Here is a 144,179-nt window from a genome sequence, read left to right as displayed (position 1 = left end):
CCATAGATTGGGTCGACCCTGAAACTGCCACAGACTGAAACTGCCATGGATGGGTCAACCCTGGAACTGCCATAGATTGGGTCGACCCTGAAACTGCCACAGATTGGGTCAACCCTGAAACTGCCATTGATTGGGTCAACCCTGAAACTGCCACAGACTGAAACTGCCATAGATGGGTCAACCCTGAAACTGCCACAGATTGGGTCGACCCTGAAACTGCCATAGATTGGGTCGACCCTGAAACTGCCATAGATTGGGTCAGCCCTGAATATTGGGTCAACCCTGAAACTGCCATAGATTGGGTCGACCCTGAAGATTGGGTCATCCCTGAAACTGCCATAGATTGGGTCGACCCTGAAGATTGGGTCAACCCTGAAACTGCCATAGATGGGTCAACCCTGAAACTGCCACAGATTGGGTCGACCCTGAAACTGCCATAGATTGGGTCGACCCTGTGGAGGTTACAGCCTCAGCAAGCTTCCATACTGATGCAGACAAAATGCAGAAAGTTCCTTCATCGTCATCAATATAAACAAAACAGTCTCGAAGTCTGTGGTCTTTCATGCCCTGCTCTCATGGTGACCTCAGTTTCGATGCCTCTCCACTTCCGTGCTTGGGGTGAGTCCTGTCAATGTCTTCAGTGTTGGCAGATTCATGAGGGACTGTTGTTTGAGGGACGTGGTGGTGGTCTCCACTCTGGGAGGGATGCTCACTCAGTCTGGCTCTGCGACTAAGCCATTATTGTCGTTAGTATGGGGGTTAGTAGGTGGTGTCCTAAGTATGTTACATCAGAACAGGCACCACTGAACACCACCGAAGTGACTCAGCAGCAGTGCAGGGTCTCCTCTGGTGTGTGGCCTCCTGACGACCTAACATTGATGGTTCCCTTCGGACTGCTGACTCTGGAACTGTGACGGACGAACCTGGGTGTGGTCGTGTATGGGGGAATCTAAATGAGCAGCATGGGAGTAATGCAACTGAAACGTTGCAGATGATGGGGCAGCAGAAAAAAAAAGAAAAAAAAGCACAAAAAAAAGCAGAAAATATTCAGTTTTGGTGTCATATACTGTACCATGTCAAACTGATGCAAACTAGGCCTATTGGTTTGCTCTGCTTGGCCAAATTTCGCCTAGTTTTTCTTCCAAATTTGGTGTGACACATGTGAAAATACTGTAGAGGGTTAGTTCCCTTTCCTTGTGGTTTATGCATTATTATATGTCGGAATGTGAAGACTGTTTTAACTCACTCAGTACGGCCAGTCCTCTCTTCTCCTCTACACAGACCCCTCGGATGTCCAGTGGGTGTCTGAATGACCCACCCTTTAGCTTCCATCGTCAGAATCAAGTTGTGGTATTCTTTGTCAACATTCACCTCTTCAGTATAAGAGCCTTCCGCTTGCAATATTTTGATGGTGGTAATTGGGGTGAAACGCTGTTAACGTCTTCTCTTTCGCCGTTCGTATGGAGAGAGTTAATGAGACAAATTTTGATGCCAGAGCAATGTTCGGGCGCAGGGCTCAGTGAGTCAGTGTTGTACCTGCTTCAACTGCTGCTCCACATCCTTCAGTCCTGTCCCCTCCTGAAGGGGCTCAGAGACACCCTATGGCCCATTTCCTTCGCTGATTTATTTATAGCCTGTTCATCTAAAATGATGATATTAGATTGAAAGTGAATGATATTATTATTATTGTTATCATTATCATTATTATTGTTATTATCATCATTATCATTTTTATCATCATGATTATTATTATTATTACTTAGAAATAATCATTTCTAAAAATTAATATCAGGGGAAGAACTATTCAACTGAAAAGGGGGGCGGTTGAGATGAAGTGGGGTGGGTGGGGGGGGGGGAGTAGGGGGGGGGGGAATGAGGAAGGGAGAGAGAGAGAGAGAGAGAGAGAGAGAGAGAACAAGATGTGGAAAAGATAGAGTACAAAACGTAAAATGGAGAGGGTGAGTGTCAGTGATTGGAGAAAGAAAAACTTAACACTGGAAGGGTGTATGGCCGACACCAACCCTACTGCGCACCAGTCTCCATGGCTCCAGACAGGACATGAAGAGGGTGACACCAACCCTACTGCACACCAGTCTCCATGGCTCCAGACAGGACTTGAAGAGGGTGACGCCAACCCTACTGCACACCAAGCTCCATGGCTCCAGACAGGACTTGAAGAGGGTGACGCCAAACCTACTGCACACCAAGCTCCATGGCTCCAGACAGGACTTGAAGAGGGTGACACCAAACCTACTGCACACCAAGCTCCATGGCTCCAGACAGGACTTGAAGAGGGTGACACCAAACCTACTGCACACCAAGCTCCATGGCTCCAGACAGGACTTGAAGAGGGTGACGCCAACCCTACTGCACACCAAGCTCCATGGCTCCAGACAGGACTTGAAGAGGGTGACGCCAAACCTACTGCACACCAAGCTCCATGGCTCCAGACAGGACTTGAAGAGGGTGACGCCAACCCTACTGCACACCAAGCTCCATGGCTCCAGACAGGACTTGAAGAGGGTGACGCCAAACCTACTGCACACCAAGCTCCATGGCTCCAGACAGGACTTGAAGAGGGTGACACCAAACCTACTGCACACCAAGCTCCATGGCTCCAGACAGGACTTGAAGAGGGTGACGCCAAACCTACTGCACACCAAGCTCCATGGCTCCAGACAGGACTTGAAGAGGGTGACACCAAACCTACTGCACACCAAGCTCCATGGCTCCAGACAGGACTTGAAGAGGGTGACGCCAACCCTACTGCACACCAAGCTCCATGGCTCCAGACAGGACTTGAAGAGGGTGACACCAAACCTACTGCACACCAAGCTCCATGGCTCCAGACAGGACTTGAAGAGGGTGACACCAAACCTACTGCACACCAAGCTCCATGGCTCCAGACAGGACTTGAAGAGGGTGACACCAAACCTACTGCACACCAAGCTCCATGGCTCCAGACAGGACTTGAAGAGGGTGACGCCAAACCTACTGCACACCAAGCTCCATGGCTCCAGACAGGACTTGAAGAGGGTGACACCAAACCTACTGCACACCAAGCTCCATGGCTCCAGACAGGACTTGAAGAGGGTGACACCAACCCTACTGCACACCAGTCTCCATGGCTCCAGACAGGACTTGAAGAGGGTGACACCAACCCTACTGCACACCAAGCTCCATGGACCCAGACAGGACTTGAAGAGGGTGACATCATTCATCAGACAGGCTGGACTGACACTGTTAAGGGGTGAACAAGACAATGATGATGATCTGCTGCAGTCTCGTTGCCAGCAGTGCACAGGAAACTGTCAGTGTTAGGTCACCAGGAAGCCATACATGTAAAGTGAAGTTCGATGACCTGTTGGCAGAAAAGCTCTTCGGTCAAGGGCTTGAGTCTGGGACGTTAACCCTAAGAGGGTCCAGTCTGCAATTTTGTTTCACAAAGTCATTCAAATGCTTGGTTGAAAAGAACTGTTCGACAAACATTTGGGTCAATCCTGTTTGAACACTAAATGGAGAGTAAATTAGAAAAAGTCAAGAACTTGCATGAAATTTGAGCAGTATTAAGTAAAGCACAGTTTAGAGTTTTGGCAAACACACTGTGGGCAGTGTATATATGTTTTTTATGTCATGTCTGTGAGGGGGAGGGTATAGGTTTCAGTCTGTCTGCATGGAGTATTGCACATGGTGATGCCCCCGGTTCTTGTTGATCTTGCTGAGCACTCTGTGTGTGTGGTGGACATCAAGATCAAAGCTATTTTAATTAATTGGTTTTGGTTGGTTGGTTATTTTTTTGTTTTGTTTTTGCTTTGCAGTATCTTGTCTTCAAATCAGTTTGTGCAGAGCTCATGGTGTGCAATTTCAGAAGAGCTTTTCTGGAAAAAAAAATCAACTGAACTGTTTGAAAACAATTTTAGCACTTGGGCGTGTATCTTTTTTTTCTGTTCAGGGACAACTTTTCAATTCTTCTCTGAAGACAGTAAATTAAATAATACTAATCTCTATGTCAGTCACAGTTCCTAACTGCTTTACATTCATGCTGTGAATGTTTTTATTTGTTGTGTGTGTGTGTGTGTGTGTGTGTGTGTGTGTGTGTGTGTGTGTGTGTGTGTGTGAGTGCACATGCATGCAAGTGAGTTGTGTGTGTGGTGTCATGATATCCGTTTGCAGTGAATGTGTGATTTTTATTTTTTATTTTTTTTAATGTACTGTTGAATACGTTTTGTACATTTCAAGCTCTTGACCTCTGTTTGAGAAAAATGCTGAATGTGTATTCATTATCAAAAATTATAATGGGGGCACCACTGTGTATTTTGGCCACAGTGGATGAGAATTCACTGCCTCGATGGCTGTGGAAAGGCTAATTGGCACCTTTAACCATAACCCATTAAAGAAAACACACAAAAAGACAAATAGATACTATAGGAAATTTCCTGTGCTTAGTGTGTGCTGTACCTGACTTAGTTAAGACATGTACATCAGGCCTTACACTGCGGCACTGTCAGACAATCAGTTATGACACATGTACATCAGGCCTTACACTGCGGCACTGTCAGACAATCAGTTATGACACATGTACATCAGGCCTTACACTGCCACACTGTCAGACAATCAGTTATGACACATGTACATCAGGCCTTACACTGCCAGACTGTCAGACAATCAGTTATGACACATGTACATCAGGCCTTACACTGCGGCACTGTCAGTCAGTTATGACACATGTACATCAGGCCTTACACTGCCACACTGTCAGACAATCAGTTATGACACATGTACATCAGGCCTTACACTGTCACACTCTCTTCAATCAGTTATGACACATGTACATTAGGCCTTACACTGTCACACTGTCAGACAATCAGCTATGACACATGTACATTAGGCATTACACTGTCACACTGTCAGACAATCAGCTATGACACATGTACATTAGGCCTTACACTGTCACACTGTCAGACAATCAGTTATGACACATGTACATCAGGCCTTACACTGTCACACTGTCAGACAATCAGTTATGACACATGTACATCAGGCATTACACTGCCACACTGTCAGACAATCAGTTATGACACATGTACATCAGGCCTTACACTGCCACACTGTCAGACAATCAGTTATGACACATGTACATCAGGCCTCACACTGTCACACTGTCAGACAATCAGTTATGACACATGTACATCAGGCCTTACACTGCGGCACTGTCAGACAATCAGTTATGACACATCTACATCAGGCCTCACACTGCCACACTGTCAGACAATCAGTTATGACACATGTACATCAGGCCATACACTGTCACACTGTCAGACAATCAGTTATGACACATGTACATCAGGCCTGACACTGCCACACTGTCAGACAATCAGTTATGACACATGTACATCAGGCCTTACACTGCCACACTGTCAGACAATCAGTTATGACACATGTACATCAGGCCTCACACTGTCACACTGTCGGACAATCAGTTATGACACATGTACATCAGGCCTCACACTGCCGCACTGTCAGACAATAAGTTATGACACATCTACATCAGGCCTTACACTGCCACATTGTCAGAAAATAAGGCTGACAGGGAAAATTGAGTGGAGTGAACTTTTAACCCTTAACTGCTGCTGACAAGTACACTTGTCAGTGAAGGGCTGTCACCTCACTGAGAGAAGATTTAGGTTACAGGTCAGAGTGTCAGTCGCCCCGTTCTGCATTTTGACTTCTTCTTGGTGTATTATTTTTGTTGATTAAAACCAGTGACATAGTGTAGAAGTTTACAACTAGTTCTTCAAATTCATGGCACACTGATTTTCTTTGAGCAGGGTTCCGAGAAGGAGAAATCTGAATGCTTATTAGCAGGCATCCATCAGTTTCCGGAGACTGAGGAGCAGTGCTTTGGGATGTGTTTCTGGCACAGCATTGGTTGTGGCTTGACAGGCCTATTGAGGATGGCTGTCTCTCCAACACTTTGTGCAGATGACGTCTGATGCTGGTCAGTTTATCTGCGGGCCAAAAGAACAGCACACTAACTCTTTCACCCCTCAACATTGATGCTATCTTGTTTCTTCTATCAAAATTGCATTTAGCTACTTTTTTAAAACATTGATTTCAATCTAAATTGCGCTTCCTACTTTTTGTGTGTTTCTGAGTGGTGCAATTGGTTTTGCTGAACAAAGGTGATACAATTCCGAGAGGAAGAATTCCAAGTAGAGAATGGTGACATCCTGACTTGTATGCTCTGTCTTTGCATAGTTAGGTGACAGCCCTTCACTGTAGTGATGAGTATAACCATCAGCAGTATTCAAAAGGTAAAGGGGGAAAGCCAGTGTAATCTGACACAGGTAAAATGTAATTTTGCGGTCATTACAATGCTCCTGCTCCAGCAGTTGTTGATGGGAGGTGAACTGAAACTGTGTGCACAAAAGGCTGTTGCTGAGGGTTTTCTGGACTGCTAGTTCTGGGTTTCTTTTATTTATTAAGACTGTTTTAATGACACTGTGATACAAACTTTGCATTGAAAAATGAATATCAACACCTTCATCTTAATCTGTATCTATTTCAGTATTTGTGTTTGTGTCCATATGGTTATCTGTAATGTGTACCTTTGGCTGGCTGGCTGTCCATGGATTTTTTACCAGAAATTTTTTTTTTGCTTGTGTATAGAGCTGTATGTGTCTTTCTCTGTCAAGTGTGTATGTTTATTATCGTAAACTAGCTCTGTGTGTGTGTGTGTGTGTGTGTGTGTGTGTGTGTGTGTGTGTGTGTGTGTGTGTGCATGTTTGCACACACAAACACGTGGGCATTTTATATGGAGAGGGAGGGGAAGAGAGAGCAAGAGAACATAGGTCTGAGTAAGGACAGGTGGTCTCTATGGAGGTCTGTGTACAGTGTGCTGTGTACAACAGTGAATCCTGCACCGTTACAGACACACACACAAGAAAGACACCTATTACAATCAAAAGCTTTTATTATCCACCACCTTACCACTTATTTCTCGTCAATATGATATGGCCTTGTGCGGTCAGCTGGACTATAAGCAACAATTAACAATTAACTCCACAATGTGTGTAGCTTTCTACCAATCTGTTGGTTTACTTTTTTCTTTTTTCAAACCCAGGGCTACATGGAAAAGTTTGGTAACCACGTGACCACTTGGAAAAGACGCTGGTTCCGTCTGACTGGAAACGAACTTCAGTATTTCACTTCAGATTCGGAGCAAGAGATGAAAGGCAACATTGAAATCAACAAAAAAGTGAGACTGGAGGTATGTCACTCTCACCTTTTTTATGTTTTTGTTTTATCGTTTTTAATATCATATTATATAAGATTGACTTTTGGTTGAATTGCTGTGTTGTACAAGACTCCATTTTGGAGGCTGGTGGTCATTGTCTGTTTGCATTGGATTGGATTGTGTTGTAGTGTGTGGAAATGGGATTGATATGATATATTTGCTTGTTTACAGTATTGGTGTGTTTTTTGTTCCACGTCACTTTTGGCTTCCATTGTACTGCACTGCATCATAACTCCTATTGTTTTATGTCATGTTTCTTATTGCGTTGCATTGCAAAACATTGCAGTGTATTGTACATCATTGATATGCATTGCATGCATCACATCATATCACATGTGTAATTGTTCCACAACAGATTTCGACATGTCAGTTGTAGTTGCTGTAGCCATCAAAACCTCATATACACATGTATAATTCATTCAGGAATGAAAGACAACTATTGGCTTTGAATCTTAACTCCACAGGACATAGTTTTCCATCATAGTATTTTAGATCATATTCTTATGCTTCACTGAAAAATGAAGTAATGAATTTTACTTCATAAAAAAAATAAAGAAAAAGAAAAGTATTCTAAGAGCGAAAAGAGAAGGGGCATGGTTTCAATGATTTTTCATGAACCAGTTTTTTGCTGCCTGCCTAACACTTTCCTTGTGTTTTGTTACCTAGCCAGAGCCATTATTTTTTTGTTTTTCTTTCTTTCCACGTGGCAGTGAGTGTGCATGAATATACATGTGCATTTGTGCATGTGTGTGTGTGTGTGTCTGTGTGCTTGATCTGCATGTAAAGTTTGAGTGTATGTGGAGTGGGGTGAGGTGGGGGGGTTGAGGTGGGGGGAGCCATGTATGTGTCAAGGGTAGGAAGAACGGAAGGGTAGATGGGTGGGTGGATGTACATGTATAAGCATGCTGTTCTGTTTGTTTATGCTTGTGTGTGTGGTTTTAGTCAGTGTGTACATACTTCTGTGTGTGTGTGTGTGTGTGCGCGCGCGCACGCCAAGAGAGATATTGCAGTCTTTATATACCATGAACGGACATTCATGACAAATATATTTTTCCCACTTCAGAACCTGCCCCAGCGTCCATCACACAAACCGTTTCGCTTCAAAGTGCACACAGCAAACAGAAGCTTTGAAATGGCAGCTCCTGACCTCCGCAGCAAAAACGAGTGGTTGGTCGGTATGTCCTGTTGTTTTATGACACTGCATTCCTCGTAGTATGGATTGGCGTAAGCTGACAGCTTACACGGTTGGGCCAAAAGCAGAGTGAGAGCTATATGATCAATAGTTTCTCCACTGCAGTGGGAATTAATCGATTTGCAGCTTAGTCTTTTGTGAAGGACTATGACTCTCAAACTAGGAGGCAAGGTTGCACTGGCTCAGAGTGCAGCCTCGGGGGCTGGGTAGCTTTTGGGAATCATCCCAATGCCGACTGTCCCAAAGCTCTTTTGCCAAGAGAGTGGGGATGTAATCTGGACAAGACACTCTCCACAATAATCAAATTCTTGCCCAGATGGTTGGGACAGTAACTTGCCAATGACTAAAGCCTTTTCTAGATATAAGCATGCAGAATATCGTGATATGCATTCTTGTCATCCCAAATCCATGTTTTGATTTGAAAAGTGTGGAGAAAAAGAAGATTGGTGCTGGAGTTTAGTGGTTGGAGCATTAGGCGTCCATTCTGGAGGTCTGTTTGGTCGGTGATTCACATCACAACTGTGTCTAATGATGTAAGTTTGAGTACAACTTCAGTCCAGAAACACAAAAGTTCTGATGATGTAAGTTTTAGTGACTTTAGTCCAGAAAAGCAAAAGTTCTGATGATGTAAGTTTTAGTGACTTTAGTCCAGAAACACAAAAGTTCTGATGATGTAAGTTTTAGTGACTTTAGTCCAGAAAAGCAAAAGCTAGAAACACAAAAATCTTGAACTGTCAATTAAAATGGTGGGAGCGTCTCTACAACAGAATTAAAAGGGAAAAAGGAACAGATGCATGGAAGCCTTCATGTGAAAGATGTGATTGTGACAGATTTATTTTGTGGTCTTTTAGTTTTAGAAAAGGTTTGGTTTTAAAGTTTTGATGTTGATTTTGAATTTATGTATGTGGTTCTTGCTGTAGATATGTTACCACCCTGGTATGGTTTTTGTGGTTGGATGGGCTTTGTGTCAAATGAATGAATACCCCCGAAAGCAGAGTATAGCTGCCTACATGGCAGGTTAAAAACTGTCATACACATAGAAGCCCACTCACGTATATACGAGTGAACATGGTAGTTGCAGTCCATGAACACAGAAGAAGAAGAAATGAATGAATGAATGAATCAGAATAAAATGCTGTTTAAACCTCTCAGAAGTACAATTAACATATTTTTTCTTCACAAGCTCAATAAAATACTGTTTAAACCAATCATGTTTGACTTATTTTTCCAAAGTCACCTCTTCGTCAGGATAGAATAATTATTGTTACCAATGACCCAGAATTATGTATGAAATAGTTTCCTTTGCCAGATCTTTACTGTTTAAACAATGACTCCGAATTGTATTTGACATGTTTTTCCTTCACCGGCTCAAAAAATACTGGTTAAACCAATCATGTTTGACATATTTTTCCATAGTCAGCTCTTCCTCAGGATAAAATACTGTTGAAAATGATAACCCAGAATTATGTTTGACATATTTTCCCTTTGCCAGATCTTCATGAGAATAAAATACTTTTGAAACCACTGAACCAGAATTACCTGTGACACATTTCTTCTTCACCAGCTCAATAAAGTACTGTTTAAACCAATGATATTTGACATATTTGTACATAGCCAGTTCTTCATCAGAATAAAATTCTACTGAAACCAATAACCCAGAATTATGTTAGACATATTTTTCCTTCACCAGCTGAATAGAATACTGTTTAAATCAATAATATTTGACATATTTTTCTATAGTCAGCTCTTCATCAGGATAAACTACTGTTGAAACCAGTGACCCAGAATTATGTGTGTAATATTTTTCCTGTGCCAGATTCGTCAAAATAAAATACCGTTGAAACCAACGACTCAGAATTGCGTTTGACATATATTTCCTTCACCAGTTCTTCAGAAGGTGTCGGACTATTCGGGTCAGGAAGGGAGCATTCAGAAGATCGAGCTGCTGGCCAGGGAGAGAGCCAGACGAGTGAGGAGGGACAAGGCCGAGGAACAGCTCTTCGACAAACTGATGATGCGCCAGAAGCTACAGAACCGGGATGAACAGTTGGAGCATGAGCTTCAGGTTTGGTGTTGGTTTGTTTTCTCTCCCTTGTTTTCTGTGGCACTGGTGTGGATACGAAAAAAGACATGATTTTTTTTTTTCCATGAGGGCAATTTTTTTTTTACATGGTTTTTTTAATTTTTTATGTCCAGCCCAAATGGCAAATCCAACAAACAAACCTAAAAAAACAACAACCCACCCCCCTCCTCCAAAATCTAACTTGACAAAACACACACATGCACTCTCTACTCACACATACACTCACACATTCACACATACACATGCATGAATGCACACCCGCTTGCTGTGTGTTTGTGTGTGTGTGTGTGTGTGTGTGTGTGTGTGTGTTTTATGTCCAGTCCAAAGGGCAAATCCATCAGGTAAATTCTCCCCCCCCCACACCCCCCCCAAAAAAAATCTAACCTGACAAAACAAACGCATGTACTCTGCACTCACACATTCACACATATGCATGCATGCATGCACACACACTCAGTCTGTGTGTGTGTGTGTCTCTCTCTCTCTTTTTTTTTCTCTCATTCACTTTCTCTCATCACTTACTCTCACACTTGCTCTCTCCCTCTTACCAACCTGATGTTCCCTCAGTTATATGAAAGTCAGAAAGTGCTATCATGGGAGAATTTGTGCATGGTTTGACCATTTTATCTTCCGTGCCTTTTCTCTGTGTGTGTGTGTGCATGTGCGTGTGTGTGTGTGTGTGTGTGTGTGTGCCTTTGAGGCTAGTTGGCCTCTGGGGACTGACCAAAAAGTCATCAGACTGAGAGAGTGGGAATGTAACTTGGGCTGGACAGTCTCCACTGTAATCAATTCTGGCCCAAACAGTTGTGACAACAGTTGCGTCCTCTGCTGTTCTGATGGTCATAGTTGGAAACGTGTGTGGGTGTGGGTGGGTGGGTAGGTGTGGGTGTATGTGTGTGTGTGAGAGAGAGACTCAGCTGGATTTGACTTGACTTTATTGTCAGGAAATCCTAAAGGATTGATAGACACAACAAAAGAACAGAAGGAAGACAGAAAGAAAGAAGATTGATAGACACAACAAAAGAACAGAAGGAAGACAGAAAGAAGATTGATAGACACAACAAAAGAACAGAAGGAAGACAGAAAGAAGATTGATAGACACAGCAAAAGAACAGAAGGAAGACAGAAAGAAAGAAGATTGATAGACACAACAAAAGAACAGAAGGAAGACAGAAAGAAGATTGATAGACACAGCAAAAGAACAGAAGGAAGACAGAAAGAAAGAAGATTGATAGACACAGCAAAAGAACAGAAGGAAGACAGAAAGAAAGAAGATTGATAGACACAGCAAAAGCACAGAAGGAAGACAGAAAGAAGATTGATAGACACAACAAAAGAACAGAAGGAAGACAGAAAGAAGATTGATAGACACAACAAAAGAACAGAAGGAAGACAGAAAGAAAGAAGATTGATAGACACAACAAAAGAACAGAAGGAAGACAGAAAGAAAGAAGATTGATAGACACAACAAAAGAACAGAAGGAAGACAGAAAGAAGATTGATAGACACAACAAAAGAACAGAAGGAAGACAGAAAGAAGATTGATAGACACAACAAAAGAACAGAAGGAAGACAGAAAGAAGATTGGTAGACACAGCAAAAGAACAGAAGGAAGACAGAAAGAAGATTGATAGACACAACAAAAGAACAGAAGGAAGACAGAAAGAAGATTGATAGACACAACAAAAGAACAGAAGGAAGACAGAAAGAAGATTGATAGACACAGCAAAAGAACAGAAGGAAGACAGAAAGAAGATTGATAGACACAACAAAAGAACAGAAGGAAGACAGAAAGAAGATTGATAGACACAACAAAAGAATAGAAGGAAGACAGAAAGAAGATTGATAGACACAGCAAAAGAACAGAAGGAAGACAGAAAGAAGATTGATAGACACAACAAAAGAACAGAAGGAAGACAGAAAGAAAGAAGATTGATAGACACAACAAAAGAACAGAAGGAAGACAGAAAGAAGATTGATAGACACAGCAAAAGAACAGAAGGAAGAAAGAAGATTGATAGACACAGCAAAAGAACAGAAGGAAGACAGAAAGAAGATTGATAGACACAGCAAAAGAACAGAAGGAAGACAGAAAGAAGATTGATAGACACAACAAAAGAACAGAAGGAAGAAAGAAGATTGATAGACACAACAAAAGAACAGAAGGAAGAAAGAAGATTGATAGACACAACAAAAGAACAGAAGGAAGACAGAAAGAAGATTGATAGACACAACAAAAGAACAGAAGGAAGAAAGAAGATTGATAGACACAACAAAAGAACAGAAGGAAGACAGAAAGAAGATTGATAGACACAACAAAAGAACAGAAGGAAGAAAGAAGATTGATAGACACAACAAAAGAACAGAAGGAAGACAGAAAGAAGATTGATAGACACAACAAAAGAACAGAAGGAACACGGAAAGAAAGAAGATTGATAGACACAACAAAAGAACAGAAGGAACACGGAAAGAAAGAAGATTGATAGACACAACAAAAGAACAGAAGGAAGACAGAAAGAAAGAAGATTGATAGACACAACAAAAGAACAGAAGGAAGACAGAAAGAAGATTGATAGACAAAACAAAAGAATAGAAGGAAGACAGAAAGAAGATTGATAGACACAACAAAAGAACAGAAGGAACACGGAAAGAAAGAAGATTGATAGACACAACAAAAGAACAGAAGGAAGACAGAAAGAAGATTGATAGACACAACAAAAGAACAGAATGAAGAAAGAAGATTGATAGACACAACAAAAGAACAGAAGGAAGACAGAAAGAAGATTGATAGACACAACAAAAGAACAGAAGGAAGACAGAAAGAAAGAAGATTGATAGACACAACAAAAGAAGAGAAGGAAGACAGAAAGAAGATTGATAGACACAGCAAAAGAACAGAAGGAAGACAGAAAGAAAGGAGATTGATAGACACAACAAAAGAACAGAAGGAAGACAGAAAGAAGATTGATAGACACAGCAAAAGAACAGAAGGAACATGGAAAGAAAGAAGATTGGTAGACACAGCAAAAGAACAGAAGGAAGACAGAAAGAAGATTGATAGACACAGCAAAAGAACAGAAGGAAGACAGAAAGAAGATTGATAGACACAACAAAAGAACAGAAGGAAGACAGAAAGAAAGAAGATTGATAGACACAACAAAAGAACAGAAGGAACACAGAAAGAAACGGTCATCTAAGACGCATGCAATCAAATACATGTTTGGTGAGTGTTTTTTGATAATCATCGCAATCAAATAAGTCATTTTATTTCAGGATGTTGTCCAGTATCGTTTGAATGATCACATCTGATAGTTGATTATACTGCTGTTCAGCTGTAATTGTTTTACTTCACACATGTTACATAACCTCTTTTCTCTTAGAGTGTTTGCAAATCTTCCTCCTCTGTTCAATATTCAAATTATGTGTGCTTATTCTGAGTTTACGAAGAGCTCGTTTGTGAGCAGGATCAATGTGTGTGTGTGTGTGTGTGTGTGTGTGTGTGTGTGTGTATGTGTGTGTGTGTGTGTGTGCAGGAGAGGAAAAAGGACAGGTCTCTGCTGGAGAAGAGGGAACAGGAGCTGGAGGCAGAGAGACTGGTCAGTGTGTTTACATCATCCTCTGTACTCTGCATGTGTGTGTGTGTGTGTGCGCGCGCGCGCGTGCGTGAATGCGTGTATGTGTGTATGTATGTATGTGTGAGTCGGAGATTGTCCTGCCACTGATGCTGCATGGTGGTCAAGTGCATCAGTCGTGATCCTCTCCAGAAAGATGCAGAAGAGTGGGGGAGATAGTAAACAGCCTTGTCTAACACCAACAGTTATTTTGAACCAGTCCCCAGTGCTGCCATTGAAGTATACTACGTTGCTGGCCTTTTCATACAGATGTTGTATCACCTTGATCAGGTTGGCGTTGATGTTGTACAGCTTCATGGTTGCCCACAAGGCTTCATGCCATACCCTGTCAAAGGCCTTCTTGAAATCCATGAAGACTTGGTAGAGGTCTTACTGGTGTTGCAGGTATCTCTCACACAGTATCCTGAGGTTGAAGATTTGTTCTGTTGTGCTGTGCCCTCGTCTGAATCCTGCCTGTTTTTTTTTACAACAATCTTCTCTGCTTGTGGTTTCTGTCTGTCCAGAATGAGCTTCAACATGACCTTGCTTGGATGGCTTATCAGAATGATGGTGCAGTAGTTTTGTCATTGTTGTAGATTGCCTTTCTTGGGGAGAGCAGTGACAATGGACTGGGTCGATGGTGTCAGACAATGTCCAGTCCGTTGGATCTTGTTGCAGATTGTGGTGGGGGCGCTGACCATGGCTTCTCCTCCCTGTTTGTACTTGTTCTGCCGGAATGTTGTTCATTCTTTCTTGTTCTGCCGGAATGTTGTTCACTCTTTCTTGTTCTGCAGGAATGTTGTTCACTCTTACTTGTTCTGCCGGAATGTTGTTCACTCTTACTTGTTCTGCCGGAATGTTGTTCACTCTTTCTTGTTCTGCAGGAATGTTGTTCACTCTTACTTGTTCTGCCGGAATGTTGTTCACTCTTACTTGTTCTGCCGGAATGTTGTTCATTCTTACTTGTTCTGCTGGAATGTTGTTCATTCTTACTTGTTCTGCCGGAATGTTGTTCACTCTTACTTGTTCTGCAGGAATGTTGTTCATTCTTACTTGTTTTGCCGGAATGTTGTTCATTCTTTCTTGTTCTGCAGGAATGTTGTTCACTCTTACTTGTTCTGCCGGAATGTTGTTCACTCTTACTTGTTCTGCCGGAATGTTGTTCACTCTTACTTGTTCTGCCGGAATGTTGTTCATTCTTACTTGTTCTGCCGGAATGTTGTTCACTCTTTCTTGTTCTGCCGGAATGTTGTTCATTCTTTCTTGTTCTGCCGGAATGTTGTTCACTCTTTCTTGTTCTGCCGGAATGTTGTTCACTCTTACTTGTTCTGCCGGAATGTTGTTCACTCTTGTTCTGCCGGAATGTTGTTCATTCTTTCTTGTTCTGCCGGAATGTTGTTCACTCTTGTTCTGCCGGAATGTTGTTCACTCTTGTTCTGCCAGAATATTGTTCTCTTACTTGTTCTGCCGGAATATTGTTCACTCTTGTTCTGCCGGAATGTTGTTCACTCTTGTTCTGCCGGAATGTTGTTCACTCTTGTTCTGCCGGAATGTTGTTCACTCTTGTTCTGCCGGAATGTTGTTCACTCTTTCTTGTTCTGCCGGAATGTTGTTCACTCCTGGCAGCTTTCCTAACTTCAGTGCTTTCATTGCTGCCTCAACATCTTCTTGAAGGATGGGGTTTTGTCGCTGTCATTTGTTGGAGGGACATTCAGTACTTCTGGACCCCTGTGTCTCTGTAGCTGTACAACTCTGAGCAATATTCAGTCCATCTACTCAACATTTGTTTGTAGAAATCTTCCACAGCCTCATCATCATAATCGCTTGTTGGTGCATGAACCTGGATGCCTGAAGTTAATTGGGGCAGCCTTCAAGTGGATGGTAACAAGCCGGCTGAATATAGGCTGGCATCCCATGACAGAGTTTACTGTATCTTTGTGAACCAAAAATCCAATGCCATGAGCATGTTTGTTGTTTCGTCCTCTGAAGTAAAGTTTGTGGCCTTCCTGAGTCATAGCTTTTCCAAAGTTTTTCAGTGTACCTCATGGAGTCCCAGGATGTTCCATTGGTGATCCTTCATCGCATGCGCTAATTCTTCTATTCTCCCAGGGTCTTCTAGTTTTTTAACATTCCATGTGCTGATCGTGACGTTGTTCCTGGCACTGATGCTGCATGTTGTTCCAGCAGCACACTTTCCACCTCCGTCCTGAATGATCCAGGCGGTAGCTGATCTGGTGTGAAATTCAGGCTGGTTGACATCGTCATATGGTATGACAAGGGTATTGATAGCTTGACGGTGTCCATCCTTCTCCATGCTGTTGGCCACAGCCGAGCCCCACTGTAACTTATCAGGTCACCTTGACCCGGGACACTTGGACGTCGAACTGTCAAGCAGTCCTCCTTTTCACCCTGGCTGTTGACTTCAGGTGAAGTTCCTTGGCCAAGCGATGAGATTTTGACATCACGATTTGAAGATCATGTACACAAGTTAAACAATCCCATAATCCATGCCAGAGTTTTGTGGGTTATGGAAATGCAAACATACCCAACATGCTCGTAACCTGAAAATGTGGTATTGCTGCCTATATGGTGGGGTACAAACAGTCATATACATGAAATCACACTCATAAGTAAGTGTGAGCATGGTCATTGTAGCGAAAAATAAAATAAAATACAAAAGGACAAAGAACTGACTTCTTCAGAGGACAGTTTGAACGAAACGTCCACCATCTCTCTCTGCAGGCCCGGCTGGAGACAGAGGCCCGCCTGGCAGAAGAAGAAGAAGCACTGGAATCTGAAAGGCAGCGTCTGAAGGAGCTGGAGGCAATCCGAATCATGCTGGAGCGACTCCTGAAAGATGAGCGTCAAGCCAAGAAGGACGAGGAAACTGTCCGCAACCTGCAGTCCAGGTAACAGCTGTCAGTAACTGTTGTATGGTTGGCTGTAGTGGTGAGAGGGTGTGGGTGGGGTGGGGTGTCGTGTAGTGTGTGGTGTGATGTGGTGGTGGTGGGGTTGGGTGTGGTGTGGTGTGGTGTGGGTGGGGTGTGGTGTGGGTGTGGTGTGGTGTGTAGCGTGGTGTGGTGTGGTTGGGGTGGGGTGTGGTGTAGTGTGGTGTGTGGTGTGGTGTGGTGTGGTTGGGTTGGGGTGTGGTGTGGTGTGGTGTGGGTGGGGTGTGGGGTAGGGTGTGGTGTGGTGTGTAGCGTGGTGTGGTGTGGTTGGGGTGGGGTGTGGTGTAGTGTGGTGTGGTGTGGTGGGGTGGGGTGGGGTGTGGTGTGTGGTGTGTGTGTGTGTGTGTGTCTGTGTGTGTCTGTGAGTGTGAGAGAGAGAGCTGATGCTTGTGCGTGTGCATGTGTGTGTGTGAGTGAAATGTCTGTTGGGGGGGTTTACGTAATAGAAAAATAAAATGTGTCTGTCATACTTATGCTTAAAAAAAAAAAAAACACCATAGAATACACACACACACACCACACCACACACACACACACACACACACACACACACACACACACACCACACACACCACACACACACACACACACACACACACACACACACACACACACACACAACCACACACACACACACACACACACACACACACACACACACACACACACACACACACACACACACACACACACACACACACACAAGCACACAACCCAATCACTCCAAAACACACACACACACACACAAAACCAAGCTAAAAGAGAAAATTACAAAAAATAGGTGGTGGTGCAGTGTGGCTGCATGCTCTCCTCACAGAGAGCAGCCTGAATTGAACACAGAGAAATGTGATGTGACAAAACGTAATGCAGCACAGCACAGCACAGCACAGCACAGCACAGCACAGCACCACACCACACCACACCACACCATACCATACCATTATGATACGATGTGGCACAGCACAGCACAGCACAACACCATACCATACCATACCATACCATACCATACCATACCATACCATACCATAATGATACGATGTGGCACAGCACAGCACAGCACTATACCATACCATACCATACCATAATGATACGATGTGGCACAGCACAGTACAGCACAGCACAGCACAGCACAACACAGCACTACACAATACCATACCATACCATAATGATACGATGTGGCACAACACAGCACAGCACAGCACTACACCATACCATACCATACCATAATGATACGATGTGGCACAGCACAGCACAGCACTACACCATACCATACCATACCATAATGATACGATGTGGCACAGCACAGTACAGCACAGTACAGCACAGCACAACACTGCACTACACTGCTCTGCACTAAAAGTACAATACACTAAGTACACTACAGTGCACTACACTTTCGTAGAACAGACCAGAGGGCCTGTCTCCAAGGACGTTCTTCTCGGTGACACTGAGATCCGAAGAAGCTGCCATCAGAACAGAACAGAGGAATAGTAGAAGAGCACAGAAGAATTATAACAGGAAAGAAAAGAATAGCGTAAACAGAACGCAATGCAATGCAACGGAATGGTTCCCCCCCCCCAGACTTCTCCTGGAGGAGACGGAGAAGCGAGAGCAGCTGGAGGCTCTGAAGCAGGAGCAGGAGCGTCTCCTGCAGCAGGAGCGGGAGGAGAAGGAGGGACTGGAGCAGCAGCGGAGGGAGCAGCAAGCCTTGCTCAACGCCGCGCAGGACCAGCTGAACCTTCTGGCTGAGGAACGGCTACAGGCCGAACAGCAGTTCAGGGTGTGTGGTGTGTGTGTGTGTGTGTGTGTGTGTGTGAGGGGCTGGGGTTAGGGGAAGGTGGGGGTGTGGGGATTGAGGGGTGGGGGAGGGGGAAGGGGTAGGGATAGGTGTGAAGAAGTGGTAGTTGGGGTAGGTGTGTGTGTGAGGGGGTGGGGGTAGGTGTGTGTGTGTGTGAGGGGTAGGTGTGTGAGGGGGTGGGGTGAGGGGTAGGGGTAGGTGTGTGTGAGGGGGTGGGGTAGGGGTAGGTGTGTGTGAGGGGGTGGGGTAGGGGTAGGTGTGTGTGAGGGGGTGGGGAAGGGGAGGTGTGTGTGAGGGGGTGGGGTAGGGGTAGGTGTGTGTGAGGGGGTGGGGTAGGGGTAGGTGTGTGTGAGGGGGTGGGGTAGGGGTAGGTGTGAGTGGGTGGGGGAAGGGGAGGTGTGTGTGAGGGGGTGGGAGAAGGGTTAAGTGTGTGTGTGAGGGGGTGGGGTAGGGGTAGCTGTGAGTGGGTGGGGGAAGGGGAGGTGTGAGGGGGTGGGAGAAGGGTTAAGTGTGTGTGTGAGGGGGTGGGTGCAAAGGTAGGTGTGTGGGGGTAGGGGTGGGTGTGTGTGTGAGGGGGTGGGGGTAGGGGTGTGTGTGCGAGGTGTTGAGGGTAGATGTGTATGTGTGCGTGTGTGTGTGTGAGGGGGTGGGGGTGAGGATAGGGGTGTGTGTGTGTGTATGTGTTTTTTGGGATGTTTATGATGTGGGCGGGTGTTTGTGTTGTGTGTGTGAGTGTGTTTCTGAGTGTGTTTGAGCATGAGTGTGTGTGAGAGAGAGAAAGGGGAGCGGAGAGAGAGACACAGGCATACACTTCACCCATCCCAACCCAGCCCTATCCTGCCCATGATTTTTGTTGAGGGTAAAAGAGTAAGCTTACACATTTTCTCCATCCTGCGCCCTGTGTGTGTGTGTGTGTGTGTGTGTGTGTGTGAGAGAGAGTATGTGTGAATAGGTGAGAGTGAGTGAATGAGTTGGTGTGTGTCTGTCAGACAGGGAGAGTGCATGTGTGTGTGTGTGTGTGTGTGTGTGTGTGAAAACTTGTGTGTGTTTATGTGTGCGTGAGTGAGCGAGCCTGCCTGTGTGTGTGTGTGAGAAAATTTGTGTCTGTGTGTGAGAGTGAGAAAATGAGAGAGCATGCATGTGTGTGTGTTTTCTCCCCATCGGTTTTTTCCCACGACCACCTACCTGTCCACAGGAAGCGGAAGAGAAGATGCAGTTGGCGGAAGCAGAGAGACGGAAGATGGAGGAACGGCTGCGCCTGCGAGAGATGACAACCTCTGTGGCCCTGCGGCGACCCAAACCCCTGGCTGACCCTGACCCCTTTGTGACACACCGCGGCAAAGGTCAGGGCCGTTCTTCATCAATGTCAATCAGTGAAAGTTTCGTTTTGTTGGTAAAGATCCTCTTGGTCTGAAGGATACATGTCGCAGGAAGTTTGGGGTTTTTTTTACCTTGGAATGGAAAAAGAATTGTAACTCGCTTGTTTTGAATGATGTGGCTATGATTGTTTTTGTTGTAATTGTGCCAAGTTTTACTGTCAAGGACAGGGTATTGAATTTTGAGCTGTTTTGTGTGTGGTATGTGTAACTTTGCATGCGTGTCCTGTTAGTTTTGTAAAGGTTTGATTGACATTAAAAAATGATTCTGATACTGATTTTGATACACATACACAATGATTTTTGTCTTTTAGCCTGGCATGTTCTTTGGTATTAGAAATATTCTCTGTTTATACACGGTACTCAAGATTTGAAAGTAACATTCCTGTATATGTATATTTTTATGTGTTTTTATGTTCAGTATGTATTCTGTCATGTAAAAATATGTGTGTTTTGTTTGTGTGTGTGTGGTGTGCTGTGTGTGCCGTGCTGTGCTGTGCTGTGTGTGCTGTGCTGTGTGTACTGTGCTGTGCTGTGTAGTGTGCTGTGTGTAGTGTGCTGTGTGTACTGTGCTGAGTGCTGTGCTGTGTAGTGTGCTGTGTGTACTGTGCTGTGTGTACTGTGCTGTGTGTGTGGTGTGTACTGTGCTGTGTGTAGTGTGCTGTGTGTACCGTGCTGAGTGCACTGTGCTTTGTAGATATTGCTGTGGTTGTGCTGTGCAAGTCCTTGTTCAGATTTCTTTGGCTGCTCACATCGTGAAACCTGTGTCCTTTCAGTGTGGGTGACATTTAGGCTGAACGTCAGCGAGTCCACCTGATACGGTGTGGGTGACTGTGATGTGATGAGGAGAGGGGAGGGGAGGATGGGGAGGGGAGGGGAAGGGAGGATGGGGAGGGGAAGGGAGGGGAGGATGGGGAAGGAAGGGAGAGGAGGGGATGATGGGGAGGGGAGGGGAGGATGTGGAGGGGAGGGGACCTGTCCCATAGAATACTGACACCAGCAGAATGACAGCACATGACTGTTGGTGGTGGTGTTTTTCTGTCTGTCTGTTTCAGGAGCCTTTGTGGATGCAGACTTCGGTAAAAAGACAGAGGACAGTTCAGCCACTTCGCTGGAGGAGGAGGCCAGTGAGGAGGCCAGGGAGGAGAGCTGAAACATGAACTCTTCTCAGCTGACGTGGTCATGAGCATGTGTCTGATGGCACTTCTCTCTCTCTCTCTCAATCACACACTCTTGCAAACGCACATGCATGCGCACGCGCGCACGCACACACACACACACACACACACACACACACACACACACACACACACACACACACACTCACACTCACTCACACACACACACTCACACTCACACTCACACACACACACTCACACACACACACACACACACACACACACACACACACACACACTCACACTCACACTCACACACACTCACACTCACACACACACGCACACACACACATGCACGCACACATGCACGCATGATTGTACATGCACATACATATAAACATATAAATATGTGTGCATACTCAAAGACATGCAAGTTGTCAGACGCAATCACATAGTGTAAGTGGACCAGTCACTTGTCCTTCCCTGTGGAAGAACTGAAGGACAGAAGATGTGAGACAACCACCTTGCTTGTCGCACAGGACTTGAGGAGTGAAAGCGTCCATCCTGTCAAAAGCAGGAAAATATTCATGATTCTAATACAAACCAAAACCTTAGTATGTAAACTGAATGATATTCCCAGAGATGTTTATTTTGTGCTTTGAAAAAGTGTTTTTGTAGTATGATAGGAGGAAATCACAGGTTAAGCAGACCTTGCAAAATGAAGAGCGTTTGAATGTCTTGGCTGAACTGTTATTTCGTGTGTGTTGGTTGCTGGAGTGTGCAGCACAGACTTGAACCAAGAAAAGACTTTAAGATTTGTTGTGAGTGCTGGATGGCAGACTGCGCAGACGCTCTGTCCCGTGTGGCTTTTTATTCATGATTGCATTGTTTGATTTCCACAGTCTTTTATCAATATTCTGAATGTGTTGGTATCTGTAGATATATATTTTTACCCTCAGACTTTATCTTTACAGAGTTGCTGTAAGTTGGTTCTGGTGTAGATGGCTGCAATGATGGTGAATAGTGTTCTGTACATATATGCACACACATATATATATATATATGTTGAGAGAGAGAGAAAGAGAAAGAGAGAGTGAAGGTGGGGGGAGGGCGGGGGAAGCGGCCTGAAAGGGGGAGGGGTGGTGGGGGGTATGGGGAGGAATGAGAGAGCTGGGAAGACGTGAGAGCTGTATGAGATTAGAAAATCTATATTCTGAATAAAATGTGTAAATTGCAGTAAGGTTGTTGTGGTGGTTTACGGAAAAAAGATGTTGGCTTAGAGTGGGCGCCCTGGCAGAGTTGGTTAGTGGTTTGACTTGTGATGAGGTGTTCACCAGTGATCAGGGTTCGAGGCCACGCCTCAGCAAGGTAGTATGTCCTTGGAAAGGTGCTTCACTCTGATTTACCTCACTCCACCCAGGTGTAAGGGCTGGGCACTGCCTTCCTGTGCCAAGTGCCGGACAGCAACGAATATGAATTCACTACCCCTGTGGTTCTAAAAGGTGACAGGATCTGTGCATTTGTGTGATTGTGAGGTTTTTGTTCTACATTTACTTTTTTTTTTTTTTTTACAGAATGTACTTTGTAGATGAAGTAAATCGTTCTGATAAATAAAGGGAAATAATTTTACTTTCAGGGCTTGCACTTGTTGAAAAAGTCTTTGGGGAAAAATATACTCCCGCAGATTGAAAAATCCACCCTCCCTTAACCCCCTTCCCCCCAAAAAAAAGAAAGAAAAAGGGAAAATAATCACCTTCAGCATAGTCAAAGACTGGAACAAAAATGAAAATGATGAACAGTATGAATCATTACAGTAAGGGGTACCTCACATCACTGGCATGTCATGTGCACACAGTGTGTTCACAAGCTGTGTTTATAGATAACTTTGATTCTATCAAAGTACTACCAGCTGCTTCTACTATGGAAGGACATGGTATCAATAGATATTATTTATAAGATTAGATCCAGATCTAGGTATTGATGGTCACCATGTGAGCAGAAAGCATTAATTCAACATCTATGATTTAAAAATGAAAAAGAAAAAGAGACAAACTTCTTGTTGCTGTTTCCTACAGAAGGGAGACAATACACAGCAAGTTCTGCCAGAAAGTCTTGTCTGCACATACTGTCTTTGGGAGACAATAGCACTATATGAATGGCGTTACATATTGTTTTCACCATGTACAGTAGCCATGTGTGTTGATAGCACTGCTATTTTAAGTTTTATCACTTGGTGTCAGTAGCGTTACATGTCAGTGGTATTGTTTTGCATGTTGATAACGTTTTTGTCGTTGCCAAACTGTTCTTTATTGCTATGTCCCAGTAGCTCTACATCTCAGTATATGTTGAGTTGCCAAACAAACTCCATATCGTTGCAAGAGATAAACATATATGATTATATACAAGAACATGCAACATAATCAAAGGCAGTATTACGATAAAATATAGATGTACAGACAGAGTAAACATTAACCGAGGAGCCCTGTTGACACAAGTACTATTGAGATGTAGTGACAAAAACAAGTATGCTGTTGACACCCAAGTGCTATTGAACATAGTAGTAATGGCTTGTACTGCTACAGAGCGATAATGAAACACATCTTCTCAGTTACTGAGAAGTCAAGTTCCTTTTATGAGATTTTGATGCATGCAGTGGTCCAATTACCAGTTGATGAAGAATGAAGACTACCGTGTTACTGCCACTTGAAGAGAAAGTGCGCAACAAATGCCATATGTTTGCAGTGGCTGATGGTTTTGATTTTGTAATGAAATGTATTTATTTAGATTTGTGTGTTTTATATCTTTTATTCACAAAATCTTAGTTTTTCTGTGACTCATGCGTTGTAATCTCGTGTAAGATAATCTAGTTTTAAAACTGTCTTGTTTAGAAAAAAATTTTTTTTGACATATTGTTCCATTGTGATTCTTTTTCCACATACCCGTGTGAATTTCTTCCTGTTTTGATATATGTGTTGGTCTCTACCATATGGCAAACGAGGTGGAAGGGAAAATAATGTTAATGAGTGAACTTGGGGGTGGACAACAAGAAGCCTGACATCAAAGCCATAAGAGACTGGGGCAAATTGTTGGATGTGTGGCGACGGGCGCCACAGCCGAATGGTTAAAGCGTTGGACTTTCGATCTGAGGGTCCCGGGTTCGAATCACGGTGACGGCGCCTGGTGGGTAAAGGGTGGAGATTTTTACGATCTCCCAGGTCAACATATGTGCAGACCTGCCAGTGCCTGAACCCCCTTCGTGTGTATACCCCAAGCATAAGATCAAATACGCACGTTAAAGATCCTGTAATCCATATCAGCGTTTGGTGGGTTATGGAAACAAGAACATACCCAGCACGCACACCCCCGATAGCGGAGTATGGCTGCCTACATGGCGGGGTAAAAACGGTCATACACGTTAAAAGCCCACTCACGTATATACGAATGAAAATGGGAGTTGAAGCCCACGAACGCAGAAGAAGAAGAAGAAAAAAAAAAAGAAAAAAAAAATAAGAAGAAGAAGAGGAGTTGGATGTGTGGATGAAACAGTTGCAGTTCACTGCCACTATCATGTTTTGTTATTTCCATGTGTGCCTTAGAAAACAAATTTTCGTAAAAAGACGCCAAATTACATTGGCTGTGCAAGTATGGCAAGAAAAATATTCATTTCTGCTATTCTTGGTGTCAGTCAATGTTTTTCATGTGAAAGTGAAAAGTTTGGGGCCAAGCTTCTCTGAGAATGATGACATGGGACCACTTTCACTTTCACCATTTCCAGTGTTTTAAACATTCTATTCTTCATTACTTGCTGTGGAAAGAAGGGTTGATACTGATTACTCTCACGAGTTCTTGCTTTGTGATTACATTGGCTGATGTAACTGGCTAAAGTAAGTTTCTTTTCTTTTTATTCTCTGTGGCTGAGCTCTGGTTACTTCATCAGGGCACTACATGTGTTACAGTTACACCATGTTTTGAAAACGAAAGCATTTTCACCGTTACTTGACGGGAATCTGTAAATAGCACAGAGTCACTTTACAAGACTGGCATGAATGGCCTGTTGGCACAGATATTGTCTGCTTGGTAAATGGCACATGGAACTGTTTTTTGTTCTCTTTTTCTCCTTTTTTTTTTTTCAAGGAATCCTTTTTTCCTTCTTGTTTGAATTAGTTACATTTGCTTTTGACAGTAAATGCCACAAGGTGTCAGACATTCAGATTGTTGTTGATGAATATTTCTTTTTCAGTGCACTTGGAATTGTTGTGTTTTGGTTTTTTTTGTAGGTGGGGAACAGTTTGTTTGGGGCTGTTTTGAGTTAGATTGATTTAAATGGGCAAATATGTCTTAAGTAAGCTGTGTCAGACAAGAAGTCACAACAACCTTACATCAGCCTGGTTTTATCGTGTTTTGGCATGTGACACACACCAGTCAGTCATTGAACTGATCAGTCAGTTTTCAAATTTCCATACAGAAGGTAGTGGAGTAAAGGAAGATCATTAAAAAAAAAGTGGTTTGGAGTTTGAGGGAGGTGTCTGCAAAGCACACACTCGTGCACACACAAACGCACACGCACACTCACGCACACACACACTCACGCACACGCACATGCATACATATATGTATATATGTATTAAAAAAAAAAAATTATTTATTGGTTTATTTTTGGAGAAATTTAAAACCTGTTGAACTTAAGCCTGATCAATGTTTTGTTGTATTGTTTCGCCTTACCTGGTTACATTGAGTATGTCTCAGGTTGTTTTTGGTTTAGCGCCTATTCACTTGTGAATTTAGACTCCAGTTATTGATTTTACATTTAATCTATTTTTGTGATATTAGACTGCGTTCAAGCACTTACACTCATTAGGCATGCATGCGGAGATGAGTGTGTGTGTGTGTGTGTGTGTGTGTATGTGTGCACATGCACAAGCGATTTGCGCTTGTATTCATGATATTTATTTAAGCTATAGAGGGGAGGAGGAGCAGGAAGTGGTGAAGGTGGTGGTGGAGCAAGTGAACAAAAAATTGCTGTGATCAGTGCTTTGTGGCTTTTCCTTCTCTGTCTGTCTGTGTAGAGCAAGAGGCCCCGTGTTTGAACGGGTCAGCTGCTGGACGTGTGGTCCAGTGATCAGTTTGAGGCTCTGTTACGTCCTTGGGGAAAAGTTGCTGTTGTCCAGATTTTCCTCATTCCACCCAGGTGTGAACGGGCACTTGACTTGAGTCAGGGAAGGTTAAAGCAGAGAGAGAGGATTGTGCCTTGCCTTCCTGTGCACAGTTCTCGACACAGTGGTGATGAATTCACTGCCTGAAAAGCCATTAAAGACTGTGGGATCTCTAACCTCTTAAAAAAAAAATTTTTTTAAATCTATATGAATGCTTTCAAGTATTATTGTCTCTGATGATTGCACATTCCATTGCAGTTATGTCTTCTGTATGTTGTCCGACCATGAAAGTACATGTGTGCGACTTTAGTGGATGCTTTCGGCTGCAGACAGGAAAAGTAGTGAAGCAGTGGATGATTGCACTGCTTGAAACTGTAAGTGTTTGCTGTGAAACTGCCAGTTTGAATGTTGGTCACTGGAGTTGCATAAACATGTTTATGTTTCAGTCAGAATTCTTTGCAATGTTTTTGTATCAGCCCAAAGTGAACAGTTAAAAAAGAAAGACAAAAAAAAAAAAAAAAAAAGAATGGAAAAGAAGAGTTGGGTAGGAGTGGTGTCAGTGAAGGTTCTGTTCCCCTTGTTTGCAGTGTGTAATGTGCTGTTGTGTCAGCATGTTAACATTGGAAGAATCAGCATTAGAGTTTGACGACCTGTTGTCAGCATGTTAACATTGGAAGAATCAGCATTAGAGTTTGACGACCTGTTGTCAGCATGCTAACATTGGAAGAATCAGCGTTAGAGTTTGACGACCTGTTGTCAGCATGTTAACATTTGAAGAATTAGCGTTAGAGTTTGACGACCTGTTGTCAGCATGTTAACATTGGAAGAATCAGCGTTAGAGTTTGACGACCTGTTGTCAGCATGTTAACATTGGAAGAATCAGCGTTAGAGTTTGACGACCTGTTGTCAGCATGTTAACATTTGAAGAATTAGTGTTAGAGTTTGACGACCTGTTGTCAGCATGTTAACATTGGAAGAATCAGCGTTAGAGTTTGACGACCTGTTGGCTGTGTCCATGGGTCAAGTTCTTAAGCGCTGGGGTCTTGGTGTGTTGTGAGAGTTTCATTGTTTGAGGGGCTGGTGTGTTGTGAGAGTTTCATTGTTTGAGGGGCTGGTGTCCAGAAAATCAACAAAAAAACAAAAAAATAACTCAAGACTTGATGGAAGTAAATAACTGCAGGTAATAAGTATCCTGCAGTCTGTCTCAGTCATTGTGACCTGTTGTCAGCCCCATCTTGTTCTTTTCAAGCCGCTGAAACCAAGGATGGAAAAATGAAAGGGTACTATGGCCAAAAGGGTTGGTTTGGAAGAAAAATGAGCCTGGATGAAAGAGTAAATGAAATACATAGATTGAATGAATAACTCTCAGGGGCATTCAGTTTCTCTTTGGTTACAGGGTGTAACGGCAGTCAAAGCAAGTCAATTGCTATGTCTGTGGTGTCTTTTGGGTGCCATAGTGCTGCTCCCAATAGAGTCATCATTTGTTTTGGCTGTTTGTGAAACTTGCTGAGTCTCCATTGAACAGAACAGACATTATTTATTATTTTTCTTGTGTTTGACAAACTCATGAAACAAATCTACTTACTTCTGATTGATGGAATTACATCTTTCAAAGAGACCTGTGACTTGTTCAGTTCAATTACAGGGAGCAAGTGGGAGAGTAAAATCTGTAGAGTCATGTCAGAATCAGGCTTTGGACTTGTGATCCAGTGCTGACCAGTGATCAGGGTTGGAGGTCCAGTGTCAGCATGGCGTTGTGTCTTTGGGAAAGGCACTTTGCTCCGATTTTCCTCACTCAATTCAGGTATGAATGGGTACCTGATGTTGGTTGGGGAAGGTTAAAACAACGGGGAGAGAGGAGGGGGCCCCACCTTCCTGTGCCAAGCACTGGACACAGTAGGTTTAAATTCACTGCCCCAATGGCTGTGAAAGGCTATGGGGCCTTGATCTTTGTTTTTTTAAGTGGGAGAAGCCCACGCACAGCCATAACTTCAAAAGAAATGAACAGTCATGATGCATATATAAGTTATTTCGTCTGGTGAAAAGGGCACACAGTTAAGACAAGGTATTTGGAGTGGAAGGGAGTGGAGGGGAACATGTGGTAATCATGTGGTGCTTAGAGGATGCTGTAACATGTAACATTTAAAGCGTTTTTGAACTGTCTCAGGTTCCCCACATGGTGATGCTGGCAGTCTGTCATTATAAATAGCATCCCCACCTTCTGGAAATTCTGTGTTAGAACTTTCCTCTTTTCTATCACTCTCTTTGTTTTTGCCCTTTTTCTGCCTGTCCAGTGCATTCCCCTTCCTTTTTTCAAGCAGGCCTTGACACTTTTTTCACTTTAACGCAGTCTGTGATGTACTGTCTGTGCTGCTTTGTTCTGGCGATTAGATAGTGAGATGTAAACACTGGAATGGGCACTAGCTGCCCTTTCTGCAGTGTTATTTTCCTATATGGCTTTTTAATGTATTTTTTTGTTTGGTTTTGAAGGTTTTTGGGTTTTTTTATCCTTTTTTACGATTTTTTGTAATTGGGGATGATATATTAATTGGAAGGGCGTGTGTCCTCAGCGTGGCCTAGTCTTATTTGCCCAAAGGAGCTAAATGGTTGGGATACTATATATCATGAACTGTGTTTTGTGGGTTTGTCTTAGTGTTTTTTTGTAGATGTGACAGTTTTTTGTTGACGTGGTTGAGCATTTGTATGGTTTGACAGTCCTGATATGGCCCTGTGCGGTCAGCTGGACTGTACGCAACAAGAACTGTCTCTGGTTATTTGCTGAACTGAACGAGTCACATAACACACTAGTTTTACACTGTTCTGTCTCCGCATTGCCACCGTGTCACTTAGTCAGATGATGTACAGTTATATTGGGGAGCAAATATTATTGTTCATGCTGAAGGGTGTTTTCGAAAATTTCACTTGGGTTTGTTAATTGTATTGAATTGAATTTGTGCCATTGGAAGAATGCAGTGATGCTTTTGCTGATGTATGTTGTTTTTGTTTTTTTTACCAGTTGTCATAACCATTTGAAGAGGATCTTAAGCACCTTAAGATTTTTTATATACGTAATTATTGCTTTACTTGCCAATTTGTTTGAAATAATTAATGTGTATGATTTGTTAAATGCAGTATGAAGGCAGATGTGTAGAGTTTTTAATGTCTTTGTTATGAAAAGCCCAAATAAGGTGTTTAAGAAACATGTATAGTAAATGTGGGGTATACACACAGTGAGATTTCATGCCCATGCAGAAAGCAGTTATGCAGGTTGGTTTCATTCATTCCGTTCCTGATGGTCCTTCTGTCAGTGACTGTGCCTTTCAATGGATTGTATGGAAACTTAAAACATGGCCATATTGTTTTTTTTCCCTTTTTTACGATTTTTTGTTATCTGGGGATGATAAAGTAAGCGGAATGGCTGGCGTCAGCATGGCTTTGTCTTATTTGCCCTAAGGAGCTAAATGGTTGGGATAATGTATCTTGAACCGTGTTTTGTGGGTTTGTCTTAGTGGTTTTTTTTGTAAATGTGACAGTTTTGTGTTGACGTGGTTAAGCATTTGCATAGTTTGATCTCCTGATATGGTCCTGTGTGATTGGCTGGACTATAAGCAATAAGAATGAGAATAAGAACACAGCCAAGTCCAGTGTTAGCAGATTAGGATGATAATATTTTTGTCTTTCCTAGTTATGGCCTTCATGAGCTCAGACTTAATGTATTGTAAAACGTTGCATGGAGGCGCCATGGCAGAACTGGTTAAGTGTTGGACTTCTGATCCAGTGTTCACCAGTGACCAGGGTTTGAGGCCCTGTTTCGACATGGTGTTGTGTCCTAGGGAAAGGCACTTCACTTCGATTTTCCTCACTCCATCCAGGAGTAAATGGGTGGCCAACTTCGGTTAGGGAAGGTTAAAATGGCACAAGATGAGTGGGTCCTGCCTTCATATGCAGAGCCCTGTACACAGTGAAATACCAGGACACCATAGCTGACTTCTTTTACACCTTTGTTTTTAATTCATTATTTTGACACATTTCAGTGCTGGAATGGTCCAGTGTGTTTTCCACCCCTTGTCGGACTTCCCCAGAGGTGTGATCAGAAACTGTTTTGTTGAAATTGAGTGTAGCCATTTTCCATGCAAAATGATAAAACAGCTGATGAAGATGACTGTGAAATGAGTGTAATCAGTTCATGTTTGGGCAGTTGACTAGATATTGTTGTTTGAGCTATTTGCTTGTATCTGGTTGCTGGATGAAATGTTTTTCTTGGTGTCTTTGCTAGTATTTATATTATTTAGTTTCAGTAGTTACTGTTCTTAAGATTGTCCATTCACTTTTCATTAGTCTTGTGTTTATTGGATTATTTGTTTGCTCTTTTTGTCTATTTGTCCTTAAGTTTTATTCATAGCTGTAGATTGCATTACGTATATTCAGAATGGAATAAACGACTATTAACGTATTAATGTTTTTTTGTGTATAATTTAATTTTAGTTGTGCTTTGGTAACTTCCACAACAGATTTTTATTTGATTGTGTGATGCTTAAAAAAACCCCAAAAGATTGCTGGTCTACATGTTAATGTATCACTCAGATTATAAACTACAGATTGTTATAGCTTAATCTCTCAACTGCTGAACCTTGAAGGAATGAGGTCAGAGTGGCATCAATTTGAAGTGCAGTTGTTATTACTTCGGTGCACTTGTCAATAGTGTGACTGATTTAGCTAACAAAAACAATGCTGTTCCACCAAACTTTATGGCAGCCACAAAGAGCTGGAGAAAACTTCATTCATCACCAGAGCTGGACTGATGGTGTAGCTGTGAACGCCAAGAAGAAGAATACAATTCTAAGCTGATGATCGAACCTGTCAGCAGCAGTTAAGGGGTTAAGGAAGTTTGATGTGGAGAGTAAGCTGAATTGACTTTTTTCCCCCTGTCCATCGCTTCCAACATCATACCATTTCATTGACTTGTTCCATATTTGTCTCATTGCCTTTATGTAATTTTCTGTATCTTTCATTTGATATTATTAATTATATGTGTGTGTGTACGCCTGGTGAAGGTTTTTTTTATTTATTTAAACTTAAGTGCACGTCTGCTATAATTTGTTTTTATATTCAAGTATGCATGTTTCTTAAGTATCTATTGAACAAAATCTGAATCTGTCTGTAAAAACTATTTCAATCCAAATGTGAACTAGGACAGGTCCAGGTTTTTGTGGGAATTGACTTTTATTATATTTTTAAATTATTTTTTAAATATTTGATGGAATAACTTTATATCATGGGGATGACTTCTTTTTACAGATTTATTTAAATAAACAAATTCGCACATCCATTGCCAAACATTTTCACTATAATTTCATGATACATTCTCTCCTTCATAAAGGAGCATTTTATTCTCCTCATTTGTCATCCACATATATGTATAACTTGCAAGTACAATACACAAACATTGAGCAGGAATGAATGATTACAATAAGTAATAATTAAAACCTTGCACTACAAACTCTTGTGGCAATCTGTATTGCAAGTATTGCACCAATGCAGCACACGCGCACACCACCACACAAATCTCTTGCAGCAAAAATCTCTCCATCCAAAGCCAAGATCAATAAAATTTAGGACCTGTGATGTTGGGACTAAAACAAAAAATGCAGAAACCTTACTCATAAAGATGATTCAAAGAAATGTGAATATAACTGTATTTTTCGACATAAATTTTAACTGATGGCTGCAATTTTAGATAATTTTTCAAAGACATTTTGTATGCCCCCTGTACTGATATTAAACAGGCCTCTACATATATCTCGATGGAGAATATTACTTAATTGGAATGTTTGCAGCTTCAACAGTCATGTATGCGAGATGAATGGCAATATAAATATTTTGCAACATTCTGATAAAAAGATTTCACAATGAAATTATTTTTGCCTCTTTCCTTGTCACAGCGTGTCATGACATTGTTTTGGTTGATGTCATGACAGTGATGTCTGACTAAAGAGAAAAACATTTTTTGACTGGCTTTGCAATGTCACTGTTGTAAGTCTGAACTGGTTTTGTGGAGAAAGGCAGTGGCACACTATCACAGAGGACCCTCCATTCATGACACCACAAAATTCACTTCTGCCCTCTCTTGCATTCAAGCAGACAACTTGCATTTCTGGTTATTTCTTGAACCTGCATAATCATTTATGTTGCTATGATTGAATATAGTTGGCAAGTTGCCAACTCACAAAGAAGACACTGACAAAACATCTAAACCCCCAAACGACATCCTGAATTTTATAAAAGATACAGCACACAATAAATATCCTGACATTCTGAACACCCAAACTTTTTTTTTTTTTTTTAAAGAAATCCTGTAGCAGTTGTAAGAGGAGAAATCATGTTGCTCCCTATCGACTAAATATTTAAAAATCATTGAAACATTAGAAAAAGCAACAATTAACAATTAACTTCAAACGATCAACTGACAGCACATAAAGATGGCTCCATGGAAAGTCAGTTTTGAGCCGTCTTGCAGTCACTGGATAGTATTTTTTGCTTGTATCTGGAAGACGGTATTGCTAATTTATGTGCTGTAGAGCTAAAAACATCTAGTGTAACATTACAAAAAATATATATATATATTAAAACAATATTGACGAAAACAAAAGGGAAAGTCTTCATAATCAAAACACCGAGTGATACACACTTGATCCAACATAGTAACTGAACAAATGTACATACATATATATATATATAATTATAAGAACACAAAAAAAAAGTGCCTAGAGAGAGAGACAAAGGGAAAAAAAACCGTGTGATTTGAGCCACCACAATGGAGTACCTATTGTAGGGTTTGGTTTAATTCAGCCTAACGGCCTTTGCCAAACTTGTTTTTCCAAATATTTTCCTTTGTGTTGCAAGTGAATGCACCGGCCAGTGTCATTTCCCTTCTAGTTCTACAAGAAGCAGAACTGACTGAAATACTCGATCACTGTCAACCAATGAAAAATCACCAGCAGATGAACTGACAAGTCAACATGATACTCTGGATTCGTGAAGTTGACAACTGTTACTACACTTTTTTTTTTTTCATATTCTATACTCAACTGGATTACAGAGAACTCTTCCCAACAAGCCCCTCTCTTTTTTGCACCTGAGGTTCAGTGTTGAAAGCAGTCAAAAATTAGAGATGGTCCAAGTCTTTGTTGCTCGTTAAGCCCAGCTACCCCCGAAACTGGACTGTGGCATCTTACATGGCGGGGTAAAAACTGTCATGCACATAAAAGCCTGCTCATACCTCAAGTGAATGAGGGAGTTGAAGCCCACACAGAAGGAAAGTGCAGCTGACCACCAGGCAACCACACATGGTCAGGGCTGAAAAACTGGCAACATGAGGGCTAATTCCTGCAATTGAGCGGGATGAGTTTATGTCAACAGCCCCCTCCACTGCCGTCGTTGCACTGGTACATTGTGTGGCCAGTCAGATCACGCATGATAGTTCTGCCAAATGACTATTTTGTCAAGTGATGACTTTGACCTCTCTGTACCCTGCAATTGCTGAAAAATGCCAACCAACTTTAGCATTTGCAGAGACTCACTTTGTCAAGACACGCGAGTAAAGAAAACCAACCAGAAAACCCCAGGAAGAATGGTTCCTTTTAGTCTTACTTTACATGAATAACCAAAAGCCAAAGCACAAAAAGATGTGAAACCTTTTACACCAAGCTACACGGTGTGCAAATGCAAACACAAAAGGCAACTGCTGTCAGGTTACACCTGCATATAACCATACAAAGTGCAGAAATGATTGCAAATCCAAACTACAGTAAATACCTCAGGCTTCAAGAAAATAACGGAGAAAAAAAAATCACCAAAAATACAGTGGAAACTTTAAAGCGTGCAGGGCAGAACCCTCAATGAACATCCTCAAACACAATGCTTTGTTCCCTGATGTGGTTACAGTGTTTGTGCAGACACCATTGTGCATTGTCCACTTCCATTCCAGGTTCAAGTTCCCAATGTTCAATTTTTTTTTTTACCTCAAAAATGTGTAATTAGTGTGGGACTTAAAATATAGTATGCAATTAAAATGTTTTTAAGAAATAACATACTCGATAAAACTATAATTTTCAAAGAAAGCAACTCTTACATCACCTATGAAACTACTTTGGGTTTCAACATTGCATGGAATCCTTTGTTGTTGTTGTTTTTTTTAAAAAAAAGGGAATCTCGACGTTAAGCAAGGTCAATAAAAATATCCAGTTCAATGCAAAAGTGTACATGCTCAAAGCAGTAAGCTGGAATCAAGTGTCTCAGTCACACGCAATTTCCAAAGGAAACACATCAAAGATGTCAGTGTAAAATTAACACACGCTCATGTCCTTCCTATTCAGTCGCAACTCGCACGCACATCCACTTCCCCCATTTTTTTGTTGTTGTTGTTGCAGATCCAATGCAGACCCAGAGAGTCATTCTTCAATTCTTTGACTAGTCAGCTGAGCCAACCATTCAATGTCATTTCCATGCAGTAAAGCACCATGTCACAAGAGGGACACTGAGTTCTTGTCACCAAATCTCAAAAACACACTGAGAATTCATCAAACATCTTCCAGCTGTTTTGCTGCATTTCTCTGCATCCGTTGTTTTCTGATAAACACTTTCCTTTTTTTTTTGTTTTGAGTGTACATTTCTCTGATCCTGTATGACATGACAAGTACACACATCTTTCAGTCTGAAATTTCTCATGACACAACACATTTTCCAGTTGTTTGTAAATGCATCTGTGTTGTGTGCCATCTTAGCACACCCACACTGACTGTACATTTTCTTCATTCTGCATGAAATACTCCTGACCACACAGACACACACACCCTTTCATTTTGAACATTTCGCTGTGTATCATATAATCACAGCAACTAACACAGAGACAGGCAAATGGGTGAAGTACCTAAAATGTGCATGGTTCTTCATCTGCAAGTTCTACCACAAAAAACACAAGACATTCATCAAAGCTAATCCATCACTGCACCCAGGTGCTAATACATAATGATAATACTGTGCCATAATCTGGAGCAAAGGCTCTTGAGCCAAAAGTTGTTCACAACTTAAAATGTGCCCATGTGTAGATCCAACAGCTAATCTTGTTTTCAGCATTCTTACTGGGCAAAGCCTCAATTTCTTTAACGCCTTCATTAGAAAAAAAAACTATCGTTTAAAAATTAAACCATTTTTGAACCAGTGAAGGTGATAAGATGTCTAGATCCAACCTCCCTTCATTTTCCAAAATGTTAAATATAATCCTGCAAGTTGGCTGATCAGTGTCTTCATATATCATTGTCCCAAATCTTACCTCATGAACTGCCATACTGGTGATGGCTGGACAGGTTCTATGTATATCTACCATTCTGCCTGTATGTATATCTACCATTCATTTTGCTTTCTCTACCGCTTGTGGTTGCTGAGAAGATGCCAATGTTAAAATGTACCTCTGAGGAACACATTGCTCAGAAGATGCTAATGTTAAAATGTACCTCCGAGGAACATGCACAACACACACACACACACACACACACACAGGACAACTAAAACAGGCTCACTTTGCGTACACAGTCAAAAATGTGCATTAAAAAACAAGCACAAAAAAACCAGACTTCCATAAACATCTTTTTTCCAACATATACAATTCACACCATCTGTTCCTGTATCAGTTCCATTATAAAACGAATAAGGAAAGAGCACACTAACATGGCCCACATACAGGATGGGGTTGGGCCCACACACAGCTCTCTTGAACACTCACCGCCACTCACACAAAATGGAACAATGGAAACACAAAGCCCTCATATGATCACTTGGGATGTGAGACAGTTAAAGCTCTTATGTGCCAGTCTTACACAAACATACACAAAGTGAGAACTGTGCGCTGTAGTAGGAAGAAATGGAAGGTTCAGATATGTACAAAAATAAGAGGAAGTTCTAAATATGCACACACGCAAAATTATTTTAAGATTTCTAATGGAATTTACACAGACAACAAATTGTGCTTCGCACTCAACTAATGAACACAAAAAGCTAACAACACATCCTTTTTTGTTGATTTTTTAGTTTAAAAAGAATATGTGTTATACACTGAAAATATCTTTGCCACTTTGTACACTTCTGCAATTGAACAGAATCTCACGATGGTCATACACACAGGCAAAACCACAAATCAAATGTAATCACCTCATCACCTTGGCACAAAAGTAGGCTGGGTCCCCCCACACAATATGAAGTTGTCATACAAATGTCAAACATAATGTCAGTGGCTTTTTGAACTGACTCCAATACAGGAATATTAGTGGTCATTCAAATACAATGTCGAATCATGAAAAAGCACCACACAAATGTCTGAACTTAAATACGTTTAATGCAGTTCAAGCACAACTCAGAATATCACACCGAAGCAACGCACTGCACAGAAGTTCTTTCTGTAAGTGGTCAGGGTTTGTGAGATGTCAAGTCTTTTTCCTCTGCTCACAGTGTTCCACAAATGTATTTCACAGTCACAATCAACATCTTTATTTCATTCTTCACTTTCATGGTATAACATGGAAAAGGGAAAAGTCTGGTTTTCTCTGTATTCCTTTGAGCTGGAAATGTGAGACTGCTTGTATATTGAGACAAAATTTTTTCTTAAAGCAACTGATAATCTGTGCCTAAACATGATCAAATGAGACAAAAAATATGGACTTCAGTGGTCTTGTGAGCACAGAGGAATTTCATCAACTGACACTGATGCATGGAATACATTGTATTTTTGACAGGAATCCCGTCACAAGCCAAACCAGGTGGACATAATTTTATGTCTGGACTATGATCAAATGCATTTTCTACAGAGAACAAATCTGAGACTGTTCAATAATCAAGCGACTCTGTTGAAGGGATACACTTGAATTTGAGTTTGCTTTTCCTTACATACACTAAAGAAACAGGCCATTGAATCATTAACATTTTCCTTCTAATAACTAAAATCAACAAACTTTGTGAGAGGATTTTTTTTTTCTTTCTATTTCATGTTTGTTTGATATCCCTGCTGATTTTCACAGTGAACAAAGCAAGGTGGAAAGGAGTCCAAATTGAAAGCCAAAAAATAAAAGCTGCAAACAGATTTGTAAATTTCAAGGAATGGCTTCACTCATATAAGCATGTCTTGATATTTAGTAAAGAAAGAAGTCCATAGGAAAATGCACATCAGGTTTGAATGCAGAACTGTCTGTTCAGAGATCAATTTAAAATGCTGTTCTGAATAAACAGAAGCAAAGAAGCATGGGGGTGAGGGGGCGAGAGTGGTATTCGGGGAGTAGGGGAGGGGGCAACAAAATTCTTGGGAAGTTAGACGAGCAATCGCAGTATAATTTTCCAGCACAACCTGCTGGCTCAGGGACCAACGCAGCTCAGGGTGAAGACGACTCCACGATGATGATTAGGGAAGAGGGGTCAATGTCAGGCGTCACCACCATGCCAGGAATGCACATCACTTTTGTCGCCAACCCAACACCACTGTAGCACATCCACATCAATGCTGACAATGCAGTAGAGATTTCTGAGCTACCAAACCAACGCTGTTAACCACCTGATGATGCCGAGATGTCCATCATTACCAAGGAAACCAGGCTGATTTCATTCTTTAAAAAAAAAAAAAAAAAAAAAACACCAGAAAAAAACTGCTGAAGCAGGGAAAACTTGACTCTTGAGTGAAGGGCTTTGTTGAACACCGCCGTTACCACATAGCAGGAAGAATCCACACTCACTGTGAAGATAAAGCCAGTAAGTGTTGAGATCCCAGAAAGTGATCACTACCTGCCAGGCCCCCCTCATGACGGTCGACACAGGGAGTGGAGGGATGGAGGGGACTGGGCAGGTGGAGACCAGGGAGCAGCAGAAGTGGCTGGGCGCAGGGAGCACACACGCTGACAGTGACATAGGCACACACACACACACACACACACTGGAGGCTATGAGGATGGGGAGGGGGAGGATCCTGCCGGCTGTTTGAGGTCCACCTCAAAGTGTTTGTAAATACTGGTCACGTAGGTCATCACTGCCTGCCAGTCAGGCCGCTCCATGGCCACCATGTCGTTCAGGTTCTGCAACATCACACAGCGCCTTTCATCAACCACACTGCTCACTGCTTTCTATTTCACACAGCCCCTTTCATCAACCACACTGCTCACTGCTTTCTATTTCACACAGCCCCTTTCATCAACCACACTGCTCACTGCTTTCTATTTCACACAGCCCCTTTCATCAACCACACTGCTCACTGCTTTCTATTTCACACAGCGCCTTTCATCAACCACACTGCTCACTGCTTTCTATTTCACACAGCGCCTTTCATCAACCACACTGCTCACTGCTTTCTATTTCACACAGCCCCTTTCATCAACCACACTGCTCACTGCTTTCTATTTCACACAGCGCCTTTCATCAACCACACTGCTCACTGCTTTCTATTTCACACAGCACCTTTCATCAACCACACTGCTCACTGCTTTCTTTTTCACACAGCGCCTTTCATCAACCACACTGCTCACTGCTTTCTATTTCACAGTCCCTTTTATCAGACACACTGCTCACTGCTTTCTATTTCACACAGCACCTTTCATCAGACACACTGCTCACTGCTTTCTATTTCACACAGCACCTTTCATCAACCACACAGCTCACTGCTTTCTATTTCACACAGCACCTTTCATCAACCACACTGCTCACTGCTTTCTATTTCACACAGCCCCTTTCATCATACACACTGCTCACTGCTTTCTATTTCACACAGCCCCTTTCATCATACACACTGCTCACTGCTATTTCACACAGCCCCTTTCAACAGACACACTGCTCACTGCTTTCTATTTCACACAGCCCCTTTCATCATACACACTGCTCACTGCTATTTCACACAGCCCCTTTCAACAGACACACTGCTCACTGCTTTCTATTTCACACAGCCCCTTTCATGAGACACACTGCTCACTGCTTTTTACTTCACACAGCACCTTTCATCAGACACACTGCTCACTGCTTTTTATTTCACACAGCACCTTTCATCATACACACTGCTCACTGCTTTCTATTTCTCAGGGAAGTCAGGTTGTCTCATCATATGGGAAAGCTCTCATTCCACTAGAGTGTCCCTCCGTTGCTATGTCACTACAGTGTCACTCTGTAGTTTTGTCACCACAGTGTCAGTCCGAAGTTATGTCTTACAGTGTCGATCTGTACTTACATCATTTCAGTGTCGCTGTTGTCATGTCATTTCAGTGTCACTCTGTAAGTTAAGTCTCTAGTGTCAATCTGTAGTTATGTCACTTTAGTGTCTATCAGTAGTTATGCCAATGAAGTGTCATTCGGTATTTACGTCACTACAGTGTGTATCTGTAGTTTAGTCACTCCACTGTCAGTCTGTAGTTACATCATTAGTGTCTGTAGTTATGTCATTGAAGTATGAGTATTTAGTTATGTCACTGAAGTTTGAATTTGTAGCTATGTTACTACAGTGTCAATCAGTAGTTATATCACTACAGTGTCAGTCTGTAGTTACCTCACTACAGTGTAAATCTGTAGTTAAATCACTGAAATTTGAATTTGTAGTTTTGTAGTTATGTCACTGGACTGTCAATCAGCAGTTATGTGACTACAGTGTCTATCCGTAGTTATGTTACTACAGTGTCAATCAGTAGATACGTCACAGCGGTGTCTTGTCTGTAGTTAATCACTGAAGTGTCGATCTGTAGTTACATCACTACCATGTCAATCTGCCATATCACTGCAGTGCCAAGCTGCCCTCATGTCTCAGTTGTGTCAAGACGTCTGTGCTCATGAAATCTGACTCGACACGTTGAGGGGCCAAAGGTGCTGTGGGCATGGACTCTTCTAACTCGAACTGCAGTGTTAAATCATTTCAACGACTGACTTCTTTCTTCAAATATTTCACCCTATCTACATAATCACCAATTATAATCACAAGACCATTGATGGATGGATTTTTGTGATATATGGTCAAAGTATTGATAGGTTGTATCTTGTTTTAGTCACTGTCTTATTTAGCTTAAAACACATGACAATGGTTGTTATAAATGTGCAATATGTGGGATGAATGTGCAATATGCAGGGTGAATGTTCAATACAATAAAATGCATGATGTTAACTTTCATTGAAATATATTTATGTCAATAATTACGTTGTGATAATCATTAATTACAATTATTTTAAAGCTAATATGTAAAATGCTTTTATTTGAAAACTGTATGTTTATTACTCCTGTTTAACCAAGTAATGTTTATTGTTGTATCTATGTGTGTGTACTGATTGTCTGGTTGTCTTTTGCCACTCCTGATGCAATTTATCTTGTGAGATAATTAAGTTATTCTTATCTTAATTATAATCAGTGTGCAATATTGTATGTTATGCTCACAATCATATTCAAAATAATGTTTATTTTATTTCATTTTATTTATTATTTATTTATTTTTAAATATTGCCTGCAATGTGTGGAATGAAAGTACAAAAAAAATGTATGTGATATTTTTACATCTGTGTCTTCATTATAATCCTAATAACTGTAGTTGTTTTTACAGTGATGGTCTCCATGTTGTTTACTTGTCTATGTTGTGATAATGCACATGACCAAATTCTCTTACTGGAGATAATAAAGTTATTCTTATCTTATCTTATCTATATTAACATTGTTTTAAAATACAGATTTTGATAGGTAACTGTACTTCCCAACACAGAAACCATTTCTTTATCAATCCCCCTCCCCCCTCCCAGTGTATTCACAGACCATGTACAAACTTATATCTATTTGCAAACTGACACAATGTCCACGTGTTCACTAGTCAACATTTCCATGACAAACTTCCCATGCCAATATATAGCACCAAGTAGCCGGCATGGCCTGCCCTAGCCACAAAACTACTGAGAGGGTCTGTACTTACCAGGCTGGAGGAAATGCCCACATTTTCAGCTGCTGTGAAGGCCAAGGTAAAATTCCTCCGCTGCAGACAAGACAACCAGAAAAAGAAAAAATGTCAGACTTGTATTTTCACCCAAAGTTTGTAACTGTAGTTGAAGTGAAGGCTTTCTACTGGTAACCTGATGAAAGCTGTGTGTTGTTCATCTACATGATCAACATCAGTATAACCCAATTTCCCTGTTGCAGTTGATACATGCTGGGAGATTTCACTTTTCATAACCCTCTGAATGCTGAAATGGGTAACGGGATCTTTAACATGTGTACTTCAACTTCTAATGCATATATACAAACAAGGTTCAGGCACTAGCATGTGTCCATCCTTCACCCAAATGGGGATTGAACTCAGAATACTCAGGTGAGAATTCAGCACTCTTAACCGTACTATCACCCTAACTGTCAAATAAATTTTTGTTGTTGTTGTCATAATTGTTGCAGATAATCAAATGTAAGTATAAAAAATTCAATATTCCATATTAGCGTTCAGCAGATGATGGAAACATGAATGTCAAAACATGCTCTGCATGCCTCCTCCCAAAACAGAAGCCTGGTTCCTTAAGTGTGGGGATAAAAACAGTCACACACACATAACAGCACCATCACAGATACAAGTGAATTCAGGAGTTCCAGTCAACTCATGCACAGAAAAGTGGATACCAGCAAGCAGAAGATGTGCCACATCTTGAACAAACTGAACAAACGCTATGTGTTCACCTCCACCTGTTGTTGGAGACCACAGTGTTAAAGACTATATGTAAGGACTCTATGCAAGGACAAACCACAGTGTTGAGGACTCTATGTAAGGACAGACCATAGTGTTGAGGACTCTATGTAAGGACAGACCATAGTGTTGAGGACTCTATGTGAGGGCAGACCAGTGTTGAGGACTCTATGTAAGGACAGACCACAGTGTTGAGGACTCTATGTAAGGACAGACCAGTGTTGAGGACTCTATGTAAGGACAGACCACAATGTTGAGGACTATATGTAAGGACAGACCACAGTGTTGAAGACTCTATGTAAGGACAGACCACAGTGTTGAGGACTGTATGTAAGGACAGACCACACAGTTGAGGACTCTATGTAAGGACAGACCAGTGTTGAGGACTATTTGTAAGGAAATACCACAGTGTTGAGGAATATATATAAGGACAGACCACAGTGTTGAGGACTATATGTAAGGTACCACAGTGCTGAGGACTCTATGTAAGGACAGACCAGTGTTGAGGACTATATGTAAGGACAGACCAGTGTTGCGGACTATATGTAAGAACAGACCAGTGTTGAGGACTCTATGTAAGGACAGACCATAGTGTTAAGGACCCACCTTATCTTCAGAAGACAGGGTGCTGTAGGGGATACTCTCTGGCAGGTAGCTGTGCATGAGGGCACAGAAGGCCAGCCCATCGTTCCAGCTACTGCTGAAGTTGGTGATGTCCACTCCCTGTTCATCACACACACATATATACATACCATACACAAACCACACATACATGTATAAACATACACACCACACACACAGATACATACACACTACACATACAACTGCAATGAGTTACCGTAAAGTTCGGTCTATAAGCCGCAACTTTTTACCCCAGCTTCAACCTCTGCGGCTTATACAATGATGCGGCTTATTTGCGGATTTTAACGATCCTGGGAGTGTCACGTTCTCGTCTATTCTTAGCTGCCCTTCAACTCACCAAAATCATGATTTCTGTCCATGAATTTTTGGATGAGCTTCACGATAGTGTGCTAACTATTCACGTTTTATAAATTAAATCCCCACACATTAAGGCCTTCAGATCAGCATTCAGTTCTACTCTGCTCAAGCGTACACCCTCATCATGCCGAAAACGTGACAATATGCCTATGATGCAGCCTTCAAATTGAAGGCGATCGACCTAGCAGACGACAGTGCAAGAGACGAACCAGCAGTGACCTCCACCTTCATGTTCATGAAGTGAAAGCGAGGCTGAAGTCAGTGACAAGATGGTGGAGGAAGCTGTGCTGGTTCTCTTCAACTCAGACACTGAAGACAAAGATTTTTGTGGATTCAGTGAGCAGGATGACGTTGAATAAATGTGACTATCCATAAATTATGGATCTTATTTTCGTTGTGTCTATTTATTATTTTTTTGTGGCACTAGCAGTATTTTCGCTTGCTTTTCTTTGTGTTGTTCCCGCTTGTGTTTATTTCATAACCTACAGTATCAACAGCTTTTCTGTAGTATCAGTATGTGTTCCGGTACATACATAAGTGCGGCTTATAAACCGGTGCGGCTTATGTATGTGTAAAGTTCAATTTTTTCCTAAATTTAGAGGGTGCGGCTCACATACCAGTGCGCTCAGTAGACCAAACTTTACGGTATTTGTTTTTCATTCATGCAAAATATTTCTTTACATCTTTAACTGCATTATGTACTTGTAACCTGTTCCATGTGCATTAAAAGGTAAACATATGTATGCACATCTGTAATGGCTAAACAATAAATACAGACAGAAGTTTACATTTATTCTGAACATTCAAGAACCATGATTTTCAGTTAGTAGTTTACTTTTATTTTGATCATATTAGAACCATGGTTTTAAAAAACTCCAATCAACACATGCACATGCACTCACACACAGACACTTGAAGCAACACTTCCTTCTCAAACTCCAATCAAAACACTCACATGCAGTCACAGACACTTGAAGCAAACTTCCTTCTCAAACTCCAATCAACACACTCACATGCAGTCACACACCCATGCTTGAAGTAACACTTACTTCTGAAACTCCTATCAATGCACACACGAGCATACACGCACACACACACAAATACACATACTTGCTCCCTCAAATCTAAGTGAGACTGACAAGACTGAAGTCAAGATGGACAGACAGACAGACAGACAAAGAGAGAGAAATGAAGAGAAGGAGAAGGAGGTAGGGCCGTACGTTGTAAGAGATGGTTTTCTGCTGGCACCACTTGAGGAGAGCGTTACGCTTAGAGCCACCCATCTGCTTGGCCAGTTGTGACAGGGGGTCCTTGCCTGTGCTGTCTTTACGCTCCATCTCACTGTCATCATCATCAACATGACTACATAGCACAGTATCAATACACGGCTGTTTGTGTCACTTGTGTGTATGCACATAACACATGTCTAAATCTCACTGTAATCACAAACATGGCAACATAGCAAAGTGTACATGGCTGTCTGTGTCACACTTATGTGTACTCACGTAACACGTCTACATCTCATTATCATCACCAATATGACTATATGTCATAGAGTCTATACATGACTGCTGCATCAGATGTGTAACACCCTCCTCCCCGCACCCTTCCCCTCCCCCACACAGACACACATCTATATCTCACTGACATCAAGAATATAACTTCTAACTGTAGTGTGAATACATGTCTATCTGTGTCAAGCTTATGTGTACAAACAGACACACATAATCACACACACAGAGGCAAGAAAGCACTCACACACACACACACACACACACATATATCAATCTGCATTTCACTGTCATCAGCAACACAACTTCCAACCACAGTGTAAATGCATGTTGTCATTATCAGACATGTACACACATACTCTCACATCTGAATATAATGATCTGACTTCCGATGTCCTAAGCTTTTTTCTTCTTTTTGCCCCCCCCCCCCTCCCCCCACACCCCCTACCTTTTTTCACCTTGCAGCATCTTTATTTATTCAAATTCTTTTACAATACCATCATTCCAATTGACATAATGTAATATCTTGCTGGCATTGATGCAGGTTCACTAAAACATACAGTAAGGAACATTCATATAAAAATTACCACAGCAAATTCTTTTCACAGACGATCATTTTTATCTTTAGGCAGACAACACACATTTTAAATACTGACATGCAAAGTAAGTAATAATGTGAAAAAGACCAACATTGCAAAGAGGTTTTATGTTATGACCTTTTCTCCGAAATGTTCATTATCACAATTCTTCTTATTAGAATTATGTGAAACTTAATTTCACTATAATGACAGATTTCAACCATATAATTATGAACAGCCAATATCACATCTTTTCTTCTTTTTTTTTAAGCAGCTTACACTGATGCTCCAGGCTTTGTGAGAAATTCTATTTGATCATCAACACATAAAACAAGCTCAACAAAAGCTAAAAATAATACAAAAACAGTCCTCCTCCCCCCCTTTCCTCCCAAAACAGAGCTGATCTGCACCAGGAAACTTGCCCACAGACGAACCTCAACCACAAACAAGTTCCCAGCACTCACCAGATGGTGCTGTTCCTGCGGGAGTTCCCTCTCTCCTTCAGAATGGAGGAGATCTGCGGGGTCACCTTGGTGGCAGACGAGGCAGACTCTGACTCGGCCCGCGGCGTCTTCGTGGTGCTGGGAGTTTCTGCTACAGGGGCCAGCCCTGACGCAGACAGCCGGGGCTGCAGGGTCAGCTTGGTGTCGCTGGCAGTCTTCTCCCCCACGCTCAGGGCACCGTGGAAATCTTTGGTCGGGGACGAGGGGCTGGTAGGGGTGGGGGGCGAGGCAGGCGACTTGAGGAATTCCTGACAAAAGGCACCAGCCAGGTATGTATCACTTTTTTAGTACTGCTGGTATGCTTTATGGGCATCAATGCAGTTGACATGTCCCGGTTATTTCATGTGGTGAACTGTAAGTATCAAGCACACAATAAAGTGCTTGGTGACAAAATAATCATCGCCATGTTGACTGTTTAGAGACATGCTGGACAAAGTACACTTTATGAAAACTAATTTTTAAACCCTGGCCAAACCCCAACATGACAAAGTGAGACAGGGCTGGAGACTATCAAAGAACAAACAAAAAACAAAAACAAAAAAACAACAAAAAAACAAAAAACAATGCTTTGTTGGAGTGACAATGATATCAACCACACCCTATGAGCATGACAAAGTGAGGCAGGGTTAGAGACTATCAGTGAACAAACAACACTTTGTTGGTGTGACAAAGATCCAAAACCCTAACGTGACAAAGTGAGACAGGGCTGGAGACAATCAATGAACAATGCTTTGTTGGAGTGAAAATGATATCGACCACACCCTATGAACATGACAAAGTGAGGCAGGGTTAGAGACTATCAGTGAACAAACAACACTTTGTTGGAGTGACAAAAAAACCAATGCCTGGACTGTGAACGGACCTGATAGGAGGTGAAGGAGGTCTCGGTGTCGGTGGAGTTGCGCCGCGAGGCAGTCTGGCTGGAGTGGATGGAGGAACAGCCGCTGCGTCGCTGATCCTCAATGGATCGGATCAGGGCCTTCACTGACAGTGACTGGCTGGCTGACCGCTGGTCCATGCGCCGTCCATCTCTCAGGGCTACCAGATCTCGGTCCATGCAGCCTGCCACCTGGACACAAAGTGGGCACAACATCTTAACCAAGTCCTGTCGGCTGTTGGATACACCACAGGTTGTAACAGTCATCTTCAGTCCTGCATACTGTTGGATACACCTCAGTTTGTAACAGTAAGTACACATCATTCCAACCTGCCACCTGGACACAACATGTGCATAACATCCTCAGTCCTGCATATTGTTAGACAAACCTCAGTTTCAGTTTCTCAACAAGGTATCAACTGGATTCAGACAAATCCATTTACGCCACACCACAGTTCAAATTCAGTTTCTCAAGGATACGTCACTGCATTCCTACTAATTCAAATAATATGCTACACCACATCAGCTAGGCAGATGCCTGCCTAACCAGCAGCATAACCCACACAGGCCCTGAAATTTGCCATAGTTCAACACGTTGCCATGGGTTCTTTTTCAAAGCGCCAAATGTGTGGTGCACACTGGACCTCATTTTATTGTTTCATCCTAATGACTGGATGCTACGTTTGATTTTTCAGTCAAACTTGGGAGAAAAGGGTGAGACCAGGATTCAAACCCAGACCCTCTAGGGCACTGCACTGACAGATAAGTGTATTAACCATTCTGCCAACTTGCTCCTGGGCAGAAAATCTTCAATCCTGCCTACTGTTAGACACACCTCACTTTAAACACCAAGTTCACATCATTCTATTGGACTCGTGCAACAGCCAAATGATTACAACCTTAGACTTTCAATCTGATAGTCATGTAATCTTGCCTGCAGCGCCTGGTAGCTAAACGTGGAGATTTTTCCAATCTCCCAGATCAACAGATGTGCAAACCTGTTAGAGCCTGAATCCTCATACACACATGCAGAAGTTGAAATACGCACATTAAGATCCCATTATCCATGGCAGAGCCAGATGGGTTATGGAAACCAGAATACACCTAGCATACACACCCCTGAAAACAGAATATGGCTGCCTACAAGGTGGGGTAAAAACGGTCATACAAATAAAAGCCCACTGTTACACAGGAGTGAAGATGGGAGCTACAGACCACAAACTCAGGAAGATCACTCTGGGTGTGGATCTGGTTGGTAACAATAATTCTGTTCTGAGGGAAAGTGGTTAAGATGAAACGGCTGACAGAGCTTGTCCTATCCAAAGCTACTGTAGTCCCAGATGATTCTAAACCTTGTCACACTAACAACTGCATTCACACACAGAATAGAGGAGAGGTATACTGACCACCCAAAGCAAAGTGTTTCATCCTAAAATAAATTTATGCATTCTCATCACAGGTTGATGCTGTGATCCACTAGCATAACTGGCAAAGAAAACACCTCAGTTAGGCAAGTTCAAGATCTCAGTCATGCAATATCAAGATCCATAAAGCTTTCTTTTTTCTTTCGAGTATTTTGGGAGAGAAATCTTCAAGATAAAAAAACCTGAAAGTTGTGTATATGCAATAATACCTATTGACACATAGGAACATACAAGTCTACACAAAGCTGTAGATACAATAAAATAAAATAAGATCAATTGACATCATTTAAGGACATACAAACACACACTAGAATGTAATGGGAAAAAAAATGACATGTTGAAGATAACTGAGCTTAATGATTATAATAATGAATATCTATACAGCACTACATCAGAAAATTCTTGGGTGCTTTGCAAAAAACGAGCTATCATGCATAACACATTACACTGAAGTTGAATATACACATCAAAATGCACCCAGCAAACTATGCACACACATAAACACATAACATACAGGCACATGTTCAAACAAACATATACACATACCCGACTCCCTCCTCAAACACACACATAAGCACACATGTACACAAACACAAACACATACACATTCATGCATATATGTGTACACATGTATGAACACGTAAGTCAACCACAGTAAAAAGAGTCTGTCTGGATGGACTACCACAGTGAAACTTATTGCCAAGAGAAGAGGAGAGTTTTAACTCACTCAGTACGGCCAGTCCTCAGTCTCTTCTCCTCTACACAGACCCCTCGGATGTCCAGTGGGTGTCTGAATGACCCAACCTTTAGCTCCCGTCGTCAGAATTGTGGTATTCTTTGTCAACATTCACCTCTTCAGTATAAGAGCCTTCCGCTTGCAATATTTTGATGATAGTAACTGGGGTGAAACGCTGTTAACGTCGTCTCTTTCGCTGTTCGTATGGAGAGAGTTAAGGTCAGATTTATAAGAGGCAAGGGAGTCACAAGTGTCTGAGATTGTCAGGGAGTCTATTCCACATCTTTGTGGCTTGAAAAGAAAAAGTTCTTTGTCGAAAGGTCTAAGTCCTGACATGAGGTATTCTGAGGTATCAGAAGAGCGGAGCTGGTGACACAGAGTATAAATACAATACAGCTCAGAAAGATCCTCTTGTAGAGAGCTATTGACTGCAGAAAAAGTCAGGGTGTATAGCTGATAATCCATTCCATTGTAAACAGGCAACCAGAAACAAGCTTACCAGTAATCCAGACCCCCACACACACTGCCACTCACCTTGCCCTTGAGTTCAGCGTTGCTGAGGATGGTCCTGGGGCCGGCCGAGTTGCGGGAGTCCTCGAAGGCCTTGGCCGACTTGAGGGCCTGCAGTTCGTTCTTCAGCCTTTCCAGCTCCAGCTGCTGGTTCAGGCTCTTCTCCCTCAGAACCATGTTCTCCTCAGACACCTGCACAGTGTTTCACTTCTTCAAGGTGGTGTCACTGCCTTCAGACAAATCCATGTACACACTTACTTCACACTTATCGACTGGGCAGATGTCTGACTGGCAGCATAACTCAATGCCCTAGTCAGGCCTTTAGTGCATGCATATATATATATACACATACATACATATATATATATATATATAAATATCTGTCGTGACAAACAATAATGCAATACAAGTTTCCACCACAGACGCCACTACTAACAACACACACCTGTTCCACACAAAACAGGTGTGCACTACTCAGAACACAGCAGGTGTGCACATCTTAAAGCGCTGAAAAATGTTTTTTCACTGAAAAGTCCAAACATAAAGCGATGCAAACACATTTGCAAACTGACTGAAAGCATTTCTTGAAGGTCAGTAGCAATACCAGACATCATCTAAATCATAATGAATTCAAATGAGGTATAAAAAAACAAAAAAAACAAGCATAAGAATCAAAGTAAGTCACAGAGAGAGAGAGAGAGAGTGAAAGAGTAAAACAGTGAGAAAGAGAAAAGGAGTCAATGCAACCCACGCCCCAAGTTCCACCCACCACCCCCCCAGCCTAACAATCCCCAAAGACGGACCTTCTGCATGCTTTCTTGCGTCTCGGCACGGAAATCGTTGGCAATCACAACCGCCACCTGCAGGTCTTTCTGGAACTGCTGCCACTCCTCGGCCTCCGACTCGTGGCGTGACATGAGCTCCGTCAGGTCTGTCTCCACCTTGGACTTCTGCATGCGCAGGTTGTGAAGCTCACCCGTCAGCTCCTGCACCTGTGGTCAGGGGAGGAGGGTAAGAGTGATGACGACACTGGGTTTTACACTGAAAGTTAAGTTTTCTCATCCAGGTGCCACTACTTTTTGTTTAATATCTGTGTACAGTACAATTTTATGTCAAGTGTCACAGTTTCCAAGCACTTTCTGGAACACCTTTGCATTGTATTTTTCTCTGCATCAAAGAATTTTAAACAATACTGTAGTTTTTCATAAATGCCAATATACATTATGACTTTTCATCAAATGTTTCAGTACCCAAGCATTTCTTAAAAACATTTCCAACGTATTTTCCTTTGCATCAAACTACATTTCCACTGTGTTTTTCTTTGCATCCCATCTCCAGAAGACACAGTAGTATATTTTCTTTATATCAAAGTGTAAAGGTGTCGCTTCCTGTCAAATGTTGCAGCCTTATAATAGGGGACAAAACAGGCAGTAAGAAAGCAAGCAAGCTTCCTGTAAATCATTATACATGATGCTACTTTTCATCCAACACGACAACCAGCCCAGCTTTGCCCCTCTGTACCTTTGCACAGTAGGTCTTCTTTTCCTCAAGGTAGGTATCACAGTCTTGCTGAAGTTGGTCTATATGTTCCCTCAGGGTCTCCAGCTCCTGTACAGCATCCGAGCGCTCCTTGTCACTCTTCTCCATTCGGTACTGCAGGTCGGACACTTCCGTCTTGGCACTGTTTTTGGAGACCTATGGAAAACAGAATGGAGCACACATCAAGTTCATGATGCACACTTGATCATTTCTTTCTCAGGGTGAAACATTCTATGCATCCTTATCTTTGGAGAGTTATTGTGGAATTTCATGGAACTATTTAGACAGATTCAGGTGTTGTTAATTTTTTACCAACTTTTTTTTTTCTATCACCCTTCCCAACATAAAGAGCCACTTCTTTCTGCTTCAAAACTATCAATGTTTTTCTAATTGTTTGATCATCTAATTTCTAAAATGTAATATTAGGATTAGCATAAAACCTGGAATTAATTCACATACATGTACTTTAAAATCAGTCATAATGAGCACAATACACACAGACCACACCAACATTAAAATAAAAAATACACACTTTCAAGGAACTGGATGATGTGCTGTCTTCACAATCAAGAAGTTCCCCAGCATAAAAAAGCATGACATCACACACATGATACCACACACACACACACCTAACCACACACACACACACCTATCTGAACACACACACAACCCTAACCACACACACACAAAAAAACCCACACACACTCACACACCTAAACACAAACACACACACCCCTAAACACACACACCTGACCACACACACACACACCAGAACAGACATACATACCCCTAACCACACACACACACACATGAACAGACACACGCCCTAACCACAAACACACACCTGAACAGACACACACCCCTAACCACACACACACACACCTGAACAGACACACACACACCTAACCACACCCCCCCCCTAACCACACACACACCTGAACAGACACACACACCCATAACCACACACACACCTGAACAGACACCACCCCCCCTAACCACACACACACACCCCTAACCACACACACACCCAACCACACACACCCCTGAACAGACACACACACACCTAACCACACACACACACCCCAAACTACACACACAAACCTGAACAGACACACACACCCCTAACCATACACACCTAACCATATACACATACATCCCTAACCACACACACACACATCCCTAACCACACACACACCAAACCTCATACATCCAAAACCACACACACGCCTAACCGCACACACACACTCCCCTAAACACACACATCTTACCCCAAACACACACATCCGCCCCCCCCCTGAACACACAGACACACCTCATCAAACACAGATACACACCCCTAACACCCCCCCTAACCCCCTAAACACACACACACACACCAGCCCTAACCTTCAGCTCCTCCTCCCTGGAGGTGAGGGCCTCCCTGAGGCGGGTGACCTCATTCTGGGAGAGGGCCAGGGACTCCTGCAGACTGGCCAGGCGCTGCTCCCCGCGGGCCTTGTCCTGCCGGGTCTGGTCCAGCAGGGCCTCCAGCTCCGACTGGTTCTCCGCCTGCTGGCACTTCTCTAGCTCTGCCACCTGACAGGTGGGTGGGTGGGCACACACACACACACACACACACACACACACACACACACACACACACACACACACCTGTGTTAGGTTCTAATTCCACACATCCCAAAAACTGATGCCAAATTCACACTGAAAAAAATCCATCAATTTTTTGGGGGGTTATTTTTCGCTTTTCTTGCATTTTTTTCTTCTTTTCTCCCTTGCATTGAAGGTAATATTTTCTCTTCAACATCATCACCATAATATTTTCATGTAACAAACTATATATTACAATGAAGATATAACTTACGACACATTTGTTAATTTCAGTACAAGCATGGTAATAGTTTGCAAGGGTATGATCCCCATCTACCAGGTTAATTACTTGAGCTACCTTGTTAGCCGCTCTTGAAGAAATCTCTATCAAAACCAAGCTCCTCGATCAGGCTGTGTAGCAAGGAACCTGCTGCTGCCTGAGCTTCAAAATGTTATTGACCAAAATACTTCATTGTTTTATATCTCTTCTTCCATAGCAATTACAGGACTGCATTAAAAGTTATCTCATTTTCGATACAAGTTGCTTGGTTTGATAATACTGGCATCATAATTTCAATTAAAACTGGCAGGTAAATTTCATGCATGGCTTTTTTTCTTTTTCTTTTTTTTTTTCAAGAAAAATTTGTAAAATTTTGCTACATTTTTTCGGGACTATGGAATTTCACCTTTACTCCAGACTATTTCTTTTTTTGTTTGTTTTGTGCCCCAGAATGATATTTAAATGATGATGACTGATGATGAAGGTGATCAAGATGCTGCTATGGCAGTCCATTTGGTTTGGAACTTTGTGACATGGCTGAACAATCCCAGCATCAACCAAAAACATCAAAAACACCCACTCAAACAAACCACACAAACATATGCATATAATTTGAAACATGGGTAAGAGAGAACAATTAAAAACAGATCATGTCACTGAATAAATTGAGAAATGTATCATATACACATAGTACCGACCTTGGACTTCTCACTGTCGAGCAGAGTGTTGAGGCGGGCCAGCTCAATTTGGTCAGCAGACACGTTCTCCCTCAGCTCAGCCACCAGACGCTCCTGGGCATCACGCTCCCCCTTCACCAGCTGGCCCCGCTCCTCCAGGCTCTGACACAGTACATAGCAACACTCCAGCATTTCACAGGAAACAAAACAAGTACCCACATGTGGGAAAAGGAAGGATGTACTGACATGTGGGGAAAGGAAGGATGTACTGACAAGTGGGGAAAGGAAGGATGTACTGACAAGTGGGGAAAGAGCGCACTTTGATAACTTGCTTGAAATCACTTGAAGAGAGATACCCCAGGTGTCCCATAATATACTGAGAGGCAAAAAACAGAAACACACACACACACACACAAACAGGTCAACAAATGCACATGCACACATAACACACCACTAACACCCACAAAACAATCCCCACACTTACACACTCATACAACACATTCACACACAACAGAGACATATATACACACCCCACACATATACAACCCTCCCACTTCACCCCCAACACACACAAAATACACCCACACCACAAACACACACCCACCAAGTATCCTCCCACCCACCCCTTCCCCCCCACCCACCTGCGTTTTGTCGCGCAGCATCTCCACCATGTCCTGGTACTCCTTGCAGTCAGCCTCCATGCTGCGCAGGGCATTGGACCACTCTGTCTGCTTGCGGAACAGCTCCTCACGCTCCTCCTGGGCGCTCTTCAGCAGCTCCAGCAGGTGGTCCTCCCGCCCAGACTTCTCCGGCAGACTGCCTGAGATCAGCAGGCTCTTCAGCTGCTCCACCTGACAGCACAGGAAAGGAGGGGTAGGGGTGGGGGTGGGGTGCTGGTGGTGTGACGACTGACAAGGCAGTCAGTGTGGCACACACACACATGCGCTCTCACTGAAAATTTGTTGCTTCCAGAGAAGTTACTTTCCATAAAAGTGTTCTGATTCTTCACTTAAGAAGCAAATGAACGCACACATGCATGCACACATGTGCGCACATACTCTCACTTGTTAACACACACACACCCTCCAACAGACTGCTTCAGTTTCACAACATTTCCACGAACCACTGAATTTGTAGTGTGTCCTCTGCATTCAACATGGTTCAGGTGAAGACAGGCAGATGCAGGAAATAAACATTTGTGTATACTGACATTTATTGCAAATTATACATCTGATCAAAACTTTATTAAACCTCCTTCACTCAATCATTCTTCAGATATAAAACCCCTGAACAGTTCAAAGATTTATCAATAAGAAAAAACATTATGAATACAAAAGCTAGTATTAAAAGCAAGAAACAACTTTCATTCAGGTACTTCAAGAATATGTTGGGGTAAAAATGAATAAAGATTGCAACAGAATTCTCCATCTGACAGAGAACATTGAATGTTCCCTCTACTTACGGGTTAATTAATTTGCAGTAAGTGCAACTACAATGTCGTCTTTCATTCTGCATTCTTGTCTTTTTTTAGTGCACCACTCTTGGAGTACTTTTAGAACTGGTTATCTTCAGAGCTATAACATCTAACCATTATGGCATAGTTGATAACCAACATCAGTTTCTCAAGGATAAAATGAAAGTAGAATTCACCAAACGATAGAAGTTGGCGACTTCTGCACATATGCCAGCACCATCGACTCTGAAACTGTTTCCCTTTCAATATGCAGCTTCTTTTGTAAACAATTTCTGTTCAAACAAAGCTGTAGTTGAAAAGTTAGACAGGAATCGTGGAGCAACAGCGCACACCTACCTGCGTGCGGGTAGTCTCCAGTTTTTCAGTCTGTGTGCACAGCGACTCCAGCAGCACCGTTTTCTCATCTGTCAGACGTCCATTCTCCTCCGTCAGTTCGTTCACTGCGTCCTGCAGGTCACCTGATATCACAGCATAAAGACACTACAACTGCTGACCATCACCCTTGTTCCTGGTATCAGAGTGGAAAATCACATGATAAAACAGAGATTTCCAAAATCTACCACCAAAAAAAACCCCCAAAACCACTATATTTTCATGACAACAACAGTGATTTTACATTAGCTGACACATCTCAACCACTGATGTGGCAATAATCAAATAAGATCAACAGAACTGTCAAACCTATCTCATCAACTGACTGCTGAAAATTGGATTAATAAAAAACAAAAAGGTGTAATTAACTGCATAATCAGCAAAAACAGTATACGTTTTAGATCTCTGACTAGTCTGGTGATAACTTACGAAATCTTGAGTACAGCAAACCCTGAAAATTAGTTAACCAAAAGTAAACAAACCTTTCAAACTTTAGACATATGCATTCAGCCTACGTGAATGTCAGCAGTGTATGCAACAAATCTCGACCCCCAAAGTCATGTGTTTCTATGTCCTGATTGTACTTCACATAGTGTATAATTCTAATTAAGGGAGCATGATGCCTACTTGATCTCACCAAATAAACAACAAAATGAAAACAGCCAAACACACTCCCTTTCACCCACTATCTATGACGCATTATCTATGATGTCACTATCTATCATATACCGATTTGGGTGGGTGGGTGGATGAGGGTAGCCACTCTATCTGCTAGTAACGTCTTTTCAACTTAGTCCTCTACAACATTATGCATAATAAGCACACCCAGCACTGGTTCTAACTGGTTTAGTCAAAAACTGGTACCAACCCCAAAAAATGTGTTTAGCCTTGAGTATAAAAAAAAACAAACCCTTCCAATATTCAAGGCACATTAGCTCCCTTTTATGTCCTTCAGTCTCAATCCTCTCCTTTAATATCCACCTCACACGCACACACACACACTCACGCAAGCTTGCATGCGCACATGCACATAAATACTTGTGCATATACACATACACAGACATCAAATAATAAAATCACACACTCATGCAGTGAACAGACATACAAAATTATGAGCAACACACACACACACACACACACACACACACACACACACACACACACACCTTCTCTGTCTTAAACCTCTTTTGTCAACAGACCTTCAATTAACCACACACACACACTCCTTTTCAATCTAAAATCATTTAGTGAATAGATGTTAAATCAATGTTAAAAAACAACAACAAAATCTATGATGATCCAAAAGACACATAAAATTATACACACACACATACACAAACTGCCTTTTCAGTCTAAAATTACAATAATGAACAAACGTTTAATTAATTACCTTTTTTTCTCCTTTTTTTGTGGTCTCAGTTGCATGTAGGTCATGGAGCCACATTTATATGTGTGTGCTTCACATGCCTTCTTCATTGGTCAAAAAAACCCCACAACAATCTAAAAATCTCTTTTTTTTCCATTTTTTTTTACACATAAATTAATGACCAACACACACCCTCACCCACACACACCTCCCCCACACCCCTTCCCCCTCCAAAAAAAACCACCACCACCAGAACATACCCAGCTCCTGCAGGGTGGCCTGCAGCTCCTCCGTGGTGCTGTAGTTAGTCTCCTCCATCTGCAAGATACGCTCCGTCAGGCAGGCCACCGAGATCTCCGAGAGGGCGTCGCTGTTGCAGCTCTTGTTGCTCTGCTTGTCCCACTGGCTCTGGTCCATCGACAGCACCGAGGGGTGCTCGGGCGTGCCACACAGGTCTGTCAGCGACATGCCAGGCTCCGAGGCTGACAGCGAGGACGAGCGCTGAAGGGCACATCCCCCACCCAGCTTGGCCAGGTTGACCCGGGGCTCCGTCACCCCTCCTGGCGGCAGGGCTGCTGGTTTTCACAGGGAACAGGGCAACCACGGTCTGATTATCATCTTGTGTGAAAGCATTCTCTTTTTTGCTATTGTTGTTGTTGGTGTCGTTACTTTCAAAAAAAAAAAAAAACTGGGGCGGGGGGGTCTTTTAGTAATCTTTGTGTATATGTGTGTTGGGGGGTGTGTGTGTGTCTTGTGAGTTATCTTAAAGTTAAATTTACCTTTTTTCGAGTTTTTCCGTCTTGAGGGTTATCAAAAGTTTACTTTTCATTTTTTGGTCTTGCACTGTAAACGTAAATAGCTGGTGTTTCTGCTTGCTTGCATTTCATCAAGATTGTTCACTTTTACTTGTACTATTTTCATATTTATCGAATCAAAATGCAGTTTACTGTCACAATATTAATATGGGTAGTGTTGGTGCACTGGACAGGGCAAGAGTGTCATGTTATTTTACAGTATGTTTTTTGGGGGAGGTGGGGTGGAGGAGAGTCTTGCACTGTATTAATCAATGGTTTTTTGGGGTGGTTTTTTTTTTTGCATTGCATCAACACACTCTTGCTTGTACTAGTTTTATCATTGTAACTATCAAAATGCAGTTTATTTTCTCATTAACAACATCAGTTAAACAACCTTTTTTTTAAAAAAAGGTAACAGTCAAAAAGGAAACAAAGGACTGTAGCAGTATCTTGCCTTGACTCAAACATATCTTATAAAGGAAAAGCCCAGCACTCAGTTTGTGCCTTCAATAATGTTTCTTTACCATGACACTATTTACTGGTAATAAATCAAATATCTTAGTCTTAACCAATTCACCAGCAAATCACACTCCTCACCACCCAACATACAACGTTCGGAAAATTTCAACTGTTCTCATAAACATCTTCACAAGTTGAAAAAAATTTAATCTCTTGTTCTGTTTTCTTTTGTGCACTGGTAACTGACTGTGTGTGGGTATGTGCGCGTGTGCATAGCTGCGTGCATAAGTGTGTGTGTGTGTGTGTGTGTGTGACAGAGCGCGTGTGTCTTAAAAAGCTCATTGTTGTTCAGCTGACAATTATAACTGATTCTGATTTTGATTCCATGTGTGTGTGTGTGTGTGTGTGTGTGGATGGTAAAGGGACTTGGGTGTGTGTGGGGGAAATGTACCCGCTGTGTTGTGTTACTTGCTCAAAAATATCTGGCTTTAGGCGCTGCTTTTTTATTTTTTTATTTTGTCCAAACTTTGTCATGCTGTGAGTGTGTTGGACTTGGCTGCTGGCTGAGATATTGTGAAGGGTGAGTGACTAGCCTGTGGATGCACAATTTAATTTCCAAATGGATGAATAAAAATATATGGTATTGCACTGCATTGCACTGTACTGTATCGTATTGTATTATAATATACTGCTAACCTTTAGCGCCATCCGTGGACAGGTTGTCGCAGCTGACGGAGGCGTGCAGCAGACAGTCAGAGGCGCTGACGCTGTCCCCGCTCTTCCCCAGGGACTTGACGGAGCCGGAGCCAATCTTCATGATGAGCTTCTCCGTGTCCGTGAACTGCTCCACAGGGATGCCCAGCTCCTTCAGGCGGTCCATCAGGTGCTTGTTCTGGTGCCGCAGCTGCTCCACTTCCTCCTGCACCCTGAAAGGGGACCAACAAAGTGAACGGGCGCAATAGCCGAGTGGTGAAAGCGGTGGGCTTTCAATCTGAGGGTCTTGGGTTTGAATCTTTTGGTAACGCCACCTGGTAGATAAATGGGTGAGATTTTTCTCAATCTCTCGGGTCAACATATGTGCAGACCTGCTAAGTGCCTGAACCCCCTTGCATGTGTATACGCATGCACAAGATCAAATATGTATGTTAAAGATCCTGTAATCCATGTCAGGATTTGGTGAGTTATGGAAACAAGAATATACCCAGCATGCACACCCCCAAAAATGGAGTATGGCTGCCTACATGGCGGTGTAAATAAACAAAACAGTCATACACGTAAAATATTTTATGTCTGTCTGAGTGTATGTGTTTGTGTGTGCCTGAAATCCGATTGAATGACACAGGAAACAAATGATACAGCACACCCTACATTTTGTCTTGTGCACCTAACAGTACCACCAACAATCTAAACCCTCCCAGCCCCTACACCCTCCAAATGACACAGCATGCCCTACATTTTGTCCTGTGCACCTAACAGTAGCACCAACAATCAAACCGATCCCCTCTCCCAAATCTCACACCATGCCCTCCCCTTTGTCCTGTGCACTTTACAGTAGTACCAACAATCTCTACCCCCCCCCCCCCAATCCCAAATCTCACACCATGCCCTCCCCTTTGTCCTGTGCACTTTACAGTAGTACCAACAATCTCTACCCCCCCCCCCCCCCTCCCAAATCTCACACCATGCCCTCCTCTTTGTCCTGTGCACTTAACAGTAGTACCAACAATCTCTACCCCCCCCCCCCCACATCTCACACCATGCCCTCCCCTTTGTCCTGTGCACTTTACAGTAGTACCAACAATCTCTACCCCCCCCCCCCCCCACATCTCACACCATGCCCTCCTCTTTGTCCTGTGCACTTAACAGTAGTACCAACAATCTCTACCCCCCCCCCCCCCCCATCTCACACCATGCCCTCCTCTTTGTCCTGTGCACTTAACAGTTGTACCAACAATCTCTACCCCCCCCCCCCCAATCTCACACCATGCCCCACCCTTTGTGCCCTGTGCACGTATCAGTAGCACCAACAATCTAACCCCCCTCCCCTCCCCCCATCTCCCCTCCCCCAAATCTGACAGCACACTCTACCCTTTGTTCTGTGAACGTAACAGTAACACCAACAATCTAACTCCCACCCCACACCACCCCCAAAATCTGACAGCACACCCTACCCTTTGTTCTGTGAACGTAACAGTAGCACCAACAATCTAAGCCCCATCCCCTCCCCCCCATTTCCCCCCCTCCCCCAAATCTGACAGCACACCCTACCCTTTGTTCTGTGAACGTAACAGTAGCACCAACAATCTAAGCCCCATCCCCTCCCCCCCATTTCCCCCCCTCCCCCAAATCTGACAGCACACCCTACCCTTTGTTCTGTGCACGTAACGTAACAGTAACACCAACAATCTAACTCCCACCCCACACCACCCCCAAAATCTGACAGCCTCTCCTACCCTTTGTTCTGAGCAGAAGCCACAATGTCCTCCAGCCGCTTGATCTTGTACTTGTACTTCTCTATCTCCCCTTTGCGGCTCTCGGCCACCTTGGTCAGGTCTGAGATCCTCTCCTCCAGCACCTTCTTCTCCTTCTCAAAGTTGGCCAGCAGCTCCGCGTTGTAGGCCATCACGTCCGCTGGGGCCGAGGTTCGCTTCTTCAGCAGCTTGTCCTGCGACAGGTCACCCTGAGTTCACCACAGGTTAGCAGTGGGAAGGGTGGCAGGGGGTAAATGGGGGAAGAGGAGGTCACGGGGGTAATACAGTCCCCCTGAGGTCATCACACATAGGTTAGAAGCTGAAAGAGGGTGGAAAGTTCCATGATTAACAAAAAAAAATGGAGGGGTTATGCATGTCCTGCTGATGGGCAAAACCGCTGAGTGGCAAGTGTGTTGGCCTTTCATTCTGAGGGTCCTATGTTCAAATCCTGGTGATAGTAACTGGTTGGTCAAGGGTGCAGATTTCTGTCCTGATCTTCCAGGTCTATAAATGTGCAGACCTGTTTGTGCCTGGACCATCTTCATGTGTTAGTGTACATGCATGCACACGATCAAAATGCACACGTTCAAGATCCTGTAACCCATGTGAGCGTTTTGTAGTTTGTGGAAACAAGAAAATCCCCAGCAAGCACACTCTTGAAAATAGAGTATGGCTGCCTACAAGGTGTGGTGAAAACAGTTATGCACGTAAAATCTTACTCGTGAACATGGGGAGTTAAAGCCAACAAATGCAGAAGGTGAAACTGAACCAGGTTAAGAAATAGATTACAGCAGAGGTCTGGTATCAAACTGCAGGGTACCATAAAATTTATTCAACCTAAAAGAGTCACATCCACATATTGAATAAATGTGATTGCTTTAATCTGCAACCTCTGTCAAGTGTCATATTCACAATATCAAAGCAGGCGAGAATTTTGTTTTGTTTTAGAGAAGTGAGGGAGAAGTGTTGGCTACATGAAGCCAGGATACTCATAATAAACTGATTCTTGTGGCACTGAAATAATCTTATACTGGTGTTTTTCTCAAATCATTTAATTAAAAACAAGACATTTTTGTCATACTTCATGCCTCTTATGGCTTATCTTCTAAAGTCCTCTTATGCCTTCATGACAAGAAAGGCAGCAGTTATTGGTTAACACAGATCCTAAAAAATTACTTCTTTTCTAAAGCTGAGAGAGAGAGAGAGAGAGGGAGCGAGGGAAAGAAAGAAAGGAAAAAGACAGCATGCGTGCGCATGTGCGTGCATGCGTGTGTCAGAATCACTGACTCAGCTTTATACATTTGCCAGTCACATCTTTCACATGTTAGGCTGGACTCAAAAGCAACATGTGTTCTCTTGGAACATTCTATTCATCAATCAGCAAAGAAAATTATGCTGGATTTTGATCATCTTATTATACATATTATTTCAGTGATCAGCAGGATCTTTAGAATTAATGTCACAAAAATGATATTACAAATCATAAGAGGCGGACATTCCAAAAAAGCTTGATATTTATCTGTTGTTTTTTTTAACAAAAAATGACTGATATTCTTTGTTGTTGGTTATTATCTTTAGTGGTTTTTAAAAATGTTTTTATATATATAATACTTTTATAATAATTTTACTAATGCAGACACATATTTGAACTGATCTGACCAAGGAACCGCACAAATGACCAGTCCCCTGCCTACCTTGCTGACGTTCTGCGTGCTCTGGGCACGCTTCATGGAGTTGTGGGAGGTGGTGGACTTGTTGGAGTTGAGGGACCGGATGCTGCCCGTGGTGTTGCTGCCCATGTCGATGGACTGGGTGCTGGAAGCTTTGCGGATCGATGACCCCCCACCCGTCTGGGTCTTCACCGGCTTGGGCTTGGCGAACATCGAGTTCTTCTCCTTCTCCTTCAGTACCTGAAGGAATGAAATCAGAGGGTTGTGGACAAGGGTCATGATCAGGGTGTGCATGTGTGTGTGTGCTGTATGTGTTGAATCTATGCATGCATGCGTGAATGAGAAAGAAAGAAAGAGTGAGTGAGTGAGTGAGTGAGTGAGTGAGTGAGTGAGTGTGTGTGTGTGTGTGTGTGTTTGTGTGTGTGTGTGTGTGTGTGTGTGTGTGTGAGCAAGAGAAAGAAAGGAGTGTATGAATGTATGTGTGTGTGTGTGTGTGTGTGCGTGCGCATGTGTGTGTGAGTGTGTGTGTGTGTGTGTGTGTGTGCTTGCGCATATGTTGTCTATAATGGTTTAAACTCCTCACCAGTACGAAAGCTTAATTGTGAACTTCCAGCACTTGAGGCAAGGCCTTCAGGATGCCATGCAATACCCCACCATAAAACTGATGAAGGGATGATCTCTTCCCCCTCCCTTCTCCCTACTTTCTGGTATTATGGGAATAAAAATGTGTAAGCCTCCGGGGGAGCTTGTTCAACTGGTAGGTGTGCTACACTGTGGCAATGAAAACACATTTTGTTAAAAGAGGCTGGGTAATGCATCTTTCAAAATCTTTTCGTTAACAGTAATGGTTTACTTTATGCTGATAATAAAAACCCAACCAACCACACTTGATTTTAATCACTAAATCAGAAGTAATAACTTTTTTTTCATACAAGAATCATGGCAGATTGTTTCAAAAGTCAGCCTTTTCTATTAAAATATCAAAATGATTTACATAATAAAAATGCTCTGAACCTAAACCTTCCTGACCTTGAAACTATCATCTTCAAACGGAAAGATGGTTTTTCTATTTTCGTAGCAGTTGTTACATTACTGTTGTTGCTGTTCTTGTTTATCTAAATAAAAATGTGCTCAACACACTGTATATTATCCAAGAAAATAACCGCTCTTTCCGGCAGGGGGAAAAAAAAAGAAAGAAAAAAAAAAGAAGAAAGCAAACAACAACAGCAGCAACAAAAACTGATCACCTGGTTCTCTTTATTCTTCTCCATGGCAGAGTTGGACTTGGAAGACGCTGAGGAGGCCTGCTGGGAAGCCTTGGCAGCTGCCGTTCCCACAGCAGCAACTCTGGGCCCTGACGATGAAGCCAGGGACGCCTGCAAGCCGCTGCCACCCGCAGAGACTGCGGGGGCCGACCCGGACGATGTGGGGTCCACCTCCTTCACCGTCGACAGCTTCTTCTTCCCCGTCCCCGACGACAGGTTTTCCTGGCTCTTGCTCATGTACTTCTTGCTGGTGGGCGGGGCTGCCGACTTCCCGCCTCGCCCCGCCAGACCAGAGTGGTCCGACTTGGACTGTTTCATGCCCATCACGGGGGTGGTGGGGGCCAAAGTCTTCTGGGTGGCACCACCAGGGGCACTTACTGCTGCTGCAGTGGTGGCGGTGGTGGTGGTGGTGGAAGCCTTGGCAGTGGTAGTGGCAGCGGTGGTGGTGGAAGCGCTTTTAGTGGGCTTGGAGGAGGAGGGTGTGGGCACAGAAGCTGTGGTGGTGGTGGCCCCGCCCTTGTCCCCTTTCTCTTGTTTCCTCATGCTGCTGGAGGGGGGAATCTGGACACACACATACAGCTTGACGTTATATGTGTGTGTAAAGAACACACTTCCAAATCATGTTCCAAAATATTTTGTATGCACATATGTATCAAGGCATTTCAAATGTGTCAAGTATCGTACTTCCAAATCATTTTTTAGAAATATTTTCAAAACACAATATCATCAAGGCAATTCAAAATGTATAAGGATCACACTTCAAAACCATGTTTCAAAATATGTTCTTTATGTATCACCCAGGCATTTAAAGGATCACACTTCCAAATCATTTTTTTTAAATGTTTTCTATGCATATTGGCAAGGCATTTTCACAAAACACATCCATTTATTTTTTTTGTGTGTACCGACATCCCCATATAAATGTATGTGTGTGTGTGTGTGTGTGTGTGTGTGTGTGTGTGTGTGTGTGTGTGTGTGTGTGCACAAACACATTGTGTATATGTGCACAAGTCACAAAAATACCAAGATTTATAATTAACTGACTTTCTATATAATATTTCATATACTACACTTTATTATATGCTATCTGTATATCAATGTATATGAACAAGTCTTTCGCTCTGAAATATTTCTGAACACCCAGAGCCAAAACTCTTGTTTTCATCACAAGCATCCACTTAGAAATCTGCAACACCATTCACAATCCACACTTAATCACAAAGTTGCACACTCACATATGGACACACACACACACACACACACACACACACACACACACACACATATATATATATATATATATATATATATATATATATATATATATATATATATATATATAATGCACACTATTGAAATCATCAAACCAAACTACACTACAATCTAACAAAGATTCAATGTCTCTCAACACAGAAACGAACAACCTCCACAACTACTGAAAGCTTGCAGAGTGAATCTTAAGACACAAAAATAACTGCACCAAAAACAAACCGCAACAAGCACAAGAGTATTATCAAGACACAGACACACACTGATAAAACAGCAAAGAAAACAATGAAGAAACAACAACACACCACTGGAGCACAAAAAGATGAAGCTGTCAGACATACATACATCTGCAGGCACTGAAAAACACTAAAATTGCCATCAGAAAACCCTGAACAGAACAGACACACAGCCAAGGCTGTCCCGAAAAAGACATACACATATTCAAAATGCAAAACAAGGAACGGATATCACCAAAAGCTTAAATGACAGACCCAAAGTCAGACATGTAAGTTCCTTGTCACAATTTAAACAAAACATTCCTGAAAAGCATTGTTACAACACACAGCAAAAAGCATAAACCTTGTAATCAAATGCATCAACATCCATAATGAGTAAACCGATAAACAATTAAGTGTTCAAAGAAAAACAGCTTCTCAAACAGTCAAACGGAAGAAAGATCACATGAACAAGGTTTCACGTGGCCAGCCTGTAAAACGTAAAATATTACCTGGATGATAAAATTGTATGCACAACTCAAAAGATAAAATTTCAATGACTCATGCTTTTCTTTAACTGTGTACCTATATGACACAACAACAGAGTTTCATTTTCCATTACCTCTTTTTCTACATGTACCAGTACCACTTTTCCATGAATAATATTGCTTAAGAACTCTATGACTTATGATGATGCACACACAAACATGCAAACTACATTAATGAACAATAAATGAGGGAATGGATTTTACTTCAAAAATCAATAAACCTTTTTCTTTTTCACTAGTCCCAACTCCCACACCTTTAAGTTTATATATCTGTAAAGAAGTGTTGAGTCCAATTTGACTTTGAATCATGTCTTCTATTTCAAAATGCACTGAGCATAATAATTAGTGTGTGTGTGTGTGTGTGTGTGTGCGTGTGTGTGTGTAATTGTGGTGTGTGTGTGTGTACTTGTGGGGTGTGTGTGTGTGTGTGTGTGTGTGTGTGTGTGTGTGTGTGTGTGTGTGTGTGTGTGTGTGTGTTGTGGTGTGGTGTATGAGGGGTGGTGTGTGTGCGTGTGTGTGCATGCGTGCACACACAAAGAGAGACGCAGAACAGAGACAGAAAGTGTGTGAGCATACAGTGCATTTTGGCGTGATAACCCATGCATGTCTGTCTCTGCAGACTCATTTAAATTCTTAATGTTTTCTGGTAGAGCAAACATTTTCTCTGTATATTTTCAACTTGAGTAAGCTTTTCTTCTGTACATAATTACATAAATAAATCAAATGTAAGTAAGCATATGCATGTCTAAAATATGTTGGGGTGGGAAGGGGGGGAAAGGGATGTGGGGGGGACAAACAAAAAATGGATATGGTAGAAAACAAGAAATAAACATACTTTTCGTATTTAACTTTTAAATGCAACATTTGTTTCTTTTATATTTTAAGCGTAGCAGATTTCTACCAAGCAACTTACATTATAAAAAAACAACAACATATATATTTTTAAAAAATCACCCCATCCACAGCCACTGACTGGATATGTATCACCACATGCATCTGTCCTTCCTTCTCTATCCTTACTGCCAAGTTTTAGGGGACAGGACTTGACACCAACCCCCTCCCACCCAAACCTCCTCTCAAATGTATCATATATATACAGACAGTAGAACTGAGACAGTAACTAGGAAGGGAAAAATAACAACCTGGGTGTGCTTCACTATGTGTGTGTGAAAACACTAGGTGTGTCACACACACCAGAAATGCACACCACAACAAGACACCCACACCTGCAGAGGAGAAGGGAAAGGATTGAAACAGAAGGGAGAAAAAGGCAAGAAAAGCACAACAGAAGGAAAGAGAGAGGGTGGAGGGGTGAGAGAGAAAGACAGGGAAGAATGAGGTTGGAGGAGCAATGGGGGGTGGGGGTGGGGGGCCAGGGGGGGATACATGGGTGGAGACAAGAGTCAGTAGGCCAATGGATCTGGAAGTGTGTTCTGTCATCATCTATATATCCCCTTGTCTGTTCCTTTCCTGATATAATTTCTATGCAAGGGTGAAGACAAAGTCAGTCGATAGAAATGAAAACGTTTTCTGGTAATTTTACCAAAGTGTCATCTCATTTTGCCCCTGGTATCTATAAATATATCACCTGATTACAGTTCCCAGACTAACTGAATCAAATAAAATGAAAGAGAAGCTGACAGACAGAGAAAAATGTGCTTTTCTGTATCTGTGTAAGCATTTTCTGTTTTCTGAGTGTGTCCACAGAGAGAGAGAGAGAGAGAGCAACAACAAAAACAGAGATGAACAGACCGATAAAATAAACAAGACAGGAACAGCATGAATCATGTTGGCATTTAAAAAGATTCCCTTTCTCCACTCTCTCTGATAACTGAAAAATTGTAAAGCGTAACTACATAAAGTTAGAATTTCTGCACTATTGTGTGATTCTCTCTCTCTCTCTCTACCCCCCCCCCCCCCCACCCCCCCAACCCCACCCCCTTTCCCACCCTCCCACTCTCTCATTCATAATAGCAACAAGAACAACAACACATACAACCACCAACAAACAACAACACACACAGACACACACACTGTATAGTATGAACAACAGCCAACCTCATCTTCCGCAGCCTCCGTGGCAGCTGACAACTGGCCACCCATTGTCCAACGGCACTGACTGGACCAGTCACCTCATACAATAGACATGCGACCACACACACAAAAATAAAACACGACACTTGTCTTCCAAAGTCCCTACCACTGCACTCCCGAAACTTTCCACACGTCTCTTGTCTCAACTGGGCTCCCGCACAGTTAAAATCAAACTGAACTGTACAAGTCAATCCACCGTGGTGACCACACAAAAATAAAAATGTAAGAAAAGAAAAAAACAAAACCCAAATAACTTGACTCCGGGTCAACGCCTTGCACAACCTTCTTGGCAATGTACTACGCAGATTCGAGAGCCTCCGGCCAAGTCACACACATACCACGCACGTACGCACACACACACCCGGAGGTTCTGTCTAACTTGTGATCACCCCACAAGTCAGGCAAAGACGGGAGTGAGATAACGTCATTGTCCACCGTGCTGGTTCATACAGATTTCAAGCCAGTTTATACTACCCCTTCCCCCTACCCCTTCCACTCCCGCCACCCCAAATACCCTCCTCTTTCCCTTCCCCGACATACCCCAAACCTCTTTCCCCCACCCCATCCCCACACGTCCCCCCCTCCCTTCTCTCTTTTGTCACTTCGACAGAAAATGGTGGGTGAGGACAGGGTGAATGATACCCCCCAAAATGCATTCAACCCAGTTCGTCACCCATGCATGTTGCGAGGTATCCTGCCAGGCGCTTATTTTTTTTTTTTTTTTTTTTCTATTTTATTTCCCGACATCATTGTTGCTTTTCGTCAGCAACACCAAACAGGATAAACTACTCGGTCACCATGATCCCATCGAGTCACTCCTTAACACGATTACTATATACAGAGAACCCTCGCTTTGAGAAACCGCCCATACTATACCACGTGCAGGTAGGAAAGGGTGTGAGTGAGTTGTGGATATTAGGATTCAAAAACCAGGATCTCTGTGCGTTAGCACGAGTTCGTTTTTTGCGGTGTACAACCATCTACGTGACGAGGCACTTTGATGACCAGGGTACACGCTAAACCTTGCACCATGCCTGCCAACTTGGTGGTTGTCACACAAGTTAGTCACTTCATCACCCCCAACCGTAAAATCGAACCTGGCCTCATACCTCTTCAGCCAACACACTGCTTTCATCAAACGTCACAGCTCAAAGCGAGAGGAGGCCATTAACACGCCAGCTACATACCACTATCTGAAGGAATAATTAACCTCATCCAAGAACATCACTCGTAACATCCACGTTTTATCAGTGAAGCCAACGCACTTGAGACGTCTGGTTCTCAGGATCAAACACCGCGACTTTCCGCAATGAGGTTTACGTTCGAGACGAAACTCCTTCACAATTTATCACCGGAGCACCATTTTCGCGCGGTAACTGCCATGAAAAAAGGCATCAAAACCTTCGACCGACTGCTTAATGGTCGTAAAAGAGGTAGCAGGGATGTTGTTCACATCTATGCTGAAAGATAAGACTGGCCAGTTTTCAGATTCTTCAGAAGACTTAACTAACTCCCCACTCCACCATCCCTCCCCGCCCAAAGATTTAGCATATATCTTTGATCCATCTCCTCATTCTCGTACCCTGAAACCACTTTGACAGCTTGTGCGAAAAACGTTCACAGGACTTGAGAAACTCTGGACTGCTTTAACGCCTCCAGTAAAACTCAGCATTTCATGCTGTGTCTGAGGCAAACACTTGACTAGGACGAAGAATGCATTACACACACACACACTTCCGAAACGGCGCTTACCAGTTTCCTAGGAAAACACTCCCCCCCCCCCCCCCCCCCCCCCATGTCCTGTGGAATCTTACCCACCAGTTCACACTCGACCCATGTGTAAATGTCATTAGTCACGAACATCGCCGTGTGCTGAACAGAAGACATGCGAACGCTGTCAACTCCTAGACAAATCAAGTGTCGTGAAAATGCCTTGAACCCCCCGCTGAAACTTATTCGTAAACCCTACCCCCCCCCCCCCCCCCCCCCAACTTTTCCCCCGTCCCTTTACCCCCACCCCCACCTTGCATCGCACCGCTGTGGCAAACAGGGGGATTTAAAACTGAAACGACACCCGACTGGTTTCCATGTCCCCCATCAACCTTGGCATTCTATGTTCACCTTGTATCCCCCCCCCCCCCCCCCCCCCCCCCCCCCCCCCTCACTTCTCAACTACATGACTGTAATTTCCCTTCGTAACTGGACCTGTCTGTTCACCTGTCTTTGCTGAATTTCTGTCAACCTACTCAAACACAACCTGTCTACCTATCTACACACACACACGTATGCATACACAAAAATTATAATTCTAAATAAATAAAGCATAGAATGTAATGCCTTAATTACGAAAGAGACTGACTGGGAAAAAAAAAGTTTTTAGATCACATCTTTAAAGATACGAGTGATTAATTGTGACAGACTGCAAAAGGCAGCGAGTTCCACTTCCACACACAATCACACACACACACACACAGAGATGTGATGTAAGGAAAACACACACACACACAAACACATACAGAGTTTGTCACACACAAAAATTGTCAAGCTGTCACACCACCCCCTACAGTGCATAAAAATGTTTGAATTAACATTCTGAGAGTGAAATAGAAAGGGCCGCAGAGAGAGAGAGAAGGGGAGAGAGAAAGAGAGAACACTGAACAGTGAAATGTTTAATGTCATTTAGCTGAAGGAGGAAGGTGGCAGAATGGTTAAGACGCTCAGCTGCCAATACAGAGAGTCCGTGAGGGTGTGGGTTCGAATCCCGCTCTCGCCCTTTCTCCTAAGTTTGACTGGAAAATCAAACTGAGCGTCTAGTCTTTCGGATGAGACGATAAACCGAGGTCCCGTGTGCAGCACGCACTTGGCGCACTGAAAAAGAACCCATGGCAACGAGAGTGTTGTCCTCTGGCGAAATTACGTAAAATGAAATCCACTTTCATAGGTACACAAATATGTAAGCATGCACTCAAGGCCTGACTAAGCGCGTTGGGTTATGCTGCTGGTCAGGCATCTGCTCAACAGATGCGGTGTAGCGTGTATGGATTTGTCCGAACGCAGTGACGCCTCCTTGAGAAAGTGAAACTGAAACTGAAACTTAGCTGAACATTACAGCTCTAGTGACATGGGGAAAAGATCAGAACAATAATGGTGAAAACAAGTAAACACAAAATGGAACAGAAAAGGGAAAAAAAAAAAAAAAAATCTGGAGTCAATGAGAGAGACAGGAGGGGGAAGGGGGGAGGAGAGAGAGAGAATGGGGACAGAATGCCTGCAACCGTGCGTGTTGTGTGTGTGTGTGTGTGTGTGTGTGTGTGTGTGTGTGTGTGTCTGTCCGTCCGTTTGTACGTGCGTCCATGACTGGTATGTATGCATGTCACATTGTGTGTATGTGTGCGTGAATGCATGTGTGAGTGTAAGTGTGTGTGTGAGCAAGCGCGCCGCATTCTCCATAACCGCCCCCCTCCCCCCAAAAAACCCCAACTCTCACCACCTACTCCCCCCAAACAACCAAACCTCCATCAATCACCATCGATAGCCTCTCAGAGGCCGGTCCCAAGCACGTACTGTGATTGATTTAGTACGTTCAGTTAGTCTGAGCAGGTTCCGGGGTTGATCTGACGGAAGGCAGCAAACTGGGAGATAAGAGGTGAAGAACGGAGGGCTAAGGTGGGTGGTGAGTGGACGGTGTTTGTGTTGTATGTGGGGAGGGGGGGGGGTGTGTGTGGGGGGGGGGGGGGTGATTGTGTGGCTGCGGGAAGGGGAGTGGGGAAGCGGAGAGGAGTGAGGAGAGGTTTAATACTGCCGGTCACTGGCCTCCGGCTGATTTTGAATTACCTGAAAAATTATCATGAGAACGCGCACGCGCGCGCACACACACACACGTACAAACAACATGGCCAGATGAAACATTGTTTGGGGATGTGGGTCGGGGAACATGTATTTTATCCATATATATATATATATATATATATATATATATATATATATATATATATATACATATGCGTGTGTGTGTGTATGTGTGTGTGCGTGTGTGTGTGTGCGCGCGCGCGCGCTTCAATTAAACATATCTCATATCCTAGGTGAACCCACGAACTTCAACTGATGTATATTTCTAAGTCCGTGAGGCCAGAATTGGCTCACCCAAAAGCAAAGCGGCGCTTCAACACAGCTAAATAATAAGAATATATCGCTACCACACCCGCACAACGTTCTACCATAACAACTAAAACTTTTTTTTATAATTTTTTTTTTTTTTAAGGTGACTAACACCAGCGAAAAGCAGCGGCCAGCGTTCTAATTCAGGAGCTGGGGAGGGGGGATAGGGGAGAGACTGACGCAGGAATGGAACCACGCCAGACTTCTTAAACAGCGACAAACTTTTATTTATTAACTTTACAATGAACTAGACTAGACGTCTGCGGGAACGGCAGACTTAACCGAATGCAACCGGCCGGCCACAGCTAGTCTGAACACAGAACGTGGCAAGGAAGAAAAAAGAAAAGACACAGCGATACGGAAGGGGGGGTGTGGGGGGGGGGAGACACGTGCCCACCCCCCTATTAAAAATAATATGAATAGCTAAGTATCTAATTTATGTGAAGAAAAAAAAATCTACGGTCTCTGGTTAGACCTGCGCGGACCTCGGCATTTCTGCATTAATAATTTAAAGCGTCCGCAAGGGTTGTGTGGGGTGTGTCACTGATATTTTCTATTTTTAGATCAGTGGGTGGGAGTCTATAAGCTTGCACAAACCATGGGATGATGAATGGTCAAGCAGTGACTGTGTAGCTTCCCCACCCCCACGCCTGCCGCCAACATCCTGTTCGTCGGGACTATTCCAGTATTCGTGCTGGTTCCTCTTTTACTTCCCTTCTGGTATAACCCATCATCTACTCATCCAGGACCCTGCCCAGGATTCTTCTGCTGTTAACACACACACACACACACACACACAAACTATCCCTTTTCTGTCCGTAATACGCACAAAGGAATGAACTTATGGAAAAAAAAGAATACCAACAAAAGAATAAGATGTATCACATTAGTTTACTGTAATATAATGAATTGTACTGTATTCTGTTGTGTTCTTTCTAGTACATTCTACTGCAGTAGAGCTACTGTATCATAGTCCATCCCACTGTATTCTACTACTGTGGACCTATTGTATAATCTGCACTAACAATTGCATTGTACTGCGCAAAGTTATATCATAAAGTGCTGTGTTGGTCTCAGTTGTGTTATGCTACGAATATTTTTTAGTCTTATACCGCAATCATATCACATCACAGAAAATATAATGAATAAAAAAATAAAAAAAAGCCTTATACTATAGTGTGCCATACTGTACACCAATGTACTGTGTTTTTATCCATTCAATCATACTATATCCCATTGCAATATTGTATTTAGCATCATCCATTCTATCATACTACACGTTATCATATCGTATCATATCACATATTATCCTGTACTGTGATATCCTCCATTGCGTTTTGCAATAATCACAAAGCAAAAACCTATTGATGTCGCAATTACACTGCATGATATTTCGCATACCATCATCACATCACATATCCCTTACACGTTATCATAATTATTAAAAGTGAACCCGCCAGTATGATTCGCAAAACGTTTGGAGTTCTAAGCTTTCTTTGCTTCCCAACGTTTAGAGTTCTTTTCTCCCCAACGTTTTGAATTCTTTCCTTCGCCACGCTTTAGAGTTCTTTGCCTCCGAAAGTTTAGAGTTCTTTGTTTCCGAAAGTCTAGAGTTCTTCGCTTCCCTACGTTATAGAGTTCTTTCCTTCCAAACCTTTTAGAAATCTCTGCTTCCCTAAGTTTAGAGTTCTTTTGTCCCCTACGTTTTGGAGTTCTTTGCTTCCCCACGTTTCAGAGTTCTTTGCTTCCTAGCGTTTTGTGTTCATACACAAAGAGAGCGAGCGAGCGAGGGAGAGACAGAGACAGAGAGAGAGAGAGAGAGAGAGAGGTGGGGAGAGGGGGAGGAGAAACAGACCACTGACAGCAGACACAGCTACAGAACTGTTCATTTTATTATGCACTTGCATTTCAGCGTGCCACAAAAACGCGTCGTGTCACCGTGCGTCTCTGCTCTCACTGAGCCCAAAGGGGTGCTAGCTCCCCAGGAGACCATTACTTGTAATTCATCCTTCCTTTTTTTATGCATCCTCTTTAGGGGAAAAAAAAAAAAAAAAAAAAAATCCGATGATTCATCACTTCACTATGCTCAAGTCCGACTCCAAGACTCCCGCATACTTGTCTGTTGCTTTTTGTTTGTTTGGTTTTTTTTAGCCAGAGAGAGAGAGAGACAGACAGACAGACAGACAGACAGACAGACAGGGACAGACAGATGAGGAGGGAGTGGGTGAAGAAAGCAGAAACCTTCCCATACCATATGTCAGCAAAGGTTTTTTCGTGGTCTGAGAAGAACAAAACCTATTTATGTCGCAATATGTATACGCCTATAAGCCTGCTTTACGGTCTTCAGATGACATAATCACAAAGCAAAAACCTATTATGTTGCAATATGTATAGTAGCCTGCTTTGAGGTCTTCAGATGGCATAATCACAAAGAAATTACTGTTTGATTTGTATTAGATTTTTTTTTTTAAATCAAGCTTAAACTTAAGTCTGTTAAACATAAATACTTTATTCTAACAAGGCAACGAATAAATACCTGACTTTAAAAAAGTAAAATAAAATACACAAATGGTTATACGACATACGAGTACGCCAAACACCAGTGCACCGTCTTACGAGTCATCACCGCTCTCGTCAGCTTCACTGCTGACTAATTTCAGTTCTTGTGTTTTCTTTAGTTCATGACAATCGTCTTTCTTCCTTTGTTCACCCCCGCCCTACCCCCCGAAAAAAAAGTCCCAACAGGTTGCAGGGGGCGTGTACGAGATGTTTCTTTACCCTATACACCGGTGCAGTTTTTAATCCCAAAAGAGAAGAGGTAGGGTTGGCGGTTCATCAAATACTGGGTATTTTACACGGTAGTTAACAGTATACATCATCATACTTCCTCCACAGTACAGACTTCTCCCCCCCCCTCTCTCTCTCTCTCGGGGAAAAAAAAGATACGACGGAAGCGTCTTTGCTATCTAACACACGTTCAAGCATTCATACGAACACGCATGCGCGCACACACACCACGCACGCCAAAAGAACTGCTATGAGAGAGAGAGAGAGAGAGAGAGACTCCGTAACCCCCTATTATCCAAAGCTCGTATAACTGACACAAGGGTCCCGCCCTTGATTTCAGCTACGTGGTGTATGTTAACTAATCGATTCGTTCCTGTCTCCTCGAACGGCGAGATTGGCAGTTACCCCGTTGTATGTGGTGGCTCTTTCCTTCCTCCTACCTCTCTCTCACCGGCCTCGCCCCCTTCCACACACACACACATATATATATACACACACACACACACACACATATATATATATACATTGTACCTACATATATATATATATATATATATATATATATATATATATATATATATATTGTACCTAAACACTTTCAGAACAGATTTTTGTGGAGCTCCCTGTGGAAGAGTGCAACACTGTTATACAGCACCCCCTACCCTCACCCCCCAACCACCTCCATCTAGACACGTGCGTTCGTTTATCCAGCAAAGCAAACACTAAATTTCTGTCCACCACCACAGCTTGACCAGCACAGACCAGCCTCCCTTTTGCTGCTGCCGTGGGTTCTTTTACGAGGAAACACAAGGGGCTTCCGTTTATTGCCTCACCCTTCGCACGAACACTGCCACCCAAACCAGTACTTAAGGGTCTGACGTAGGAGGGCTGGGACTGGGGGCCATAGACAACAGAAGCAACAACAGGTCTCGTCTGTATCTGGGGAGCAGCAGAGAGGACTGCGTCTGTGTGCGTGATTCAAACAGCAAGTCTCCAGAACCACTTCGTTTCTTTGACAGGGGCTGCTTAATCCACATGCCACTCTCGTCCATTCTCGCTGCCATCCAACCAAACAACCCGTGTCGAGAGAGGTGACCGCATCCGTTCAACCTTCGTGTTTCTGGGGAGACAGATGGTTTAGTCATTCACCGTGAAAGGTCACTCTTGATAAAGGGCAGGGGGGGTTGTTGAGTTGTACTCGTAAAGGGTAATTTTGGCGACCAAGTCCAGATGGAATGTTTCCGATAGTTATTCAGATATCAAACGCCCACACTGGTTATGAAATAATCTCTGTGGTATGGGCAGCAACTCGGATAGATAAGTCGTAGGTTTCCCACGCTGACTTTCCAACATAGCCTATAAAATGATTGGTCGAGTCGGGGTTGTGAGGATTGGAACGCGCGAGTTATTATTCTGTTTTAAATCAAACACGTTGCCGCTAAAGCATTTGCTTGCATCTATCAGTGATATTGGTTGTGACCCATGGCAATTTCTTTTAAAATATACAATCATCCATAAATAAATAAATAAAAAGTGCGTGTTCATGATGGATGCATACACATACAAAAAGGAACACGCGCAAGTTAAATACATTTCTATTTAAAATAAAGAAAAAAAGAAATCAACTTAAAGTCTGGTAACTGACCAGTCCATTCGGCATTTACCGCGAGTACAACAAATAACCATCAAGGTTTGGTTCAGATTGATGATTAAATCTTTAACCCGTTACTTTCATTCATGATAACAAGACTATGTATGTTAGATTAGTCTCGCCAACCGTTCTTGGACTTACTCGCAAGAATTCAAACAAAAGCGACACACTTTCACTTCACGCACTCGTACTCAAACAATATGCTGTCCATCTGTCAGCCAAATTCGATACCCCAACTTTCTGCATCTGCCTAACATGACAACCTCTCTCTCCTCAGACTAACTCAAATGCAAAGCGCACCCTCTCGTTTCTCCGCCTTGAGCTCCCGTTTCCCAAGACAGAACTGTCAGAAGCAGTTTCTGCTCTCTCACGGACACGTACGCAACTTGCAGGTCATGTTCGCAGACATCCATCGACAGCTGAGGCTGGCGAACAGAGTCCTAAAAGCGAGTAGCTTCCGCCGTATGTATAATCATGAAGAACTTTCTTTATAAGTGCAACTTGATTTCAATGATATGCCATGGCTTGGACACTAAAGGACTGGCGGTCTGCATCTTGTGAGAACATTTCTACCTGGCTGCTAAGACGAATCCCCCCCTCTCCCCCCACCCCCGCCCCCCTTGTGTGATATATCCATTACAAACCTGTGGGCAGGTACTCCAAGCTTACATAACTTGAATAGTTCATTTCTATGAAGTGGAGCACTACTGACTGTTTCAGATAATCACAAAATGGTGTCAGTCACAAGAAGTAAAAGAAAAGTGTTGATGGTGCCGTCCTCATTTGGTTCCCCCAACATCACAGCTGAGAACTGTAACGATGTTGTACACATCTAAGCACAACCCTAGTTTAAAACAACACAAACAGCTAAACGGACAGCAAAAACTACTCTCCATATCTATAAAAATCAAAGTATGTCCACCAAAGAAATCCACATACCTATAACGCAGGAGAACGTGAAAATCAAAGAAAGAAATTCGTCACATGACAACCGCTGCACAGCCCGAGAAAGAACTGTTATGTTTGCTGAGCAGAGATCCGGAAATATTTCATAACTGTGCACGGGAAAGCAATCAAAACACACCCGCCCGGGGCCGTGGGATCGGGGGGAGAGGAGGGTAGAGGGGAATAATGCAGGATCTGCACACTGAACCCTTTTTTTGACACTCCAAGAAAACATTCACCAGGGCCAAGCCAACAACGAAGTGAAAAGCTTCCCACCTTTGCTGTGCTGACACTCGGCATTCATTCCCTTTCCTTTTCATCACCTCTCAACATTCGTGTCATACTATGTCTTTTCTTCTTCTTCTTCTTTTTTTATTTTTTTTTTTTTTATTTTTTTTTTTTTACAGATTTTTAAAATTTGTTATTATGTTTTCTAATTAATTTGGCAGCTGACGGAATAGGAGGGTGGAGGCGGAGGGGGGGAAACCTGTCAACTGCTACTAGCAACAGTGCCGTCGACAAAATATTTGTCGGTGAGCATACGTTGCGGTGACAACAATGTAGCTCTGACAACTATTTAGCGGTCAGAACAACCTGACCTTGTTAGCCTCGTCCACTTCGACAAGCTTTCCGACGAATACCACTGGACGCAATAGCAGCGATAAAAGGTATTTTGCGACGCAGAAGTTTTTTGTCGGGGAGGACAACACATTCAAGTCCAGGAAAAACGTTTCCAACTTTTTCCAGTATTTGGGGTGCTGTTCATGGTAGGGTGGGTATGGGTTATCGATTTCAACCTGCCAGTTTTCCGCAACGTGGCCCAAGTTTTGTCATTCATTGGAGCTCTTCTGGCACACTGTTTTTGCTGTACGATAGGTTTTCAGCAAATTCGGAACTTCCATGGCATTTACAAAGTGACTTCATTCATTGCAGCGTACAACCTTAATGTAACAGTCAAATCAGAGTCGCGTAAGGTTGGGCGTGGAGTGGGGGAAGAGGATAGGGAGGCTGAACTTGAGAAAAACGCATACCCACTGATCGGTACACAGTACCAGTTCCGTGATGCATACTTTGTACCACATGCACACGTGTCTTTCTGTGCTCTATGTACCCACCAAAAGACGGCATTTGTGTGACCCGTCGTGCACTGTACGACCTGCAGAGAGCGGGAAGGCGTTGATATAATTATTATTATCACAAGGCGCTGGTACTGCTCGACTGAAGTAATTAACTGGCTGACAAGCGGTCTCTCGGACTTTTTTGTGTGTGTGTGGAGATCTCTGGTAGCCACACAGTCCTTCACACTCCCTGACCCCTAACAGCTTTGCCTTCTTCTTTCCCCTGTTGCTTCGCTCGGCGAACTGCTCTAAATAAACCAGCTGTCCGGACTCAGACTGACCACACACATACACATCCACAGACACCCACGCACGCACGTGCGTGCAAACATACATGCGCGGGCACACAACAGCCACATAAGAAAGTGGATAATTGAGCTGCGAGTCATGTTTGATTAACTTCTTCGTTTTGCCCTCTTGTAAGAAAACTTTGTATCAACAGCTTGAAAATGGCCGTTCTTTAATCGCTTGTGATAAAACATATGAACTAAAGAAATGAAGCCAATGGCTTGAAAATTTACTGAAGTACATACACAGCGTGAAAATTAACAGTTGTTCGGATATATATCACGTGTGTGTTTTTTTCTTCAGTTTAACGTCTATTCACTACAAGTATTATTAGACGGAAAGGAGAAAAGAAGTGGATAAAGGAAAGGGAATGCATGTGAATATTAGTGTAAGGATCATGTGTGTGTGTGTGTGTGTATCTAGAAAAGTGTGTGTGTGTGTGTGTGTGTGCGTGTGGTGTGTGTGGGGGGGGGGAGGAGGGGGCTGAGGGGGGGGTGAAGTCTGGTGGGTAATGAAAGCAGCACCAATTCGGGTTACGTGTCCCTTATCTCATGAAAATTAACAGTACATCTTCATCGTGTTATAATACAATCCTCGTCTCTTTGCCTTACTCATTTTTCAAATCATGAAGGTCACTGGTTTTACCGCTTATCATGTCTGGTAATGCGAAAGAAAAGTGTCATTACATATATCTTACCTCAAATTCACTTTTTACCTACCGAAACTGGAATAATGGACACAGTTTCGATGGGTTTCTGTGCCCTTTTTTTTTTTCATCGAAGACTTCAACAACTGAGCACTGGAATAGCCCAAACGATTCCTTGGAGTTTTTATGCTGCTCTCTGATTAACAGAAATCTTCTTCCGGGCAACCTTCAATCCCCCTGTAAAACAGAGAGAGAGAGAGGGGGGGGGGGAGACACACACAGAGACAGTCAAAAAGACAGACCGACAGACAGATATATATATATATGCGAATGGGTGACATGCTGTGGCAGTAGCAGGAGGTTTTCGATGTATATTCGCACACCAACCAACATTGTAACGGACAGATGCCGTGGAGGGGGAGGAAAAAAAATGGGGGGGGGGGGAGAAGAAGTCAAAGCACATATATAAAAACTACAGCCCCCCCCCCCTCCTCCCCCCCCTACCGTTCGCCGCCCCACCCTCCTCCTCCTGCCACCCCTCCCTTCCTTTCTCAACGGATTCCCACAGCCCCGGCATCTTCTCACCACGGTGATTAGATCCATCACTTTATCACGAAAGGTCGACCATCTTCCATCACGGGAATTTTTTTCTTTTCTTTTTTAATTATCAGGTCTTCCTCGTCTAACCAAGAACACACACACACACACACACACACATATATATATATATATATATACGTGCGGCGGTTGGACTGGGCATTGCGAACCTGGCAGCACCCACCCCCGCCCTCCCCAGCAAAGTCGTCTACTTTTATCAGGCATGTCGATTAGTACCAGTTTGATTTCAAACACGACACTAACAGCTTCTGATAGCTAGCTTCACGCGGTCTGGTCCATGCCGCGTGTTATCGTTTACACCGACTGTCCAGAGAGGAAGACGATAAAGTATCGCCGACTGCCTTCATTCATTCTCAGTATCCACATACAGTTGGCAGTGTGGGTCTTGGACGGGAGGGGGCGGGGAGATGTGGTGTGATTTTTTTCCCCTGGAGGTGAATGAAGGTGGATGGGGGCGAAGAGAAGGGGTATAGGTCGGAACCACGTACAAGGCTAGAAGTAGGAAAAAAAAAAGTATACACACATATATTTGAGTCTATGAAGGAAACGATATGGGGTAGTGTTGACAGAAATATTATAAATTCGTCTGTTAGAATGTGCTCGTATGTGATACACTGTGTGTGTGTGTGTGTGTGTGTGTGTGTTCATAATGTATATGTGTGTGCATGCGTGCGTGCGTGTGTCTGCCGCGTGCACACGCGTGCGTGCACATGCATGTATGTGAGGGCCTCAGTTTCCAATGTTTGCCTCTCAACACAAATTGCAGGGCGTAGTAAATGCACGGATGGATGGTTGGATGAACAGACGCGCGCCAAAACCAGTCCATGGTGCGTTTCTCCCTATTCCCCGTGACAACACGAGTTTCCTTCACATGACGATGATGTAGCCACATACACAAGCCAAGAAATACCACATCGCAGAATGAAAAAAACATTGACAATAACGATCCATTGGTTACCCCCCCTTACCCGTCGAGTTACAGGTATCTTGGTCGAGAAAAGGTGGGGGGGGGGGTTGGTTGAGAAACTGATTTATTTGTATGAGTCTGTTAATCTATCAGTAGGTTTAACAGCCTGTTCATTAATCCAACTTTCCACCCTTTCCAGCGTGGAATTTCTCAACTGGCACAAAGACATGATCCCACTCTCCCCTCAGCTCTCTGCCACTTTACCTTGGACGATACGAATGAGCACAACAAGGAAATCAAATGTTATCAATCTTTCTTAGCTCATTGTCACTATGGTTCCCCACTCTTCGTGACCAAGGCGGTTGTATTCCGAACCTCGTTTGTCACCGAGGAGACGGACCTCAGGGCTTTGGGTTCTTCACATCGCTCATGGTTACAGACACCCCGCGTTGACATGGAAGGAACATATACGCCATGAAAATGACAGCTGTAATGATGATGATTAAGATAACGATGGTGATTTTCTAAGACTGTATGTAGGCAAAATAAACTGATTTTGGCGAAGCATTTAAAAGAATATCTCGTGCTGGTGGCAATCGTCACATCTAGTAACGGAAGTCCAACGAACAGAAGCGCAGAGCTGTGTCGTTTAATACTAAACAGTGCTCTGTGTATTACAGCACAGTGAACGTGCAAAATATCACACATGCACTCTTCTTTGCACCTGAACTTCTGCGTTCGCGGACCGCAACTGAATTGTTCACCCCACGAGTGGGCTCTTTTGTTTAGTCACGTAAATTTACGTCTGCAAGTCGTTAACCACCAGGTTTTGGCGGCGCGCGGTCTCTTCTCGGTGACTTATTTTGACAGGCTGACCTGCCCAACCGGGGAAACCGGTCGATATCACGAGTAAACAAATATCCTACCCAAAATACATGCTGTTGCACCCCCTTCTTTTCCCCACCCAGTTTTAACTTTACTTGGATTCTATAAAAGGACGCCGCGATGAAATAAACATTTCCCAAACCTTTTCCTCAGCCATTATTTGCGTGAAGAGTACACCCTGCATGGTCACGTTCAAAATGTACTTCCAGCGTCCGTCAACCGCGAACTTTTGTCACTGCCATCAGAACACAGTCTCTCGAGCAAGAACCTCAACAACGCTCTCACCATGAGCGACCGGATACCAGACTAAAAGTCGGTTCGGCCCATATTGTCGGAACACGAGGTTTCTCCACAGTATTAGGGGGAAAGGGTGGGGGTGGCTGCTGCAGCCATTGCGATGTTGCACTGTGAATCAGACTTCCCCCACCGCCTCCCCCGCGGCAAATATCTTATGGTCGGTAGAGCACGTGCATCCGCGTGCCACAAACGAAACCCAGTTTAACACGTAGACACCATGCCGTGTGGAGTCCAACTGACATTATTTCGACAACCACGTGTGAGTGTGGGAAGGGGGTGAAGGGGGGAGTAGGCAGACAGAGAACGAAAGACAGAATGATAGCCACGAAAATATCATAATGTCAACATTTTCATCCGATCACTGGATGAGAATGTCGAGGCCTTATCAAAACACCCATGGACAAGCAGTCGCGCGCGCGCGCGCGCGTGTGTGTGAGCGCACACACACACTTTCTCTCTTCTCTCTCTCTCGTTCGTTTTCCATTTGGGTAAAGAAGAAGAAACATACAAAAATCACCACTTCAAGGCTGTCAGGCGTGATGGGAAAAGGCAAGGTATTTATGAACTTTGTGCACGCAAACTATCCCTTGGCAAAAAAACGACCTGTCCCTGGTTAAATTCCGCAGGGAACCAAACAACAACACGAAACACATTCATTAAGAGCCATGGTTTCATGTTTTTCCGGGTCTTCAGAGGATCCTTGGCATTTTATAATGAAGAAATAAAATCCAAAAAATCTATGTGGAATTTGAAATGAGTCGGACTGTCTTTCTTTACGTGAGCATGTACATGATAAGATATGGAGCTACCGACATGTATGAGTGAACTGCATTTGAATAACAGCGACTGCCGATGGTAAATCAATAAATAAAATTTTTCTCCTCTCTGAGAATCGCACTAACATACACACACACACAGGCGGCACAGCCATTTGGCGATGTTTTATTCTCTGAGTAAGCCGATGAAATATGTCCTAAGAGAGAGAGAGAGGGGGGGGGGGGAACGGACAGACAGACAGACACAGGGGGCAACATAAGTGTCAGCCCCAAACAAAAAAATCCAAAACAACCCATCCACAACAAACACACGTCACCCCCACTGCATTGGGGGGTGTGCTGGAGGAGAAATAATCCTTCCCTTGTTACTCAACCTTCCCTTTTTCATTCCCGGCCAAGCAGCAGCACAAACACCACGCCCGGCTGAAAAGATCAAGGCAAGACATACGCTGTTACTTCACTTCTTATCGCTTTTCCTTATTTTTTGCGTGTTTCACGTGCACATGGCGAACAAAGACCGCTCTGTCTTTAAAAAAAACAAAAAAAAATGTTAGTTCATAGAGTTATCTCCCCTCTCTCCCCCACCTACTGAGATATATATATATATATATATGTGTGTGTGTGTGTGTGTGTGTGTGTGTGTATGCTCCCACCCCGTTCTCTACCACCCCACCCGGCCCGAACCATACCACAAGTCGTGATTCAGTAGCTATGGAAACCGATCTCCCAGACACTGGATCAGACCGAAGACTGCCTTGCAGACCACACACACACACACACACTCTCTCTCTCTCTCTCGACAAATGCCGAAATTAGTGTTTGTTGAGAGGTTTGGGGGACATGTCCTATGTGTGTGTGTGTGTGTGTGTGTGTGTGTGTGTGTGTTGTTTTCAAGGAAAATGTACTTCGCACACAAGTTTGCACCGTACCGAAGGAACTGACCATTTGGTCTCCACAGCTGTAGCCTGTTACACTGACATGTATGTGTGTTGGTTGAGAAAGGAAATGAGGAAGGGGGATGGCTGGAGGGAGGAGGGGGTGGATATGTGACTGGTTGTATCACTTTCAGCAGTCAGGGATTCATAGCCAGAGCTGGTGGTCAGTATCTTGGCTCAATGCCAAAGTTGACACAGTCATTGACAGTGGTTTTATTCTCCCACCCCCACCCCTCCCTCACCACTTGTGGAAGAGACTCAGAGAGAGGGGGGAGGGGAACTTCAGCAAATCATGGAAGTGAAGTCTAGAAGAGGGGAGCGTAGGGGGTTGAGGGATGATTTTTTCCCCCTCCGAAATCAACTGCTCTTCCGCTGAAAATAGCGGATCCGCTGCGAGTTCCCCAACCTGCTCTCTCTAACACACACACACACACACACAGGCACACCGAAACGATGTTTTCTCCAAGCCCCGCGACGTCCCACACCCGACTGAGCGAAGTCCAACATAATATTACATGCACTAAAGCACATCTGTGAATCCTTCACTACTTATATGTATTCAAGACTTGCAAAATCCATAATTCTAACGCCTGTGCGATGTTACTAAAATTGGCACCAGTTTCCCACATTTAATATAAAAATTTAAAAAATCTACACAACTGATAAAAAACATTGACGACATTGCTGACAACATTACAATCTTTCTCTTCCTCTCCCACGCGCGCACACAAACTCGTTTCCTTCTCTCTATATAATCTATAATTATCCTCAGCAGTTCATTTCTAAAACATGTATAAAGTTCTGGGGGGAAGCGTGTGCTTTTGTGTGTGTGTGTGTGCGTGTGTGTGCGTGTGTGCTTTGTTCAGTCCTTGTACATGCATCGCATTAGAATGTATCCATCGCACGGGGGGATGAGGGGTGGGGGCGGTATAAAATAACCAGGATAACATTTCAAATGACATACAGTATAACGCCCCCAAAACGAGAACCACCCTTTTCACGAAACGGATCCAAGTTCAAACAGCGACACGCTATCTGGTGGAGGATATACTACTGTAAGACGACTACTGGTCCAACACACAGCAAGCTGCTTTAAAAAAAGAAGAAGAAAAAAAAAGAAAAAAAGACCATATAAACCAGTATGCTACGCGTGCCCCTTCTTTAGCATGCCCGAGATTCGTGTTAACATTTAGATCCATGACTGCATGCTGCCTCTGAAGTTTGTGGGCAAACACTGCCCACCGTTCTTAACCCACTGGTAGATTTTTTTTTTTTTTTTAATCTTTGTCAAAACAGTCCTACCTTAGAAGGGAACGGGCCATCTCTTCACAGGTGGACGTATCTCTTCAAAGAGCTGCCTGATGGTAGAGGCGACGAGAGGCTGCTGTTTCCAGACAGAAACACACCTTCGGTTTTTAGGCACGCAGAATGCTGACCTTTTCCCTGACTGAACGATCTGAAACGACGAACGCTTTTCGTTCTTCTTCTTTTTTTTTTTTTTTTTTTTTTTTAAATATAAATACTCGTCCGAGGCACAGTTCTCGTTCACATCCACACCAGTGAACTGATTTTATGGGAGGGCAGATGCTTTCTGTGGCCACTTGTGCCTTTAGAAGGGCGGATCAGGTGAGGTGGTTTGGTCTGCTCGCCTCGTTGACGTTGTTCAGCAACGGCCGTGCCTGCTCCCCTTTCCCTCCCAATACAAGTTTGTGTGTGTGTGTGTGTGTGTTTTGTTGTTTTTTGGGGTTTTTTTTCAAAGCAAAGCCGATCCCATTGGTGCAGTAAATCCGTGATGAATGAATGAATGAATGCACTCATGCAATATTGTATAATCATATTCGTTCAGAATTTTTACTTTCATTTCAGCTATGCAAACCAAACGTTGTAAGAGAGAGAGAGGGAGACGGGAAAGGGAACTGGAGGGAGGGGGGGGGGCGGGGGGGGGGGGGGGGGTCGGTGGGCGTCATGGGCAGGTAGCCATGGCGCTTTCTGTTTATAAACTTACACTGGGTCTAGTCCATTATCATGCTGATGCACACGCGCGCGCGCGCACCAACACACAGACCTTTCCCCATATACCCATTGTAAGCACAAACCGCCATTCTCTCTAATACCATTCCTGAGAAGCCGACCCCCTCATATATAATACCCCCCCCCGCCCCCCCCCTCCGTCCCCCAATAGAGTCAACACGCACAGTGACAGGTACACAAAAGGCAGGCGACCTAGAGTGAACGACTCCCATCTGAAGTGTGTGAAGACAATAGGCGTAAAAAATAACGAAGCGCAGGCACTTAGCTTTAATGATCCCCAACAATGGCTGACTTTATGGGGAATTTTAAGCTAGACCGCCGCGACTTTTGTAAAAAAAAAGAAAAAAAAAAAACTTCCGTGAATGTATGTATTCACACCGATAGGGAGGAATTTTTCCACCTTTCTCTTCTTCATCGCTACTCTCATCCAAAGGGGGAGAGAGAGAGAGAGAGAGAGTGTGTGTGTGTGCGTGTATGTGCGTGCGTGTGTGTGTATGTGTGTGTGCGCGCGCGCGTCCGTGGGTGCAAGCGTGATGAAAGAGTGGTGAAGACTGGTTGATTGGATACAAGGTCGCCAACCCAACGGCTATGTAATTAATCAATCTTTCATGCAGGCAGACAGCTTGGAAGCGAGACAGACAGAGAAACAAACAGACCACTCAATAATGACCCCTCGTGTCAAGAGAGAGAGAGAGACGGGAAGCGGGGACAGACAGACAGACAGAGATCCTGATATAAACAGCTTGTCATTACTTCGAAGTTTCGTGAAGGCAAGCACACTTTCTTTTATTCAGAGAAATTGAAAGCAGGATTAAAACTGAAGTGCAACGTGCGAGCACAGTATAAGCTTTAAGATTCTAGATGTTATTGTGTCTTTGCTTGCATTGTAATCACGTGTACTGTTGAAAAATTAAAGAATTATTTGAACGAAAGAGGGATTAAAAGACAGATGAGGGGGAGTGGGGAGGGTGGGGGGTTAGGGGGGCTACTCATGGAGAATATATGCATATTTTAGAGAGAGAGAGAGAGATAGAGAGAAAGGGAGAGGAAGAGAGGGTGGGGGTTAGGGGGGCTACTCATGGAGAATATATGCATATTTTAGATAGAGAGAGGAGAAATAGAGAAAGGGAGAGGAAGAGAGGGTGGGAGGGGGGAGGGGGGGAAGCAGAAGAGAGGCTTAGAAAATATATACTAGACAAATAACAGACAGATAAACACAGATAAAAGGGGTCTGCGCAGAAAGGTAATTATGTATATGTATATATATATATATGTGTGTGTGTGTGTGTGTGTGTGTGTGTGTGTGTCTGCACAGATAAATGTGCAAGAGATGACAAAGTACTCTGATAACTCTCTTCTCGCACATAAACACACGCACACATGTGTCTGTCTGTCTAAAACACGCGCGCGCGCGCGCACACACACACACACACACTTCTTTCTTTCTTCCCCCCCAATTTATGCAGTTATGCACGAATGGCGCCCTTCTCCCCCATCGTCGCCCTTTTACTTCCTCAACACACCGGACAGACCCGTCACACACAGTGACAAGCGCACAAAAGCCAGATGACCTTTTCAGGAGTTCTTTCTTTCTTTCTTGTTCGTTTTCTTTCTTTGTTGCTTAAAGCCCAGCCGACCGCACTGGGCCATAATCATCATGGCTGGGGAAAAAAAAGACTATTGATCCCCACAAAATCTCAAGGGAGAAAAAAACTGTCTTATTCATGCATATAAACCCAGAACATGCCTCTGACGTTGACTATTCTGTCAATATTTTGGTGGAAAATTAAAAACAACAATAATAAAAAAAAAAACAACAACAAAAAACACAAAAAACAAAACGCCTGAACATCAACATAATGCACAAAATCATGGGTAATAACATGCATTGAAAACCAAAAATTTGTCAACGGTTGCCTCATGCACGTTCTAGGCGCTAAAAAGAACACTTCATAAATAGAACACCCAAATTTCAAGCCCAGGTAAAAAAAAAAAATAAAAAAAAAAGATTTAAAAATTCAGACAAACCCTTAACTAGGCTTACTTGGAAAGAAGTTATTTTTTTTTTTTTTTTAAAGCTGGAGGATCAAGGCACAAAATAAGAAAGGAAAAGGTGACAGAAATTAAAAGGCGGGGAGGGTGAGAAAAGACCAGAACCAAAGTCTGCGGCAGGAAAGAAGCTATTTCTGGCGCAAAATTTCCAGAAGGTGGAGATACTGTTCCATACTGAAAGAGCCCCCTGGCATGCCAGCAACGCTCAAAAGGCCCTGCTGCAGCATGTATTGTCGCCCCTGCATGGATTGTCACTGGCGACAATACGTGCAGCCCTCACTGCACATATTGTCGCCCCTTACTTTGCACTGGTGCTGTTGCGAGGAGTGAGTGAAGAGTTGTGACGTAACTTTTACGACCCAGAGTAACATGGTTGATGGGCTGTGCCCTTGCAGATAACACACACACACACACACACACTGACAGCAGCCAAACCTGACCAGTTTACAAACTATCCACTCAACTTTTACGATCGACTCAAGAACCCGAACCACCATGAGGTGTGACGTCACCTTTACGACCCAGCGCCCCCGCAGATAATATCACACACACACACACATTCGCACGCACTCAACACGCAAACATGCACGCACACTCACATACACACACAAGCCAAATACACCCGCACATAGTATACCCCATCCTCTCCACCACACACCCCTTTTACATCAACACGAATGTACTCTCAGACACGCACGTGCATACACTCACACATACAAGCACACGAACATACGCACACAACAAAAACAGGAACAGTGCAGAGGGGCGACAATACGTGCAGTAAGGGCTGCACGAACTGTCGCCGGTGACAATCCATTCAGGGGCGACAATATTATATGCCGCAACAGGGCCTGTTGAGCGTTGCTGGGATGCTTCCTAGTCAAGTGAGGGGAGAGGTGGGGGTGGAGGCGGGGGGTGGGGGGAGAGGGGATGAGAGAGTGTGTGTGAGAGAGAGAGGGAGGGTGGGTGAGAGACAAAAAGTGAGAGAGACAAAAAGTGTGTGTGTGTGTGTGTGTGTGTGTGTGTGTGTGAATGAGACAAAGACAGTGAGAGAGAGAGAGAGAGAGAGAATGAGAGAATGAGAGAGAGAGACTGAACACGGCACAGACGCCAACCTGACAGTCATGTTTTAAGCATGCAGGTTGTTTGCGAGAGGGACAGAAGCATAGACAGACAGACAGGTGCGCTGACAGACAGACAGACCGCTCAACAACCTTTCACGTAAGGAGAAAGCAGGGCTGGGGAAGGTTGAAGAGAGACGAAAATGAAGCATCTATATTAACAGACAGTTACTGAGGTAGGTCTGCGCGTTAGTGTCTCAGTATGGGTGTTGGAACCACGTGAAAGCAGCCTGGAGATATTCTTACAACACACTCTCTCTCTCTCTCTCTCACATTATTTGAGCAGTGTGGCAGCCAACTACTGTATAGCTGTCACTCTCCATGATGTCATGGCCTAAGCGCGTTGGGTTACGCTGCTGGTCAGGCATCTGCTTAGCAGATGTGGTGTAGCGCATATATGGATTTGTCCCAACGCAGTGACACCTACTTGAGTAACTGAACTGAACTCCATATGGCAACCAGTGAGTCAGTCCATGTGCTGCAATACCAACCCAACGCGACTGCCGGTGACAATCTGACATTGTTTTTTGTATCACCAGCCACAAAGAGTATGTTATTTCGGTCTTAGTCGACTTCCAAATTTCAGACACACTAGCGCGTACATGTGCACGTGCGTGTCATGTGATGTACACACAGAAGGAAAGAGATGGGGGGTTGGGGGGGGGGGGGGGGGTTAGGGGGGTGGAGGTGTGTCTGTTGTGTGTGTGTGAAATGTTCTGTGGGACAGAGACCAGGAAGTGTGTGTGTGTGTGTGTGTGTGTGTGTGTGTGTGTGTGTGTGTGTGTGTGTGTGTGTGTGTGTGTGTGTGTGTGTGTGTGGTACAAGAAATGTTATATGACAGAGAGAGAGAGATAGACGGGGAGGGGGAGATGGGGGGGGGGGGGGGAGGAATCAGGAGGTGGATGGGGGGTCATAATCAGAGCTCCGTGCGTAACTCTGAAAATATGGAGAATCATGCGAACGTGCTGTGCGTGCGTTGTATGTGTAATAGCGCATATTCGTGTTACATGTTGTGACTGAGAGAGAGAGAGACAGAGACAGAGAAAGAGAGACAGAGACAGAGAAAGAGAGAGGGGGAGAAAGAGATGAAGGAGGAAAGGGGGAGGGGGGAGAGAGAGCGGGAGAAAGAGACAGATTGTCAGCACAACGAAAAGAACAAACGAATGAATATAAAAATGCATGGCGCAATCAAACTCTCTATACTCATGCACTGGCATGTTCACAGCCACAACAGCGGGGGAAAAAAGTTCCACACTTTATCTGCGACTCTGCATGAGTTCGTGCGTGTTGTATGTGCATATCACTGTGCATATATGCACAGACAGACAGACAAACAGTTACAAACAGAGAGACAGCGGAGAAGCCAGAACTAGATCGCGTGTCTGTTTATTTGTGCGTCTGTTCACCTGCAGTGTGCCTGTACGCATAAAATCAACGTTAGCGATTCGACTCATTTGACGCTGTGCAATGAACACACACACCAGCCTTACGCACGCACGCACTCGCACACACACATACACACACCACCCTGCACTACCAACACGCGCATAATCACACACACACAATGTACATGAATACACCCCAACCCCCACCCTCCACTGTTTCGGTTGCGAGGACAATACAACAAGCAATTCATACACATGTCAGCCCCCCTTTCGGGCGACAGGTCATGTGGCAGTGATTCGTCAAGTTGCCATTTCATTTTCTGGAGCTGAATATGACATGGCGATTTGGTTGCTATTGTTCGAGTTTCTCTTTCGACTTTCCACCTCCGCCTTCTTTTTTTTTTTTTCTTTTTTTTTTCACCCCTTCCCCGACACTATCATGGAAACCGGATATCTGTGTTGCTAAAAATAAAGAGTATGGCTTACGTGATCATATCTGCAAACCGTGTGTGTGCGGTGCTGCTGCTGCTGCTGAAGATTAGACGATGACAATATCAAATAAGACTTTTCCCCTGTCGATTCCATTTCCCACAGACTCATATAATCATAAAGTTGTTATTTTTTTCTAAACCACGTTTAGATTTTTACTGACAGATTTTTACTATTTATTCATTTATCTATTCATTCATTTATCTATATCTTTTTTTTAGGAGGCCACAAAATGTGTGTATACCAGTGACAAAGGGGCAACTGTAAGTTCCAGAAAAAAAACCCGCTCCACTCCTGATTCTGGACCCATAAGAGTATCGACCATCAGATATAGATTGTCCAAGAAAGTATTGATTCTGTACACTGGCGCGAAGAAAGGAGAGAAAGAAAAAATACCGAAAGTGTCCGTATCTGGGTATCAAGTCCTTACAACTGGGTGTGAGCAGACTAGCCAAGAAACAGTGTCCAAAGACTTGTATGGTCAACAAGTCAAAACTATCGCTGCACAAGTTCCAGCGTTCATACTCCTTGGCAGAATGGAGAAAGTCGAAAGAGAAACCAAACAATAGCAACTAAATCGCCATGTCATATCCAACTCCAGAGAAGGAAATGGCAAATTCACGAATGACTCCAGAGAACGAAATGACAACTTTTTCTTGTTGTTGTTGCTATCTGGCGGTAAACCTTGACTGCTCTATTTCTACACTGTGGTTTTCTGGCAGCCGTCAACAGCACTTAACAATTATGTACATGGGTACATGCACCTAGCAGTAGCAGTGTGCTGGAGAGTGACGTGAGAGACAGGGAGACCAAGAGAAAGAAAAACAAGACAGACATGTGGAATAGGGAGTAAGAGAGAGAGAGAGAGGGAAGGAGGGAGGGAGGGGAGACTCGTACTTTGAGAGAACAGGATACAGTTATTCCTCTTTCCACTACATTCAGTTTCATCAGCGAGTCATCCATCATCTACATGCTGTGGTGTGGTGATTCAATATCGATTTTTTTCTTTTTCTTTTTGAAAAAGCGTTCCATCAAACTGGCAGTATACATTAAATTCACGAAGAAACCACACTATGAGCAGGCAGATATTTGATACCTCCAAGGAATTTATGAACCCCCTCACCCCCGAACACACACACACAATCTCCCCCCTCACCCCCCAACACACACACACACACACAATCACCAACCCATCCCATCCCATCCCACCTTTCCGAGGCACGAACTGCCTGGAAAGAGAGAAATTCTGCGAATTCCCCCACTTCAGCAGTTTGGCACAGACTTCGTCTGGGTTTTAAACTTAAGTCCTTGGCAAACCGTCTTTCAAGTCCACTATGTATACGCACGCGCGCATGTGTGTGTGTGTGTGTGTGTGTGTGTGTGTGTGTGTGTTTGCGGGTGCCTGTGTCGCGCGTGCTCGCGCCAATAGTCAGTTCATGGGATATTATTCAGGTGAAAGGCTTTGGATGTCCCTTTCAACGTAGGTGTTTTAAGACGTGTGTAATCATATCCACAAAATACTTTGCAAAAATAAGTCCTCGCTCAAGACTAAAAACACAGCATGAGACCTTTAGCGAATTCCCTAGCGTCTGGTCACAGTGTGTAAATGTGTGAGTGTGAGTGTGAGTGAGTGAGTGAGTGAGTGAGTGAGTGAGTGAGTGAGTGTGTGTGTGTGTGTGTGTGTGTGTGTGAGTGCGCGCGCTCGCAAGTGTGTGTGTGTGTGTGTGTGTGTGTGTGTGTGTGTGTGTGTGTGTGTGTGTTAGCGCGTGCGTATGCACGCAAAAAAAAAGAATGTTCCGGTATTACTAAAGGGCCTAAGTGCGTCAGACAAAAATGTGAATGTCATATTAAGGGCGTTTGGGAAAAAAGAACTCTCCTTAAACCTATGTCTGTCTGATTGTTTATTCATTTTACGCATGGCTGTGGAGACGGCAACATGTTTCTGTTGTCGAGGACTGGAGTTTCCACATCAAACCAATCAATGCCGTGCCACAAACCATAAATAATGACCTGATCAATTCAATTAACCGGTTAATAAAAGCCAGACAAAACAAAACAAAGGTGGGGCAACACCAGCGTCCTGCCTCTCAAGTCCGCCTCCCACCCCTTATGCCCCCTACCCCTTCCCTCCACCCCCCTTTAAAAAATACTTTAAAAAAATTTTTCAATTATCAACAACAACAACAACAAAATTTACGATCACAAAAAGTGTCACACCAGTAAATATCAACAGCAAGGAGTTAAGACTGTGTCGAGTAAGAACCCGCGTTCGTTCGTTTGTTAACATTAAAAAGGAGAAGAAAGGAAAGGGGAAAAAAAAAGTCCAAACACCACTCGTGTTCGTTATTAAACATACATTAAACCAGACCCACTTACCACCTATCACGTCCTCCACCCCCACCCCCACTAAACATCTGCCATTGGTGATGATAAATCGATTGCCACAAATCGATAGACAATCTGTCAAACCGCACGACACAATCAGTGACTCACCACCGCGTTTTAACACAAGTCGGGGAGAGACGATCGAGAGACTTTGTCAGCAAGAGGGGTTGGTGGTGGTGGGTGACGGGGGAGTGAAGGGGTGGGAAGCAAACGAGACAGAGAGAGGGGGAAGAATGAGAGAGAGACAGAGACAGAGAAAGAATGAGGGGGTGGGGGTGGGGATGAAAGACAGGGGTAGGGAGAGGGAGACAGACAGACAATCAGACAGACCGAGAGAGAGAAATGACGGAAGAAAAAGTGTTTGTATCAAGTTCGTGTGCTTGCGTTGACACGTAACGCGTGTGTGTGTGTGTGTGTGTGTGTGTGTGTGTGTGCGTGCCTGGGTGCACGTGCGTGGTTGTGTGTGTGTGTGTGTGTGTGCGTGTCTGTGTGTGTGCCTGCACGCGCGCGCGCGTGTGTGTGAGTGCGTGCACGCGCAGGGACATCTAACAAATCACTAATAAATGAACACAATTACAGTATGATGTCCAACTGTTAAGTATGTGGGTACACCCTTTATGTGGCTTGTTTTATGCGTGTGCACGTGTACAATACACAGTGTCTGTGAGTATGCAGGCTAAGACTTACAGACAAAATGCAGGAAACCGGCAGACAGACACACAGACAGACAGACAGAGAAACAAACAGGGAAACGGAGAGACAGTGCGTAAACACGCTCGCGCGTTTCGAGGCGATCGTCTGTCAACATTCACCGAGCTGTCTGCCCAGCGGCTGACAAAAAACAGGAGCCAAGGTTTCGGAGCAAAGAAAAAAAAAGAAAAAAAGAGAAAAAATGTAACAAAATACGACAGCCTCTTACCTCTCAAACCGAAGAACTTGTCTTCCATATCCATGGTGCTGACCACTGTCACAGGAAAAAAAGAAAAGCAAAACAAAAGCTACACTGATGATGACTGTCGAGATGAAATTCGAAGAGAACAGTCTTGTCACGCTCGATAGCGAGAGACCACCCCTCGGTCCATCAGCACAAAGTGTTTCAAAACCTCTGCACTCAACTCAGAACACCACACACACAATCTTTTAAAAGTCTGTCTCCTGTGTCGTTAAACCGTCACCCCCCTCATCATCGAGACACGCAAACCAGCTCTGTACCCTGTGAGAGAGTGAGAGATAGACAAAAGAAGTTCCGTCTCCCTCTCTCTTCCTTTCCAAGCACTGTATACTTGACACAAACACTCACGCACTGAAGTCAAAACCTTTTCTCAAAATCACCATCGCATGTAGGAGAGAACAATTATCCTTTTTTTCTTTCTTTTTTTACCACATACAAATCGACTCCCGACTATCTCTCTCTATGCGACCATGCTCCTCGCTGAACGTGGTAGCTTTGTTGTTGTTGTTGTTTTAAAGCGATGCTGAGAGCAGTTGGAAGAGGAGACACACGCACACCAAGGACCAAACTCCCAATGTTGTCCCCCTCTCACATCACAAGCCCCAGTCGCTGACTCAACACGGCTGCCCCGTTCTCTCTCTCTCCATCGATCCGTCGTCTCTCGTCGGTCGAACTCGCCGCAGACGAACTGACCGCGATTTTTATTTATATTCTCCCCACTCCCCCACCAGCCTCCTCTGTCTCTCTCTCTCTCCTTTATACAAACGTGTGTCAAGAGCTGCAAAAAAACCAGAACTAGTAGCATGGGAAGGGTTAGAACTAAAACCTGTCAAGTTTACGCTACGAATCAGCTCACGTGCTTGAGCGCTATCAGGCTGTAAAATCAAGGTGGTGGCGAGGGGTCCTGCACTGATAATAATTATAACCATGCCCCAGGTTCCACGATCACCAACAAGCCCATCTCCTCTCTGGTGTCGAGATAACTAAACGCCCATCTGTCAATGCCCCAAATAAAGACCCCCCTCCACCCCCACCCTCCCTCTCCATAAAATCCGGCCTTCAGCGTACTCGACGACAATGACCCGACTCCAAGACGATAAAATAAAAAATTAAAAAATCTCAAGGTTGCAGGTTAACATTACCTCAGGTCAAGCCTTGAGCAATAAATAACAGGCTATATAGTTAACTCTCCCTTAGTCTCAAATACTTTTTTCACCCTTTTTTTTTAGTTTAAAGAAACGAGAGGAAAATGCAACCCAGACTGAGCCTTCGCTTGCTTCCCACCACAAACCAGAACACATTAGTCGTGTAGACTGTAGTGCGAGCCTGATACAACTGTGCCTGGTTCATGACCGTGACAGGCGGCAAACGCGGTATTAGAGGGGGGGGGGAAAGGAAAAGAAGAAAAAAAAATCTGGTCGGGGAGAGCGCGAAAGGGATGAGGGGGTGGTTGGAGGAAGGGGGTGAGGGGGAAGAAGGGGTCCGGTGGGGATTAAAGCGACGCCATCAGGCCCGACCCCGCAAAGGTCAAAACAACGTCTGTCTGGTGTTGCTAGATACAAACCCCGTCCACCCATACCATATCCCCACCCACTTCACCCCCCAACCACACTGCCTCCCTGCAGCGGTACTCGATCAATCCCCGTCCCCACTTTCGGAGGATAATCCTGTGGCACTGATCACATCCAACACCTTGTTTAATCAAGGTCAGCCGACCATAAACAAGGCAGCAAAAAGACCTTGCTTCACTGAGAACCAAGCTGCACTCTAAGGCGATGACCGTATCACTCCTCGGCGAAAGTGAGGAGCTGGGGTGAATTCACACTTTAACAAAAAACACTGAACAAAGAAAAAAAGTCACTGGCGAAACGACGTTATCAATAATAACAATAATAAATTAATATTATTATTATCATTATCATTCTAACGAAAAATTGCTTTCATTTTCGTTTCACTCGTACCACGAAGCAGCGTTACACAGTACCCGCACCGGCAGAGAAACCGTTACTCCCAAAATTGATATGATAGACAATCGTGTTCGACACTGACCATCAGAGCTTAGAGCTTGGCCTCCGACCGAGGATAGGCGCTATATATGTGTCCATATCAATCAATCAATCAATCTGAACAGCAGAGGAGGCAACTGCTGTCCTGACTATCTGGGCGAGTATTTGATTAAAGTGGAGATCGAGTGTCTTGCCCAAGTTAGATCCCAACTCTCTCGGCCCAGAGGGCTTTAGGACAGTGGGCGTTGTCGCCCAATCCTGTTCGCTGTAAGGACTGCAGCACAAAGAAACCAGTGTGACCGACAGGCTTAGTAAATAAAGGCGGACGAGAAGAAACTGCTGACTGTGCATGCACCAGAACACCGCCTAAAAGGCTACACAGCCATCATTATATACATTTCCCATCATTCTGACTATTCATCTCGGCACCTCGTCACATGCCACCCTAACACCAACCCCACAACGCCGTGACGCCAAAATAGGCACAAGGAAACGACGGGGCAACCCTTGACAGTGTCTGTACACAACACTGGGCGTTTCACGGACTTGTCGCTGCGCGCGTGGACATGTGTGTGCGTGTGTGTGTGTGTGTGTGTGTGTGTGTGCAAGTGCACACGTATACATCTTACTTGTTTAAACCACCATTCTCAATCTTTCCAACCCTCAAGGACTTAAGAGGCTATGACAACCCCTCTCATGACGATCAGTCAAGCCGAAACCTGACCCCCTTTTCAGACAGGTAAAACTTCTCGCGCACTGTAATTACGCAGCCCCACACACCGGCTTATTTACATGCCAATGCTACCAGATTCCCACGGTTCAACGATGACCGCATTTAAGAAAAAGCTTCTCAGTTATGCACGTAACCGTACCGTGCACCATTTAAGGTACTCAATGCATATTTTACGTATCTGGAAGGGGGCGGGGGGAGCATACACATCTGGATGGACCGGGATCAATATTGCCAAGTACTGATGGAACTCTCACATAAGTTTAGTGCTTGTAGTCAGTTGATGGATGGGGTATGTAGCCTGTCACGGAATTCGGGTTGGGTTTTTTTTTTCGTTTTTTTTTTTCGCTCCTTTTCTTTCTTCTTTTTTTGTGCCAGTAAACACACTGTCCTGCTTTCCATCCGCTCCGATTTTTGTGCACTAATCGTTAGTCAACAATACAAATAAACAATATGCATACTAAGATCATCTTAACTCATGATCATGTGGCTTTTACCTGCAGATATTTCAAACACACTCAGCCTTCACGGCAATGCATCATTCAGTTCATGGCAAAAGCAAAAATACTATCTGCTATCTGCGTTAAAACCCACTGCACTCAGGTTAACAAAGACGAGAGAACAAAAACGACAAACGTTCAAATCACTGCGCTGAGGTTTACAGCGACTTCAGAACCGAGTCTCTTGGTCAGATAAAAACCGAACACACTCCCGATTGAAAGCGACGGGTGGAACAGTCTCTATTCCAGATAAAAAGTTCTTGCTCTCGAGTTTTACAGCGATGGGAAGAATTGGGTCTGTGTTCAAGTCATGGAAAAGCAACCGCACTCGATACTTAATACGCGAACAGAGCAAAACAAGTCTACGAAAAGAAAAAGTACAGCACCCACTATAAATTTACAGCCCCGCTCAAAGTGTCCCGAGTTTACAGCGAAGACAAACAACGCAGCACGGTCCAAAACCAACTGCACACTCCGTACGACAAGGGTTTACAACAACCACTCCACATCTGTCACCAACTCCATCATCTCACATGACAGCTGCGAGTAGAGGTTTGTCCCGGACATCAATGCTGACCGACTCTTGCTGGTAAGTCGACAAAAATGACCGGAAAAACGAGTCATTCTAACCAAACACCGCACAAAGCAGGCAGACAGGCACGCCCTTCTGGGCGGACAGACGAACGCTCTTAAAAGTGGACACTCCAGCGGACAACGCTCTCACGACCGCTGCCCACGCTTTCCCCCCTTCTCCACACATAACGTACGACTGGGACTGAATGAAAGCAATGAGAGGGGGTGTATACGACAAACATTAGCAAGAAGGGTGGGGAATGAGAGGCGAGGGGGTAAAGGGGAGAAAAGCCGCGCGACACAGAAGCTTGCACGGTCTGTGGAGAGGTGGGAGATGGAAGACGGAAGGCCTTGAGGGGGAGAGGGGGGGGGGGGGGGGGGACGGGGATGGGAACAATCCTACCGCTCTACTTCTCCACAATTACTACCACCCCTTTTCCCCAACAACCCAATCCCACCGTATTAAAAAAAAAAAAAAAAAAATGAAAAGAAAAGAAAAAAAAAAAGAAGGGGGAGGAGGGGGGGATGGGTGGGAGGATGGTCTTCCGTTATCTCATTCGTGTTCCGGCAATCTATTTGATACGGGACTCGGGAATAGTACATGATGGAATCAGGATGAGGATGAGGAAAATCTCTCTCTCTCTCTCTCTCTCTCTCTCTCTCTCTCTCAACACACACACACACAGAGTAGATGAACTTACAGGAGCGGCCGGTCAGTCCGGGGTAGTAACATGGGAGCGGCTGTTCTCATTGAACCCAAGCTGCTGAACATAAACACTGGGCACGGACTTACTTTCTCACCCACAAGGGTCAGCCAACGGAAGTGCGAACACGTACAGCGGCCAGGTTCATTTCACGCTCATTTGGTTTTCTGGACTGGAACGTGCAACAAACCTGTGACTGGGAGGGAACAGTTTACTTGCTTAGTGCCAAGATACACGATCTTAAGGACTCTATTTAAGTGTACATTATCGGCTAACTTCAAAAGCCGTGTGGAATTCGTGATTCACAGAATAACAACCCAGCTTTAAATTCCATGGAACCGCAAGGTTACGGACACATTTTGATAAATGATCTGTATCAAACATAACAGGCTTTTTGTTTGTAAAGGTAAAAACAACTACCAATGATAACCACTCCATTCTTGTTGTCTGTGGCCCAGTTGACAAAGGGCGCAATATCATGTCAGAACTTCCATTGAGCTTCAATGAACCAATGACACTTTTGACGATAAATTTGGTAAGGTGGAAGCAAATCACAACGAAGAACACAAACACCGCTCGATAAGAATTAAGGCAGCATTATAACTACATATTAACTATAATTCTCAGTCTGTGACAGTGAACAGCAAAACTTTAAAATAAAATTATCCTAACATCGCTACAAGATGAATTTACTGTTTTATCTTGCTTTCATTCTGAAACCACAGCCAAGTCATTCAGCTTCTGCTCACACAACACACACCCCATAGTTTTGGTTATGTTCACGATTTTCAGCTCAACCCTTTACGCTATTGATCCAACTTCCTTGACGTGCTAAATTCCATTTCAACGAAAGGCACGTTTCTTAAACGGAAATTTGAAAAAAAGAAAAAAACTAAATCTCACACAAATCAGGAAAACTACTAACCACATTCACGTTGCATATAGGTATGGGAATGTCTAACACCTGCTTCTCCCACGTTCTGTATAGGTCTCGCTCTATCGATCAAACATTCCTCCACTCAAAAGTAAACGGAGTTCGTACACCGAGAGCTCAAATTTGCTTCCACAAAACCAACCGTTCAGTGTTCGTTTTTTTTTTTTCTAATACCTTTTTTCCTTTCTTCAAAGCTATTGAAGGCAAATAAACAACATTTCAAACTGCACTTTCCGGTTTTGTTGTTCTTTTTTTTCTCTTCTCTCTTTCGATGTGTGTGTGTGTGGGTGGGGGTTAGGGGGGGGGGGGGGGGGGGGGGAGGGGATTTCCTAACGGTTAGGGTACAAGCTCACAATATCGGTTAGCGGCAGTCTGTGTTGTGAAGGACTGATTCTTTTTTTGTTTTTGTTTTGTTTTTTGTTTTGTTTTAAACAGATGTCCCATGTAAAGGCTCTTAATTGTTCTCTGGGGGTACTCAATAATAATTTCACGTTACGCACGCCCTAACCCCGTCCCCTGTAGTCCATTATTTCGTGATCTATAGAACACCCCAACCACATTCATCTCCCTCTGTGTGTGTGCGAGCGCTTCTGTGTGTGTGTGTGTGTGCGCGCGCGCGCGCGCAAATTATGTATGTGTCAGTGAGCATGAGATGGTGGATGTGGAATAACGGGAGGGTTCAGGGCGACCGAAGAAAGAACTAAAAGCGTGTTGGTTTTGTCTGTCTTTGATCCCTTACCCACTCCCTGCCCTCCCGCCTCCATACCCAAGATAACTCTTCTCTTCCAACACAGCAAAGGCCGTGCATATTCTCTCTGGCTTTAACGTCAAGAGAGAAATGAGACAGAGATACGGAGTGACAGAGAGACAAAAGAAGTAAATGACAAAGGCGGGGATGAAGAGGAGGTGGAGGGATATGGACAGACAGGATGCTCCACTGCTGGGGCAAGTCGACAGAAGGGCGACAATAAAAACAGCGTTTTGCCCGGGCTGTGCCCCTCCTAGCTTCCCGCACCCACAACCACATCCATCCACTGAGACTCGCTCGCTCGGTGGGCGGGCTTTCCACACAATTCTATAACAGCGCCATAACTCCTCCTGACCCCCACACACCACTCGTCGTTAAATCACAATGAAAAGGGGGAATGGGATACCCTTCTTTTTCAACTTGGGGAGGGAAAAAAAAGAAAAAAAAAAAAGAAAAAAAAGAGACAGCCCGAGAAAATATTCAATGAAAACAGAGGAACTGAATACTTACACACAAAAAAAAAAAAAAAAAAAAAAAAAAAATATATATATATATATAAGAGCAAATAAAATACTCTAAAGCTTGAGAGCCCGAGAAAATACTCAATGAAAACAGAGGGAGAAGACTTTTTTAAACTATAAAATAAAATAAACCCTAAGCATGACAGCCTGAGAAAATACTCGGTTTCATTCATCGCTTCCAACTCACGTAATCTGTGCAAACCACCTTTTATTGGTTTATATCATCTTTTTTCTATTTTTCATTTGATTTGAACCCAGCGGGTTTCTGATTCACCCATGACAAGATTACATGCAAAGTGATATCTTCTTATAATTAGACCCGACACCACGCCTGAGCCCCAGTGAACTGCTCAATCACAAAAACAGGTGCTCGATCCTAATGAACAGTATTCTCAATGACTAACGTGTTTCAGCGCTGACCTGTATCAAAACTGACATAGAATCGTGGCAATGAGCTGACTAGAAATCAAGACTCTTCAGGTCATATACATATTATTACCTACACTTTTCCTGTTTATCCCATGATGGTTAGATTAAATGTAGACAGAATTAGTGTCTCGTCTACTCAAAACTTGACCTTCACTCAAAATCACTTCTCTGAAAAATCGAACCTGAGATTGCAATGCTTCTATTTTCTCTCCACTGTGCTGCTTATTCAGGACACACACACACACACACACAGAGAGAGAGAGAGAGAGAGAGAGAGAGAGAGAGAGAGAGAGACTTATGTAGATAGATAGATAGATGCATAAGTAATGGGTAAAGCACAGGGAATGACGAAGTCACAGTGTTTACCTTATGACTATGACAAAGCGACCAGTCCACGTCTCCGGACATCGACCCAACAACGTTTAAAAGAAACAACTATTCACTCATTCACTCCCATCCTCGTCCGACGCGTCCCCCCAAACCCCCCAAAATAATCCTCTGTTTTCCATTTCAAAAGGTATATTACTATATATATATATATATGATAGTCAGTCGTGTCCGACTATGACCATCAGAACAGCAGAGGAGGCAACTGCTGTCCGACTATTTGGGCTAGAATTTGATTATAGTGGAGAGTGTCTTGCCCAAGTTACATCCCCACTCTCTAGGCCAAGAGGGTTTTAGGACAGTCGGCGTTGGGATGGTTCCCAAAGGCCAACTAACCCCCCAAGGCTGCAGCACTAAGAGCCAGTGCAATTTTACCTCTCAGTTTGAAAAAAAGTTACTGAAACACGAAAATAAAGAGAAAAAAAAGAATAGAGAAAGAGGCAAAAACGAACAAACACACTACTTTGTCCTGTTTCCTTTTCACATGCACTGTCCTCTGACCTCATACGTCAAATTTCGTTGATTTGCATCCCCCCACCCTCACCCCCCCTCAAGCCTCCCAACACACACACTATTCCAACTCCCTGTACCCCCCCCCCCCCCCTCCTTCCTCCTCTCGTTCGTTTCTCCACAACAATACATTGTAATGTCTGTTCTTGCTACACAACTTTTCTTAACCCAAGACGTTTTTGTTTGGGTTTTTTTCTGTCAGAAAAACACCGGGATATTGGGGGAAATTTTTTTTAAACATCCGATTAAGGCATATGCATATGAAAGGAGTGGGAAATTATCAAAGCTCCAATATAAATACTCCCTGCAAGTATCCGCTAAACAGCTTTCAAACCGAGCAGTGCAAAACCACCAAAGATCATGCAGCGGACCAGTCAGTTTCTTGTGCTCCCCGCACCCCCCCACCCCCCGCCACCCCTTTTTTCCCCCCTAAGCTTCCAGACTGGATCAGTGAATGGGTTTGGACGCTTGTCAAAAAAGGAGGATTATCCCCCTCTCACCCCCATTCCTCCCCCCCTCCGACATCCCCCCACCCCCCAAACCTAGAGACAAAATAGACCAATTAATTATCCCACTACGAGTGTGCCGAAACTTACAACGTAACAAAGCACCCACCCATGCTTTAGTGAGCGCATGCACGCAGAACAGAACCACAGCTTTCATGCACCATCACGCCCACACGTACACCAGTGCACGACGACATCTGTTTCATCCGTGCAAGCCTGCTCCTGCTTCGTCGCCATCATTATTAGTCATCAATAACAACCTCGGCAGTGGCGTCAACTCAGCCGGTCCACAGACGAAGCCAGCCAACGGCGGAAAAGAGCTTTGCATGAATATTCAGGGGGAAAAAAACCAAACAAACAAAAACAAAAAAACACGGTGACGTTGGTGTGGTGGGGCGGTGGGGGGGTTAGTCGTTTGGATCTGACGACAGATTGGCGGATGTCATGGTCGACGTGCATGTGTGTGTGTGTGTTGTGTGCCTGTGCGTGTACGTGTATGTGTACGTACGCGTGTATGTACGTTTTTGCTGTGGATGATGACCTCATAGTCAAGTTATCCTATCATTTCTGATAGACGGATCAAACAGAAAATCAGTAGTTAAAAAAAAAAAAGAGAAAAAAAAAAGTAACAGCATCATTTATTTCACGGCAAAATATGTTTTCTCAGTCAGTTTCATGGTTACGCATAAAGTCAGCAGATAAATAAATCGATATCGTGACAGAAAGTCTGCTCAAGACGACAAATTTCGGATTGAAAATGAAATACATCTACCGTCTCTACAATTTAAAAAAAAAATGTATATTCACAGTTCCGGGAACACGACTGGATGCGAAACAACTCTACTGCAATTCATACAAAAATACTATATTAAAACTGCACGGGCTTGTTTTTCTTTAAGAATCGAACCACCAAACATAGATTAATGTTCTGCTGCAGCCAGTGCTTCAAGAACTCCATACAAAGCGATAACCGAACAAAATGGGAGAAGTGGAGCTTCACTCGTAGTGTGAAAAGCGTCGACCGTCATCAATCAAATCAAATCAGGCATACAGTAGACATAACATGTATACGCATACAATTTGGACTACGAACAACAGTTGGGACTTCGGGTTGAGGAGAAGGAAGGGGTGGGTTCCGAGGGGGTATGGGGGGCCGGGGAGTGCCGTTTCCATAAACGACTAAATCATGAAAACAAACGGCGACATCTGCAACGGCCTTCCCCCCCAATCTCTCTTTCACCCTACTGCCGCCCCCACTACATTCACCCCACCCTCTCCCGTGGCGTCCTTACCGACCCGCATTCTTTCATCACCATCATGACGGCTGCCGTGCGGGCAACGTATTGGCATGTCGTCGTCGCCATCATCACCACCAACCGAAAGAAAGAAAGAAAGCTGCCCTCAGTACTCTTTCATCATCAGCTGCTGCTTGGAAATGCCAACAAACCGCAGAGCAGACAGGGTAATGTTCCACCACCTACAGTACGTGTGAGCTTCAAACTTAGTCATGGGTGAAAGCGGAGACAACGTTCTTTGGTGAATCTGTAAGCACCTTTTCAGACGCGAGGGAGATAATTATATATAAAAAAAACTTTGATGCTTGAGTCATCCCTGTGCGTCTCATCCACATTCTACCGATGAAGCAGTTACACATAATTATGTGGAACGAAAATAGGTATACAAAAAACAACAACAATAAAAACAGCAATTAAGATATAATACTTATCTCTGAAAAAAAAAGTTACTTTTTTCCCCAAGCAACCAATTCTGTTATGCCGCATACTCCATTGAAATCAAAATATAACACTTTGCACGAGTTAGGATTTTTTTTTTTTTAAGTCCAAAAAACAGATCACGCGAAAGAAACAAACAAAACAATACTAAACAATGAAATAAAAACAACATGAATCCAGACAGATTCCGTTTGGTTACCTCCATAATCACCACCTCGCAGTGACAGCAGCAGCAGCAGCTACACAGGCATCAAGCATACCGCCACGAACGTTTCTGGAATCTGCTGCCTCGTCTCTCCGGACAAATTCTACACTGAGAGGAATATATCCGGGCACGTACTGCCGTATAACCTAATTATGTACCTACACCCTCCAACTGCTGAACGTGCAACTCTGGACACGAACACAACACTGCAGTAAGGGTACCCCTTGCTGCATCCCAACCACCGGCATTCTTTCTCGTCTTGCTTTTCGTCAGCCACGCGCACGCGCGCATGCACGTATGCAAGCGCGCACGCATGTCTCTGCTTTAAACAGTATCTGCAAGTTCTTTCTTCTTCTCGTTCGTCAGATGGGACACCTCATCTGCAAGTTCAACGAAAGCTGGTTGCTGCGTAAAAGATTCTTCTTACTTTAAAAAAAATATATATATATATATATATTTTTTTTTTTTTTTTTTTTTTTTTTTTAAATCATCGGAAGAGAACACGGGGAGAGAACGAGGGAGAGGGAGGGAAGAAACAGACAGACAGACAGACAAACATAGACAGAGTGGCAGACTGTACATGATGCATGCCAGCCGACAGCGGTGGTCGATAAGGGATGAAACTATTACTGAAAGCACGTGAAAAAATAAATCCTTCTTCGAACAAAAAGCTGGCGAACAAAAAGCTGGCGGGCAAAATGTGAATAGACCTTTCACATGACATCAAATATACGTCATAATGATTATATAATCAATGCACTGGCGTAAGACGCCCCCTTCCCCCTCCCCACAGAGAGAGAGAGAGAGAGAGAGAGAGCTTCGATTATCTCCTGTGTTAAATCACACACACACACACACACACACACACAGTGTTCTCAGTTTAAATAAATCATCCCTCTCTTTCCGACGACACCTGTGCAAACGGTTAGCGGACGACTCCCCGCCCCACTCTTTCTCTCTCTCTCTCTCTCCATTCATTGTCACCAGATCTGATTTACAATCAATCGAATGCACACCCATCGTGAAAGCATACAGCATATATCCTTCCAGCCAGAAATGTTTTAATAACAGACACATGGAAACAAAAACCACTCCAGCTGAAGTCACGCAGTTTGGTGAAAAAAAAGGTGGTCAGTGGGAGAAACTAGACTGGAAGAACAGAAACGGAAAAAACGAGGCCAACGGAAAAGATGTTTTCTTTTTTAATCAGACAGACACAGACAGAGAGGACAAAGATCCATCGTGCCCGACACAGGAAAATCCCTCTGTTTCGGATGAATGCTGAATGGGATAGTTCTAAACAGATATATATATCAGTCTGCACTAAATCTGGCACATATGACGCAGTGTTTAGCTCAGGTTTTGATTGTGTAGAAACACCAGCTATGATTCTCTCTAACATCTCTAAGCATTCAGCGACGAAGAGGAAAAGACCTTGAGGGGGCTTCTCCACTGTTGTTCAGACTTCATCACCATCGCTTCTGATCTTTTGACTTTTATACACATCTGAAACCAAGAATTTTGACAAAAGAAAGAGTGACAAACTTGCCCAGTGGCAACGGTAGCATCAAACGTCTATTCACATTTTGCGAGTGATACGAGACGAACGCTGTGCGTGCGTGCGTGCGTGCGTGTATGGAGAGAGAGAATTTGGGGCAGGTAGACTTTCACAAAATCAATAAACGTGCAGGGATCGGGGTGTGACACCGAGACTGAATCAAAAAAGAAAAGAAAAAAATCCCTATCTCTTCCCCAAATATCCTGAAATACACCACCTCCTTTACGAAGAGAGTGTTCACCCACCATCCACTCTCAAAGAAACGTCTTGTGATCAATAATGTACGTTGTCCAAACCAGCAAACGACGAAAAAGTGCTCAGCGGCCAACGTGCGTCCAGCAAATAAAAGCGATACCCCCCCCCCCCCCCCCCTTTCTTTTCTGCCGTTGTGGTTTCTTCACAGCCAGGAACCAGACGTTCGTATCTAACATGATTATATTGTTTTTGATGAACTGATCAGGGTGTCTATCATCCGGCATCGGTAACGGACTCTTTCGGAGGTCAGCGACAATAAACATGACACTATCCTTCGTTGCTATTTTCGTCTTAATTACGCTCGCGAGAAGAAGAAACGAAAAAAAAAAAGCTTTCATATGACAAAAGACTAATACATGACATATAGTGTAGTTTGAGCCTTATGAGTCACGTTTATGATGCACAAACGAAAAACTTGTTCGCCCCCCGCCCCCCTTCCGGTCCACCCTCCTTCCCCTCCCCAGTGTGTGTTGTCAACGTCCTGGTGCACTGTGTCCTGGTGATTTGTGTATCTTCCGTTTGTGACGGGGCTGGTCGTCTGTGAGGAAACCGACGTCATACAAACGTCACTCGCTTTCTGAGACAGGTTTTCAAGAGTGGCGTCTCCGAGTCAACTTTCCTTCCGCAAAACCATAAAAACAGTAAAACATTAACCCGACAGCTCTTCCTCTTACTTGACATAACCTTCCTCCTCCTCCTCCACCCTCTCTCCTTCTCTTTCCCGGTTAGTGCATAACATTAACCCTTTCACCGCCAAGCTCGCATTTATGCACAGGCGTGGTAGAGAACCCATGTCACTGTTATCCATGAACCTACTGCTCTTAATGTTCGGTGGTAGGATAGGCCATATTTTCTACACATCGCAGGGGGGAATCCCCAGCTATTCTTAGCCACTGTCTTTTCTGTGTTTATACCACAAGGAAATTTTGTACTCAAATTGAAAGGGTTAAAACATGTACTCGATAGTTTCTCTCTCTCTCTCTCTCTCTCTCTCTCTTTGTCTCTCTCTCGCTGTATGCCATTTATCTATTTTCTATTCCATTAATAACATTGTGAGCATGTGTGTACATGTGTGTCAGGGCATGATGGAAAGAAGCTTTCAACGTATTCATTCCGTCCTCAATAAAACATCTCTCTCTCTCCGGACTCAGTTTCATGCTACAAGAAGTAGAAATGTTAGCCCGAGTCTGAAAGTGTGTGCAATGACGCCTTTGATTATAGCCGGAGAGAATATGAAACGACTTTGGGGTTGTGGAATTATATTTTTAAAGGCACAGATGCCCAGTATATGTCACAAGAAAACGAACTGGCGACATGACATCATACAAGGGCTCAACAGACGTTTCCTATCAGCGAAAGTCAATGCAAATCCCTCCATAGCTGTTTCAGAATATAGGTAATGTTTAGGCAAGCAGTTCATATAATAAAGACACCAGCTAACAATTTTGCGGAGGGGGAGGGGGGGGGGGAATAAAGCCACCAAGTTCCGTTTCATGTCACAAGAAGATGGATTGGCGACGTGACATCACATAAATGCAAAGTAGTTCCTTTACTGGTGTAAGCTGTGTCAAACCCGTCCAATTCCAAGGCCAATTTGGCAAGCAACTCATTATACATCATATATATATATATATATATATATATATATATATATATATATAGACGTCAGAACGCGCGCGCGCGCGTGTGTGTGTGCTTTTTTTCCTTTTTTTTTTTTGAGGAGGGGTGGTGGGCAAGGGTGGTGGTGGTGATGCAGGGGCGGGGAGGGGGGACTACCAAACTCCGTTCCATATGACATGACGCCGGACTGGCGACCCGCGGACAACACACATGCACAAAATGACTCCTTTTAGCTGAAGCTGGGGCAAACACGTCCACAACTGTTTTAGAATACATGAGCTTGGTCCGGCGAGCCACTCATAATCAAGGTAAACCAAGAAACTACTGCAGGTTTAGAATAAAATAAAATAAAATAAATCTACTGGATTCTATTTCCGGCCACAAAAGTACGGATATGAAGCATCTTGGCATCATAACATATGCACATATACATACAGTAACTCTTTTCAACGTAAACTGGGGATAAACCTGTCCAAAGCTGTGTGGGAACACACACACGGTCATAAGCAGGCTACTCGTGTATCAAGAAAACCAGCAAACAAATTCAGGTGGCAAAAAAACAACAACAAATAAATACAATAAAATAAAGCAGCCGAGCTTCCATTTCACGTCACAAGGAGGCGGATGGCGGCCGACACGGCACACCGAGTGCACAACGCCCCCTTTCAGCGTAAGCTGGGGCAAGCCCGCTAGGTATTTCCCCTGGCCGGAACAGGGGGCACGAAAGGGGCATGCACAGCGCTGATATACAGGCAGTACTAAAACAATGCACAACTGTGTTTGCTTGTAATTGTATCGCTTGTCCGTGGTGGTGTGGAAGGACGTGAACCAGCTGACAATGCGGTGCATTACGTGTTCGGTTTTTGTACATGACTCGAATTGCCTGCGTTCAGTTCTCTTGATAGCAAAGCAACAATGATGGACTGATTACGTGACCAATCCATCGATTCATCAACGACTCTGCTCGTGGTCAAGGCGGATGCAAAGGCTGCCAGTTGGGTGGCTGAAAACCCAAGTGTGCGCGCACAACATAGAAAGACGGGGGAGAGGGAGGTGCGGGGGGGGGGGGGGGGAGTGAACGGAAGAGAGAGTTAAATGTAAACTACCATGTCAACACAGAGACATGTCAAACTGCAAAGAGGGTTCAATCAAACTACCATGTCAGTGCCCAAACCAACTGACGAGCAACCCAACAATGGTATCTTTCGAACAGATCATACAAAAAACGCGTTAGTTAATTCATTCAGGCCTTTCTGCCGAACATTCATTCCCAGCCGGTCTGAATCATCATCTTCCTTTACAATCGCGAGGAGGGGGGGGGAGGAGGGGGGGGGGAGGCGCGCATTTCCTCACGAAATCAGTCACGGTTAAGAGACAGCTGTAACCGTAAACAACTACCCCAATTATCGCATTTCGTTTGACAACAAACGCAAGTCTGCAATCCATAAAGACTACAAAAGTATTGTTCTGGTTTGTCACATTAATTTTCAGCCATGCAAGGAAAACGTTTCAATCCCCCCACCCCCACCCCCCACACACACCCCGCCCTTCTCTCTCTCTCTCTCTCGAATAAACTCTTTTTTCTTCCATTCAAGAGCAGTTTACTCGCCAAGTGCTTTCAATTACAAACTACAAATTTATGTTCATTAATTTGTTCATTTGTCTTGTAGCCGCAAAATCACTCTCGAAGTTGTCTGGTCTTTAAACAGTATAATTAAGCACCCGTGAGACAGCCAAAGAGAGAGAAACTGAAGAAGAATAAAAGCGGCCAAGCGAGCTAAAGGCGACAGCGCTGGAACAACACGCGGAACACTTCATTAAGCGCTCAATCTGTGAGATCGGACCGTGCCGGCGGTATTCCGCCTGACTGGCTACTGCTACCGCCTTGGATTTTCCGCCCCGACTGACCTTTAGCTTTCCCCTGTCCACTGACCGACAACACGAGTCACCCACCCATGCAATATAATGCTCTCGGCACACACACACACACCGCTCACTGAGCTCCTACTTGAGTGCCCCATCACATGCGTTAAAACGGAGATCACCAGCTGGTCTTTGCTATAAGAGAACTTCGAAGTTCCGCGAAACGCTCTTCTTGCTATATGTCGTTGTGTTTAAAAAAAGATAAAAACTTTTTTTCTTTTTTCTTTTTTTTAAACCACATCGTTTTGCAGCCTAATGAAAAAACGTGAAACTTTGAACTCTGAGTGCATCAAGGTGAAAGCGATCAAAAACAACTTGATGGGGGTCAAGGTAGGTGGAGGAGATGAAGAGAAATTATGCGAAGGTACCCTGGCCTCAGTTCTGCTCTCTCTCTCTCTCTCTCTTTTTTTCTTTTTTTTTTTTTTTTTTTTTTTTTTTTTTTTTTTTTTTTTTTTTTTGTATGAGGCACCTGCCTCGACTAAGCGTGTATGTTTGAAGTTTGATCCCCCGTTGGTGCATGCAACATTTTTCTTTCTTTTAATCGGGATTCTCCCTGGTGCCAGAGTGAAACTCCTTCCCTCATGAGTCATCAAGCGTTAATACCCTTCCACACTCAATACTCAAGTCCTTTCTCTTCTCCCTTTCCAGCCCTTTCGAAATAATGATCACCATCGGCTACACCGCATGAAGTGTGGACATCGATATAAAACGTAACTTCAGTTCATTACATAACTCTAGTATGCCAGCCAACAGTCTGAATCCTTGACAGGACGCTCATCGGGTCTGTACAGGGCCACTAAGTGTGAACCACAACACAGTTGGTTTTTTGTTTTGTTTTGTTTGTTTGTTCTGAGAAAGAAAGTACCGCCTGAAAGTCTCAGGTGTCATCTGAGTCGCATGATCAGAATTAGTCTTTCGTTATTTTTTTTTTTTTTTTTTTTTTTTAAGCTCAGATCACTGGGTGGAAATATCTCAGATTAATTTTCAGCAGTTCAAGACTAACATAATCTTTAGATATGTTTTCAGCAATCCGACACTAACACAATCTTAAAACTAAATAAACTAACTGACATTTGAATGACAAAGTAAAATAAGAGTATGGAGTCAATTCTTTAGTACCTAAATATCTTTGAAAAGTAACAAACAATCACCCTGAGGGCGTTCATACAGAAGAGGCATCTAAAATAAATATGTGCCATTGACATATGCGATGTAAACATTCACTGTTCAAAATGAACAAGGAAACTGGTGACAATATTCCCCCACCCAACCTTCACCACCTGATTTTTTCTTTCCCCCATAAATTCGTCGTAACTGCTGGGGTAAATTTGTGATATCTGCTTGGTGCTGAAACTGATAATTAACAAGCATAATACCCGAATGATCACAGCATCCAACACTAAGTACAAGAACTTGCTTGTAAATGCGAAAGAGTACGAGCACGCGTATGAGTGAAAAGGCGACAACCAATGACTGTTAACAGAGGCGAGCATGCTTGTTGCAAACGGAATGCCACAGACAAAAGCAAAGAGCGAAAACAAACGAGCGACTTCGGAGACGGAGCAGAAGAGAAAATAAACACAATCGAGAAGAAGGTGCACAAGAGAAAAAAAAAAATTTAAAAAGTCAGTCCTCCCCATCTCCCATCCCAAACCCACACACAGAGCTTTCCAGCCCACACACAGAGCTCGGACCTCCCCATCACAAACACCGAGCCATGGTGCACATGACTTTGCATCACATGTAAACCATTCACATATACTGTAAACAATGCGTCAGCACACGGTCGTCTCCGATAAAGACAAAGGCGGGTGACATTGGACAACGAGCAAGAACCTCACACTTCAGGTCCCCACCCAACCCATTCTGATGACACTAATACCCGTCCTGAACGGAGTGCAAACAAACTTAGGGGGCTCGATAAAGAGGCGTCACTCACAAGGACGGTATAAATACAGATTTATGCGGCAATAAAACGTGAGCTAAAGTCCTGTGGCAACCTTCTCACACGCACCAAAGAAACACGCAGATCTACCAACGGATCAATTTGATGGCGCGGCCCAGGTGAGCCCTAAAAACTTTCAACCACACGCAGCGGGTCAACGTTCTCATGACTGCGGACGTTCCGTTTAAAATTCTAAGATAACGACGACCGGTCGGAGCAACACCTGCGTTTACAAATGCAGGTTGAACCTACTACTGGTCACGTTGTTCAAATACTGGATACGGGAGTTCTGTCTGGTAAAAAGAGTTCTGCAGTTGTACGACCTGTTGCTTTGGGGATCAATTTGAAAGCCTCTGACCCAGGCCCTCGTATCGCGAAGGTCATGCCCTGACCTTTGCAAGCCTCTTATAAATATTCTGACGTTTGAATTCTAAACCAATGATATTATTGTCTGTGATTACAACGCAGACACTAGCTACACACTGAACAAATAATTTGACACTTCTTCGCCCACAGAAACTATCAATCTCGATGTTTTCAGCTGGAGACTACCAATCCTGGCAGACTTGATTAAAACCAATCCACACATGGCAAATATATAAATAAAACAAATACTATGCCGAACTTATAATACATACAAATCAAATGCAACAAAACAACAAACGTTTGATATACCCCGCTCCCTTGCCTAAGGCAAGTGAAAAGCCAACAGACGACATTCGCTTCTGCCTCTGCCTCTTCCATGAAACAAACCACACCACAGAAAATGAAAGCGGAAGGTACATTGGTTTACTGCGCCATGTATACGCTAGAACCATGGTTTATTGCCCCATTCAGCGAATTTCATGCTACAACGCTCAGCTTATAGGTACAGGGAAGGCTTATAGAGACATCCACCTTCCCAACCACGCGATGGGCTGTCATACTTTCATTCTTGGTACGTTGTGCTCCACACACACAGGTCCAGGTCCACACACAGGTCCCCCCCCCCCCCCCCCCCCCAACACACACACACATTCGCGCGCGTGCGTATACAATCATTCACAAAGATGGGGGAGGGGGACGGAGAGAGACAGACAGATGCAGATACTGACTGAGACAGGCAAATTAAACGAGAGTCCAAACCTTTATTGTCAGTACCTATTTTCGTGGGATGCAACTAAAGATATTTCACTCAGAATCAAAGCAAGTCAGCAAAATGCAGACAACTGTCTCCGAATGGGCACTAGCCAATGTCAGGAATAAACCCCCAGTCAAAAAAAAAAAAAAAAAGCATGCCAGACCATTTTGCGAAGATCATATCTGTGCTTATGCAACACTACCAGGAACAGAATTCGAAACAATAAGCCTCTTTAAAACCGCTGTTAATTAAATATCAGCGTTTCGACAAAGCCACTGGAGACTGCTCAACATCGCTCGAGTGCTAACAACTAATGTCTGAAATCACACGGACCTGGATCTGACAAGAGAGGGGGGAAGAGGCGGAAGGGGAGGGGAAGTCCCGCCTGGGGTGTTGCGAAAGCTTTCTTTCACAAACAATCCCAGACCTCCCCCCTCGCTCTTCGCGAATTACACTACCGTCTATCACGTGCGGAAGGAACTGTACCGGGATAGAGACTTCCTCCCTGACACTGACTGACATGACATGCCTGGAACGGGAGGAAAGGGAGGAACAATGGTAATTTCACACCTTAAGAGGTGGGAACTTCCCGGCAACAACACGGACTGTCACGGGCAGGTGGTAGTACCGGTATCGCCCTGTCCAACACGGACTAAGAAGGTGACGACGACAGAGCACGGAGCCGCGAACAAAGCAATGAACGTGACTAGGTCTTTCAGTGCGGACATGACACCCCTCACCCTCCATTGCTTTTTTTTTTTTTTTTTTTTTTTTGCTTTTTTTCCCCCGTTGTCGAGTGTAATTTGGCAAAGACAGCAGTTAATGACTCAAAAAAGCATGAGCTCAACATTATTTCATTTTTCGTAAGGTCCTCAACTTGACCACGTTTTCAAAACTTTGTCTGCACAAAAATAGTTTTCCCCCCTAAAAAATCGGTCGTTAAAAGCTTTACATTGCTCTCACCAAAGATGTATTCACTCGGTGCAATTGTAAGAAACAGTTGTTGTCCCCCTACCGTTTCCTGACAAGTTGAAATGTCTGCAGTGGTAGGAATTTGTATCATGAGAAAAAAAAAGTTTTGAAGTAATCGGTGCTGGCCACAGCAATACAAAATTAGAGCAATATGATCACAGAGTACCCTTTGTTCTGGGCTTACTTCAGTAAACCACGATATTTGTAAACATAATCATAGAAAGCTATGGGTTGGAAATCCTGACTGGCTAATATTCTGTCAAACCTGCTGCTCAATATGGCATGAGCATCAATACAAGTATGTCTCTGCTACAAAGCCTTGACTCTGAAAATGATTAATACACACTTTTTGTCTTCGATTTCTGGTTACTTCATGCCTCATCCCTGAAACCATCTTGAAAAACTCACTCTCTTTAAAACTTATACATCGTCCAAGTGTCTGAACAGATTCTCTATGTGTGTATAGTAATGTACAATAAATGAATGATGGCCTTCAAAATCACTGAGACAAGGAGTTTGAATTATACTCCCTGTTTGGTGATATATATATAAGCAGGGCAAACCCACAGGTCTAGTTTGCATCAGTTTGACATGGTACAGTGTATGACACCAAAAAGAAAGTCAATACTTCTTAAATGCTACTTGTGACGAATGTGAGTTTTCAGGATGCAATGAACATCAATACTTTAAAAAGCAACACCAAACAACAACATAATGATCAGAATGAATCACAAGCATAAAAATTAAAATGTAATCACAGCACACTCTGCTCATGATCATAGCTGCAGAAAGAACAAAATCAAGTGTTAAAATCAGGACCAGTCTACCTGAAATACACAACTCATCAAAAACAAAAGCACATGAAAATATTTCTGAGCAACACATGAAAAATAATACAAACCGTACTTTTCCACTTCAAATGATAAAACAAATAAACATGCCCCTCAGATCTTAAGATATGAGGGTTTTTTCTGAATCATAAGCAAATTACACAGCCCAATACATAATAAATCTGTAGACATAATGATAATGCATCAAAGAAGTAAAAGTAACAACAACTCTTTTGTCTCTGTATCTGTTATTAATTTCAAATGGAAACAGGAGCACATACAAGCAATGACAACATATACGGCACAATTTTCGTTTGGACTCTCTTAAAAATATGTGTACCTACCACTCAAAACGAAGGAAAAATAATGCAAATCATCACATATTCCTCAACAATCACAGAAACATTTTTATTCACTACCTTTATCTCAAACGACATCTGTTGTCTGTAAACACCATTTGCCATTATAAAGCAATTCATTTAATATGATCAATACTACAATAGACACAATTTATTATTCAGTAAGAGAATACAATTCAAATTTTAATTATCACTGTATACTTAAACACAATCTGTAAATCATTTGCTTTAAATTTGAAGGTTTTTCTTCTTCAAGTGCATGTGTACATGTATGTGTATGTGATATGTGCATGTACATGGGTGTACCCAAAAATTAAAACAACAAATAAAGCTGACAGATGAATCGTTGACAAACACAGTCAGATAATCAAAAGAACTGACAAATGCAGAGAGATGGGTGAACTGGATGGATGGATAGACGGGAGGGTGGTTGGGTGAACGTGAATGATTGAACAGAGAAAGTTGGATAGGTAGAAATGTGATTGGGTGAATGAGAAAGAGGTGAGTGATAAACATATGTCAGTAATATATCCATTCTATGCTTAGACTTTCTCTCTTTTAATGATAAGTAATCTGACATTTTCAGTGCACAATATGACTGCCAATGCAAAAAATCATATCAAGATGGACATGTAATTAGTTTATAACAGTACATCAGTAACAAATATAAAATAAAAATTGACAAGGATGCATTGTAAACTAATCATCAAGCAGTAACAAATATAGTATACAGTGCAGTGCATGATAAACTCATTATCAATGCACTGAAAATCACTATCACTAGTATCAGAATAGAAATGTAATCCATGCATGGCGATTAGTAGAACGTCATGCTGTCAGTCTGGGGTATAATACTACTACTGCTAGGCTCTCCTGATATTTCATAATTTATATATTCTGAGCTCTAACTCAAACTAGACCCCATTCTTTACAATGATATCCAGTTCACTGGTAAGTGGTATCAATGACATGCCAATATGTGCTGCATTTTAGTTGTGAAGGAATACCGTTCTGTTAAATGTCGGACAGGTTAAGGGCAATAAATGAGGGTGGCAGGAGGTGTATATGGCGGATAAAACTTTTAAATAATTTATCACAGATGAACATGAAACATGAGGGAAGAGCAGTGCTGGAGGGGGGAGGGGTTGGGGGTAGACATCAATCTGACAAATTACTTTGTCATAATCTTTCAACAAATAATTTCTGTTTTTTTCTTTTTCAAAGGCGAGAGAGAGGACTGAGTGTAGGTGATACAGCCAGCCACACATACACACGGTGATCAATGATGGAGACACAAGAAAACAGAAGGACAGAAAAGGCAGATGAACGGGGACACAGGACAGGTGGGCATCGGTGACAAAAACTGGACAAAGGCCTGGGGAGACTGAATATAATGCATTATATAAAAGTCATTAATTGAATGAGACAGAGACTGAGCGAGACAGAGAATGAAATAAGATAACAAGACAAGGGCTGACTGAACTAGTGATATTTAAAGACAATGCCGAGCCGAGAGAGACGACTTATGCTAGAATCATATGCACATGCGCACATCTGCATTGCATAGATCTGTGAGTACATGCTAAAGAATACATGTTCATTACTTTTTAGTTTGTGTGAATATGCATGAAAAGCATGTTCATTCACTATCAATACTTTCCAAATGTGTTTGCATTCTGCAGGAGTATACAAGTGAAAAAAAGCATTCAACAAATCATTCAAAAATAGATTTGCTTTACAATGTACAGATGATGTTCCTCATGATATGAGAGCATTCTAATAATTTCTTTTCCCATGAGGTGCCTCCCCCTGCCCCCCTCCCATCTCCCCCCTCCAAAATAACACAAATCACATATCAGGATAAAACTTTTTTATGAGGCTTTTGATGATTTACAGAACAGTCTGAAACTGCCAACGGGCAGTTAAAAAAAAGAAAAAGACCTTGTTAGATCCAGACGGAAAAAATATGTTCAGAATTTTTCGAAAACAATACAGTCCATGACTGAACCTGTAAAGTGAAAAATCACAAAGGGAGAGATGACAGAAAGAATAAAAGATGCAGAAAAAAGAGCAACAGAAAAATGTATGTTAAAGTGAAATAGTTCCCAGCAATGAACATCCTCCCTGTGAGGACAAACATGTACAAACCCAAATGCTGCCAAAATCCACATCAGAACATATGAAGACCACTTGTATAAATAATACCTGTTATTTTTGCTCAGTACTTGAAAAGTAGTTATTTAAAGGAAATAATCAATTTTCTTAAACATAATTTGTGTTCATATTACAAGTAATCTACAAAGAAAAATATCTACTAGTGTTTACTAATAACTGTATTATTGCTGCAGCAGTTTCATTTCCTAGGTAATTCATTTGCGCAGGTGAAAGAACTGGGCATGTCAGTTTGAAATACAGAATAAGTTTCCTGATTATTATCATAATTATTTTTCAAATTTACAAATGTCATGGAGAGTATGAAGAATGCCAGAAGTCTGAAAATTTTAACTGAACATTTCTCAAAGGAAACAACATGATTGTAATTTGTATCAATTCTTTTCCCTGGAAATTATCCACAGCATTTCTATTTTATCTCTCTGACAGATGCACTCACAGACCTCTAACTTATTCATAATGAAGCAAGTACTACCAAAAACATGTTGAAAAAGTGAACAAATGGGGATTTAAAAACAAAAAAGTATAAATGATCAATAGAGAAAATCTTGCAACTTGAAAAACAAGGCCTGATTTTACAACAAATTTATCAGGAATAGTTCATTAAAGAATTTCAATCTTTTATTTATTTTTTTTTCTTCTTCCTCTTGACTAATACCCCTTACTTTCATTTGAACTTCAGACTGGTAATATATCATTTTAGATGATTTTCTTTTTATAGCAATGTTTTTCTTCTTTTTTTTTTCTATTCTTTATCTCTTCATCCTGACCCCTTCCCCCACACTGCACTGAACACCAAAAGTGTTTCAAAAAACAAACAAAAAAGGCACCAAAAAATATTAATAACTCCAACAATCCAAGACCAATTCAGCAAAGTGGGGGAAAGGTAATTGGGAATTAGAGCAGAAACCCCACTGTACCAAATTCTGCAACAATAAAAACGTTTGAAAAGTGCATCAATGAACAAAATGTTGGGAAACCCAATGTAAGCCTCTCCCTTTCAAACTGGTGGGAAACCCCTCTGCCTTATTATTCAACAACGGGTGAAGGGACTGGAAAGCAGAAAGATGGGGGATTCCAGTTGGGTAGAGTGTAACCAGAAATGAGAAGAGTAACAGCACTGTGAAACATGCGGTGAATGAGGCGGGTGGCAGACAGCTGATGATTAGATAGATGGAGAACCCAACTGCAAATGCAAACATACAACTTAGAAAATGCAACAGAGAAACAAAACAAGTCGGCTTCACTGAAACGGAACATGAACAATAATTCATACACACCTCCGCCATGAAGTTGGGACAGTGCTGGTGGCTGCAGCAAAATGGCCAAGTAAGAGTAAGTTAACAGTGAGGTAGCTGCATTGTCCAATATAAACCTCTCCACAAAACCATACTTCTACTTTCAATATATACAAATACATATTATAAGGCTTTTCATGAAATCCTCCCCTGCCCTTTTGTGATGCCCCCCACTGAGGTTAAAGTCACTAAGACACTCCTATATATCTGCCAAGCACTCCAGAATTTCAATCTGATCTCTTTGGGGTTCTTTCTGCCGGCCCCTTGAAGAAGCCTGGTGGGATTCATGCTCAAATATTTATCAAACCACTCAGCTGTAATCTGCAGTCACTTCCAAGCACCACTGGTCCACATGATATCAGGGGGCCACTGCTGCTCTGAAGTGGCCTGCACAAGGTAGAAGACACTTGAGTGCACAGTGTGATTTATGCTACTGCACTACTGAGGAGCATGCTCCAGGCTCATAGACCAGCTGATAGCAGTTCCTTCTCAGTTCTGGCACCCCAAGCTAATGATAACGTCTTGAGAAACAAACAAGGTGGGCACTTGAAACAATCTGTACACTTCAAAGGTATCTACACGTTTGTCACTTGGACAAAATTTTCTTGGGAGTATATATTTATTCATGCTTCACATGCTTTTTTTGTCCAATCTTTTGTGTACATGTGTGTACATGCTACATGTCAGAATGTATGTACGTGAACAGAAAGAGGAAGAGAGACACAGAAAGAGAGATAGAGACAGAAAGAGAGATTGAGAGAGAGAGAAAGGCGAGGGTGGTTGTGAGTGAGTACGGACACCAAGATAGAGCCCTGGTCACTCCCTTGGTAGTGTACAACATCACAAATGTACCAGTATGTGTTTACATATACTTACATATAATAATTAATATGCACAGATACACAAATAAATTTTTGAAACTAAGTGTTTTGCAAACAACCCAAATTCACATAAAATTAAAAACAACATCAATACAGAAATATATGAAAAACTCAAAGAGACTTCAAACATATGGATCAAATTCCCTAATCAACACTATTTTTTTCAACCCATTTTGAGTGAAGAAAATATGCATACACAAAAACCCTTTTAACAGTGTTAAATCTAGCATAATCATTCATCATCACCATGAAGAAAAAAAAGAAAAGGAAAATGAGTTCTTTCAACCCCTGGTCTTTGAGTAACCTTGTTCTTGAACTGTTCCCCAATTCCAGACCTGTGGTGTCTGCCAAAGACTTCAATGTCCTCAGGCTGTTGGGGAATACCACTGAGTGGGTGTAATCAGTCTCTACTTATGAGGAAATCACACGTCACAAAGTTTGGGTCTGCCAAGTTCTACACCATAGCAAACTCATAAATCAGCAGGGGGAGGAGCACAGTAGCCTGTGCCCAACATATTCTGAACCAGAACCAGGTACTACTGAACACCATCAAAGTGACTCAGCAGCAGCGCAAGGTCTTCTCTGGTGGAAAGTCTTACAGCATCCTGATACAAGGTGATAGCTCACTGTGGACTGTCAGTTCTAATGTTGTGACAGTTATGCCTGGTTGTGGCAATGCATTAGCAAGGAAATGAAAAGAATGCCACTGACTGACTTTGTGACTAGGACAGTATGAGGACATGGATGATGAAGCAGCCAGAAAGGGAAAAAAAAAAACCCACATCACTGTAAGAAAAAACAAACCAAGACACACACAACAACAACAAAAATACAAGAATAATTTTTTAATACAAATCTAAATAATGAAATAAAAAAAATTAAAAAAGTATAGAAAACCTGCAAATCCAAAATTCATAATGGCCAGTATTAATTATCACTCAAAGTTTTACAACTAAAACATCTAGCTATTTTGATCATTGTTAATGTGTCCATTTTATTTTACCTTAAAATGTTTCTGTTTCAGTATTTCCTGTCAAACATTTTATGAGCAATGCACTGAAGCAAGAACTGTAATCAAATCCTGCACGTTGACAGCAGCTAATGTGCAGAGTCGCTTCCCTTGTTCATGGCAGATGAAACATTTAACTGCTTGTTCCACATCATTAACTTTTCATCACACAGTGCTTGTGACTCACAGCAGATTAAATAACTTTCAACTGGATATTCTGAATGAATCACACAGATTGCAACCCCCTACCATCACCCCACCTCTCACCCCTCTCTCTTTAAGGAACAGAAAGTGGTTTTGGAGGGGGACTGGTGTAGTGGAGGCACTGTAGCAGTCAGTCAGTCAGTCAGTTGGACTTCTGACCTAGCCTCCACCAGTTGATCAGAGTTCAAGGCCCTGTTCTGGCAAGGTATTGTGTCCTTGGGAAAGGCATTTGCTCAAAATTTCCTAACTCCACCAGGTAGGTTGGGGAAAGTTAAAATGGCGAAAGGAGAGGACTGGTCCCTGCTTACCAATGCTGAGACCAAGTCATGGTGGATATAAACTCACTGCTCTGATGGCCATAAAAAGCTATAGTACCTTTAATTTTTTGTCTCTTTCTAAATCCCAGATTTTTGTTTTGCCTTCATCAGATAAGAAGCCAAACCAATGAAATCAACATAACGGATTACAAGTCAAACAAATAGTACTTTTTCAGAAACATGGCTTGAGAAACAACAACAACAACAACAACAAAAAATGCTGAAATTAGTGAAAACCTGTACAAGCACAAAACATGTAGGTAAATGAATGTATTCAGGAATCTATGCCTGTCAATGCTTAGAAGATTTTCAAAATATAATTATTTCCACTCAACTCATGAAATAATTTTGCCTTAAAGTTAAATACATAAAAACATTGTTTCAAATGAAACAAAATATTCTCAGAATGGCAAGAAGGAAAAATGTCAAACCGCTGTTGTTGTTTTTTTCTAATTGTGTACATACCTGGCAGTGATTGCCTTGTTCCTTAGCTATTATGCACCCTAGCGCGCGCACGCACACACACACACACACACACACACTTTACCATCCTCTCCCTCCCACCTAAAGACAGCCCTAAATCTGTGATGAAAAAAACAAAGGAGTATTTTCTCTTATACTAGTAGTAATAACAAAGCCATCTGAACTCGAGTCTGCATAAATAACAGAACTTGCCCTTTCTCCTGCAAATGATTGCGAATATTTTCTCTTAAACTAGTAAGTGACAGAGCGTTCTGAACTCGAGTCAGTTTAAATATTAGATCTATACAAACTGAAACAAAACACACAGAAGTGAGCTGTCATTTCTCCTGAAAATGATAGTATCATCATTCACAAATGAATTTAAACACAGACCACAAACACATGTGTACGAACACTCCATGCATTAACAAGGACATGATTTACACTGAACATACATGCTCTTGTTCATTTGTTTTACACAGTATCCAGCCATTTCGGTGGAGGAATTCACAATGACACCCTGTTCTCACAGCTTTCCAACATTTCCATTTCACTCAATTGACAGGATACTTGTTTGTTTGTTGTTTTTGTCCTGGCGATCATTTTATCTGTCTTGTAGCCTGCAGAGCTAAAAGCACAAACACTATTTTTAACAAAAGAAAGGGGGAAAAAAAAGAACCTGCAACACACTGAGGGACCTTTGAAAGCAATTTAATGCTCAGCACTATGCATGTAATGTATTCATCCACACGCTAATATATCATTGCCAGTTATTTTCAGCTTGCAGTGTCAAAAGAGGGATATAAATGGAGCCCATCATGCAAGCTTTGGTTTTTGGCCTCAGGCAAAGAGAAAGAACTTGGACCTGTATAAGTTCCTGACCAAAAATGGCAATTTTATTTTTGCAAGCTGAGGTCACCAGCCAATACAAACATTGTTCCTTGAAACATCGCATCATTCACTGCACAAAGACCTGGGGTTACAAATCTCAACAGACCAAGAATGGTTCCAGTTCTCACTGCTTTGATAATAAAAATATATACAAATATATGCTATTATACATGTTGTATCAAGCTCAATCTGATAAGCCACCACCAATGCATTCAATATCATTCAGTCTCTTCTCAATAAATACACTGCACCTGCAGACAAGAGTATCCAACCACCTGTTCTTAAATTAAATAACAGCTGTATACAATTAATCATTTTGCTGATTGCATCATGTAAATGATTTCCTCTGCCTTACACATCAGGAACTCACAAATGAAAATTATATTTCATGAAAGCTTTTTCTCCCCCCCCCCCCTCCCCCTCCCCCCATCATAAATCACACTGCTTTCAACCCACTCTCCTCTTCAAATGTTTTATGTATACAGGCAAGCACATCAGATTAAACACACACATACACACACGCTCAAACACACAAAATAACCTGCCTCCCCACCTCCTCCCCCAAGGCAACCTACATACCTTGTCCTTTCTGCGTGGCCTTTTCTCCTTCCCAAGGCAACCGAGCGAGGGCAGACAGCCAGACATATGACACAGCAGTTTCAAGGTCACCAGGAATCCAGAAATATCACACTTCCAAGAAGGAGGAACGGAGAGGACGATCTGACAGAAAACCCTCACTCACACCCAGACCCTCTTGAGGCACACAGGCCAACCAGCCAGGGTTGTCCAACACTTGGGCTCAGAGTGGCCACATGGAGCTATGGGTTGAGGCCCTGGTGACGGCAGTGGTGAAGTATGTGTCCCAAGGCTAGGTGATGCATCATCCACGTGCTGATGGTGACGACCACATAAAACAAGTCCCCTCTGAAAGCAGACAGAAAGACAGGTGCTCACTCATGTATTCCACTCGCACTCTCACTGATTGTTCAGGCAAGGACAGTTGCACTGACTGACCCGGCAAAAGGGTGTTCACACCTCTGAAGTGAGTGAAACAACTGCAGTCAAGTGGGGGATACCACTGTCCTTCAATCAATGATACAGTTACCAGCCCCGGGGTGTGCTATATAGCATCACCATGTGACAACAATTTGTCCACACAGTGATCCATCAGTCTGTCAACCAAATGGTCAGTCATCCTGTAACAGCTTATCAAACAGCCTGCAACTATTAGGCTATCTCCATCAGTCTATGTGCTGCACACCAAAAATCCAGGGACAGTTATCATGCTACATGCAGGCACAGGCATTTTCTTGATAACAAGCAACTCCACCTCATAAAGAATATAATGGATGCATTTATAATCAATATCAAAATTCCCTTACTTAATCATAAAATCAAAAAAAGTTGTTATCACTAAGTGACTAACTGTATCGCTATCAGGGTTAACATGTATGCCTTACTTTATACACCATTAGTAATAAATCTTATATAATTCAAGAATGTGTACTTACCAATAATCAAGTACTCAAGCAGAATTTGAAAAAAAGGAACAAGCACATAAATCACAATTCATTGAATGATTAAAACTTAAAAACCGAATGCTTAAAGACTTCAAAATTAAACATTATCATAAACTGATAAAGACTGTTCAAGGCCATCTCATTGCTTTTCAACAGTCTGCATTGGACAAGAAATTGTAGTTTTCTACACCAGCATGATCAGGGTTATCGATCAGGAAGTATGCATTCCACAATCATACAATGACTGTTGTCTTATGAACAGGTCCAAATTTCACAACAATCCTTTGCCTGATAGTCTATTCCAATAAAAATACATACTTCATCACTTGTAATCCCTGTATTTGCACAGTGAAGCCTTTCAATTTAATCTCTGTATTTTCTCATCTGTTGTTACTTTAATCTGATCGTTTACAATTGCACATCACCCTGTTAAAAAGAACACAGTGACAAATTTTAACTTCAGTTTTCAAGGTTTTTCTTTCCGTAGAGAAATGAGGAACCTCACAACTGTCAAACACTCAAACAACAAATAAAAGCACTCACACTCCCTAATGTCCAGTTCTCCAATGACACTATTTCTCACATGATTTTCACTTTTATACTGGGAAAGCGTAATGCTAGTCACAGCTGTTTCACAGTGAGTTTGGTGGCTAAAAACATTAGTCAACTGTTAACACACAGCTGCCAGAAGCACCTTGCTCTATGCACAAACTCATTGAGTGGCTCACAAACTGACGCACACAAGCACACACAACCACTACGTGAGAGGTATTCGCATGATGCAATATGTTTTGGTCATGTTGTGTCAAATGGGCACCATCCACAAACACACACACACTGCCTGTGAGATAAGTGCATGGTTATACGGTATTGTTGTGTTCATGACAGTGCAACACCACAACCTCCCCTATAAATTTTCTTTCATGTGTCCTCCATGCAGGTGCAGCTGATATGCTACCATGTACACAGCTGCGCGCTCTCTCTCTCTCTCTCACCTGATGCATCCACAGAGTCAAACCCACAAACATCCCACACACTAAGGACTGGGGGGTTATAAAACGCCTTTGCCAACCAAACTTCAACCCCTCCTGAGGATTGAAAGTATCAAAAAGATAAGAGAACAAAGGAAACAAGCCCAACAGAAACACTTTCGGTATGGCTAAGCACACGGAGTACATGTGGTGATTATGATGCAACACTACAACTGAACAGAGAAGGATTAAAGGGGCACATGAGCTGGAAGTTTTCTGTTGTGATTTACTCATTCATTCCAAACACCATATAAATTATAATGCCCAACAAACACCATGAACTATTTCTGGGCTGAACAAGGCCTAAAAAAAAAAAAAAAAGCAGAATTCCTACTTCTGCATTTGTGGGCAGAAACTTTTATGTGTACTCTATTACATTATCAACAACAAAAAAGTGCACTTTTAGTGTAATGTGTGTGACATCTATACCCAAATGTTCGATGCTCCAGCGATCATCATATATCACACTTTTTTCTTCTTTTTTTTTCTCTAATCACACACTTTTCCTCTCTTGTGGATAACACCTGCACACAACTGCAGGGTTTTGTTTTTTTTCCATTCAATGTTCATATATATATATATATATATATATATATATATATATATATATATATATACATACACACACACACATATATGTATGTATATATATATATATATATATATATATATATATATATATATATATATATATATATTTTTCTTACTGACAGAATCTATGAAGAGCCAGAAAACATTTTTCTAATTCCAATCTGATAAATCACTCATAACTGTATGAGGGAAAAAGCAAACTGGAACAAAAACACACTACAACCACCAAAACCACAAACAACAAGGTATGATTCAAATAAATGTAAACACTCCAATAAGTCAGCTGTCACTGTGAAAACTGTGAAGGCTCCAACGCTTTCCTCCACCACAAAATGTAACTAATGCATACCACCAACCTAACTTTTCTCTCACACAACCCTCTGTCAACAATCCTTCAGAGTACATACAGTGTAAACAGCTTCACGCTTCCACAACCAATCCAAACACCATTACACAGATCAGCTATTCAGGGTGCTTCCACTAAACACAGATAAAGGCTCCAATCTGCAAGTTGTTCTCAACAACTCTAAGCTGCCTTCAGTCCACCAGCCAAGTTGACTGCTCAGTAATTCTGTTATTTCCATTTCAATTCCACTCTACAACATAACTTCCTTGAAAAACATCGGCAGTGAACAAGCATTCCTAGCACCAACAATAATCTGAACCTGTCGGGCAAGACAGCATGTGTTTTGAATGTTTGATGTCTTTCCTGTGGGTCTGAAAGGTACTTGGTTCAAATCCTGGCACTGCCTGGTGGTTGGTGAGTTTTCCACTCTCCCTGGTCATATTAAGTGCAGAGTGATCTGCTTGTGCCTTAAGCTGCATCATGTAGTGTGTACACATGTGATGAATGAATACCTAAACCATGTATGCATGAAAAAAATATAAAATACTCACATTAATATGACTGTAATCCATGTCTGTGTCTGTTGGGTAAAGAAAACGTAAACACGCCCAGCTTGCACCCATGCCCCAAAACAGCAAGGTAGAAACATCCCATGTGCATAAAACTAAATGGCCACTTGTACTTTTTCAGTGAGGGAAGAACTTTTTGCAGGCCACAAAAAAAGAACAATACCACACTATCAACAAAATATTTTAGTTTAACCCTCAAGTTCCCCTGCAGAATTCCTGTTGCAAACTTCATGTTCAATTTATTACCAAAAATAGTTGTGATTTAAGTGTAATAAATGTGCATGACATTTATAAAAATCAAGAACCAAAATATTCAGTGCTTTCTTAATAGTCTGGGGCCATCAGATTGTAAGTCATGTCAGCTCCTGTCCTTGAAAATATATGTTCAATTCTAATTCGTATTTCTATATATCTATATGACATTCAAATTAAAGTTAAAACAGCTGAAATTAATTCTCACTTTTCAAATCTTTACAGTAAGTTTCCTTTCCCAGTTGGGTGTATTTTTACCAGTTTGAGCGTTACATTTAGTTTTGAATTCAGTGTAGCCTTGCATGTTTTCGTATGCAGACACTGTAAACGTAAAAACAAGGTTATCATAAAATTTTAAAAATCATAAAAGTGTGAATGCATCTGTGTGTGTGTGTGTGTGTGTGTGTGTGTGTGTGTGTGTGTGTGTGTGTGTTTGACTCAATGTGTGTATCTGTTAGATTTGTTAGAAACTATGTAATACTGTGCATGTGTGGACAGTCTTTTTCGTTCTTATAAAGGGAAACCAAGATATCATGTCAATTTTGTTCAAATATGAGCTCAACTGCAATCAGTCCAACTTGTCTTGTTGTACTGTTGGAATTTTCTGTTCGAAAGCTGCTTATTATGTGAAGATTGTTTGCCTGAAGTTAGGCATTTTATAAAGCAAGCAATGTCCAGCACCCCAATCTCCACCTTCTCCCTCCCTCCCTCCCTGAGGGCCTATATCAAAACAAGCCCATAACTTCAATGGAGCTGGAAAAGAAATTTCCCCATACTCTGCATTGAGATATGGAATTACCACCAGGAAGACGTCACTTCTTAAGCAGGATGAAAGGTAACACCGCTCAACGCCACTACCCTCCAGGCCAGACCACTGCCCTGTTGCATGCTGACATGCTACAACCCAATTCATCATTTATGCAGTCTGCCGACAGCCACATTACAGTCCCTGGCCAACACATCTGGTTGGACTGACTAAGCTAGCCTTTGTCTCACAAGCCGTCAAACAGATTCCAATGGGCTATGCCAGCCCAGGTTAATCAGTTCACTGATTCTGATCCTCTTATCTGCTCAAATGCATAAGAAGTTATACTGATGTTCAAGCAGAGCTGCCACCAAATGAAAATATTCATCACGTCTCAGAGTGTTTACCCATCTGCAAAAAATTTAGAATAAAAAACAATGACTAAAATACTAATCACCTAAATTTCTTCTATGAACTGTACTGAACAGATCTGTTGAGCAAATTGTTCTCTCTGTATGAAATTCGGATGCTCTCACCAGGGAGAGCATATTGCTCCAGTGAGATCACCACCTTTTTTTTTTTTTTTTGCTGCCTATAACTAGTATAAGTACAACTGTATTTGTTTTTGTAACAATGTGGATTTTTCTACAGAATTTTGCCACAGAGAACCTTTTTGTTGCCATGGGATCTTTTTCATGTGCAAAGTACATGCACACAGGACCTCAGTTTATTGTCTCATCCCAATAACTGGCGTCTAGACCACTATGCAAAGTCTAGCAGATGAGGAGAAAATACTGGCGAGTGTTGGATTCAAACCAGTACACACAATTTTTCTCGGTTTCTAGGCAGACACATTACCATGAGGCCAAAACTCTACTGAAATAAAGCAGAATGTGCCACATTCTCAGAATGTGGTTTGGACACACACACACACACACACACACATATATATATATATATATATATATATATATATCCTTGAGTTGTGGTTGCAAATTTGGCAAAGTAACACCAACAGGCTAATTCTGTTCGACTCCTTGCCTTGACTGGCTTGCAGCTTTCTTCCCTTGTCTCAATTATCTGACTTGTCATCCTGGCATTATTTCCCTGTCTGACATAACATCTCACTGGCTTCTAAGTTCTATTAATAAGACTATGGTCCCATTCATTTGTCAGCTGTAGAAACAGCTATAGTATTAAATAACAAGCATAATTTTTTTACATGAAATTTTTTTTTTTTAACTCCAGAAACAGCTATGGTATAACCCCCTTTTTCTTTTTTTTAAAATTTTTTTAAGTGGTTTCCAGTCATGCAGTGCCATTACATCACCCTGCAAAAGTACTCTTCACTTCTCCCACATGTTCAGAAGTTATACACAACAGTATTGTTCAAATATCATGCAGCTTGCTGTCACTGCAGTGTCTCTACTTTGATGACAATGATCACAGCTCAACAGAATATCTTCCCAAAAATGGAAACTCAACATCAATTTTATTTCACAACCTCATGACACTGGAGACCTTGCATCCAATTATCCCAAGCATGAAGTGACATGAAAGCAAAACTTTTACAAAGCCTTACCTGATCAATACATTAAAATGGAAAAAAAAGCAAAGCATTTATTACAAGTCAAGATGATGAGAGGATGTTGCTTTTGATGAGAAGATGCTGCTGCAGAGACAAACTCTGCAAGTTTAAATTTACATTAAAGCTTACAAACATAGGGTACTTGCCTGCCTCAGGAAAATGGTCATCTGTGATATTAACCATGCAAAAATCTGAGCAGTCAGTACAATACAATCATCAGGTAATGATGATCTATAGTTTCAGTCTTTTTCAAGATCATTTAATTTAACTCTAGCTAAACTCCAGTTGGTTCAGGTTTAACTCGGCAAAGTTTTCTTGGGATTTCACTCATTTGAAACATCCTATGATCCTATAAATTAAAATTAACATAATCATGGTGAAGCAGCTTTGAGATGCGATACTCAGAGTCACTGACTGTTTTCTTCTACATCATCTGCACCATTCTGAATTTATAATAAGCATGACTTATTTTCCTTAGTAAAATGACACTCACACAAGAGATTTTATGCAAGGAAGCTTACTCATACTTTTTTTCTGGGGCACTCATATTTAGCAGAAACTGTACAGAATATTCAGAACAATGTTAATGCTTAATGTGAAGCTCATTAGGAAAATCAGAAGAAAAAACAACTACTATGTAATGCAGATCTACACAAATTACATATTCCCCAATCTCTTGTGTGGACTTATGCACACATGAACACCTTCTCACTCACTCACTCAACCCCCACCACTGAGCCCCACTCAACCACACTGACACGCACTTTCTCCTCTCTCACACTCATGCTCACACACAGCAAATGGCCTCCCTTTGAATGTTTTTAATTTTAGCAAAACATAACACACACTATAAATGCCTGTTAATGTATCATTAACATTCAAAGATCAAATACAGTGTTACCAGTGACAAAAAGCCTCACATCACGAATCACATCATACACAGTGAACCCTACATTATCGACATCATGAATCTTATCAAACAAACTTACAAAATGAACCACAAACATATCAATGATCAAATGACCACCAGGAAAATAAGAATACATTATCAGTATTATTTTATGGAATAATGGTTATTACTGTTACTGTGTTAGTCATGTTAGAATCAACAATTACACTTACAGAATCATAATTCATATGGATAAAAAAACAACAACACAAAAACCTAAGGACCCTGAGCACAATCAAATTTAATCTTAGGATGTCTCCTCTTCTACAGCTACGACTGGAAAGCACAGAATTTGGTGCTGAGCTCAACCTCACTACTCACTAACCTGAAGTTAAAAATGGCACTGCTCTTCCTTGCTCAGTCCAGTGCATGCAAAAATACACTTTGGCACACGCGCGCGCACACACATACATACACACACACAGAGTTAGTGACACACACACACACACACACACAGAGTTAGTGACACTCACACACTCAGTCAATGACATACACTTACTCATCTTTCAAGCAACATGGACCATTTACTGATCATCACGGGGTTGGGGTCTGGCTCTCTCTCTTTCACACACACACACGCACATGAAATCCCACACAAATACAGTATTAAGATAATATTTACTTTAAGTTAACAATAAATTAACATTGATTATGTCAAATATAAGTCAGGTTCCTGCTTAACACTAACTCTAAGAAGGTATGAACTGCTAGAGATCAAATGCTGCAACAGTGATTTTCATGTTATTTTGTTGTTGTTATTCAATATTGTTTTCAGTTTTGTTGTTACTTTTGTTCTTGAGTGTGTTTAGGCTGAGGCAGTGTTGGCAAAAGGTAGCAAGAAAGACACAATTCAACACTAGTAAAATCCTGTTGATGGACACCAAAAATCATTTCCATCAGTCAAGGAGTCAACATCTTATTCTTATGTTACACCATCTGTCTGCCCAATGTATGCACTGCCTCATACAATTTATGTGATAGCATAGCTTATTAAATGTGATTGGGCGATTTTACATGCATGTGTACATACACTTGTTTCAGTGAAAAACAAATAAAAATTCAATCATCTTCATCATGATAAAGTCCATTCATTAAAAAGCAGCTCAGCTTTTGGCCCAGTGTAATCAAAAAGATGATTTCAGTAAACTGCGGTTATGTGAAGGTTTTATTATTTTACTCTATTGTTTATTCTAAAACACCATTTCATCAGACTGAAATAACATTGCACCCAAAGCTGCCTGATTCTGTTGAGAAACTTAAACATTTGTCATGAAAGTTTATGAATGTTTGATTCTTTCTGCTTGTTTTATGCCTGGACTCTGATGAAGAGTTACACAAGTTTCCACTTTGCTGAAAGCACACATTTTAGTCTACAATGATCTTGCAGTTCCTAAGCGGTATCATCACCCCTCTTTCCTTGTCCCATCTCCCTCTCCCACAAAAAAAAAAAAAAAAAAGGAAAGGAAAAAATATAGTTTTTTTTTAGTCGTATTTATAGATGGTTCTAGGCTGGGGTCTGGTGAGCTTTCGCAACAAAAAGGAAAGGTGAAAAACGAAAATAAAAATAACTTCTGTCCACGTTTCCAATAATAAATACACTAAATAATCTTCAAGTTTTAAAAGCAGATTAGACGAACACACGTTTTGTTTGTTTGTTTGTTTTGCTTTTTTTTTTTAACGAAATTGCGTGGATGAAACAGATTCCGGGACAGACCTCAATCATCTCATTATCGAATTTTATTTTCTGTTAATGATTTCGCAAAGACAACCTAGCAGACGCCGACATGTGCATCGACGAGAAACAATTTTCATATATATTTTGCTTAAAAACATGCGCGCATGCTCATGCATAGTGTGGCGAGCTATAACGTTCAATTTCCATACTCACGTATTCAGTGAAACTCCTTAATGACCGTGCGATCCGGTTAGAGAGATTCCAGATAGAAACATCAACTAGCATTTGTTTTGGCTTGGTTCAAATCCAGCTTGCGGTTGTCAATTGCGCACGCTCGCTGCGCATGTTGGAAGATGCAAAAGTAGACGAAGAAATTCACGAAACGAAGTTGGACCAGGTCAAGTGAGGTCAGGTTAAGGCCACCGTTTAGCAGCCTTGCCCCGAGGGCGGAATGATGTCAATCGCGGGCCACTTTTATTGTGTTTTACCTGGGTTCAAGGCTTTACCGTGGCCTCAGCTCCACTTGAATACGAATGAGCGATGTGTCGCTCCAGTGACCGCTTGGTCACGAACGAATGAGTTTCGATTTGGGGAGGTAGGTATGTGGGGGTGCCGGGTGGGATAGACCACTTGATGTGACCCACAGAGCAGACATGAACTACTTTGTGTGTGTGTGTGTGTGTGTGTTGTTGTTGTTGTTTGTTTTGTTTTGTTTTGTTTTTCTTTTGTTGTTGTTGTTGATTTGACAGTCCAGTCACACATGACTTCACGAGTTCATCGTGGAGGTTATTATTATTATTATTATTATTATTATTATATAGCGCTGAATCTTGTGCAGAGACAAATCAAAGCGCTTTCGCACCAGTCATTCAAACGCATGCATAACTCTAAAACTGGAAAAAACTGAAGACAAGGAAGAGGCAGGGAAGGGAGGCTATTTTGGGAAGAGGTGGGTTTTAAGGCCAGACTGAAAAGAGCTGAGTGTGGAGACCTGTCGAAGCGAACCTGAGAGAAGTTCATTCCAGTTACAAGGTCCGTCCAGAGACAACCAGAGAAAGAACGGCGGCCAACAGTCGAGTGTTTGAATCTGGGTATACGTAAACAGAGCCGGTGGATCCGAAGCTGATCGTAGAGAGCGAGATGGAGTGTAGAGGTGAAGGCAGCCACAGAGATAGGAAAGGGCAGATTTGTGAATACATTTATAACATAGAGTGCTCATCTTGTACTTTATTCTGTGTGAGACAGGGAGCCAGTAGAGATCTGTATCTGTAGAATACGTTGCTATACTCGCCACTTATGACATAAACGCAACGGTGTGGAAAAGTAACATCCGATTCTCCACAAAATTCAAACTCTACAAAGCCCTGGTAGTCTCCATTGTACTGTATGGTTGCGAGGCATGGACACTGACGGCCGAAACTGAAAGGAAGATCCAGGCCTTCGAGAACAAATGCCTGAGGAAGCTCCTTCAAATTCCCTGGATCGAGCACAGGACCAATGAACATGTACGGAGCAGAATTGAGAACCTTGCTGGACCTCAGGAACCTCTCCTTTCAACTGTGAAGAGACGCAAGCTGATATGGTTTGGACACAACACTCGACACACCAGCTTGTCCAAAACAATCATGCAAGGCACCATCGAGGGCGGGAGAAGAAGAGGAAGACAGCGGAAGAACTGGCATGAGAACATCAAACAATGGACCGGACTCCACACACGTGAGCTGCTGCCAGCGGCTGCCGCCAGAGACAGATGGAGAAGGGAGGTTGCGTCTGCGGTCCTCAGGCTTCCCCCAACGGCTACTTTGTAGTTGTTTTTTTTTGTTTGTTTTTTGTTTTTTGGGTTTTTTTACTACTTTGTAGTTATGGGCCTGAGGTTGAGGAGGAGGCAGCGGTGGGGGGGAGTGCGCAGCCTAGCATTACTGGTGTCCTGAGAACCGTGCTTTGAGTTTTTGAACTGCTCAGTCTGAGATCTGCCTACTACAAAGGATCTTGAATTGTTCCTGATGTGATTGGAGATGGCACTTGTTGCGTCGTATTCTTTAAAGTCGCGAGGTTTGATGCGACGTCCTTTTTTGTGTGGACGGTCAGGAAACCAGTAGGCGGTATGGCCGGTACTAACCCCTCAACCACCTTGTACAGAAAAGTTAGGCGTAGATCACTTCTACGTTTCTGTAGCGTTGGCAGCTGCAGGTTAGATAACATATTGGCGATGGCACCGGGGGTTCTTGTGGTGTAATCGCCAGTAATAAACTGAGAGGCGGATTTTTTCTAGTTGGTTTATATCTTGCTGTAGGTATGGGGACCAGATGATGCATCCATACTCTAAGAGTGGGCGGATGAGGGCTAGATATGCGTTTTTCTTGCAGTGTTGAGGAAAGAAGTGCAGGTTTCTGCGGAGAAAGCCTAAGGTGTTGTTTGCTTTCTTCGAGATGTTGGCAATGTGGGTGCCCCACTTCAGGTCATTGGAAAAGATGATGCCGAGGTATGGGTTGGAGGAAACATGTTGAAGTGGGGTATTACAGAGGGAGTAGTTGTAGTTGGAGGACTGTTCGACCCTGAGGATATAGCATTTCTTTGGGTTGAATTTCATGCCCCAGTCAGAGGCCCAGATTTCAAGTAGGCAGAGGTCGTTTTGAAGTTGTAGGTGATCTTGAAAGGTGTTTATTTCGCGGTATAAGAGGCAGTCGTCGGCGAACAGACGGACCTGTGACTTGACGGTGTCTGGCAGGTCGTTAATGTGACACAGGAAGAGGAGAGGGCCGAGACATGTTCCCTGGGGTACTCCGGAGTCCACACTGGTTTCTTCTGATGAGTCACCCTCTATTACTACCGCCATCCTCCTGTGAGTTAGAAAGTTAGTGAGCCAGGTGTGGAGGCTGCCTCTGATACCATAAGCCTGCAGTTTGTGGAGAAGACGTTTGTGGGGGACAGTATCGAAGGCCGTAGAAAAATCTAAGATCGCCACGTCAACTTGCAGGAAATCATGGCTGGTTGCAAAAGAGGAGTGATGTGCTCAGATCTTTTCTTTCTGAGGACGAGTCGGGCAGCAGAGTTTTGTATGATGCGCTGAAGGGACTGAATGGATGAAGCATGCAAACCAGACAATAGAGAGTTACAGTCGTCAAGGTGAAAGAGAATGAGAGAAACAACAAGTCCAGATGTTGCATCAGTGGACACTGAGATACTGATTTCCGGACGGAACTGATGCGTAGCAATTGACAGTAGCAGGATTGACATGTCTGACTGATAGATTTTTGCATGGACAGTGTGTTGTCAAGGACAACACTGGGGTTCCTGACTGAACTGGAAAGAGGGATGGATGTACTGCCAAGTTTGACTGTGTCAGTTGTGATGGAAGAGAGTTTTTGTTTAGTTCCTATAGTCATTGGTTTAGGTTTGCCCACGTTCAATTGTAACGTTATTTAGAGTCATCCAGTTTCATATGTCCAGGAAGCAGTTGGATGTTTCTTGCAAGAGCAACGACAATTTTTCAGGGGTATCACACTTCTGGAGTTGAGTGTCCGATGTCAACATAAGAATGATGACTGAGATTATGGAGGTTGACTGTATAATTTCAGTGAGAGGAGCAGTGTACAGTGTGACTAAGAGCACTGGGCATAAAACAGATCCCTGTGGGACTCCATGTTCGATTTTAACGGGTTCAGATTCAGTGGAAATTATCAACAATGACAGATGGAATCGATCAGTGAGATAAGATTTGAACCAGTTTAGAACAGTGCCATTGATACCAAACGTAAAACAGTGAAGTGAGATGGGAAAGAAGGACTGAATGGTCTAACGTGTCAAAGGCGGCTGACAAGTCGAGAAGAGTGAGAAGCCTTGCGCACTATTAGATTATAAAAATTCACCCCATTTTCAGCGGGCAATAGGCTTTACAGGCCTAAGGGCCTTCATATCGACATGATATGATCTGACACTGGGCCCTCAACCTCGGGTTTCGTCTACAACGCTAACCCGGCCTCCACCTCCTCCACTGCCTCTGCTCCCTCCGGTCGACTCCATACCTCCACCCCCTCTTACGCTTCCTCCGGCGGCTTCTCAGGGTTTGTTTCATCATATTCAGTGGTGGCGTTTCTCTTCATTCAATCGATCCGCGATGGGTCTCACGGCAACGCGTTCCGCGTTTTCTCGGCCGGCCCTGCCAGTCGGCAGCGTGCGAGTCTCTATCTCTTTCCCCATGCCCACAATTTCAAGTAACGAGTGTGCTCCCTCTCAGGGAATCCAACACAGACTTAACGTCCTCCACTTCGCACACTCGGTCCGCTATATATATATATCCCATACGTCCATGAGCAAGGCCGTGGCCACCGTGACAGATCGCGTGCCACTCACACCGTATTCCCCGACCGTCTCGAGTCCACACCCGGACCGTTTCGGGTAGGGAAGCCCTCCCTTTAGGTAGGGAGGAAGGTGACCCACTAGGGGACACGCACACGCACACACATGCACCCTTCCCCTCGTTCCGATCACTAAGTTCTGATTTTTCAAATTCAAGGGAGGCAACCCCTGCTTCGGCACCCCTGCCAGCGAGCGCCGCGGTTACCTCCCTTTCACTGGCATTGCCCTCGCCCACACCGCGGGTGTATGCATGATCCCTCCAACCTCGGCGGTGGCAGTTCCCTCTGCCAAACCATTGGACTCTGCTGTTACCCAACCAGTGTTGGCTCAGACACAAGACCCAACTGACAATCAGCATCTCATACTGTCTACGTTACATGACGTCCGTGGCCACAGATTGCGGCTACGTCACGTGGCATGCCCTCAACCGTCTCGCGTCCAGTGGCGACCGATTCGGACGGGGAAGGCCTCCCTCTGCTTAGAGAGGAAGGCGGTCCGCTAGGGGAACGTGCAACACAAAAATTGCACCTCCTCTCAGCAGTGACCACGGCACCAAGGGACGTTATTATTACCTCCCTTGCGGCCCACTTCACCCGTGTCGGTTATGGTGGTATCGAACCACGGGCTCCCACATGCGACATTACATTTCTCCCTCTACAGCGCTGAAGCATAACCAAAGGGGATATGTGCTAAAGAAGCCTCCTCCACTTCGCCGATTTTTTTTTTTTTTTTTTTTTTTTTGCAATGCCAAGGGAGGCAACTTCGCTTTTGAAACTTGGGCAGTAGGCAACACAGTTACTTCCCTTGCACTCACACAGCCAGTCACTCCAGCCCCCTTTACTGACCACCAGCGATGTTCATTTGCATTCTCATAGGACCTTGCTGCCCACCTGAGGGCTTTATGCAGCAGCTCCTATCAGCTACTGACAACTTCTGTTTTTCTTCCTCTGTTTCTCAGGCTATGTGCCACTCAACCTTTTGGGCTCTTCACCCCCCAGCAATTGCTCTGCAAGGAACCAATCCACTTTCCATTCTTTTCTTGACAAACACAATAACAATGAAATAAAATATAAACATTAATACATTTTTTAATGTTAATGATTTATTCTTATTAAAAAATATATATATATATATATTTTTTTTTTAATTAATAAATACAACAACAACAAAAAAATAATAATAATTTTAAAAAATAATATAAAATGCAAAAATAAATTAATTAACTAATTTTTTTTTAAAAAGGGCACACGCACAAATCCATGCACGCACATATCTCGGTATATGTATACATAGGTGTGTGCATTTCGGCGATATGTTCATACATTCTCCATATCGACAGGTACCATTACACTTCTTTCTCTATACATTGAGATTTTCTATCTCAACAATATATGTGCATATTTTTTGCACACTTCTGCACATGAGGCTCAGGACTGTGCATCTACATACAGGCACAATCTTCACATGTGTATGTACATATCTATTAGACATTTTGCATTCTTTTTCAGTTCACATTCCCATTTACTTGAGCATGTCCATGTTTGCTACATATATGCTTGTGCATGTGTTCTTTTTCGCGCATTGATCTATAGGCATGGTCACATTCCCTGACATCTTCTCTCATTGAAGTCGACGTACATCCTATTTACATATTTGTACACATCTTAGAATAGAGTTTCCTCATTCCATTTTGCAGGACTACTACATACAGAGACAACTGTCTTGTGCAAGCTTGAACATATGCTCCTGGCCACATCCACATCCCTGCTGTAGCTGGCCCCAAGGGACCTACACACACTCCCTCCTCACCCACAGGGCTAGAGATGCCCTAACTTGGTACAAGGAGGGATGAGGCAGTCCAACTTAGAGGTTCCACTCCAGACACACATGGCCTTCATTCCTTCCACGTTTGTAAGGCATCCCTTCTTCCCTCCCTTACCTACAACAACCCTTGGTTTGCACCACTGGTGTGACAACAGTTCCACACCGTCTCTACATCCTAGCCAGCCCTCCCATGAAGGGGTGTATGTCTTTGCCTTCCAAGTTTTAGCAGGCCCAAAAACTGCCCACTGGGCAGGAGACAATCACCCTAAGTCCATCTCTTCCACTCCTCACTGGTAACAGAAAGCCTGGGTAATAATTGTTTTCCTCTATACTCGGGATAAAGACATATTGAAAAGCACAACCATCCGTTCATTAGCCACGGGGGCGTACCTTTCTGCCCACTCATACCAGCATGGCACATGCCGCATTCAAACACATCAGTTCGCCCCATCACCTTGCTTGAACAGAGACCCAGCATCGACGTCTCAAACAGTTGGTGTTTGAAAGCACTTTCTGCACTTAGTCTTCCCTGCCCGATCCTTTCAGCCTCAACACACAACCACTGCTGTGGTTACAGATGGCCATTCCTTCTCAAGTACTGTCTTTCCAGTGAGACACTTCCGGGGTTTCTGGCCTAGACAGGCTATCCCATCATGGAGCCCCCAACCTTCAGTCAAGGGCCTGTCAGAAGATGACTTTGTTGTCACTTGGGAAGCAAGCACCATGTCTTTCAGACACACGGTTGCCCCACAAGACCTCATCACATCCTTCCAGCTTCCTTACATTTCAGCAGAACCTGCATGGTGGACACCTTCATCCCTCAAGGACACAGCAGCTGTTTCCTGATTTACTCATGCTGATCAGTGTCCTCCTAGGACCAGTATATGATAATCAGTCATGTACGACAATGACCATCAGAACAGCAGAGGAGGCAGCTGCTATCCCGACTATCTGGGCTGGAATTCGGTTATACAATTTATAGTAGAGAATGTTATGCCCAAGTTGCATCCCCACTCCCTCGATCAAGAGGGCCTTTGGACTGTCATCACTGGGACGGATCCCAAAGGCTAGTTAGCCCCCAAGGCTATAGCACTAAGTCCCAGTGCAATTTGACTTCTAGTGTGAGAGACATAGTCCTTCATGAAAGACTAAGCTGCAAATTCCCTTTGCAATTAAGAAACCACTGATAATACAGCTCTCACTTTGCTGTTGGCCATACTGTAAACGTATGTCAGATCAGTGATTTGATGTAACTGGCCAGTACAACACATCTACAGCCACTTTTCTCCCTGCCCCCGCCCTGCTCCATCCCAGACTTAGTGCGCACCACACACAGCCAGAGGCCTGTCATGGATCCGGTCCCCTTTCTCACTAAAGTACCTTCAGCGAAAATTTTCCCCATGGAAACCCTCTTCCATGAGGAATTCCACCACAGAATGAGACTCGATGACCTGGAGGCACATGAAGTGCATTCCCACAGCCTGATCCAACCCAGCCATTGACTGCCGACAACTTTCTGCAGGTTGCTCCAACATGCCACACTCAGGTAGAGAAGCCACCAAGCCTTCTGTATGCCCCTTTGTGATGGTACCTACCTGGGAAATTACACAGCCCTGTCCCAGAGACACCAGGGACCTCAAGTCTCTTGTTGCCAAATGTCCACCATTCTGTGCATAGGCAACATGCCAGTGCTGTTTTTTGGCAGTGACAAAAAAAGTGGCGGGGGGAGCGCCCATCGCCTGTCAGCTCGCATGGAGGAGCTCTACAGATCTGGCTGTCACGCCTAAGGCAAGCCCAACATGGTGGGCTACCTCTGTCTCATGCCACAGTTTCCTTCAAACACATATATCACTTCCACTATCAGCCCACAACCGATGTGGAGTCATTAGATCAAGCCACATGTGCACCTCCTTGCACTGACACTCAACCATGCTCAAGTGAGACAACCATATAGGGTACATGTTTCCTTCCCTTCCTTTGATTGGAAGGGCTCTCAGTAAAGTGTGGATTCAACACACTGACCTGATTCTCTTTGCGCTACATTTATCAGCACAGCTGTGGTCCACAGACCTCCCCCACAATACAGCTACAGGCCTCAGTCTTCTTTGCCCACACCAATGTCCTTAGGTGACACAGTACACTCTATCTCTGAGCCCCATCACCCCTGGCAAGTGGTGTCACCAGCTCTCCCACTCAAACTCAGACCCCTTAGCACATGCCTCCTCAGCCAGAGCTCACGAAGTCAAAGCATGGTCCTCTTCCCTTGTCCTTGCCCACTCAGCATGGATATGAGACATGGAGGCTGCTTGCTGGAAAAAAAACCCTGCTGCCTTTATTGAATTCTACTTTAGGGACGTCTATCGCTTTAGGGATGATAGCTCAAGAGGCATTGCCTCTGCAGTGGTCACACAGCAGGCCATCACAGCACACTGACAATAGAACAGATGAGCCCTCCACCATGTTGTACCATTCTGCACTAGTGGGTCACGGTTAAGTATGTAATTAAAAGAAAATTTCATCCTAAAATTACCCTTAAGTAACATACTTACTGTGACCTACATTTAAGACCCTCTTGTTCCTCCATGCTTTTTGTTCTCCCTGCACGCTGTGCTGGTTGTGGCGAATTGCCGTAAAAAGAGGGTGCTAGTTAGGGATGCACAGGGGAGGTAACCTACTTCGGGAGGTTATCAGTCGTAGCTACTTTCGTTTTTTCTATGCATGGGCGGGTAGTAGTTTGCACAGGACAGGAATCAGACCCCTGCCGGAGTCTGCACTAGTGGGTCACGGTAAGTACGTTACTTAAACGTAATTTTAGGAAGAAAATTTCCTTTTTCATCCTTTACTACCATAACATGTTTTGTTGTTGTTTCTTGTTGTTTTTCTTGGGCTATGGTTGTGTCATTTCTCAAATACATGCCTATTTCCATGTTCCTTTTCCTTATGAGTTGAACTTCAACCAGTTACACATGATGTTGTAATTTAGAAAGTTGAGAGTAAAGAGTTTTTCTGACAGTTTCTGATGAATAGGTAACTGACCATCTTTACCTGATAAATGTTTTACTGTGATTGAATTTGTTATTCTGTGATTGTTTTTGAGTCACATATTTAAACAAAGTTCTATATATTATAACCCAGTTTGGGTTTTCTGAGTGCCTGTATGTATACTGTTGTAAATATGTGTGTGTATGTGTCTGTGTGTGGTTGCTATGTGAGATTACAAGTACTTTTATATTAATCTGAATCATATTTTGCTTACCATCAGAAACTTTGAGTTTGTCAAACTGAAGGTTGCTTGTTGAAAACAGAACGATTCAACCTCAAACAGCTCACATCTGTTGGCATTTCATTGTTTTTCTTATCATAACATAGATCTATCAAAGTTTCAAACTTTGCTATCATAGCATAGCCCTATCAACGTCTCAGACTTTCCCATCATGACATAGATCTATCTATCAAAGTTTCAAACTTTCCCATCATTACATAGAGCTATCAAAGTTTCAAACTTTGCTATCATAGCATAGCCCTATCAACATTTCAGACTTTCCCATCATAACATAGATCTATCTATCAAAGTTTCAAACTTTCCCATCATTACATAGAGATCTATCAAAGTTTCAAACTTTCCCATCATTACATAGAGATCTATCAAAGTTTCAAACTTTCTTTCTCTGTCATGTCTTTTCAGCTTCGATAAATCTTTACAGATTTGCCAGTTTATATTTTTGGGCCTAATATACACCATAACCACTCTGGACAAATCAGTGTCTTTTGGTAAAATTATGATCAGTGGATCGGACACATTCTCACACTCCAAACAGTGCAGATTGAAAGCCCATCACAACCCATTTGTCTGATCAAAGATGCTATCAAAAAAAAAAAAAAAAAAAAGGCTACTCATTGTCAGAATCCATGGAAATAAATGCAATAGCTGAGTGGTTAAAATATTGGACTTTCAACCTGAGGGTCCCGGGTTTGAATCTGGTAACAGCGCCTGGTGGGTAAATGGTGGAAACTTTTCTGTCCTCCCAGGTCAACATATGTGCAGACCTGCTTGTGACTGAACCCCCTTCGTGTGTATACGCAAGCAGAAGATCAAATACACACGTTAAAGATCCTGTAATCCATGTCAGCGTTCGGTGGGTTATGGAAACAAGAACATACCCAGCATTCACATCCCCAAAAATGGAGTGTGGCTGTCTACGAGGTGGGGGAATAGCGGTCATACACATAAAAGCCCACACATGTACATACGAGTGAACGTGGGAGTTGTAGCCCATGACTGAAGAAGAAGAAGAAGAAAAAAACTATGAATATTTCTTTCCAGAGAATGGTGGAAGTTGGCTTCTGTTTCTGTTATGGAAATGTACACGTATGCATAATGTGAGTACAGACTAACTGACAAATTCCGGACTGTAAGTCAAGATCTTTTATTGATTTGCATGGTGGTTTGTCTTTCTGTTGGCAGTCATTGTCATTATTTTCATTTCGGAAACAAGTAAATGTTGAGTCTTCAGTCACTACCAAGACAACACAGCTCCTCTACACAAGTCTGCCGACGCTTCTGGATCACTGCTGTCCCTGAACAGAAGTCACGTGTGTCGGCATTGTTGTGATGTTTTTATTCTGTTCAGCAGTTTATATGATGCACGTTCATTGTGAGAATCTGCATGCTGTGTTACCTGTCTCCTCCACACCTGGTGGTTGTGAAGCTGGTGACTGCAGCATCATGGACGTGGGAAATGTTGCTGATCTTAATGATATGGAAGATGTGCAGAGAACAAATCACAAACCTGATGATAACACTGACAATGAAAGTGAGGAGAATGAGAGCAGGCGCCAGATATGTGACGTATGCAGTAAGTCTTACTTAGGCTCGTAACGTGTAGAAACACATGTTTAGTCATACTGGTCATAAACAGCTTGTTTGTGATGTGTGCAGTAAGGCTTTCACGCAGGTTGGTCACTTGAAGACATATACTGATTATAAACCGTTGTGTGTGATGTGTGCAATAAGGCTTTTACTCAGGTTCGTAACGCAAAGAAACACATGTTTAGTCATACTGGTCATGAACAGTTTGTGATGTGTGCAGTAAGACTTTCACTCAGACTGGTCAGTTGAAGACACACAAGTTCTCATACTGGTTATAAACGGTTTGTGTGTGGTGTGCGCAGTAAGGCTTTTACTCAGGCTTGTCACTTGTACTGGTTATAAACAGTTTATGTGTGATGTGTGCAGTAAGGCTTTTACTCTGGTGACTTGAAGAGACATAAGTTGATACATACTGGCCATAAAGCGTTTGTGTGTGACTTGTGCAGTAAGAATTTTACTCAGTCTGGTCACTTAACGACACACATGTTGAGTCACACTGGTCATAAACAGTTTGTGTGTGTGGAATGAAGTAAGGCTTTTACTCTGGCTGGTAGCTTGAAGAAACATAAGTTGATTCATACTGGTCATAAACAGTTTGTGTGTGAGGTATGCAGCAAGGCTTTTACTCTGGTTGGTCACTTGAAGACACACAGGAGAATCCATACAGGGGAAAAACCTTACACATGTCCACACTGTGTTGCTAGTTTTAAGTTGTCAAGTCACGAGCAAAAACATGTCAGGTTGTCCATGAAGGTGACAAACCCCATGTCTGTGATGTCTGTGGGGCAGGGTTCTCCAGTCTGTTGACTTTAAAAGACGCAAGAGAACTCAACACAGGTCAGAAAACCTATACTTACAGTAACATGGTCGTGGGAAAGGTCACTGATCTTGGTGACAGGAAACTTTTGTTGAGAACTAACAATGGAGCATGTGCGTGACATGTGTCGTAAGGGTGGGGGTTTTTTTTTTCTCAGGCAGATCACTTGAAGACACACGAATTGTTTCATGCCAATCATAAACAGTTTGTGTGTGATGTGTTCATTAAGGCTTTTTCTGGAGCAGGTCATTTGAAAAGACACAAGTTGATTAATACCGGTCATAAACAGTTTGTGTGTGACATGTGCAGCGAGACTTTTAGTCACTTGAGGACACAAGTTGATTCATAAAGTTTGTGTTTGACATGTGCAGCGAGACTTTTAGTCACTTGAGGACACAAGTTGATCCATAAAGTTTGTGTTTGACATGTGCAGTAAGGCTTACAGGCTGATACCCTGAAGACACACAGGAGAATCCACGCATGGGAAAAATCTTACAAGTGTTCACTGTGATGCTGGTTTTAATGTGTCAAATAACTTTGACACCAGGGAAAAATCTTACAAGTGTTCACACTGTGATGCTGGTTTTCATGTGTCAAATAATTTCGACACCAGGGAAAAATCTCACCAGAGACATACATATCAGGTCAGTCCATGCAGGTGACAGACCTCATGTTCTCTCAGACTGGTAACTTAAAAAGTCACAAGAGGATCCACATTGGTGACAAATCTTACACCTGTGATGTCCGTTGGGTGGTGGCTTCTTGGAGAAATCACCTGAAAAGACACAGGAGGGCCCACACAGAT

General features: G+C 43.0%; 2 protein-coding genes across 8 annotated transcripts in view; one reads left to right on the top strand and one right to left on the bottom strand.

The window, feature by feature from the left end:
- LOC143288413 (uncharacterized) overlaps positions 1 to 22,536 on the top strand; it is a 39,097-nt gene extending 16,561 nt beyond the window's left edge. Inside the window, exons 3-10 of the mRNA XM_076596853.1 lie at positions 7,124 to 7,270; positions 8,361 to 8,472; positions 10,376 to 10,554; positions 14,106 to 14,168; positions 16,926 to 17,092; positions 18,713 to 18,911; positions 20,125 to 20,272; positions 21,361 to 22,536. Coding sequence (XP_076452968.1) covers positions 7,124 to 7,270; positions 8,361 to 8,472; positions 10,376 to 10,554; positions 14,106 to 14,168; positions 16,926 to 17,092; positions 18,713 to 18,911; positions 20,125 to 20,272; positions 21,361 to 21,458 — 1,113 coding nt within the window. The 3' untranslated portion in view covers positions 21,459 to 22,536. The remainder of the gene's footprint in view (positions 1 to 7,123; positions 7,271 to 8,360; positions 8,473 to 10,375; positions 10,555 to 14,105; positions 14,169 to 16,925; positions 17,093 to 18,712; positions 18,912 to 20,124; positions 20,273 to 21,360) is intronic.
- Positions 22,537 to 37,451: 14,915 nt separating this feature from the next.
- On the bottom strand, positions 37,452 to 131,836 carry LOC143288411 (cytospin-A-like). 7 transcript variants are annotated; one of them, XM_076596850.1, is made up of 21 exons: positions 131,718 to 131,836; positions 122,818 to 123,162; positions 118,457 to 118,487; positions 63,367 to 63,945; positions 62,144 to 62,359; positions 60,432 to 60,643; positions 58,675 to 58,904; positions 56,986 to 57,300; positions 55,324 to 55,445; positions 54,155 to 54,364; positions 53,535 to 53,675; positions 52,356 to 52,544; positions 50,952 to 51,125; positions 50,234 to 50,422; positions 49,455 to 49,622; positions 46,746 to 46,952; positions 45,845 to 46,131; positions 44,512 to 44,632; positions 42,899 to 43,015; positions 41,537 to 41,596; positions 37,452 to 38,686 (listed from the first exon to the last, which is right to left on the bottom strand). In XM_076596850.1, the coding sequence occupies exons 3-21, from the start codon at positions 118,463 to 118,465 to the stop codon at positions 38,555 to 38,557; spliced, it is 3,678 nt and encodes a 1,225-aa protein (XP_076452965.1). In that variant the 5' UTR covers positions 118,466 to 118,487; positions 122,818 to 123,162; positions 131,718 to 131,836; the 3' UTR covers positions 37,452 to 38,554. The 7 variants fall into 7 exon arrangements, with proteins under 7 accessions (XP_076452965.1, XP_076452961.1, XP_076452962.1 ...); XM_076596846.1 differs by lacking the exon at positions 118,457 to 118,487; XM_076596847.1 differs by lacking the exon at positions 118,457 to 118,487 and having other exon boundaries at positions 56,986 to 57,297.
- Between the last annotated feature and the right edge of the window lie 12,343 nt (positions 131,837 to 144,179).

This window comes from Babylonia areolata, chromosome 12, assembly GCF_041734735.1.
Source record: "Babylonia areolata isolate BAREFJ2019XMU chromosome 12, ASM4173473v1, whole genome shotgun sequence".
Classification (NCBI taxonomy): domain Eukaryota; kingdom Metazoa; phylum Mollusca; class Gastropoda; order Neogastropoda; family Buccinidae; genus Babylonia; species Babylonia areolata.
Note: the sequence above shows the minus strand (reverse complement) of the source record. Positions and strands in the feature narration are given on the sequence as shown.

Coding starts and splice junctions, on each gene's coding strand:
- LOC143288411 (XM_076596846.1), bottom strand. CDS start 122,883: ATGTCTGGCTGTCTGCCCTCGCTCGGTTGCCTTGGGAAGGAGAAAAGG. Junction 63,946..122,817: donor GGCCACGCAGAAAGGACAAG/GTATGTAGGTTG, acceptor GTGTGTGTCCAG/ATTCCCCCCTCCAGCAGCAT. Junction 60,644..62,143: donor GCACGCAGAACGTCAGCAAG/GTAGGCAGGGGA, acceptor GACCTGTCGCAG/GACAAGCTGCTGAAGAAGCG.